Source organism: Carya illinoinensis, chromosome 10 (assembly GCF_018687715.1).
Source record: "Carya illinoinensis cultivar Pawnee chromosome 10, C.illinoinensisPawnee_v1, whole genome shotgun sequence".
NCBI lineage: Eukaryota > Viridiplantae > Streptophyta > Magnoliopsida > Fagales > Juglandaceae > Carya > Carya illinoinensis.
The window spans coordinates 912,768-1,050,412 of NC_056761.1; the positions used below are offsets into that span (position 1 = coordinate 912,768).

The 137,645-nt window shown below is 36.4% G+C and overlaps 18 protein-coding genes and 2 pseudogenes across 24 annotated transcripts; 10 read left to right on the top strand and 10 right to left on the bottom strand.

The window, feature by feature from the left end:
- Nucleotides 1-11,789: 11,789 nt before the first annotated feature.
- LOC122279716 (CEN-like protein 2) lies at nucleotides 11,790-13,437 on the bottom strand. The gene is made up of 4 exons (XM_043090501.1): nucleotides 13,015-13,437; nucleotides 12,823-12,884; nucleotides 12,252-12,292; nucleotides 11,790-12,144 (listed from the first exon to the last, which is right to left on the bottom strand). Exons 1-4 carry the CDS (start codon nucleotides 13,210-13,212, stop codon nucleotides 11,924-11,926), a joined length of 522 nt encoding a protein of 173 aa, XP_042946435.1. The 5' UTR covers nucleotides 13,213-13,437; the 3' UTR covers nucleotides 11,790-11,923.
- A 10,903-nt stretch (nucleotides 13,438-24,340) lies between these two features.
- Nucleotides 24,341-25,015, bottom strand: LOC122278810 (annotated as a pseudogene).
- An 18,998-nt stretch (nucleotides 25,016-44,013) lies between these two features.
- On the bottom strand, nucleotides 44,014-45,745 carry LOC122278917 (CEN-like protein 2). Its single transcript, XM_043089125.1, has 4 exons — nucleotides 45,317-45,745; nucleotides 45,127-45,188; nucleotides 44,551-44,591; nucleotides 44,014-44,443 (listed from the first exon to the last, which is right to left on the bottom strand). Exons 1-4 carry the CDS (start codon nucleotides 45,512-45,514, stop codon nucleotides 44,223-44,225), a joined length of 522 nt encoding a protein of 173 aa, XP_042945059.1. The 5' UTR covers nucleotides 45,515-45,745; the 3' UTR covers nucleotides 44,014-44,222.
- A 2,742-nt stretch (nucleotides 45,746-48,487) lies between these two features.
- LOC122278077 (germin-like protein subfamily 3 member 2) lies at nucleotides 48,488-49,552 on the bottom strand. Its single transcript, XM_043088161.1, has one exon. It carries the CDS (start codon nucleotides 49,425-49,427, stop codon nucleotides 48,753-48,755), a length of 675 nt encoding a protein of 224 aa, XP_042944095.1. The 5' UTR covers nucleotides 49,428-49,552; the 3' UTR covers nucleotides 48,488-48,752.
- A 4,958-nt stretch (nucleotides 49,553-54,510) lies between these two features.
- On the top strand, nucleotides 54,511-59,460 carry LOC122278075 (protein ABSCISIC ACID-INSENSITIVE 5-like). Of its 3 annotated transcripts, none has more exons than XM_043088158.1 (6): nucleotides 54,511-54,873; nucleotides 56,517-57,889; nucleotides 58,110-58,193; nucleotides 58,300-58,329; nucleotides 58,788-58,908; nucleotides 59,052-59,460. In XM_043088158.1, the coding sequence occupies exons 2-5, from the start codon at nucleotides 56,756-56,758 to the stop codon at nucleotides 58,881-58,883; spliced, it is 1,344 nt and encodes a 447-aa protein (XP_042944092.1). In that variant the 5' UTR covers nucleotides 54,511-54,873; nucleotides 56,517-56,755; the 3' UTR covers nucleotides 58,884-58,908; nucleotides 59,052-59,460. The 3 variants fall into 3 exon arrangements, with proteins under 3 accessions (XP_042944092.1, XP_042944093.1, XP_042944094.1); XM_043088159.1 differs by having other exon boundaries at nucleotides 56,647-57,889; XM_043088160.1 differs by having other exon boundaries at nucleotides 54,515-54,873; nucleotides 58,122-58,193.
- A 398-nt stretch (nucleotides 59,461-59,858) lies between these two features.
- LOC122279481 lies at nucleotides 59,859-62,103 on the bottom strand. Its single transcript, XM_043090161.1, has 5 exons — nucleotides 61,647-62,103; nucleotides 61,346-61,484; nucleotides 60,945-61,225; nucleotides 60,065-60,571; nucleotides 59,859-59,917 (listed from the first exon to the last, which is right to left on the bottom strand). Exons 1-5 carry the CDS (start codon nucleotides 62,101-62,103, stop codon nucleotides 59,859-59,861), a joined length of 1,443 nt encoding a protein of 480 aa, XP_042946095.1.
- A 2,934-nt stretch (nucleotides 62,104-65,037) lies between these two features.
- Nucleotides 65,038-65,733, top strand: LOC122279482. The gene has a single exon (XM_043090162.1). The coding sequence runs from the start codon at nucleotides 65,038-65,040 to the stop codon at nucleotides 65,731-65,733; it is 696 nt and encodes a 231-aa protein (XP_042946096.1).
- Nucleotides 65,734-66,457: 724 nt separating this feature from the next.
- Nucleotides 66,458-68,235, bottom strand: LOC122279483 (annotated as a pseudogene).
- Nucleotides 68,236-70,917: 2,682 nt separating this feature from the next.
- Nucleotides 70,918-74,724, top strand: LOC122278764 (protein BIC1-like). Of its 2 annotated transcripts, XR_006229339.1 has the most exons (3): nucleotides 70,918-71,565; nucleotides 73,739-73,887; nucleotides 73,990-74,723. XR_006229339.1 is itself a non-coding variant. In XM_043088958.1 (2 exons), the coding sequence occupies exons 1-2, from the start codon at nucleotides 71,051-71,053 to the stop codon at nucleotides 73,758-73,760; spliced, it is 537 nt and encodes a 178-aa protein (XP_042944892.1). In that variant the 5' UTR covers nucleotides 70,918-71,050; the 3' UTR covers nucleotides 73,761-74,724. The 2 variants fall into 2 exon arrangements, 1 of the variants encoding a protein (XP_042944892.1); XM_043088958.1 differs by having other exon boundaries at nucleotides 73,739-74,724.
- On the bottom strand, nucleotides 71,857-76,966 carry LOC122278762 (protein CIA1-like). Of its 2 annotated transcripts, none has more exons than XM_043088954.1 (11): nucleotides 76,638-76,966; nucleotides 76,406-76,552; nucleotides 75,891-76,109; nucleotides 75,650-75,708; nucleotides 75,438-75,503; nucleotides 75,273-75,344; nucleotides 74,746-74,808; nucleotides 73,426-73,495; nucleotides 72,650-72,733; nucleotides 72,318-72,384; nucleotides 71,857-72,197 (listed from the first exon to the last, which is right to left on the bottom strand). In XM_043088954.1, coding segments are annotated over exons 1-11 (1,047 nt in total). In that variant the 5' UTR covers nucleotides 76,836-76,966; the 3' UTR covers nucleotides 71,857-72,195. The 2 variants fall into 2 exon arrangements, with proteins under 2 accessions (XP_042944888.1, XP_042944887.1); XM_043088953.1 differs by having other exon boundaries at nucleotides 72,312-72,384.
- Nucleotides 76,967-77,339: 373 nt separating this feature from the next.
- LOC122278765 (cytochrome b-c1 complex subunit 9-like) lies at nucleotides 77,340-80,158 on the top strand. The gene is made up of 3 exons (XM_043088959.1): nucleotides 77,340-77,578; nucleotides 78,137-78,184; nucleotides 79,686-80,158. Exons 1-3 carry the CDS (start codon nucleotides 77,459-77,461, stop codon nucleotides 79,734-79,736), a joined length of 219 nt encoding a protein of 72 aa, XP_042944893.1. The 5' UTR covers nucleotides 77,340-77,458; the 3' UTR covers nucleotides 79,737-80,158.
- A 600-nt stretch (nucleotides 80,159-80,758) lies between these two features.
- On the top strand, nucleotides 80,759-82,980 carry LOC122278763 (60S ribosomal protein L10a). 2 transcript variants are annotated; one of them, XM_043088957.1, is made up of 6 exons: nucleotides 80,759-80,855; nucleotides 80,974-81,021; nucleotides 81,126-81,345; nucleotides 81,502-81,667; nucleotides 82,404-82,609; nucleotides 82,699-82,980. In XM_043088957.1, exons 2-6 carry the CDS (start codon nucleotides 81,017-81,019, stop codon nucleotides 82,750-82,752), a joined length of 651 nt encoding a protein of 216 aa, XP_042944891.1. In that variant the 5' UTR covers nucleotides 80,759-80,855; nucleotides 80,974-81,016; the 3' UTR covers nucleotides 82,753-82,980. The 2 variants fall into 2 exon arrangements, with proteins under 2 accessions (XP_042944891.1, XP_042944890.1); XM_043088956.1 differs by having other exon boundaries at nucleotides 80,764-80,855; nucleotides 80,961-81,021.
- Nucleotides 82,981-83,529: 549 nt separating this feature from the next.
- Nucleotides 83,530-85,870, bottom strand: LOC122278761 (probable glucan endo-1,3-beta-glucosidase BG4). The gene is made up of 2 exons (XM_043088952.1): nucleotides 85,704-85,870; nucleotides 83,530-84,716 (listed from the first exon to the last, which is right to left on the bottom strand). The coding sequence occupies exons 1-2, from the start codon at nucleotides 85,727-85,729 to the stop codon at nucleotides 83,651-83,653; spliced, it is 1,092 nt and encodes a 363-aa protein (XP_042944886.1). The 5' UTR covers nucleotides 85,730-85,870; the 3' UTR covers nucleotides 83,530-83,650.
- Nucleotides 85,871-89,341: 3,471 nt separating this feature from the next.
- LOC122278305 (glucosamine 6-phosphate N-acetyltransferase-like) lies at nucleotides 89,342-90,302 on the top strand. The gene is made up of 2 exons (XM_043088491.1): nucleotides 89,342-89,480; nucleotides 89,647-90,302. The coding sequence occupies exon 2, from the start codon at nucleotides 89,693-89,695 to the stop codon at nucleotides 90,164-90,166; it is 474 nt and encodes a 157-aa protein (XP_042944425.1). The 5' UTR covers nucleotides 89,342-89,480; nucleotides 89,647-89,692; the 3' UTR covers nucleotides 90,167-90,302.
- Nucleotides 90,273-92,220, bottom strand: LOC122278303 (putative glucan endo-1,3-beta-glucosidase GVI). Its single transcript, XM_043088490.1, has 2 exons — nucleotides 92,071-92,220; nucleotides 90,273-91,500 (listed from the first exon to the last, which is right to left on the bottom strand). Exon 2 carries the CDS (start codon nucleotides 91,479-91,481, stop codon nucleotides 90,417-90,419), a length of 1,065 nt encoding a protein of 354 aa, XP_042944424.1. The 5' UTR covers nucleotides 91,482-91,500; nucleotides 92,071-92,220; the 3' UTR covers nucleotides 90,273-90,416.
- A 3,627-nt stretch (nucleotides 92,221-95,847) lies between these two features.
- LOC122279059 (1-(5-phosphoribosyl)-5-[(5-phosphoribosylamino)methylideneamino] imidazole-4-carboxamide isomerase, chloroplastic-like) lies at nucleotides 95,848-100,151 on the top strand. Of its 2 annotated transcripts, none has more exons than XM_043089374.1 (8): nucleotides 95,848-96,171; nucleotides 96,261-96,322; nucleotides 96,737-96,973; nucleotides 97,647-97,775; nucleotides 98,662-98,763; nucleotides 99,115-99,248; nucleotides 99,512-99,560; nucleotides 99,796-100,151. In XM_043089374.1, the coding sequence occupies exons 1-8, from the start codon at nucleotides 96,051-96,053 to the stop codon at nucleotides 99,970-99,972; spliced, it is 1,011 nt and encodes a 336-aa protein (XP_042945308.1). In that variant the 5' UTR covers nucleotides 95,848-96,050; the 3' UTR covers nucleotides 99,973-100,151. The 2 variants fall into 2 exon arrangements, with proteins under 2 accessions (XP_042945308.1, XP_042945309.1); XM_043089375.1 differs by having other exon boundaries at nucleotides 95,857-96,171; nucleotides 96,737-96,944; nucleotides 97,690-97,775.
- Nucleotides 100,152-101,139: 988 nt separating this feature from the next.
- On the top strand, nucleotides 101,140-108,156 carry LOC122279058. The gene is made up of 12 exons (XM_043089373.1): nucleotides 101,140-101,738; nucleotides 102,425-102,489; nucleotides 104,591-104,663; nucleotides 104,844-104,862; nucleotides 105,419-105,538; nucleotides 106,054-106,123; nucleotides 106,541-106,584; nucleotides 106,680-106,721; nucleotides 106,910-106,969; nucleotides 107,119-107,186; nucleotides 107,713-107,770; nucleotides 107,891-108,156. Exons 1-12 carry the CDS (start codon nucleotides 101,428-101,430, stop codon nucleotides 107,981-107,983), a joined length of 1,023 nt encoding a protein of 340 aa, XP_042945307.1. The 5' UTR covers nucleotides 101,140-101,427; the 3' UTR covers nucleotides 107,984-108,156.
- LOC122279057 (alpha carbonic anhydrase 1, chloroplastic-like) lies at nucleotides 108,058-111,049 on the top strand. The gene is made up of 7 exons (XM_043089372.1): nucleotides 108,058-108,201; nucleotides 108,445-108,860; nucleotides 109,106-109,317; nucleotides 109,843-109,949; nucleotides 110,047-110,149; nucleotides 110,261-110,443; nucleotides 110,669-111,049. Exons 2-7 carry the CDS (start codon nucleotides 108,545-108,547, stop codon nucleotides 110,807-110,809), a joined length of 1,062 nt encoding a protein of 353 aa, XP_042945306.1. The 5' UTR covers nucleotides 108,058-108,201; nucleotides 108,445-108,544; the 3' UTR covers nucleotides 110,810-111,049.
- Nucleotides 111,050-112,427: 1,378 nt separating this feature from the next.
- Nucleotides 112,428-113,938, bottom strand: LOC122280143. The gene is made up of 2 exons (XM_043091141.1): nucleotides 113,792-113,938; nucleotides 112,428-113,631 (listed from the first exon to the last, which is right to left on the bottom strand). The coding sequence occupies exon 2, from the start codon at nucleotides 113,629-113,631 to the stop codon at nucleotides 112,789-112,791; it is 843 nt and encodes a 280-aa protein (XP_042947075.1). The 5' UTR covers nucleotides 113,792-113,938; the 3' UTR covers nucleotides 112,428-112,788.
- Nucleotides 113,939-119,318: 5,380 nt separating this feature from the next.
- Nucleotides 119,319-120,947, top strand: LOC122278190. Its single transcript, XM_043088310.1, has one exon. The coding sequence runs from the start codon at nucleotides 119,402-119,404 to the stop codon at nucleotides 120,605-120,607; it is 1,206 nt and encodes a 401-aa protein (XP_042944244.1). The 5' UTR covers nucleotides 119,319-119,401; the 3' UTR covers nucleotides 120,608-120,947.
- Nucleotides 120,948-137,645: the final 16,698 nt, after the last annotated feature.

Sequence of the window (137,645 nt, forward strand, 5' to 3'; positions counted from 1 at the left end):
AAGGTTAGGTTTGAGGAATGAGATAACACTTAATAAACAATTTTTCTAAATTTTCATATAAAATATAATAAATTAATTAATTTTTTTAAATATTAAAATAATAATATTATTAAAATATAATATTTTAAAATTTTATTTAAAATTAAAAATTCTGATCTCACTCTCCAAACCTAACCTAATTCTACAGAGCTACCTCCCCTTCTTCTACATGGACACTTGTGCTTACGTCTATTTTTTATTTTATTTTTTAACATTGCTACATATAAGTCACACAGCACATTTTTTTTTTTAATTTGTTTTAATTTTTTTTGAGTTTATTCTTTTCAAACTAATTGTATTCTTCTATTACTTATTCATATATCAAATATTTAATGAAAAAAGATGATGTGTAGAAATAATAAATATAATTTTTTTTAATTTATTTTTATCCTAAACTACTAATCGATCCCTCGTTTAGAAAAGACATTTCGAATTCCTCCCCAGTGTCCCCCACCCTTTTGCCCTCTGCCTTCTCCTCAATCATTACACATAGGATAATGATAGAGTTAGGCTTCATTTAGATTTAAGAATAAGATAAAATGAGTTAAAATATTTTATAAATTATAATGAAATTGTTAAGTTGAAATAGAAGAAACAGTTTTTGAAAATTTTATTTGTTTGGATTAGAAATTGAGATGAGATATATAATTTTAATTTTTTAAAAATTTTATAGACGTGAGTTCCACCATTTATTATATAATAATAAATAATTTTGTTTTATTTATAAATAATAATAGTAATTTATAAATCACCTATTCAAATATAATTTTTAAAATTTATTTACGTCGTATGTGCTTAAAATGTTTATTAAAATATATTAAAATATTTACGCCCGAAACTTGTTTATTAAAATATATTAATTTAATATATAACTTTGAAAAGTATACGGAAATGGCAGCCATTTTTGACTTTGATCTGTTTTGTTGTTAGTAAAATTATCGTGAAACATCGATTTCATTGATTTGAAAACAGCCATTTGAATTTAGAAGTGTTTTATCGTACAAGCAAAAATGAGATGAAACTATCTCACCTCCAAATTCAAATTACGCCGTAGATTTCATTTAGTTACACAATTAAAAAAAATAAAAATAAAAAGAATAGTAAATAGATGGTCAAAAGTAATAAACTATCATTATCCTACGCATATACCTCAATTCCTAATTGGTGAACATTGCTTTGCATCATGCATGCCACGATTATTAACATTTTAATTTCAATTTGGGAATATAACAATCACGTTTGATTTGCAAGAATCTGCATTGTAAAAAAAATGGAAATTTCACTACAAGAATCTGGGCTTTTCCCAGCGATTTTTTAAATGCTGCAAAAAATATCGCCGCATTATATGAGTTATAGCGGCGATTTCATAATCGTTGCCAAATTTAACTTAATTAGTGGCGAGGTGTGTCACTTAAGTTATCCCAACGACTTACTATGCATTTAGCGGCGAAATAATTCGCTGCCATATATTAATAAATATACGGGCGCCAAAATTGCCACTTTATTTCCCCTCCCGCCCGCGACTTAGTCAGTCTAGCTACCCCCTCTTCTCCGTTTGGTTTTCATCGAGCTTGAGAGAAACTGCAACCGAAATCCCTTCGTTCACTCCATACTAATTCGCTGCGATAATCCCCATTTTCGAATACCCACAAAGCTCCATCTCGATTCCTCCACTACGTTTTCTTGTGTGGTTGAAGCTTTGTCGTCGTTTCCTTCCAAAACCAACCTCTGTGCCTCCATCGAATGGCTTACCCATTAGCTTGCCCACACAGTACCCCCTTCAAATCTTCCACATTCTGAACCGAGTAGTACTTCGACTACCAAAAATATAATCCCCATTCAGTCAGAACCACGATGTACACACGCAGTACCCCTGCCAAACGAAGCCCTCTGTTGTGATTGGGAAGGGGCTAACCTCTTGTTGAAGTGTTAGTCCGAAACAAAGGGGTCAGAAGTCCCAAACAAAACAGCTAAAACGAGGCAAACTAGTTCGTGTTGGGCTCTGTTGGGCAAAATCCACTATTCGGTACCTCTACTCAGATTGTGCGAGGTATTTTTCTCAATCCACAGGTGGAAATCATTATTGATTAGTAACATGCATGAACATAGGGCCATTTCAGTGGTTATTTGGATTGTTGGATGACATGCACAAATCTCAGTTAGGGGTTTTTGTCCTTTTTTTGTTTTTTTATTTTATTTTTATCTTGTGATCTGCCGATGTTGTGCATATCATCGCTAAAATAGGTTGATTTTGAATCTTGGTAGATTCGTATTGTCAAATGTTGAACCTCAAAGTATATTTTTGTTTCAATCATTGATATATCATAGTGCTATCTTTGTCCCATTCATAGAATCTGTTCAATTGAGAGTTAGTCTTAGGGCTAGATTTAGGGAAAGAAATTGGGGAAAAAGCAACCTGTTGTTTCTTTACATTGTCCATACATGCTTTAAATAAAATCAAGAACAGCTAAGAATATTTTTTCATCTTTGCATAAAATGTTGATGCTTGTTAATATCAATTTTGAGCTGCTTGGTTGCTTGAAAGTAGTTGTTATATTTTTTGCAAATATGTCCATGCTAATGTTTGTAATGTCTTCAAAACATTTTCTTTAATAAGCTTACTTAATTATAAAAATTCGGGTTTGATTCATATGCTAATCTTTAATCTTTTTCAAAAACCACTATTAGTTGATTTTCATCTACAACTTGGTCATAGTAGAATACTTAATCTTTTGACAACCATAGCTATTAGTTAGTTAGCTGGAAAATGTTCAACAGAGTTTTTTCCAGAAAATTTTGCTATGCACTCTGTTTTGGGGCTTGAGAGATTTAAACCATGATTCTTTATAGCTAGCTAATAGTAATAAGAACATTTTGTTGGGAAATAAGCTAACTTTAATGGGGAATGCTTAGTTACTTCTAGAAAACAGGATAGGTGATCTATTCCATGCTAATATATTACATAAAACTTCTCTTTGTTTGAGGAAACATTATTTCCTTTTTACTTCTTTCACTAAATAATGGTATTTTTGTTCAATCTCTATTATTATCATGTTTTGTGAAAATAGAAGGATAACTCTAGTCTTAATAAACCAATTAAGCAACTCACCAATAGTACTTATCACTGAAATCTGCTGTAAGGTTTCAGGACTTAAGTGAGCTTTAGGAAGGGTTGTTAGAAAAGACTTAGACCCATCAATCTCTTTGTTGCTATTGCCTGTGTCAATCTTGTACACCCCTAACTCAAATGTGAATACAAGATATCAGAGGTTGAAGTACTAGTGCCACTATATGGTAGCTAGCTAGCTAGCTTGTGTCGTGCTATTTGACTCTTGATTAGCACTTGGTTTTAACTAGTGGAGATGACAGCCCGTTAGCTAGCTAGATATATAGGTTAATGTAGATAGCTATAATTAAAAAAGAAAAAGAAAAGAGATTATTAATTAAAAGGTGATTAGCATGGGTTTGATGCACATTAATTAGGTTAACAATAAGAGTATTAAAAAGTAGATTTTGTCAGGATTCTGATCATTTAAAGATAAGATTAAAAGGTTGTGATCTTGACTAATCAATTAATCTGTGGCCTTTATACAGGGAAAGAGTGCAAAAAAATAGCATGCAGTAACAAAAGAAGAACTATATATATATATATGGTCTTGAACCACCCCATGTGTGTGTATATATATATGTATGTATGTATATATGCTTATATGAATTAGGTAGGCACATGGTCGCACATAGGCCAGTTTAGCTAGCATTTGATCATTAGGATGTGATTTATTTTTTTTAATCTACTTCTTGACACTTTACCCTTTGACCATATCCACCAGTCTAGAAGCAACACCAACAACCAGGATTTCAGTGAATAAACCCAGAGATACAAGTAGTAATACTAATACAATCTCAATATGATGATTACATACCAACATTTACAAGTGATGTCTTTCCAGCATTCTGAAGTCCTATCAAAGATGGCTTCATTTCCTGCTTGAAAAAGAGGCTGCAATCACATACAATCGAGTAAGCCCACTCATTCTAAGCAAATGATCAATCAAGGTCACTCAGAAAAATTTAATAGCAGACTTTAAGATTCCAAATATTCTTGTCATAAGACATTACCAAATCCAAATGACAGCCAAATGCTCTAATAGAATCAGTTCCCATCTCATTTTGGGCACTTGTGGGGGCTTAGCTCTCCATTCTGGATTTTTGGAATGGTATGACAGAATTTGACACTTTTTTTGATATAACTAAAAAAAAGGATCAGTTTCCCTGGCCTTTATTATTGACCTGCAAGTGTATGCATTTATAGATAGATACTAAAAGCAAAACCAACTGCTAACTTGCCTATTTGTAGTCCACTTTAAAGCATAAAGACAATCAAAGAAAATGAATGGCTCTTTGATTGGGGAAAAAAAAAAAAACTTTCTGTGAGTGGGATGCTGTGCTGTTTGTTTAAAGGAAGGTTGTCTTTACCTGCAAATGGATTCTGATGTACACTGTCCTTTTGTTTGATTAGTGTTTTATGGGCACAAGCAGATTTCCAATAATTTAGGGATCATGTTTTCTGTTTCATCAATATTTCTGCTAATTTTTTGTAGAAATTTAGGAATGATGTTTACTTCCTTTGGCTATGGTGTTTTTGCATGGAAAATCTAACAAAGCTGCACGTACAAGTAATATTAGATGTATATGCTGTATAAATTAAAGATATAACAGTAGGTACAAATTTAGAAACCACATATTGGGTTTCAATATCTCATGATGATGCATATTCTTTCTCTACTAGATGTGACAGGCCTAAACATATCTTTCTAACAGATATATTTTTTTCCATACATTGTGAAAATACAATGTTGACTGAATTTAGTGTGAAATCCAGTAGATAAGAATGTGAGTTATTTCCATACTTAATTTCTTGTGGGTTTTCTAAATCCAGTAGCTCTATTCATGTATTGTTGGGAGGAAGGCAGATGGGAAGTATAGAGAAAGGGTTGTTTCTCATATTCTTCTCTTACCTATGTATTTGTTCAACTTCATCCCCTCTTCAGAATGGTCTTACTTTCTCCAGGTACTGTACTAACACATTAGAAATTGTTATCTGTTTCTCAAATTTTCTCATGCCTTTGTATTTTTGCACCTTCATCTTCTCTTCAGAAGGTAGTATACCCCTATAATTTTTTTTTGATAGGTTGGTTGAGAACCTACAAAGCCCAGCTGGCTAACCTCCTCTCAATCTTCTCATTCACTCTTTCCCAAATTGAAACAGATTTATGTGAGGCATTCCATGTCTTTTGACCCAATTTTTGTCTTAAAGGTTCAACAGTTGGACTTTTTTTAATCCTTGAAATGGTTGACCCCATTCTGTCTTTTTATTGGTTGTTTCCCTTACTGATTAATACATTTTGTCAGATATTATTACAACAAGAGAACAAAACAATCTGTTTGGGAGAAGCCGGCAGAATTGATGACTCCAGTTGAGGTGATTCTCATTACTGATTTGTTGCTATTGCTGTAGTCACTCTGTCTGCTCCTGTTACCTGTTATACATTTGATTGAAATGCTCAGGAATACTCATAAACGATGCTCTCTGTATAGATGTTGACAATTGTAGCCAGATTAATCATATTTGTTTATGGGAGTTATCCTTTTATTTGCATCTGCTTCCACTGGTTTGTAGATGTCATGGAAAATTTGGAGAAATTTAACGAATGCTCTATATGCTCACTATGAAGGCGGCGATTTACTTTCTCAAGGCAGGCAATGATTTTGTTATTTACATATTGTTTATCATGTAGGATGATTTTAATCCGTAGCGTTGTTTGATGTGTTTGACCAATGTCAAAAGAAATTGTTTCCTTCCTCTCATTTTTCCTTGATTCTCCTTACTTGTGTCGTAGGATTAGGGATGTACTTTATATCTATTATTTTCGATATTTACTTCATGTCTTCGCTATTATGGTAATAATTTTTAGCTATTTCTGCTCCCTAGCTAGGTGTTTTCTCTTGTATACATCCACTGTACTTGGCTATACCTATTGATGTTAATAAATTTTTACTTATATAAAAAAAATATGGCAATAGTTTTTAGAGTTATTTTCTTATATTTCTTAAATTGCTTTCTGAATTTCTTGTATCTATCTCTAGTTCCTAATTAGGTGCATTCTCTTGTATACTACCTGTATACTTGGGCTATGCCAATTTCTGTATTAATAAAATCTTCCTTACGTATAAAAAACTATTTGTTAAATTGCTTTTTTCTCCCTCATCACACAATTCTTTTTTAGATAACTCTGGTTTACATGTCTTTATGCCCCACAAATTGCGTTATGTTCCATCCATGATTATGTGATATTGAAACACTCATTTATCCACATTTTATGTTCAAATATCTGATTTATTTCGCTATATTGATCATTTCTAATTTTGTAACGTCATTTTTGCATATGTTCATTTGTTTTTGGCTTCTTTGGTGTCTAGTTAAGGTTGGTTGTACAAGTACAGTAGGTGATATTGATTTTGGAGGTATGTGATGTGGGGTCAATGGTACTTGCTGTAACAATGTTTTAATTGTCTGTGAGTTTATATGTGATCAAAACATTTATTGAAGAGCACATAGGCTTAGCTCAAGCACGTGTGATGTATACAAGAAAAAAAAATATTAAAAATAGAAAGAGATACAAGAAAATCATGAAAACTTAGCCATGAAATTATTGTCAGTGTTTTCCTTTTCTTTAGGATGGATATCATGTGAGGTTGTCTAGATCTAGGGGAATGAATATAGATTTTGATGAATTTATAAGATATAATAGGTTGATTTAATTGTATGATAAGGATGTTGTGTGTTTTAGGCTATGACAATCATATAGGTTCAACTGTATTATAATTTTTTTTTTAAAAAAAATACTATTTGCGGCGATTAAAAATCGCCGGAAAAGGCCATTTTTCTCGCGGGGAATAGGCTGATAAAACTGCAAACGGTATTTAATGGCGGCGCTCATTTAATCGCTGGGAAATCCTTTGGCAGCGATTTTTGAATCGCCGGAAAAGGAATTTAATAACCGAAAGGTCTTTGCCAGCGAATAAAAAATCGCTGGCAAAGGATTTTCCAGCGATTAGAAAATCGCTGGCAAAAGAATTTAATAACCGAAAAATATTTGCCAGCGATTCAAAAATCGCTGGCAAAGGATTTGGCAGCGATTTTGTAATCGCTGGCAAATGACTTTCTATTTTTAATTTCCTTTGCCAGCGATTTTCTAATCGCTGGCAAAGGAATTGGCAGCGATTTTGTAATCGCTGGAAAATGACTTTCTGTTTTTAAATTCCTTTGCCGGCGATTCAAAAATCGCTGAGAAATCCTTTAGTTTTAGCGGCGATTTTTTGTTTCCGCCGCAGTATATAGGAAATGGCTGAATAGTACCGGCGAATATGCAGCGATTTTGTAATCGCCGGTATATGTATTTGGCGGGGATTTTTCCACTTTTCCCGGCGATTATAAATCGTCGGGAAAAGTGCAATCTGTTGTAGTGTTTGACCGAAAATCTAGAACCATCAATTTTAATGATTTATTGGTTTAAGAAAAAAATGGAAACTTGAATGAAGACCTAACACATCTATTTAAATGATCTATTGGTTTCAGAAAACGAAATCCTCTTTTCTCCCCCTCAGGTTTCTGGCAATTGACTCGGTCTAATACATTAATTTAGAAAACATGACTCAAAATCGGGAATGTTCTTTTGCAAGTAAATTTGGAAAAAATCAAATCACTGACATCTGATTCTACATCCACATTCTTTCCCACTCGCTTTACAACGAAAATAGCTGTCGATGATTGAACGCGGGGGGAAAGAAGTGTGAGGTTTTGTGGGAGTGAGAGAGAGAAGAGAGAGGCGAATGAAGGGAAGTGGATCGGGAAATTTCGAAAAGAGGGGAACGTAGATCATGAGAAAAGGAGGGAGGTTTTTTTATCTGATGGACTGATCGTGATGCAACGTACATGCATGAGTGCTGTCACGTAATGTACATTTCTCCCAGATTCCAAGAGTACTTTAATTTTTTTTTATATATTCGCGGATCTCTTCCAGATTGATGATAAGCAGGAAATGGCTCTCTTGAGGATGGGAAGAAAATAATGGCCACGTCTCAGTACTTCATGATGAGAATTAAGAACAAGTACAAGAAAGCAGAAGAATGCAGAATACTCTAGGAAGAAAAGAAAAGAAACAATAAAAAAATAAGAGAGAAAGAAATGGTAGCCCTGTCTGAATTCTCAGCATTGGGACCACGTGTTGTAAACCGGGATGCTATAAAGACGGCCCCCCCCAACCGGGACCAAAAAAACAAAAAAACACTCAAGATGGGATAAACTCTCAGCGCCATGATCTTGTCAATGTTGTCAATGTCATGATCCGACTTGCCCTCTAAATCGAACCATGAAAATTGTAGGATGAAAAACACTATTTGCATGCCGGCAGCTTATTCGTATACTAATGATGAGCGAGCTTGACCCAAGTCCTACCTGTTCAGCAGTCGATAGCTCTAATACCACATGATGTACAGGTCCCATTGGACATGTTCCAAAACCTATTCACCATGCAAATTAACTCCGGCTCCCCACTCTCTCATATTGTTGTGGACTTGTTTCGTCGCCAGTCACGTATGATTACAAGCAATTAAAGAGTAGAGTAATTTGAGGGTTTATAGGAACACTTTTGATACTTAAGTCAAGAATTATAGTGAGAAAACCCTTTCCAATACGAATAAATGAGATGATTGTTATATATTCAAATTTTTCATTTATATAGTCTATGAAATGTTTGTTATTGTGTAATAGTACAGACTTATCCGTTATTTGAAATTCAAATTCTAAGACGAGGGATTGATCATCTGATATTCAAATGGTAGCCCCTCTCACCCAACAGACTCTCATATGGTTATCCTTTCGATTTCTTGGATGGATTGGCCCCTAGAGGTGGGCTAAGTTCTTATGGGACCGCAGCTAGAAGCCTGACTTGTGGCCTAGATCTATTGATTAAACTGTTATTAGCTTTATGAGGGTATTGAGCCCTCTCCACATATATAAATATAATGAATTAAATTTTTCATGAATGAAATGTTGCAGCTGATTTTTTAGCCAAGTGTGGTCCTGAGGGTTTGAATTCTGATTAGTCTAAAGATTATACGTTGCTTAGTTTTTTAAGAGGTCTCATTTATATAAACAAATTAGGTCTTTCTTATTTGAGGGTTTCGTAAAGTTTGTGCCTGGTAAGTTTTTCTTTTGGTTTGATTAAATTCCCCATCCTTGTTTGTTTATTTTTCTTGCATGTTATCTTGTATTCGGTTGGTTTTGTGTTAGGTTAATTATTCTCTCTTGGCATTGTATTTGAATGATATGGATATTAAGGTTTTTTTTTTTTTTTTTTTGGCCCGAGCTTGGTCTTTCTAGTCTATTTGTATCTTCCAGGTGTCGGGTTGTAATTATAATTTTCTTTTATTACAAGTGAGGATAATCAATAAAATTAAGGTACCGCCATATTTTAAAAAAATAAACATATATAAATGCTAGCTAGGTGTTATAATATTTGTACATATCAAGAATTATTTATCTTTAAAACAAATGTCGTGGGATATTCTTATTAATCAAATTCACATTTACCCCCCACAAACACATATTACATAGAGAGCCAACAAAAATAAAAAAAATAAAAAAAAAAAAAAAAGCTAGAACCAAAATTATCTGATTAGAAATTTTTTAATTTTTTTATTATTGTTTGTCCTTTACCTAACTGGCAAACAAAGATCACATAGAATATAGATGCAAAAGTTAAAACCATCTGCAACCCGTCTCTGCAAGGCCGGCGCCGGGGTCCTCGGTTTTTATCTCTCCATCTGTTGTACATGTTTCGAGAATTTTAGCTCATTTGTACCTATTTTCTCAGATCTTTTTTAATCTCTGATACAATCTCGCTATCATGCATGTATATGTTTAATATTGTAGATATACAATATATATACCGACCTTCCCTAATATTGTAAACTTATATGGCTCCACCACGTGCACTAGTAGTTAATTAACACCTTTATAATAGTCAAAGAAAAGTACTCATAACATATTTTCTGAGGAGGGAGAAATATTTTAGACATAAAAAATTATATAAAAATAAATTTATAAATTAATATAATATACTAAATTATAAAATTAAGTAAATTTATAAATTTATTTTTATTTAATATTTTTGTGTCTATATCAACTGTCTTCCGAATCTAGCATGTCGACATTGTTTATTCTCTCGCCCCATACACATTTTTATCTAATTAAATATTTATATATATATATATATATATAGGCCAGCAAAAATGCAAATATTCAGAGCAAAATATTAAGAAAAATTTTATACACTATATTATTATCATATTTATATCTTATTAAGTAAGATGTGATATATTTATCATCATTAAATAATCATTTATTACATATTTTTATATTATTAAATAGTGATAAATACGCTACATCATATCTGATAAGATACAAATAGAATAATTGTGTGGTGTATAGCATTACTTGAACACTAATAATAATTGAGTAATGTTATATATCATACTTTCATCTTACTTTTTTTTATATTACGTAAAATGTGACACATTTATCATTATTAGATAATAAAAAATTATGTAATAAAAAATTATTTAATAATGATAAATATGTCACATATAATAAATTAAAATAAAATAATAGTATAATGTATATAATTTTGCTTACTTTCGATGATGTGAATAAATATTTACTTATCCCAATTTAAAATCCCAATATATACATATGCATTTATTTATTTCTGCACAAATTTAATACATAGCATGAATACTAAATGTGCTGGTATTTGTCATTATTGCAGCATTGATGTCCTAGACATTATAATTACTCTGCGAATGGCTGATCAATCAAACCATTTCAGTTCGACTGGTGATGCATGGGGGCATCGATCCCATATTCCGAAAGAAACATTTCCAGCCAATGAGTATATACCATTAAAGTTTATATTTCGATTCATGGAAATTAATTTATATATTTCCATAAAAAAATTTTAAACATAAACTTATACACTACATAATATTTAATTAATTTTTTTTCTTTTACCAAATATTTGGTATAGGAATAATAAATAGAAAAATTGAATTAGTTTAAAAAAATAAATTTAAAAAAAAATTTTAAAAAATAAAAAAAATAAGATGTGTGTTGTATGAGTCGCAAAACTCTTTCCCATGTACGGTAAACTTTAATGGATGGCGCTGTCAAAGAACGTCCCCCGAGTGCCAAAACACAACTCTTTGCACGCATTATCCGACCTGTAAAATTCAGATAAAGAAGAAGAAAAGGAAGGTGGAAAATGAAAGCTAGCTTGATGTGATTCCGATGTCAACTTCAATTTTCTTCAGTCTTGAACTACTCGTGTTCATGTTCAACGAACCCAAAACCCTAAACTGGAACGAGTCAAAAGACAAAAGGTACTTGGATAGACTTGCACTCTGACGTTGGTAACCGCTGCCACGTAGACTGGCCTGTATGATTCTCCTATTGAAAATACGAGAGCCCTCTTTGGTTTTTCTGATCAAGGACATTATACGTATATATGAGACTAATTAAGTTGAGACGATTACATTTAGCTCTTAAATGTAATGCAAATGGCAGCGTCACTAAAAGAGAACGATTGATCTTTTTCGGCTAGTTCTTTCAATCACATATACCGAATGAGTTTAAAATGAAGATCTTATATATGGTACTTAAACAAAGCCTTGGTATAGAGAGAACTCCAGTACTTTATTCCTGACATGTACATTTTGGGCTTCACTAATTAATTAGCGGCAAGAAATGGGCTTCACTAATTAATTAGCGTCTTCTTGCCGCTGTTTCTCTCTGTGCATTGAAGTAAACAGCAGCAACTGGGAGGTCGAGATCATTTTCCGCTGCAAAATTTCGGGTGCTGAAGTGATCCCTTGAAGAAGGTGGGTTTAGTACTGACTGCCTGCGTTTCTGCTTGAACAGAACAAACACATACCTGTGGATCCCTATGTTAGGCTTTGGAATCTCATAGCTCACCACCTCCCTTCCTGTAATTAATATGTATTATACAAAATGGACAAAAAAGAGGAGCTATTATAGATCAGTAACTATCTCTTAAACTCTCTTTTCTTCATTTGGAAGAAAATGAACATACCAAATGTGGCATCTGTTGTGCCTGGAATGTCTGTGACAACCCTGCAGATCATGTTATTCAAACTGTTAGCTAGCTCTCCCAGACTCCCCCCCTCCTATTTTAGCAAATTGAGATTTGAATGCGTACGTGTGTATATTCCAAACGCTTTGATCTCTTTCCATGGGTATTAGTTTTCTTTCCAGATCGAATTCCGAATTTTCAAATTATTAATCTTAATTATTGAGCATATATCCTAGGTTACAACAGCAAACGCACGCTAACACACACACACAAGATGAACACAAAGATAATATATAAACAAATATGTGTGCTTGTGCGACAGAGTCAATCTGCAGTTTTCTGTATAAGATGTGCTTGTACTATAGTACAGCACCTGATAATTCTTGATTAGTAGAGCTAGTTACAAGCAGCTCCAGATTGCGTATTAGGGTATTAGAGATCCCGGACCTGATTCGCAAATATCACATAACAGAAAGAACATCTCTACTTCTTGAAACAACCATCCATGTGAAATATAATAATTTCTATTTGCAATCAATTTGTTTTTTGTTGGGCAAGGGTTATGGGTTACCAGTGCAGGTGCTCCCTTAAATAAGGATCACTAGGGCCGGGAACATCTGGGTCTGTCATTACCTGCAAAACAAAAGAACACACGCAAGGTGCAAATAAAATCTAGAGGATTTCGATCATGATAGATATATAAAGCAACAATAATAGAAGAGATCAAATGAAAAGGAAAGAGGGGATTCCAATATTAATATACCAGTGTGAAAAAAGATCTCATATCGCCTCCTTGAATCTCAACCCTAGGTTTGATGGTTACTGTTGAAGGATAGAGCTCATGCCCATTGCAGACTTGCTTGGTGTTGTAAGTGATAGTCATTTTTATGCTTGGCATGAAAGAATCAAGCACATCTCCTATGACTCTCCCAACAACGAGAGGTTCTGACATTCTTGCCATTGAAAGAGGGGAGAAAGGGATCGAAGAGTAGTGATCTAAGAGCTGATAGGATAAATAAGATAACTTAGAAACTTGTGATTGGGCATGGAAGAAGTAGCACAATATTTATAGTACTTTGAAGTATCCTGCAAATCACTTCAAATTTAATTAACTCCAATAAACACCAAAAGATATACGGACGCATATCTCTAAAAGAGATTGCTAGATACTCTCTCTCTCTGTCTCTCTCTCTCTCTGTGATCCCTCATGTGGCATATCGAGTGGTTAATTTAATTTGCTTTTTTCAATAAACTCTACTTGCATGCGAAACCCCGCGGCTCTCCTCCCTCTAAAAATGGGTCCCTAGGAATTGGTTCTTGATTGGCTATATTCCTAACCAATAAGTTTTCGTTCAATACGTGGGTGTTTTTTGGGTGAAGCCACAAGAACAATATATAAATAATTCGAAAAAATGTCAACATGACGTACTGTCATGTATCACCATTAATATTTGAACTTATAATATGTACGTAGTTATTCGATATAATTAGTTAATTAATGCGAAGTGTAACGACCAGCTAGCAGTGGATAGACAAGCTGCTAAGTGAGGCGTCATGATATATACGCAGTCATCGTAAGAATGATGGTCGATCTATGATAAATTTTCTGTGCATGCAAGGTGTTTGACATAAAGCAATAACGAAAACCTCTGTTTGTATTCATTGTATATCCTTGCATGAGTATTCTATCGAGACTTTACAAACTTATATAGAGAAAAAAACTTAACAAAATTTATTCTCAACATTCTGATCTTGTGTCATCTATCTACTAGATTGTGATATTTTGAACCAAAACCTTCCTTTTGATGCTGCTGTGCTTTACTGAAGTGTCATTCATATTGTTATATGTACTGCTGCCACTGCATTCCTAATTTTGTATTGCTGAATCATTTGTTCCTTTAACAATCCCCCGCAATGCAAGCGGTAGCTCACAAATCGTGAGGCTTGATCGTAAAAGCTCAAACCGAGTAGTTGAGAGTGGCTTTGTTAGAATATTAGCCAATTGATCTTTGTTTGATACAAATGAAACATTAAGTATTTTTGCTGTCACTCTCTCCCTAACAAAATGAAAATCCAATTCAAAATCTAATTCTACATGCTTAGTGCGAGAATGTAAAATTAGATTTACAGACAAATATGTTGCACCCAAATTATCACACCACAAGGTTGGTAGATTAACCAAATAAATACCCAATTCACCCAAAAGAGATTGTATCCCTAACACTTCACATGTGGTATTAGCAACGACCTTATATTCAGCTTGGGTTGATGAGCGAGCAATGGTTGGCTGCTTTTTGGAAACCCAAGATATCATATGCGAACCAAAAAAGATACAAAACCACCTGTTGATTTTCTATCATTTGGGCATCCTGCTTAGTCAGCATCGGAAAAGGCTGAGAGAGTTAATGTGGATGTTTTTGAAAAATAAACTCCAAAGTGAGAAGTGAGTTTTAAGTATCAAAGAATTCGTTTGATTGCCTGCTAGCGAATAATTTTGGGATTATGCACGTATTGGTAGACTTTATTGACAACGAACGAGATGTTTGGACGGGTAAAAGACAAGTATTGAAGACTACCAACAACACTACAATATAGGTGTGGGTCTTCAAAAGAGACCCATCAAAAGCAATGAGTGTAGTGGAAACTTACATGGGAGTAGAAACAGATTTTGCATTGTGCATGTTTGTTCTATGAAGCAAGTCTAAAACATATTTTGATTCATTTAAGAATAAGCCATCAGAATTTTGAAAAATCTCAATGCCTAAGAAATAATGTAATGGACCTAAATGTTTAACTAGCTAGAAATGAAGTACCAAGATTAGAAATAAAATCAGAAATGAACACATAATTTGATCAACCAGTAACAATTATATCATCCACATATATGAGGACAAAAAGCACATGAGAGGAATTACGACTAATGAACAAATAGGTATCTGACTTGGACTCTTGAAAACACATGGAAAGAAGTTTGGTACTGAGTTTAGAGAACCAGACTTCAAGAGCCTGTTTTAGACTGTAAATGGCATTTTTTAACTTATGCACATAGGATGGATATTCAGAATGCACAAAATTGAGAGGTTGTTGCATGTACACTACATCACTGAGATCATTATGTAGAAAAGTGTTTTGTATGTCTAGTTGTTGTAGCGACCAATTGAAATTAACAGCAAGAGAAAGAATTAAACGAATGGTCGTGGGTTTGACTACTGGGGAAAAGGTTTCAGTGTAATCTATCCCTGCCTATTGGTGAAACAAGGCGAGCCTTGTGCCTTTCCCGAGTACCATCAGCATTTCTTTTAGTTTTGAGAACCCAAAACATTGAAGGAAGCTGATGATGGTACCAGTTCCCAAGTGTGATTTTGCAAAACTTGAAACTCAGATTTCATGGCTTCACGCCATTCACGAAATTTACTAGCCTCTGTGTAACAAGTGGGTTCCTATGGGATATTTGTGTGTGTCGATTGAGTGAGGAACAATGAGGGTCTTGGTAATTTCCAAGGAATTGTGCCATCCATGTGATGAAGGGGTTTTTGAATATTTACCTTGGATCAAGTTACCATTGGATGAAATGATTGAGATGGAGCTGCCACTGGAAGATCAAGTGTAGAGCAAGATAAGGAAGATGAAGACTTAGAGGAGGACAACCTGAGATGTTGACTGGAGAGAGAGAGAGAGAGAGAGAGAGAGAGAGAGAGAGAGAGAGAGAGAGAGAGAGAGAGAGAGAGAGAGTTCTAAGAGCATTGATGGTGCTTGAGATAGTGGGTTAGAAATGTTTAGGCTAGAGCAGGGTTGGATCGACTGAATAGGATAATATGATGCGGAATTAGTTGGTTTCGAAATATGCTGCACAGGTTGCTGTATAAAGCCGTGTGTGTGAAGAGAAGAAAATGGCTCAGTGGAGAGTGGACCTAAGACATAAGGAGACTGAGATGAATTTGGTGCACATTGGGTGGATTGGGAGTGAAATGGGAATTGCGTTTCATTAAAAAGAACCTCTCTAGAGATATAAGTCTGGCCCGTTCGTATGTGAAAACAATAATAGCTCTTATGATTGGGACTATATCCTATGAAAACACAAAGTTTTGAATTGAATTCCATTTTATGCTTATTAAAAGGACGTAAGTTGGGCCAACAATTGGCCCAAAAACTCTAAGAAATTTGTAATCCCAAGAAAGTTTAAAAGGAACTTACAATGGTGATTGATTTTGCAAAACCGATGTGGGCATCCGATTAATCAAAAAACCACAATTTGGAATGCCTTAGACCAATATTTAAAGGGCATAGATGCGTAAGCCAATAGAGATAATCCAGTTTTGACGATATGTCAATGACGCCTCTTTATAGACCCATTTTGTGCATGTGAGTATGGGCATGTAATACGATGGATTATTCCATAGTTTTGAAGAATTTTTTGAAGGGGTCGGAATTCTCAACCCCCATCAGCTTGAACTGCCTTTACTTTGGTGGAAAAATAGTTATTCACATCTTAAAAAGGCAATAAAAAAAGGAGACATCAGATTTGGAATTAAGTAGAAAGAACCATATGAATTTAGTATGATCATCAACAATGGACAAGTAGTACTGACAATTAGTTGAAGATAATACCAGGACCGAACCCCAAATATCTAGAAATAGTAAATTAAAAGCATAAGCAGATCTAGAGGGGGAGGGGGAATGTGGGAGAGCATGTATTTTGGCTTTGAAGCAAGCTGTACATGGTTGAACCGAGGTGTTAGAGTGCAGAGGGAGATGAAAGTGCTGAATGATGAACTTTTTCATTCTAGGTGAAGGGTAACCAAGTCGTAGATGCCAGGAATCACATGATGTGCGAACACTAAGAAGTGCTTGAGGTGAAACCATAGTAAGAGAAGAGGTCGTGGTAGCTGCAGGTAAGACATACAATCCGTCTCTAACGATGCCCCAAAGTAGAATCTCGTGAGTGTGTGAATCCTTCACAAGAAAACAAGTAGAATAAAATTCAAAATACACAGAGTTGTCTTGACAAAACTGACCCACAAACAATAAGTTTTTAGTAATTGATGGAACATGAAGAAGTTGAGACAGAAGAGATTTGCAGGATGAAGTATGAAGCTGTGCAGAACCCCTGTGTTGAATGGGCATGGAAGAGCCATCTCCGATGCTTACTTGATCTGTGCCCTGATAAGATATAGAATCTAGATTAAGGTTGTTAATATCGGTAGTAAAATGCTTGGTTGCAGTCATATCAAAGAACCAAGAGTTGAGGTGAGGGGATGGTGGTGGGAGAGATGTGAGGTTAGCCTAAAAAGATGGACGGGGAGAGGCTTGATAACTTTGATTGAAACGATGATAACATACGAGAACCGTATGGCCTGGTTTCTGGCAAACCTGACAAGAGGGACGAGAATCTGGTTTATTGGAAAAGGAATTGAAGGAAGAAAAACCACCTCTACATTTGCCCCTAAAGTTTCGACCACCCTTGCCTCTATGAGAAGGTGAAAAACGGGTAGGTGGGCGTGTAGAGGTGAGATGCGTGCGCAACTAGAGGATTGCCACTAAGTAGTGTATGGGGGCTTGATGAGAGAGGCAAGACTCATGGTTGAGAAGATAACTATATACCTGATGTGGGGAGAGAGGGTTGGCATGGGTAGTGAGGGAGTCACCAAGGCGCCATATTCAGTGCCTAAACCAGCTAAAAGGTATACTGAAAATTCAGAATTGGACAAGGGTTACCCAGCAACACCCAAGGAAGCAACCAAGGTTTTGGCCTTGTGAAAATAATATGTGATAGATTCGGCTCCCTTTTTAAGAGTTGCTAATTGATGCTGTGTCTGCATAACATGAGTAGATGATTGTGCAGCAAACAAGTTTTGCAAAGATGTCCATACCTCAAGTGATGTAGAGCACTCAAGGACCAGGGCAAGCACTTGCTCAGACAAGGAGGAATTAATGGTAGATAAAATGCATTGATCAATTTAAAGCCACTAGGTATATTCTGGTTTAACAGAGCCATCGATCATGGGAGGAGGCATGGTAGATGAACCATCTATATGATGAAAAAGTTGATGTCCCTTTAAAAAGGGTACCATTTGAGCTTTCCATAGAAAATAATTTTCGAAGGTAAGCTTAATGGTGATAAAATGACTTCAACAATTGAGAATAAAGAATGGGGGGATGAGGTTGTGATTCTATGAAGAAGAGAGATTAAAGGAATCTAGAGACTCTCTGCGATTGTGTATGTAAAACAAAAGACGCGAGTCTAGTAAATGGCTTTGATACCATGATAAATTTGTTGTGCATGCAAGGTGTTTGATAGAAAGCAATAACGAAAACTTCTATTTGTATTCATTGTATTTCCTTGCATGAGTATTCTGTCGAGACTTTACAAACTTATATAGAGAAAAATCCTAACAAACTTTATTCTCAACGCTTTGATCTCGTGCCATCGTTCCTAATAGATTGTGATTCTTTGTACCAGAACCTTTCTTTCGATATTGTTGTGCTTTGCTATGTTTTATTGAAGTGTCATTTGTATTGCTACGTGTACTGCTGCCACTGCATTCCTCCTTCTGTATTGCTGAATAATTTGTTCCTTTAATAGTCTCGTCATGTTCCCTTAAGCACCATGCCAGCTTCCTAATCCACTAGCTACCTGCATGACTTAAAGTAACTAGTACATAGATGCTGGGTTATGCAGTGAACACTAAAACCAGTTAAAGATCCAGCACTAGCTAAATTAACACAAACCAGTTAAATTAGTAGTTGGCAAACCAAAGAAAGCAAGATTTAACATATGATCAAACATTCAAGAGATTACATTAGGGGTGCTAATATGCATATATAATTCCGATGATCCATATATGCCATAGAAGTCCATATCTGAAATGCCATTCATTTTAAAAAGGCTATGAGGTATGGTTTTGCAGTAACAATATACCCTGTCATCATAAGCAACCGTTAAGCATACACAAAATACACTAAGAATTGAGAAGGATAGAAAGGAAAAAGGTAAAAGGAAGGGGAAGAAGCAAATAACATGAAGAAAAATAAGAAAAATAGAAGAAGAATCATAAGAAAACTAGGAGGGGAGCTTAAGTTAATAATTATGATCAAATAGGGTTTGATGAGAATAAAAATATGTTTAAGGAGAATAAGAAAATAAAAAACTATAGTCAGTACTCACTTGTCCAACAACTCACAAAGGGAAATAACTTAAAGCCCAAAAATAACACAACCCATATAACACAAAATCGAGGTAGGCTACTAACTCTCATATTAGTAACTCTGATATTAATATTTAATTTAGCACCAAATTAGATGTGGAGTTAGAGCGTGTGGTGCAACAAGCTCTAGACGAGCTCTACACAGATAATAAAACAAAGATAAATGTTTTTATATGCATATTCTAAAAGAAGGCACAAGATAGTTTGCTCACAATGCTTAATTTGGAACCAAAAGCATCTAGACAGCAACAAAGGCAATGGACGTGTGCTAATAGATCAAACGCCATACACACCTAAACCCAAATTGGAAAAGTGCACTATGACTTTGATCATTCATCAAGAGATCCATGATTCTTTTTACTTAAAAATAAATAAATAAATAAATAAAGAGGACGTAATTCAATTTTATTGAATGACCTTACTTATGGCGGAAGAAAATCGTAGTTACAGCTAGATATTGAAGGTTACAAATAAGCCTAAAATCCCAAAACTAGGTATTAAAAAGAAATGTATTAAATGACACAAATAAAATCAAAACACTACCCATAATACACCGAATCCGCAACAAATAAAAACCAAAAAGTGCATGCTTAACAAATAAAACCTACAGTCAAATTTAGACAAATTAGTAACAAAACAGTTATTGATGTCATAAATCTTGTAATCCTGCTTGGTCCATAATTCTTTTTACAAAAGCTTGCAAAACATGTTAAACATGCATGCATGCGATTTCAACTATCAAGAATTCCTGGTCAAATTAATGGAACATATTTATAACATAAACCAAAAGGCATTTACAGAACAAAATTTCTTTTTGATAGTTAATATTAAAGGCATCCAACATAACAATCGAAATCCGACATATGGGGTTGAGCAACCCCATATTAACTAAAATTAGACAAAACCCTCATGAACTCTCGGATGTATATCACCCAAAACAATATTCACCAAACCTCCCAAAACCCAAAATCAATTCTAAATCAGCATCTAAAAATTGATAAAATTTCATCCCTCAGCATCAAGAAGTTCTTAATGTAGATAAAACATAGCAATTCGTAACAGATTCACAATCAATTTAAACTAGTATCAGAATGTCTGCCATTTACCTTTCACTTGTAAATGAATAAAAAAACCTAGCTAAGTATAGATAGCCAAAAACAGAGAGAGATAGAGACGGAATGAGGGAGAAAAGGGCGAAACCAATGGAGAAACAGACACAGGCACATGAGACACTGATAGAGAAGGGAGATCAGTAAGAGAAATGCCAAAGAGAGAGTGAAATGAGAGAAAGAGATAGCTTGCTGAAAAAGAGACGGAGTGGAGGAGGTCACGCGCGACGGTGGGGCAACCTAATCATGGAGAGAGAGAGAGAGAGAGAGAGAGAGAGAGAGAGAGAGAGAGAGAGAGAGAGGAAACTGTGAAAGATAAAGAGAGAGATGGAGGAGACTTACCAACTAGGTGAGGAGGCGAAGGCTCAGTAGCAGGCAACCTAATCATGGAGAGAGAGAGAGAGAGAGAGAGAGAGAGAGAGAGAGAGAGAGAGAGAGAGAGAGAACTGTGAAAGATAAAGAGAGAGATGGAGGAGACTTACCAACTAGGTGAGGAGGCGAAGGCTCAGTAGCAGGCGAATGCTGTTAAGAGGGAAAGTGGATCTGCAAAAGGGAGAGAGAGTTAATTTCATTTAAAAAAAAGGAAAGCAAAGAGAGAGAGTATGGAGTGTGTATAAAGCAATATTGCAGATAGAGGATTGGGTTTTCCCGTCAATTTGCAGGCTTCTAACCTAATGCGGCGATAAATATGTCGTCGCAAAGGAAATAACTTGCTGTTTCAGTCCCTTTCATAGCATTATTATTTGTGATGAGAAAAATTCGTCGCAAAAGATATGTTTAATGGCGACTTTTTCGATCACTATTACAAAAACACAACTACAGTAACTTATAGTCTGTTGCGTTCAGAAATTACTCCCCCCTTCCATATTTGACTGCAAAAACTGATTTTTCTTGTAGTGTATTAATGAACAGCAGTCATAGACACAGCCATTAAAGGAAAATCATCTTTTACATATAAGGTTATACAAAGGTTGAAATTGTTGAATGGAAGCAATAGAACTTTCCTAGATTACATGTACACAAAAGAAATTGACCATTTTGGAAGATTCTTTCAGGGGGTTCGGGCATAAAGGAACTCCACCAGATCAAATGCCCCGAAGACGATGAGTGCAAGTGCTCAGATGTCATTTCAGAGCAAAAGATCAGATTCATTTCCCACACTGTTTAGAGGGAAGAAGGTGGCCGGATTTGCTGTAAGTAGAAGCCCGAGTACTTTTTCTGTATATCCTACGCTGGACCTCATATGACATTTCTCACTGCACCACGCACCACGTTTCATTCCCTTTATTTCTTTAGTCTTTCCTTTTCCTTCTTCCTCCCTCACCACCGCTTGTCGAGTTTTTTTTTTTTTTCCCCTAATACTATTACAGTAAGTTTAGCATTGTTGAGCTTCCAATTAGAGTAAAAACTAAGAATCTTATATTCCAGGACAGCATAGTCAGAACTGAAGTAATTACGCTAGCAGTACTCCAAAACAATATTCTGGAAAGAGAAATACTTTTTGCAGTCGGGAAATGCAGTCGGTGTGCAGTCGTGGAGTAAAAAGTGAATTAATACGGGACCTACATGAAAAAAAAAATTATTTTTATAACTTTTTTTATTCATGTAGGTCCCCCTGAATATAAAATAATTTTTTTATAATTTTTTTTATTCATTCCGTACAGCCGACTGCACGCCGACTGCATTTCCCGACTGTATCTAGCAAAGCCCTTATGGAAAAGCAGATCATAATTAGATTACCCAAAGCAAAAGTACGAATTAATATCCGCACTGAAGAGCGCGCTGGTGGCATCTTAAATATTTTAGCATTGATTAATGCTAGATACAATTTTAAAGAATGCTAGTTTCATGCCCACTTATTTTAAAAAGATTGTGCAAACTTGCACATCTTAAAATTGTAAATATAATTTCTCTTTAGTAATTTTTTTTCCTTGTTCTTTTAGAGCTACGTAAATGCAATATTAAACTGGAATAAATGTGGAATAAATTGATTTATAAGTTTCGGATACTGTTCTTTATCTTAATCTTTTCTTTCCCTTATTGAACCATGAATAACGATAGTACTGATCAGATTCTAATATCACTTTTGGGCTTCCGGATAATTGCCCAACGAATAGGTTTCTCAGCCCAATTTGGACCTATGACTAATATCCAACACAGATGAATGGCCGGATGGGCTGGAATTCTGGAGGCCCAGGAAACATTACTTTTATTAGAAAAAGCTTTTGTTTTTCTTAAATACTAAATTATAGGGGACTCAAATGAAGAGTTATTTGACATTCTTAATGATTTCTAATTGGGGAAATTCGAGAATAATTAGGAAAATTGAGGAAGAAAGAAAAGAAAGGAAAATGCATGATTCACTTAGAATTACTTTTGATAACTTTAATACAACCATATTTTAAATGAGAGATATTTTTGTAAAATAATTTATAAAAGTAATATCATTTTAAATAAAGAGCAATGATTTGTACAAGCTCCAAATAGACAAGTCTCATACAAACTCTTGTAAAAAAGTAGACTCTATCTTACAAAAGTATTAGTGGGGCCTACTTTTTTACAAATAACTTATATGAGACTTGTCGATTTGAGGCATGTATTTAACACTACTCATTTAATTTAGTTTTGGGCCCTAATCATGTGTGTCTTATAATTTATTTGTTTTTAAAAGACAAGGTGGTGTAAAGCCAGCTTTTACATGACCAAATCCCATTTGAAGGTTCTCTCAATTGCAACAATCCTTCTGCCAATCTAATGAACAATTGATCATGGGGAGTGCAAAGTTGCTAATTACTAGCTTGCAACGATCCTTCTGTCAATCTAATGAACAATTGATCATGGGGAGTGCAAAGTTGCTAACGTGCTATTCACTAGCTTGCAGCCAGTCTAGTATTGGTTTAGTAATTAATTATTCTTATTAGTGATAAAGAAAAAAGCGTTCTTTTGAGGGTGTGTGGATGTATTTTGCTTTGCAGAAAATCTTCTCCATGTCACCGTTCTGGAGTAGTGACTTTGTTTTCGTAAAATAACATTAATGAGATAACCAAACGCTCCGTCCTCTTTAACTTTTTATTTTTTAATTATCTATGGAAAGCTTGGACACAAGATTATGTTTAGATGCTAAGAATATTTTAAATCATCTTTAAATAATAGTAAAAAACTAATACTGTTTATGAATAGTTATGATCCAAACGGATCCCACATTTTTAATCGTTTGACCAATCCAGGAAAGTGGTTCAACGTGCCATAGTCGCACACTTGCAGGGTATTGTAACAGAAGCCTTTGAAATGCCACAAATTTTTTAAAAAATAACTGAAATACGCCTAGTTTGTTTTCAGATATGAGATGAGATGAGATGAGTTGAGATAAGTTAAATAAAATATTATTAGAATAAATAAAATGTTATTAGAATATATTATTTTTGTATTGAAATTTGAAAAAATTGTATTGGGATTTGAAAAAGTTGTATTGAAATTTTATTTTGTATATGGATTTGAAAAAATTATAATGATTAAGATGAGATGAGATGAGATAAAATGAAAGTTTTCTGAAAACAAACTAGGTAAAAGGGAAAAAAGGAAAAAAAAAAAAAAAAAAAAAAAAAAACAAGCACATGAGAGTTGTGAAGTGACCAAACAGCATGCAGACACCAAATTACTTAAGAACAGCCAATCTATAATACTGAAACACACCTTATCGATCCAAATTAAATTCCCCACTAGAATTAATTCGGGAAATTACTTTGACCAGAATACCAGTCTTTTCACCATATATCTACTTCACTCGTGGATCAAACCTTCTCCTCATCATTCCAATTTGCTGAGGGCTCAATCCAAAAGCTTTCTCCAAGAGCTTCTCATCGATTCCAGATCCAAAAATGGCAGCTGAGATTTTTTGCTACCCGGGATTCTGGCTATTGATACCACCAAATATGGTTGCCGGCTTATCACCCACATTCATTTGGAAGTGCAACAGGCCTCTGGGGAAAACCATGACTTCCCCTTCCTATATTGTTTTGGCAAAAATCCTGTTACTGGAATCCACCAAGCCTGAATAAACGCTTCCTTGCACTACGTACGAAATCTCGGTGGCTTTGGGGTGGAAATGTGGTGGATTAATCCCACCCGCTTTAAGGTCAGCTCGTATAAATGACATGCCTAGAGTGTTGATGCCAGGAAAGATGGTTGGGTTTACAGGTATGGCCACGAGGCCTGTTTCTGAGAAGTTGCCGGCTCTCTTCATGCCTGAAAACACAAAATCATCGGGGGTGGCCTCGGATGAATTCTTGCATGGTAGAATAGTAAGGTGATCAGCGGCTCTAATGAAACCGTATTTTGGGTTTGGTATGCAAAAATCTTGAACTGGGTCGGGGTCTGAGGCAGAAGTTGTGAAGCAATGGAGGGAGATCAAGATTAATGTAAGAAGGAAAGTAGACAACGTGGGAGGCATTTTCTTATGCAACTTCTTTGATTGATCGATCAGATCATAAGTGTGGGTTTAAGGATCTAAGATGGGGTTTTATACAGGTATAAGATAACCTTGAATGCGCTTACAATAGTTCCGCCTAAGTAGCTAGGCTCCTCCATGGACTGCATGCATTGTAAGAGTATCGTTGGAAATTTCCTATAAATGGGTCTACATAGATCATGAGTTCACATTGTCTAATACCAAAATACAATTTGTCTATAAGGCTATTAATTAAGTACGATCAAGACAGTGGCATTGTCGCACTACAAGAGAAGCGGGCTTTTGTGACCAAAATGACTATTTCCTGTGATTTTTATAAGAAATAGTCTTTTTGGTCACTAAATTTTGGTCACAAAAGTCCGCTTATCTTGTAGTGTCGGATTATCGATATATATATAAATATGCGTCTGCAATTAATAGCATGTTTTTATCACGTATATCATCATGTGTACTAGAGTGTTGCCAGATTGATTATGGGCCATTATATACATGTGTTGCTAAAAGTCCTCAATCATGCATACTCATTCAAGATAGAATTTTGGAAGTAGTATACGAGAATACTGTGCTCTTAGTCTTCTCCTCTAATGATTGCAAGTATATTATATGTATCGTTCATATATAATTCCTTTCCAATTAATTGATGTTAAGTAACTAGTGGAGAATCCGTGAGTCTCCTCTCTATTTTCTCTCTTGCGAAAACTAAGGTGGTGAAAAAGTCAGTAACTATCTTGAGGGAATTGGGGGAGTGAGGCCTGGAAATGGTATAGTAGATATGAGTAGTGAAGGGATGGAGGAGCTTGAAAAGAAGTGTAGTAATCTTCGATTATCAGAGGAAGAAAAGACAGGGATCGATTTGGATTCAGTATCCATGGAAACAACACGGTAGAAGGGGGAGAGAAGTTTGATTAGGAAGGTATGTATGAAGAGGGTGATTGGCCTTGAAATGATTGCGGTGATAATGACGAAAATTTGGCGAGTGAGTGGGCCTGCACAATTTCAGGAAGTTGAAAAGAACTTGTTTGTGATCACATTCAGGACACGTGCAGATAAGATGAGGATTCTGGATGGACGGCCATGGCTATTTGATAGCCATCTTTTTGTCTTGAAAGTGTTCGATGGTTTCTCTCAACCAAATTAGTGGAGTTTTTCTACTAAATTGTTTTGGATATAGGTTCATGATCTTCCAATGTTTTGTATGACCAGGGAGGGAGGAGTCCATATAGGCAGCACACTAGGGGAGGTCATGGATGTGGAGGTTTCGGATGACGGAGTAGGATGGGGACAATTCTTATGAATTCGAGTGGAGATCCAACTACACAAAGCATTAGCTCGTGGAAAATTTGTTAAGGTTAATGGGAGGCAAGTGTGGACAAAATTGAGGTATGAAAAGTTGCCTGGTATTTGTTTTAATTGTGGTTCAATTTTACATGATGAGGGAGGATGCAAGAAGGAATCTGGAGCAGGAAGAGAGAGGGGGGAAGAGTCTGTACAATTTGGCTCGTGGTTGAGGGCAAATGTAGTGCAAAAGGGAAGACATAATGGCAATGCTGGTAAAGGAAAAACATGGTGGAAGGATGCTGAAAAGGAAATCGAAAAAGAGAAGGAGGGAGCTAGAAGTGAGGGAATGTCTGTTAATGAGGTTTGTTTAGTCATGGTAGTAGAGAAGGAAAACATATCTAAGGAGGGTGGAGGTGTGGATTTGGGGGAGGAGTTGTTAAACGCTAATAAGAAAGGGAGGGAGGAAAATGAAGGGGTGGTGGAATCAAGTGAGTGTTCTAGCCAGATGCTATTAACTGATAAACATGAGGAAGGAGGAGTGGTCAAGAAGGTTAGTGATGAAGAAAAGCAAGTAGAATTGGTTGTGAAGAAAAATAGTAATTGGAAGCGAAGGGCTAGAGACAAAGGTCAGCCTTGCAATCAAGTGAATCTGGTGAGTTTTAAGAAAATGTGAGGGAAGCAAGATCTGTCTGATGGGGTGATGAAGAAGTTGAAATTATGTGATGAGGAGTACATTGAGTGCAAATTGGTGAAAGCTGCTGAGCAGCCTTACTAAAAGTCATGAAAATCTTTAGTTAGAATTACCGGGGACTTGGGAACTCCCGGACAGTTTAGCTTCTTTGCTTAATGGCAAAGGAAAAGAGACCCGAGATTGTCTTCTTAATAGAGACAAGAAAATGTATTGAAAAGGCTACTAGAATCAAGAGGATATTGGGTATGAAAGGATGTGTGGTTGTTGAGCCTAGGGGTATGAGTGGTGGATTAATGGTCTTATGGAGATAGGAAGATCAAGTTGAGTTGCTGAATTATTCCCAATGGCATATCCACTTGTGGGTTAAGGGGAGCAAGGGGGAGGGTGATTGGTTGTTGACTGGTTTTATGGGAATTCTGTTGCTAATAAAAGGGGGAAATCTTGGGAATTTCTAAAAGAGCTAAAGTCTCAAGATGGGATTGCATGGTGTGTGGTGGGGGGTTTTAATGACATAACCTCTCAGAATGAAAAGGTGAGAGGAAGGGAAAGAGGTGAAGTGTAGATGACACACTTTAGAGAAGTTTTGGAGTGGTCTGGGTTATATGATATGGGTTGGACAGCAAACAAGTTCACATGATCAAATGGCCATAAGGACCACACTTTTATAAAAGAAAGACTTGATCGTGGGGTGGCAAATCAAAGGTGGATGAGTAGGTTTAGGGATAGTAGGATGGAGGTACTGGGAACACAGGTCTCTGACCATAAGGCTTTATGTATAAATGTAGGAGGGAAGGTTGGAGGGTTTCAACGGAGAAGAAATTTTAAATATGAAATGAGCTAGGGCACAAAGGAGAAGTGTGGAAGGATTGTAATGGAGGAATGAGGGAAAGGTAGGAATGAGAGGAGGCCTTTGATAAAGATTCAAAATCTGTTAGCAAGGTGTAGAAGGGCTTTAAGTAGATGTAGTAGAGGATCCATAAGGGCTAGAGAGAGGGCCATAAAAGAAAAGACTGAGATGTTTAATATTTTGGAAGCTGATGAGAAACCTGAGAGAATGGGGGAGATGAAAAGGCTGCAAGGTGAGCTAGGATTCTTATTGGAACAAGAGGACTTGAGATGGAAGCAGAGAACCAAAAAACAATGGCTAGCACAAGGTGATAAGAATACTCAATTCTTTCATGCTTGTTCAAGTCAAAGAAAAAAAAAACACTATCAAGTCCATCATGGATGAGGAAGGAAGGATGGTGGAATCTGAGGCTAAGTTAGAAGGTGCTTTCTGGAATTATTTTAGGAAGATTTACACAACTTTGAATTCGCCCAATGATGATATTGTGAACTATGTGCAGCATACTAGTCCCAAGTAGATGGCGGCATGAGAAGGGGTCTGGAGCGTGATTTTACTAGAACAGGCCTTAAGGCAGATGTCCCCAATGAAATCCCCTGGATCTGATGGTTTTGAGTCAGGTTTTTATCAAAATTACTGGGTAACAGTCAAAGAAGAGACTTGTAAAGCTGTTCTTAGGGTTGTAAATGAACCAGTTTATTCGATAGGCCGCTCAGTACTCGCTCGATTATACTTGAATCGAATTTGACTCGTGAAAAAAAAAAAAAAAAACTTGTTCGTAAAAGTAGATACCTGCTCGCTTTGTAAATGATACATACTCGACAAAACTCGATTCGACTCGGCTAAGACTCATTTTGGCTTGTTTGTTTATCCTCGAGTCAACTAATTAGCTCGACTCGATTAAAACTCAATCATATATTGATAAATATATACATACAACTATGCATGTATATATGTATTAGCTAATAATATAAGCATAACACTTTTATAATTAAATATATAATATGTATTCTAATTACTTATGTCTATATAATGAATATACTTCATAGGTATATTTTATAATTTGTATAATAATTAGTCGATAAAATTTAATAATTTCATATACTAGTATGTGAGAATCATATATAAAATAGATATATACTATCATATTAAATGTATGTATTAATAATATATCTAGGCATATAATATATTGTTATTTTGGATAAATATCAACTAGTTAGATATTAATTATTTATAAATTTTATAATTTAATAAAGGTTCTATTTGTTAGTTGTATAAATTCAATATTAGTTTTTTTATTCATTTAATTTATTAATTATTAAAGCTTATTCCAAAAAATAAAAAAAACAATTCAAGCTTGAACTCGAGCACGAGCTCAGCTCGACTCAAACTCGTTTGTGGGACGAACTCGAACTCGAGTTGAAAGTTTAACTTATCGAGTTGAGCTTGAATAAAGCATTAAAAAAAATCTCGAGCTCGTACTTGAGCTCGGCAAGCCAAAAATCGACTCGGCTCGCCAAAAATCGGCTCGGCTCGGCTTTGCTTTATTACAGTCCTAGTTGTGCTAAATGTGTTGAATGGGGGAGAGATATAGGCAAGGAGTTAAACCACACCCTGCTTACATTAATTTCCAAAGTTAAAAATCCTGCCTTAGTGAAGGAGTTTAGGCCAATTAGCCTTTGTAATGTACTATACAAGCACATTGCAAAGACTCTAGGTAATAGAATAAAGAAAGTCTTACTTGTTGTGATCTCCCAAAACTAAAGTACTTTTATTTCAGGGATGTTAATAACTAACAATATAATAGTGGCTTTTGAAATGCTACATTCAATGAATTTTAGGCAAAAGGGAAAAGAAGGGTGTATGGCAGTCAAATTGAACATGTCAAAGGCCTATAACAGAGTTGAATGGCCTTTCCTAAGGGCCATGCTATTAAAATTGAGGTTTGGGGGAAAAAAAAAACAGGCCTGCTTATGAATTGTGTGGAAACAGTCAACTTCTCAGTGCTTGTAAATGGAAAGGTTGGGAGAATTATAAGGCCAACTAGAGGAACAAGGCAAGGGGACCCTTGTCCCCTTACTTATTTATCATCTATGCAAAAGACCTCAATCAAATGCTTCACACAACTGAGAGACAAGGCGTATAAGGGGGAGTGATGTATGTAGAGGTGGTTTGAGGGTGAATCACCTACTTTTTGCTGACGATTGTGTGTTATTTTGCAGGTCAAAAGGGTCCATGAAATTTTACTACTCTATGAATATGCTTCTGGCCAAGCACTAAACAAGGAAAAAACTTCTATAATGTTTAGTAAAAATACAAGAAGTAATGTTCAAAGGAGAGTCATGAAAGAAGCTGGTGTAATGACATGTGACAGTTATGAAAAATATTTAGGCCTACCTGTTTTTGTGAGAAGGTCCAAATATAATGCTTTTCAAAGCATTAAAGAAAGAATATGGGGGAAGATCCAAAATTGGAAGACTAGTTTTCTGTCAAAAGCTGAGAAGGAGGTGATGATTAAAGCTGTATTGCAAGCTATACCAACATATACGATGGGTGTTTTCCTTTTGCCTAGAAGATTATGCATTGAGATTGAAGGTCTCTTCTCAAGGTTTTGGTGGAGCCAAGGTCAGAATGAGACAAGTATTCATTGGAGAAAATGGAGTGAAATGGGAATGCTAAAACTGAAGGGTGGATTGGGTTTCAGATCCTTGGCAAATTTTAATATGGCAATGCTTGCCAAATAGGGGTGGAGGTTATTAAAAGATCCCCAATCTTTAGTTGCAAAAATTTATAAGGAAAAATATTATAAGCACATGAAGGTCTTGGAGGCAAAACTGGGTAAATCCCCTTCTTTGATATGGAGAAGTGTTTGGACATCAATGGAGGTGCTAAGGGAATGAGCTATATGGATGGTGGGAAATGGTAAGGATATAAAGATTTGGGGCTAGAAGTGGCTTCCTACCAAGTCTATTCACTGTGTTTAGTCTCCAATATCGGTTTTGCAAGCTAAGGCAAAAGTATGTGAATTAATAGACAAGGTAAACAAATGTTGGAAGGAGGATCTAGTTGAAGCAGTACTATTAAAGGAGGAAGTTGAGATTGTAAGATCAATCCCTATCAATCAAGAGGGTAGAGCTGATAAACTTGTGTGGGGTCAAACTAAAAATGGGAAGTACTCAGTGAGAAGTTGTGACGCCCCCAAATTCCGTTTGGGATTGAATGGACATTTAAAGCGTCGAGACATGCAATATAAGGTTACCTACCCCCATTCATGACATATAAGATGTAATGTTCTTAACATGCATCTAACATTATGCAATATTCGCAGCGGATAAATTTTTTTCTTTCTCAATATTATGCACCAAATTGAAAATATCACAAATGCTTAAAACATACTTCATACATAAAGACTCATTGAACAATTAAGATCACAACACTAGTCCAAAATGGTTATGATTCAAAAAGTACTAGAGATGCAACTCCATCGTACAAGTAGTAATTTATGTTAACTACTATATTAACATTGACGTCGCACATTCGCTCAGTCAACTGTGTTTAGTTGGTTAGTTCTCGATTTTCCTTTAGGTCCTGTAACAAGATCTACCATTCGGGGGGAATAATAGTTGGGGCTACCAAAGTGAGATTTGATTACAAATCTCAGTAAGTTAACAAAAAACTTCCACACAGGCTAATGATGTATGGATGACAGTAAAAGCATGAATGCATAATCAAATTCATAAGTAATTAAAGCATAACTTGATGTACAACATAACATAACTGACATAACTTAAATTGAAACGTGAATTGAACTTGACTTGACATGAACTTGACTTAAGATGAACTTGCTCTGAAACTTGACTTAACATGAACGTGATCTGAAACTTATTCTTTAACTGCTTAAATACATAGTCCACAGTTATTGTGGCCCCATATATTCTACATGTCATAATTGTTGTGTCTCATATAGTATATGCGTCACAATTGCTGTGAGCCCATACATAAGTAATCAAAGCATAACTTGACGTATGACATAACTTAAATTGAAACGTGAACTGAATTTGACTTGACATGAACTTGAATATGAACATAATATGTACATAAACATAACATGACATAACATAAACTTGATCTGAAACTTATTTTTTAACTGCTTAAATACATACTCCACAATTGTTGTGGCTCCATATATTCTATGTGTTACAAGTTGTGTTTCACGTAGTGTATGCGTCACAATTGCCGTGACCCCATATTTCGTGTGTCTGAAACTTATTCTTTAACTGCTTAAATACATACTCCACAGTTGTTGTGGTCCCATATATTCTACGTGTCATAATTACTATGTCTCACGTAGTATATGCGTCACAATTGTTGTAACCCCATACATAAGTAATTAAAGCATAACTGACATAACTTAAATTGAAATGTGAAATGAACTTGACTTGACATGAACTTGAACATAAACATAATATGTATGTGAACATAACATGACATAACATAAAATTGATCTGAAACTTACTTTAATTGCTTAAATACATACTCTACAGTTGTTGTAGCCCCATGTATTCTACGTATCACAATTATTGTGTCTCACGTAGTGTATGCGTCACAATTGCTGTGACCCCATACTTCGTGTGTCTGAAACTTATTCTTTAACTGCTTAAATACATACTCCACAGTTGTTGTGGCCCCATGTATTCTACGTGTCACAATTGTTGTGTCTCACGTAGTGTATGCATTACAATTGTTGTGACCTTATACATGAGTAATTAAAGCATAACTGAATTATGACAATAAAAAATGATTTCGCCAAAAGTACCTCGCGTGAATGATAAAAGGAGATGCTCAGACAATCATAATGATTTCATCACGAGTATCCTAAACATAACAAACTTGAACGTAACTCGAAAGACATGACGTACTTGAGCTAGAAATATTTCGTAACATGACATAACATGTAATAGACAACATATTTAACATGACATACTTATAACAGTGAATATTACATGACTTGACATACATGTAATAGATAATATATTTAACATGATGTACTTGCAATGTATAGTAATAAGTGATAGAATATCTTGTGTAACAGATAAAAATTCATGATAGAATAAATTCTGTGTAACAGACAAATATGTGATAACTTGGCAGGACATGTCATATATGATAACACACATACATACACTGTAATTCCTTTACTTAGTACACATACACAGTAAACTGCTAGTAAGTTAAAATCTAACTTACATTGATCTTCGTATTTTTTTATGAAAGCTCAAGTACGATCACGATGAACTGTAATTAGTGATTCTAAAAGTTAGAACTAAATCACTAATAATTTAAAATATGGAAAAATACTAACTTAAGAGTAAAATTTCCATTTTACCTTCTACATGTGAGAAAATGACCATTTTACAAATAACTTAAGGGTTTTGCATGCTAATTCCAAAAGTCATCAAAATTTACATGCCCCATGTAAATTTTATCCTAAACTTAAATATCAATTTAGAAAAATTTAAAACTAATCATAACTATTAAAACTCTATAGGGTCGAAATTTCCATATGCTATTTCTATTGATTTTTATTTCTAACTTGTTTTGATCAACCTTTTGATCTATGACTTATAAAGATGTGATATTCAAACCAAACCATCACATGATTTAAAAAGATGTCCTAAAATATATATAAGCTTCTAATTTAAGATCACATGATTAAAAATTAACAAAAACATAAATTTAGCCAAGAACATCCACACTTTAGCCTATTCGATTATCTCTTTGCATAAAATTTTATATATTTGAAACTAATATAAAATATCTTCAAAATAATATTATAGTATGTATATAAGAGTTTTACGATCCTCCAATAAAATTATCAAAACCATTGGAATAGGTTTCAACCACTAAAAATTTAAACTTTTTCAAAACAGAAACTGTTTTCCTCTTTCAGTTTTCTAAGTTTCTAGATCTAAGAAAATATTTCATCAAAACCTTTAATCATGCAACAAATCCTCAACCAATAATCATATACACATATTAAAAATACTCCATAAAAATTTCGGATCAAGATCTATCTATTAGCTTGGTTAAAAACTCCAAAATATAACATAATCTCCAGTTTATCTTTCAGAATAATTTTTCTAGAGTTAGAATAATTTTTCTAGAGTTTAAATAATATTTGACTGATTAAATAATTTTCAAATGGAACAAATAAACTATCCATATAAACTAGACTAAAAAAGAAATAACTTATATGAATGAGACTTTGTGATAAAACACTCAAAAAAGCTTCAAAATGGGCATGCAAAAGAACACCTAAAAGCTGTCTAAGAGAATGTTTGGTATTCTTTCAATGAAAATTATAAAAGAAGATGATTTCGTGGGGAGTGGGTTAGAGATATTTATGCACAAGATATGGAAGATGATGAGGCTAAAGTGAGGGTTGAGTGTTGGTCTTTCTTACTCAATAATATCTATAAAAATCAATTCAAGATATTTTTACCCAATAATATCCACAAAAATCAGATCAAGATATTTTTATCCAATAATATTCACAAAAATCAGATCAAGATATTTTTACCCAATAATATCCATGAAAATCAGTTCAAGATATTTTTACACAAAAATATCCACAAATATCAGCTCAAGATATTTTTACCTAATAATATCCACAAAAATCAATTCAAGATATTTTTACCCAAAAATATTCATAAATAGCAGCCCAAGATATTTTCTAATGGTAGAGTATAGACTTGGAAGAGTGAGGTAGCTCTTTGATTTTTTTTTTTTCCTTCTAGAATCTTCTAGATTCTCTTGATGACATCTAATTAGCCATGTAGGAGGATGAAATTACTTGGCCAAAATCAATGCTAAAGTGTCCAATTAAAACTTTTCTAACTTAATTTGGACATTTCACACTTCTGATAACATAGTGAGTAATAACACTAACTATGTAGTTAGACTAAAACCTATACAATTAATGGATTCGTGAAAACTTATGGGGTCTTCACAAGGTTCCTAAAGCCAATAAATGGAGAGGCAACCAGGTGGTGAATTGTTTATTTTAGAGAATAAAGATGAGATGTGGGTAAGGATTTGGGGACTAAATGTACCAGTTGTTACAAAGCATTTTATGTGAAGAGCAGTTAATGACTTATTGCCTACACGGTAAAATCTATGGAGGAAAAAGATAGTAGAGGATCCAATATGTCCAATATGCAAAATGAGTGAGGAAACTGTATCTCATGTAGTGTGGTTGTGCCCTGCTCTTACTGATGTATGGGGGGATACACTGTGACGCCCCCAAATCCCCACGCAAGGACACGGAAAAATCGAGACGTCCGGATGATGATATCACGGGTTACCACCCTGTCGACGTGTGCCAAGTGTGTGTATAAGCAACGAATGTGCATGAGAAACACGCAACGAATAGCAAAGTCAATAACTAAGTACCATAATTTTTCTTAATTTAATACAAAACTGTTTAAAACATACATAATAAAATATTACATAACACAAATATTATTTCAAAGCTCAAAACAAAGCATAACCCACTCAGAACTCCAGCGGAGCCGCATCCTCGGGCTCAGCCTCCTCCTCCTCCTCGAACTCTGCATCAAAATTTACTGTACCAAAAATGGTGCCGCAAGTAAGTAAAAACCAAACACCACTAGATAAAACCATATAAAACTCAAACAATATGCATGAAAGAAAAACCAACGCACATGTCCCGTAAAACTATATTTTTTCCACGCACGCCAAAAACTCATTTAGCCCAAAAACATGTCGCCTAAAACCAAGCCTCGCCATTATCCCAGATAATGGCCCAAGCCACCATTTTTCCAGAAAATGGATCAAAAACCTCAAAACCAAGCCTCGCCATTTTCCCAGAAAATGGTCCGCATCGGAAAACCATAAAAACGATCCAATTATGCATGCACCATAATCTTCCCTAGGGATTATCTGCACACCCTGGCTCTGTGCCACACCGCAGGTAACGACTACGCATGTGACACCTAAACGAGCGATACCCAGACTCGCGTCCAGCGCGTACCTGGCCAGGCCATCCTCTAGTCCCCGCCACTCTAGGGACCACGGAGTCGACACGACAACGTTACCATATCGTGCGATCCGATCATCACCTTGCGACAACCCAGGGGACGTCACTCAATATTATTCACTCCTGAGTGACCAGAGGAGCTCCACCGAGATAATAACCCATCTCGGCTTGGGCTCGTGAGACACACGAACCCGAAAATCATTTACGCCAACAAAACACGATTTTCTCAATTAAAATAAAATGCACATGTATGCAATATGTAACGCACGCCTCATGGCACAAATAATCAAGCAATCACAAACAACCAAAACCAAGCACTCAGTCCTCAATCCATCCGACCCCCGAACTCTTCGGACTCAGTCTGGAATCAACCAACCAGCAAATAAATATTTATTGTAAAAGTAAAATACATTTAAATCTAAAAGTAGAGTTTGAAAAATACTTACAGCGCTATATATTAATTTTCAATGGATTGACGGGCAACAAACGGTGAAGGAAAAGCAACGTAACAGTGAAATTTCACTGTCGCCCTGGGTTGTAAAATATCCACTTTTGAACGGGGACAAACCAAAACTCGAGATTGATAGGGAATGGCCTAGGGATGTTTATGAATTTAAGGGAAGTGGCGTTTGGTTGTGGGTGGCTGCGAAAACGGCGAAGGAAGGCCAAAATACCCAAATCGAAAAGCTAGCTCGTGGGGACTGTTCCGGCGACGGATCGAGGCCGGAAATGGGGTGGGTTAGGACGGCAAGGAGTCGGTGATGAAGTGGTGAAGAGGTGGTGGCCGGAGGTGGAGCGACGGAGGCAAAACGGAGCAAAAGTCGTTCGGCTTGATGGTGATTTTTTGGCTAAACGGCAGCTCCGTTGGCGGTAGAAATTTGTGGGGTGGTTCACCGGAGGGAGGGGAAGAGATGGGTGGTGGTGGTGTGCTGCACGGTGGCCGGCGGCGGTGGGTTTGGGCGGTTGGACAGAACGGCGTGAGGGAGAAGAGAGAGAGAAAACGCACGGGAAGAAAAAAGGAGGGAAAAAGAAAGAAAAAGAAAAAGAAAGAAAAGAGAAAAAGAGAAAAGGGAAAAAAGAGAAAAGAAAAGATGGAGGAAAGAAATGAGGTCCAGTCCTCACTCCGGAAACCAAAACAGATCCACCGAAAACGATATTAAAAACCGTAAAACGACTAAATAAATGAAACACAATATTAAATAAATTAAAAACCAATTTAAAACGTAATAATTTAAAATAAATAAACCACTATATTAATTAAATTAAAAACAATCATTCAGTAAAAATACAAGTAAAAACAGGTCATCACATATACTGAGAGCCCTCTTAGTAAGTGGCCTACAGGTGAAAGAGATATGGTGAAGTTGTGGTGGGACTTGTGTAAAGGTTCAGATCAAAAACTTATAGAGATGGTGGCTGTAATAATGAGGAGAATATGGTATAGAAGAAATAAATATGTGTTTGAAGAGAAGTTTTGGGGGCCTAGTATAGTAGTATAGAAAGTAATCATGGGGCTTGAGAAGTTTCATTCTACTACTGCGAAGAAAATTGGTCTGAACAAGGGGGAGGGTGGGGGAAGAGAGAAATGCCACTGGAGGTGCCCTATTGAAGTAGCTTTCAAAGTTAATTTTGATGAGGCTTTTGATAAGGGACTTTCGATAATAAAAATGGGTGTGGTGATCAGAGATAATGAAGGGGATCAGGTGGTGGGTGCTTTGAATGCTTCAAGGAGGAATGTTCAGAACTACTTCTGGGCAAAGGGAATGGCTCTATGGAGAGAGCTATGGTCTTCTGTATGGAGATAGGCATTGGGGACATGATCTTTGAAGGGGATGCAAAGGAGTTGATTGAGGCTGTGATGTCACATGAAGAGGAGGACTCCGGGGGGGACAAATTGTGGAATATATTAAGTAATTGAGGTGTCAACATAGCAATTGGAAGGTGGTTTTTAGCTATCGGGAAAGCAATGAAGTGGCTTATAATTTGGCCAAAATGGCCTTATTGAATGTCGAGGAGCAGGTCTGGATAGAAGATGTACCAAATTCTATACGAACTTTATATTGTAAATGACAAACTTTGTAACAATTTACAATAAATGAAAATTGATGAATGATTCCAAAAATAAAAAATTAATTGATGTTGATTTTAAGGACTCTTTAAAATCCCACCATTAATCATGGCACAATATTATATAAGTGGTATGTGCATATAACACAATTATCTAATTTGGGTCCTACTAATTATATGATCACTATCTAAATTTGTTTTAGTCCCTTCAATACGACCATTTATATATTTTATTTTAAAAATAAATAAATTATTTAATAGTTAAATAAGTAACTGTTAATGTATTAATATTTAAAAAATGTTTAAGGATGTTTAAAAAATATTTAAAATAAAAAATTACAGTTTGCATTAAGGCACACCAAATTGACAAACTAGGATAACATTGTATCACCACCCCAAACAAAATATCACTGTTTTTTTTTGCCCTTTCTTTTAAAAAAAAAAAAAAAATTTAATGAAAGAAAAAGCATACAATATGTCGGCAACACGTTATAGATTTGTTGAAACAAAATTTTTAATGATGCCCCTTTGAAACCAACATCCAAAGCCTGTGGATTCTTATAGATTTGTTGAAACTTGAATGGCGTTTTACTTACCGCCCAACTACCGAAAAGAACATGGACATACATATCTGTATTTATATATATATTATATTTATATACATATATTACATATAATTAATTATATGTATTAAATATAATTATATATTAATATATACATTAATTTAATGTGATTGGTCAAAAAATAAATTTTATCAAAAATAATACTAAATTAAATTTTAAATATAAAAATCAGTTTTAATACATAATTTTATTTATACGTAACAAAACTCGTATACGGAGACTGCACACTTTCAGGAGTATAAACCCCACAAACGAAGTACCCATCATGGCTACCGTATCTGAAGACCCTGCAGAACATGATACCCGTACTAATGGTTTAGCAGACATGGAAGACCAAGATCTTTTCGAGATCAATCTCGAGGCCGTGGACAGCATCCCTCCACCGCATTAATGGGATAGCTATTTCACAGCCACCGGAAATGAACTACTTGCTAATTGCCTCCTGCCCATCTCCGATGTCTCCGGCGCTGTTCCCATCGTGTCCAAAGATGTTTCCGGCACTGTTCCGGGGGTATAAAAATTATGTAGCGCATTGTCGTTGGCAGGGACGGCTAACTTTGTCATGATCACGGAACCGATGCCGTTAGGTACCGAGCTTCTTAGGTTGCCTTTCATGGGGGTTTTTGGGGTACCCCGAAGGCAAATGAAAGCCTAACATGATAACCTTAGCTAATAGCCGTGTTGCCTTAGCGCTAATATTACTGTTGTCATTGTAAACGAAATTCATATATTCCACAAAACTCAAAAGGGAATGTTACCAGTTCTAATGCATTTCTTTGTTTTTTCTTTTTCTTTTTATTGAGTTATTTTCCTGGATAGTGGATATTGATCTATTAGAAAAATGGCCTAGTCAAATGTCAATGCAAGTCCAAACTTTAGCTAGATTTGAGAAAAAAACTTTCACATTAGACTAGCCAAAAGTCCAAAACTCAACACTTGAGTTATAGTAAATTAAATAGGCTCTCCATAGTTAGAGAGTTACTATTAAACTTCTATCTAATTATTTTATTCTTTCCATCAACCTCTCCCTCTCTCTTTATCACATTGAAATAAATTACCACATTGAAATAAATCATATAAGTACTACATTGAAATAAATTATCACATTTTATTTTTTAATAAAATTATTAATTAATATATGAAGTGTATTTGTAAAATATAAAAAACAATTAATCAAATTTTATTAAAATATATAATATTTTATTATTATTTTACATTTAAAATGACTAGTCCAACGTGGACTTATTTAACTAAAAATTAATATTATGACCAAAATGTGAGATTCTAGTTAAATTTTAGACTTAGAGCTTGTTTGAGATTGAGTTTGAAACTTAAAATGTGCTTTAACTGTTTGAAAACTTTTTTAAAGAAAAAATAATATGTTTGGTAAATTTATAAGAAGTACTTTAATCATTTAAAAAAGCTAAAAATTTACTTTTTAAAAAAGTACTAAATTGAGACTTTTATCGAAAAGTTCCTGCAAATAACTGTATATTTTAAAAAAATTAATATAATTAACTTTAAAAGTACTTTAAAGACATGGTTACTAAACAGTAAATGTCTTTTTAATAGTAAAGCTTGTTATTTAAGTTACAAGCTATAAGTCCTAAAGTTATAAACTATATTTTCCACTGCAATTCTAAATATATACTTAATAATAGTTAGGCCATTGCCAATACCCTTAGGAGCTTTGCTTTGAAACGGGCTTAATTACAACTTTTAATAATTTGGACTAGCACCTTGATTTTAAATGTTGGGCTGTCACTTGGTCTGCTAGGCCCAATTTATCTCACAAAATCTTTTGAACAATGGCATCAAGTGTTCTTAAATGAATAATTTTGCTTATTATTTTTATACATTATATTATTTTATTTTTTTTCATTTTTTCTATAATAAATAATTGATGTATAGATGATAAGTAGAGCAATTCAATTAATTTAATAAGAATAAAATAAAAATAAAATAATATTAAAATATATAAAGTGTGTAATGTGGAATGATGAGTAGCCTTCATCGTTCATAAATAGTCCATTAAGAAGTAATGCTATATATAATTTTAGAGTGCACAAGTTTTATATAGTCATTCTGAAAAATAGTGACATATATTATTAAAAGGAAGCCGCTAGAGATACAAGTAGATTCTCCAAAAGAATCCCACATACTGATATGGTACAATATCAATGTGTTACTTGTCCATTTTTTTTAGCCCCTCTTTTCCCCACTTTCCTTCTCTTCCCTCTTTCTCCTATGCACCCCCTCCCCTCAGCAGCGCCCAGCCCCTCTTCTCCGTGCGCCCCCGCCCCTCAGCAGCACCTAGCACTGCCACAGCTCATTGATGGCCACCACCAACGGCCATTCCCCTGACCAGACCCAGGCCCCCCCCCCATAGTGCAGCGCAACCCTTCTCCTCCTCCGAAATCTAGTTGCAAGTCCATTCACCCGAAATCTAGTCGCAACCTCCTTACTAATGATCCACACTGGTGGTGCCGCTTGAATTTTCAGCGTCTTCTGCCCATTGACCACCATGGCCGGCGCTAGGAGGGGACACAGGAGAGGGGAGGAAAAAAACGACATCAAGCTACAACATCCTTATCGGCGTTTCAAGCAGGTGGTGCCACTTAGACCGTCGTCATCTTCTACCCACCATGATGTGGTCTTCAACCACCATGGACAGCGTTGGAAGGGGGCACAGGAAAAGGGCAAGGGAGAGCAAAAGGGAGGGGAGGAAAAAAAAAAAAGCAAAAAAAATATACGAGACACATGGCTAATGTATCACATCATTACGCGGAATTCCTTGTATAGGATCTTTTAATGTCTAAAATTTTTTTCTTATTAAAAAATTAATTTACTCAATTTTCTTTTTAAAGTAATTGTAAGACATTTACATATCCCACTTCTCTATATATTAACGGAAGGACAAGGGCGCTTCTGATCCCCGCCGTGTAAAGCCACACGGTACGAGTGCTGTCATGTAATGTACATTTACTGTCTCCCAGATTCCATGAGTACTTTCATTCTTTTTTATATATTCGCGGATCTCTACCAGCTCTCTGGTAAGCAGGAAATGGATCTCTTCAGGATGCCCCTTGGAAGGAATGACTGGCCATGTCTCAGTTCTTCATGATGAGAATTAAGAACACGTACAAGAAAGCAAAAGAATGCAGGATAGTACTCGAGGAAGAAAAGAAAGAAAGAAAAAAAGTAACAGAGAGAGAAATGGTTGCCCTGTCTGAATTCTTAGCATTGGAACCACGTGTTGTAAACCGGGACGCTATAAAGAACCGCGCCGCCCCCCCCCCCCCCCCTCTTTTTCCAAAAAATAAAATAAAAACAACAAAGATGGGATCGATAAACTCTTAGCGCCATGATCTTGTCAATGTTGTCATTGTCATGATCCGACTTGCTCTCTAAACCAAACCATGAAAATTGTAGGATGAAACACACCATTTGCTGGAGCTCATTCGTATACTGATGAGCGAGCATGACTCAAGTCCTACATGTTTAGCAGTCGATAGTTCTAATACCACATGATGTACAAGCCCCATTTGGATATGTTTCAAAACCTAGTCACCATGCAAACTCCGGTTCGCCACTCTCTCATATATAAATACTAGCTGTTATATTAATATTTGTACATATCAAGAATTATTTGTCTCTCTAAAACAAACGTCGTGGGATATTCTTATTAATCAAATTCACATTTACCACACAAACACACATATATTACATACAGCGCGAGAAAAGAAGAAAAAAAACAAGAACCAAAAATATATGATTAGAAATTTTTTTTATTGTTTGTCCTGCTTTCTGTACCTGTCCTTTACCTTGCTAGCAAACAAAGAGCACATAGAATATAGATGCAAAACCATCTGCAGCTCGTCTCTGCAAGGAGGTTCGCTTGAATCTTAAGTTCCTTCATTTCATCATCGCCTACATGGGGTTCTCGGTTTCATAACAAGAAAAATGACGTACTATTTATGATAGATTATATGTAATGAGAATGATTATTTATAACGAAAACATATTGATTTTAGCAGAATTATTTTGACAGGAAATAATTGACTACAACTGAACAGTTTTTTTGTAGTGTTTTTATCTTTCAATTTGTTGTGTTTTGAGAATTTTAGCTCATTTGTACCTATTTTCTCAGACCTTTTTTAATCTCTGATACAATCTCGCTATCATGCATGTATGTGTTTAATATTGTAGATATACAATATATATAATACCGACCTTCCCTAATATTGTAAACTTATATGGTTCCATCACATGTACTAGTAGTTATAACATGTTTTTTTGTTCAACATGCATTTGGAAAAAGGAATCGGTACAAGATCAATTGACACCAAATTTACACATAGTCAAAGAAAATAGTACTCATGATAATATGTTAATTCATGATCTGGCCTGTCGACATTGCTTATTCCCTCGGGCCCCTACACATTTTTTACAGCCTATATATCTAATTAAATATAATATATAAATAGGACAGCAAAAATGCAAATATTCGGAGCAAATTAAGCACTAATAATAGTCTACGTATTCCAATCTAAAACTCATCTAATATAAAAATTATATTATAAGTGTAATTATGCATTAATATATACATCAATCTAACGTGATTTGTTAAAAAGTAATTTTTATTAAAAATATTACTAATTTAAATTTTGAATATGAAGAAACCAATATTAATAGACAGATTAATACGTAACTTTATTTATACGTAGTAAAACTGAATCCTAATATATATACATATGCATTTTATATTTATTTCTGCACAAATTTAATATATATATATATAAAGCATGAATAGTACTAAATGTGCTGGTATTTGACATTATTGCTGCAAAGATGTCCTATACATTATAATTACTCTGCGAATGGCTGATCAATCAAACCACTGCAGTTCGACTGGTGATGGGGCATCCATATTCCGAGAGAAACATTTCCAGCCAATTTGAGTATATATACCATTACAGAAAAGTTTATATTTCCTATGAATGGAAATTAACTATATTCCCATATATGGTAAACTTTAAAGGATGGCGCTGTCAAGAAACGTCCCCCAAACACAACTATTTGCGCGCAGCATCCGACCTGTAAAATTCAGGGAAAAAAAAAAAAACAGGAAGGTGGGAAATGAAAGCTTGATGTGATTCCGATGTCCACTTTAATTTTCCTCAGCCTCGAACTACTCGTGTTGTTCAATGGACCCAAAACCTGGCCTAAAACAGGAGCGAGTCAAAAGACAAAAGGTACTTGGACAGACTTGCACACTGTGACGTTGGTATAACCCGCTGCCACGTGCCTGAATGATTCTCCTATTGAAAATACGATAGCCCTAGGGGGCGCTAGTATTTGGTTTTTCTGATCAAGTACATACATATATACAAGACTAATTAAGTTGAGGCGATTACATTTAGTAGGTCACAAATTTTTAAGCTTTTAATTGTAAAGCAAATGAAGCGTCACGGACAGAGAGCGATCGATCTTTTTCTGCAAGTTCTTTCAATCATACCGAATGGGTTTTAAATGAAGATCTTATGGTACTTAAACAAAGCCTTGGTATAGAGAGAACTCCAGTACTTTATTCACTGACATGGAGTTTTTGGGCTTCACTTAATTAATTAACGTCTTCTTGCGGCTGTTTCTCTCTGTGCATTGAAGTAAACAGCAGCAACTGGGAGGTCGAGATCATTTTCCGCAGCGAAACTTCGGGTACTGAAGTGATCCCTTGAAGAAGGTGGGACATTTACTGATTGCCTGCGTTTCTGCTTGAACAGAACAAACACATACCTGTGGATCCCTATGTTGGGCCTTGGAATCTCATAGCTCACCACTTCCCTTCCTGTAATTAATATGTATTATACAAAACGGACAAAAAAGAGGAACTAGTATAGATCAGTAACTATCTATGAAACTCTCGTTTCTTCATTTGGAAGAAAATGAACATACCAAATGTGGCATCTGTTGTGCCTGGAATGTCTGTGACAACCCTGCAGATTATGTTATTCAAACTGTTAGCTAGCTCTCCCCCCCTCCTATTTTAGCATATTGAGATTTGTACGCGTGTGAGTGAATTCCAAACGCTTTGATCTCTTTCAATGCGTATTAGTTTTCTTTCCAGATCGAATTCCGAATTTTCAAATTATTAATCTTAATTATTGAGCATATATACTAGGTTACAACAGTTAACGCACGACGCTAATACACACACACACATACACACGATGAACACAAAGATAATACATAAACAAATATGTGTACTTGTGCCACAAAGTCAATCTGCAGTTTTCTGTATATTATGTTCTAATATGATAGTACAGCATCTGATAATTCTTGATTAGTACTAGAGCTAGTTACAAGCAGCTCCAAATTGCGTATTAAGGTAATTATATATCCCGGACCTGATTCGCAAATATCACATAACCGAAAGAACATCTCTACTTCTTGAAACAATCATCCATGTGAAATATAATCATTTCTATTTGCAATCAATTTGTTTTTGGTTGGGCAAGGGTTATGGGTTACCAGTGCAGGTGCTCCCTTAAATAAGGATCGCTAGGGCCGGGAACATCTGGGTCTGTCATTACCTGCAATAAAAGAGAACATATGCAAGGTGCAAATAAAATCTAGAGGATTTGGATCATGATAGATATATAAAGAAACAATAACAGAAGAGATCAAATGAAAAAGAGAGGGGATTCCAATATTAATATACCAGAGTGAAAAAAGATCTCATATCGCCTCCTTGAATCTCAACCCTAGGTTTGATGGTTACTGTTGAAGGATAGAGCTCATGCCCGTTGCAGACTTGCTTGGTGTTGTAAGTGATAGTCATTTTTATGCTTGGCATGAAAGCATCAAGCACATCTCCTATGACTCTCCCAACAACGAGAGGTTCTGACATTCTTGCCATTGAAAGTGGGAAGAAAGGGATCCAAGAGTAGTGATCTAAGAGCTGATAGGATAAGATACCTTAGGAACTTGTGATTGGGCATAGAAGAAGAAGCACCATATTTATAGTACTTCGAAGTATCCTGCAAATCACTTCAAATTTAACTCCAATAAACACCAAAAGATATACGGACGCATTTCTCTAAAAGAGATTGCTAGATACTCTCTCTCTCTCTCTCTCTCTCTCTCTCCCCCTCTTCCCCTCCCTCGTGGTATATCGAGTGGTTAATTTAATTTGCTTTTTTCTATAAACTCTACTGGCATGCGAAACCCGGCCCTCCTCTCTCTAAAAATGGGTCCCTTGGAATTGGTTCTTGATTGGCTATATTCCTAACCAATGAGTTTTCGTTCAATACGTGGATTTGTTTTTTGGGTGAAGCCACAAGAACAACATATAAATAATTCGAAAAATGTTAACATGACGTACTGTCATGTATCACCATTAATATTTCAACTTATAATATGCAGTTATTCGATATTAGTTAATACGAAGTGTAACGACTAGCTAGCAGTGGATAAACAAGCTAAGAAGTGAGGCTTCATGATATATATGCAGTCATCGTAAGAATGATAGTCTCGTGTTGCCTTAGCACCACCCAGCTGGCTTGGTGTTATTTTGCATGTGGGTCCTCGATCGATCGCTTTTCAAGTTGTCATGGATTCTACTCTTTAATTAATTTCAAAACATAAAGCAGGAATTATTAATGAACAGCATTCACAGACATAGCCATTAAAGGAAAACCATCTTTTACATTTGAGGTTATACAAAGGGAGAAATTGTTGAATGGAAGCAACAGAACTTTCCTAGATTACATGTATACACAAAAGAAATTGACCATTTTGGAAGATTCTTTCAGGGGGTTCGGGCATAAAGGAACTCCACCAGATCAAATGCCCCGAAGACGATAAGTGCTAGTGCTCGGATGTCATTTCAGAGCAGAAGATCAGATTCAGTTCCAACACTGTTTAGAGGGAAGAAGGTGGATTTGCTATAAGTAGCAGCCCGAGTGCTTTTTCTGTATATCCAAAGCTGGACCTCACGTGACATTTCTCACTGCACCACGCACCATGTTTCATTCCCCTTGCTTAGTTATTTCTTTAGTCTTTGCTTTTCCTTTTCTTTCTTCCTCCCTCACCACCGTTTGTCGGGTTTTTTTTTTTTTTCCCTAATACCATTACGGTAAGTTTAGCATTGTTGAGTTTCCAATTAGAGTAAAGACTAAGAATCTTAGATTCTAGGACAGTAGTCAGAACTGCAGTAATTAAGCTATTAGTACTCCAAAACAATATTCTGGAAGAGCAGATCATAATTAGATAACCCAAAGCAAAACGAATTAATATGCGCACTGAAGAGCTGGTGGCATCTTATTTTAGTATTGATTAATTTTATATACAGTTTTAAAATATGCAAATCCCGTGCTTGTTTTAAAGAGAGTCATGTGCAAACTTGCACATCTTAAAATTGCGCGCAAATATAATTTCTCTTTAGCAATTTTTTTTCTTGTTCTTTCATAGCTATGTAAATGCAATATTAAACTGAAATCAATGTGCAATAAATTGATTTATAAGTTTTGGATACTGTTCTGATCTTAGGGTAAAAGAGATGATCTTCTCGATTGATCATCCTCTTATCAGTGAAACTTCAAAAGCAAAGTATTGTTATTTTTATATTTTCAACTTCAAGTATATTAAAAATTATAATCTTTTTTTCCTACTATTGCCAGAAATTAATGAGTGTATGTGCTACATATATATTAATCTTTTCTTTCCATTGTTGAACCGTGAATAACGTGAGTACCACTCATGATTAGATGCTAGTATCACTTTTGGGCTTCCGGATAATTGCCCTACGAATAGGTTTTTCCTCCCAATTTGGGCTGATGACTAATATCTAACACAGATGAATGGCAGGATGGGCTGGAACTCGGGAGGCCCAGGAACCATCTCTTTTATTGAAAAAAAAAAAAAAACAAAAATAAAATACTTGGTACTTCCCTTTTTCTTGAATACTAAAAATGAAGAGTTATTTTATACTTTTAGGCTCGAGTTAAGTTGAACTGAATTATTTCTGAATGGTAGTGAGTTGAGTTAATGGTGGAGAGAGAGTTATGTGAGATCCATTTAAAATGAGTTTAAATATATTTGAATGTTAAAATGATTTTAGTACTATTTATAAAAATTTGAAAAAGGTTGTGGGTCTCACTTATAAAAATGTGTTGAGTTGAAAAAAGTTGTGAGTTCCATGTGTAAGGAAGTTTTGAATTGAGATGCATTTAATAATTTGAGATTTGGATGTTTAAATGTTAGACTCAACTTATAATTATTTTTTATAACTTTAATACAATTATGTTTTAAATGAGGGATATTTTTGTAAAATAATTTATAAAAGTAACATCACTTTAAATAAAGAGATTGAATTATTTGAGACTTGTATATGACATTACTCATTTAATTTAATTTTGGGCACTAATCAATGTCATGTGCGTCTTATTTGCTTTTAAAAAGAATATGGGGCTGATGCGTCTTATTTGTTTTTAAAAGACAAGGTGGTGTAAAGCCAGCTTTTACATGACCAAATCCCATTTGAAGGTTCTCTCTTGCAACAAATATCCTTCTGTCAATCGATCTAATGAACATGAATTGATCATGGGGAGTGCAAAGTTGCTAACTTGCTATTCACTACCTCGCAGCCTGTCAGTATTGGTTTAGTAATTAATTATTTTTATTAGCGATAAAGAAAAAAGTGTTCTCTTGAGGCCGGTGCGTGTATTTTGCTTTGCAGAAAATGATCTTCTCCATGCCACCTTTCTGGAGTAGTGAATTTGTTTTCGTAAATAACATTGATGAGATAACCAAAGGCTCGATCCGTCCTCCTACTTTTTGTCTTTTAATTATTTATGGAAAGCTTGGACACAAGATTCTGTTTGGATGGAAAGAATATTTCTGATATTTTTAAATAATAGAGAGATAGTATCAGAGCTTTTGACATGGTCGCAAATATTAAAAAATACTGAAATAATAAAAGGAAAAAAAGAAAAGAAACAAACACGTGAGATAATTTATGAAGTGACCAAACAGCAGACACCAAATTAATTAAGAACAGCCAATATATAATTCCGAAACACACCTTATGCAAATTCCCCTCCAGAATTAATTCTGAAAATTACTTTGACCAGAATACCATTCTTTTCACCATATATCTACTTCACTCTTGGACCAAACCTTCTCCTCATCATTCCAATTTGCTGAGGGTTCAATCCAAAAGCTTTCTCCAAGAGCATCTCATCGATCCCAGATCCAAAAATGGCAGCTGGAATTTTTTGCGACCCGGGATTCTGGCTATTGAAACAACCAAATATGGTTGCCGGCTTATCACCCACATTCATTTGGAAGTGCACCAGGCCTCTGGGGAAAACCATGACCTCCCCTTCCTCTATTGTTCTGGCAAAAATCCTGTTACTGGAATCCACAAAGCCTGAATAAACGCTTCCTTGCACCACGTACGAAATCTCGGTGGCTCTGGGGTGGAAATGTGGTGGATTGATCCCAGCCGCTTTAAGGTCAGCTCGTATAAATGACATGCCTAGAGTGTTGATGCCAGGAAAGATGATTGGGTTTACAGGTATGGCAGCGAGGCCTGTTTCTGAGAAGTTGCCGGCACTCTTCATGCCTGAAAACACAAAGTCATCGGGGGTGGCGTCGGATGAATTCTTGCATGGTAGAATAGTAAGGTGATCAGCGGCTCTAATGGAACCGTATTTTGGGTCTGGTATGCAAAAATCTTGAACCGGGTCGGGGTCTGAGGCAGAAGTTGTGAAGCAATGAAGGGAGATCAAGATTAATGGAGGAAAGAAAGTGGACATCATGGGAGGCATTTTCTTATGCAACTTCTTTGATTGATCGATCGGATTATAAGTGTGGGTTTAAGGATCTAAGATGGGGTTTTATAGAGGTATAAGATAACCTTGAATGCCCTTACAATAGTTCCACCTAAGTAGCTAGGCTCCTCCTTGGACTGCATGCGTTGTAAGAGTATTGTTGGAAATTTCCTATAAATGGGTCTACATGGATCATGAGTTCGCATTGTATAATACCAAAATACAATTTGTCTGTAAGGCTATTAATTAAGTACGATCAATACAGTGACATATATAGTCGGATTATCGATATATATATATATATACGTCTGCAACTAATAGCATGTTTTTATCATGTATATCATCATGTGTACTAAAGTGTTGCCAGATTGATTATGGGCCATTATATAAATGTGTTGCTAAAAGTCCTCACTCATGCATACGCATTCAAGATAGAATTTTGGAAGTAGTATACGAGAATACGATGCTCTTAGTCTTGATCTCCTCTAATGATTGCAAGTATATTATATATATGTATCTTTCATATATATAATTCCTTTCCAATTAATTGATGTTGATTTTAAGGATTCTTTAAAATCCCACCATTAATCATGGCACATTATATTAGTGGTACGTGCATACAACACAATTATGTAATTTGGGTCCTAGTAATTATATAATCGCCTCTGCCAATACGAATCCCTTATAACTTATTGATCATTATGGAAAACTGTAATTACTAAATTAGTGGGACATTCACGCCATGTTGGACCATGTTCCTAACAACCATATATAATTAGAAATATATATGATCATAGCTGGTTCTCGATCAATGTCAGCTTCCACGTCACCAAAGGTGATCAGTACTGCTGTTTAATTTACATCCGATCAAATATTAATTTCATGAAAAATCTTGCTAATATATATATGGACTTTGGGGCTACCGGCCTTTGCTTGGGAGTGAAGGAGATATGATTAATTCAACCTGGTTTTGGTGGTGCGTGTGATGATTTTTGGATATATATATACCGGATGCATGCATGGTCATGTCTGGGGTTTGTAAAACATGGGACAAACGTACAAAAAATAAAAGTGAAGTGTGCTCATGTTTTCGATCGGTCACATGTTTTGTATACTTTTTGCATGCTTAAATTTCAAGTAATAACATTAATCAAGCCTGGTCAGGAAGTTTTCTACACGTACGTACGTGAAGCAGCGTTGAGTCAAAATGCATGCCTAGGATGCCCAAGTGTGGGATCTGGCCATCCGGCTAGGAGTAAGCAACTCATGACAACCCATGATCATGTTGTGCCTCCGGCCTGTCTAAAAATCATACAAGATAATAAGGAGACAATATTTAAGTGGTTCGGCAATCTGCCTACGTCCACTGAAGCGGAAATTCAATATTTTCAATATGTTTGTACAAAATTACAAACACTTATGAACAATCTCTCTATCTCTCAAATGGCACTCCATTCTGGGTTTCCCCAAAACTCAAATTTCGCCCAGCCCTCTGCCTTGATCTCTCACCGCAGTGAGGATAATATTATCTTCACAACTCATCTCCTTTTATAGGAGAACCATGGGGGACAAAATACCCACATTTCTTGACCAAGAGGAAGCCTTCAATCGGTGCAGCAATTTCTGACTTGGGAGAGGGTGGGTGGCCTAACAAGTGGGTGGTGGTGGGTGAGCACACTTGGGTTGATTTCAACAATCACCCCCTCCACCCAAGTGTGCCATACGAGGCTGCTTGCAAACTGATTCATTGGAATGCTTGTTAGCCATGAGAGATTTCCGCTATCAAATGCATCTGCAGGTACGTTTTCAAATGGATATCCTGATGCTTCTCCAAATGCATCTTCAAATGCATTAGCATCATCTACATCCACGGAGCTTGCAAGGGATTTTCTTCAGAGGAGATTTACAAGTGTTTCACTGCACAATCTCAACTCTCTAGGATTCTTCTTTTGCTTGAGTCCATGAGTCCGCACTCATGTACACCTTAAGCAAACTGAGTTTCACTCGAGCCACAACCGAGTGAACAATCTACCTGGTGCCTTTACAGCTTTCAAACCAGGCTCCATAATCCTACGATCACACCAATCTCCAACTTGGAGACTGGTTCTCAACATGCCGAGCTCTATCTCCAACGTGATCCCTTATCATCTACACAAGTTTACAGCTCATGTCTTCAAGTTAGAAGACTAACTAAAGTGATGCATAACTTTAGTTCATCACGTACAGTGCCCTTAATCAACACATACATACAGGGCAACACATCTCCTACTGCACTAGGAATCAATGGTCTTGCACGGACCTTGACACATATCCGAGAACCTGTTGCTGAGGTCTCCATCTCTGACTTGACTGACTCATCATCCTGCTGCTGTCTTCAATCGCATGTGTCCATCTTGTGTGCAATCTCCGACTTGCATAATCTTCCTTCTTGCAAGATTTTTCTTCATACCGTAGTTCACTACCTTCATTCAGCAGGATATAGTTTAAGGTAGTAACCACCATGGAAGTCTGATTGTCTTGGCAGCCATGTGATCATCAACTTTAGGTGTAGATATCCATGGAACATCTGACGTTTTGTTCTCATCTCTCACACATTTGCTTCATGTTGTGGTCTAGGGAGATTTCTTCATGTCCTTATCTAATTCACACGACTATTACCACAAGCCAAGGCAAATGAATCATTCGTGACCTTCCATATCTTTCTGAGAAAATACTACTGAATGACTGTTGTCTTCAAGCTGTCTTTAACAGCATTGTGCACTGCAAGAAATGCAACGCCATGCATTTCTTCAGTCATCATATTCACAGCATCATTCATAATTTTCTCCTGATTTTAGCAGTCTCTTGTGGCCTGTCTTGCCACAATTTATAGCGAGTCATCTGTTGTCCAGATCTTGACTTGCCTCTGTCCTTACTATCAACATTCAGGACCAACAACTCGAGATCTTGCCAGAATCTCTTCTGCGCACCTCCTCATCTAGGATAAGATCTCTTACATTGAGAAACTTCAACTTCGACTTTTTTGCAGAATTACTCATAGTCATTCTCATGACCTCCCAACCTTTTGACCACAACGTCAAATGCTATTGGGCAACAATAGTACATTTTGCCTTTTCTAAAGTTGAACAATTTTTTCATCAGCATTTTGTTATTTCCAACAGGCTTTTCAAAGAAAGCCACAATGAGGTCCGATACGGTTCTCCTCTTAATAACATTATGCTCCATGAGTTGTCTTACTATCAAAATCTGCTGATATAACAAGTTAATCAGCATCGTCCAATGATCAGAAGTTTGCTCCTCAAACTTCATGATCCCAATTGGCTTAAATCAAGCCCCAAAACCAATGAGTCTAGCCCGACTCCAATTGGCTGCGATCAAGCCCAAAACAAATGAGTCCATCATGACTCCAACTGGCTGCAATCAAGCCCAAAACAATTGAGTCCATCATGACTCCGACTAGCTATGATCAAGCCCACAATTGATCTGCAACTATGAATGGTTCAGATCGAAAGTACCGATGGTGAATCTCAACATTTCTACCGTACCGATGAGTCCGGAATGATCCAAATAGTTTGACATCACCATTTGATCATCTCAATTAGACTCCAACTGGCGTAGATCTAGCCCACAATGATCTACAACACATCGACAATTCAGATCGACAGTACCGATGGTGAATCTCCACATTCCAACCGTACGGATGAGTCCGAAATGATCCAAATAGTTGAAAAGCACTAATTGATCGTTGAAATCGGACTCCGAATGACTTAGATCTAGCCCAAAAAAGATCTGAAAAAAGGACGGTTCAGATCTATCTGGCGCGTGGGATGCACGCGCCCGGGTAGGGCGTCTGGGGGCGCGTGGACGACACGCGCTACAGTAGCTGTGTGCGCGTGAGGCGCTTGTCCGTCACGCGTCTTCTTCCTCTGGAGCTCGTGTGGACCACTCGTCTTCAACCTCCGATGCGCATGGGGGCGCGTGGGTTACAGCAGAGACACGCGCCGACCTTCTAGTGGCGCGTGTGGGTTCGTCCGACCTCCGTTTTCGATTCCGTTTGCGGCAACGGATTCGCCTCGACGCAAGGAACACCCTGGAGTTGTCAAAAATTGATTTTGAACAACTTGAATTTTCGGACAGCTTAAACCAGTGCTCTGATATCATTTGTTGTGCCTCCGGCCTGTCCAAAAATCACACAAGATGATAGGGAGACAATATTTAAGTGATTCGGCAATCTGCCTACGTCTACTGAAGCGGAAATTTAATATTTTCAATATGTTTGTACAAAATTACAAATACTCATAAACAATCTCTCTATCTCTCAAATGGCACTTCATTCTGGGTTTCCCCAGAACTCAAATTTCGCCCAGCCCTCTGCCTTGATCTCTCACCGTAGTGAGGATAATATTATCTTCACAACTCATCTCTTTTTATAGGAGAAGCATGGGGGACAAAATACCCACATTTCTTGATCAAGAGGAAGCTTTCAATCGGTGTAACAATTTCTGGCTTGGGAGAGGGTGGGTGGCCTAACAAGTGGGTGATGGTGAGCACACTTGAGTTGATTTCAACATATCAGCACTGTTCGGATTTGGGTTTCGAGCACTTGGGCGTGTCAGTCATCTTTGTGTTATCCAATTAAGGATTTGATTGGGTTTTCCTACATTATTTTGAATCACAAAGCGTCGACCTGTCAAAGGATTTCTAAATATTATTATCGGATGACTACAATTAAAAATTAAATAACTATATTAAAACAGTTGATAAAAGTATATCATCCGTCGGTAGCGGTAAGAAGAGGACAAGAGAGATGGAGAGAGATCATCAAAATATCGATGAAGACTTGGAGTGGGTCCGGTGGAAAATGGAGTCACCAAAATGGGGTATGAGTGAAATACACTCGAGATTTACAAGGGAGGGTGGGAAATAGATAGGGCAGCATAAGACACCTGGCCAATACGTGGCGCGACTTCCGACTGCCACCCTTGGAATTCCTATTGAGCAGAGCTGGCTTAATATTGACTTTAAATAAGTTGTGGTGCCCCACACTATGCCGGGAACTTAAAGAGAGCTAATTCCTGATTCTGTCCGATCTGCACTGCGGCCACCTTATACAACTTACAACAAAACTATGTACTTGCTGCATTCATGACTAGCTAGCATGCACACCATTAATATTCAAACAAAACCCTAGCTAATACCCCTCTCTCTCGCTCTCTCTGATCTCTCTCTCCATATAATTGATCTTTAAACTTTAAGCCCTCTAATTGAGTTGCACTTTTTCTATATTACAAGCCAGAAGAGAACCAAAAAAAAAAAAAAAACATATATATGGCTAGCTCGCTCGCTAGATCGATCTTCTTAGCTCTGTCGGCCAACGTGCACCAATATTAAACCAGATCAGGAGCATATCTGATTTTGAAGTCAATCATCAGATATGTTTTTTGTATGTCTCTCTTTCTCGACTGTCATGAATTAGTAATACTATCATCGAGCAAATGATCTTTTTGTCATAATTTGTTTTTCCTGGATACTCTCTCTGTCATTTGTGTGTGTCTAAACACTAGTTTAATTCGAGTTTGTAGTTTATATATATGAATCTCTTTTTCTTTGATATATTGTTCTGGTTTTATTTGCTGGATATGAGATCTGGGTACTCAGAAGGCCTTTTTTCCCATTTTTATTTTATTTTAATGTCAGTGCATTCACGACCGATATATATATATATATAGATAATGTCTTAGTATTAATTTATTTCCTTTTTCTCAAAGAAGAAAGATTATTAATTTTCTTTTAATGCAACAGCTTTGAAGTACTGTTTGAACTTCTGATCAATGTTAGAAAAGAATTAGCTGGGATTTGGGAGTAGGTGGCTCAAGTGCTTTCGTTTCTTCTCAAGTCAATATCTTTATTAGTCTATCTTTCTCGATTCTTGTACATTATATATATAAAAGAGTTTTACTATATACAAGATTAGTCACGTACTAATCTGTATATTAATACTGATTTATTTATATTTAAAATTTAAATTAATATTATTTTTAATAAAATTTATTTTTTAATCAATCATATCATATTGGTACACAAATTAATACATAATTATATTTATAATTATATTTTTCTATATATAAAATGGGTTTGACACTAAATTAAGTGCCATAATTAAATTGGAAAGATTCTTTTTCCTTTCATCCAAGCAACTCTATATAGGAGTGTCGGCCAGTAGTTAGCTTACAGCTTGCGTGTTCATTTATCAGGACTTCTATGCAGCATCCAATTCATTCTCTTTATATATATATATATATATATATATATATATTCTTGATTATGTTATGTTGTATATATTAATGGCTTTATCACTAATTAAGTAAGTACTGCCATTACAAAAGAAGAAACATTCCTCTCTCTTTTTCTTTCCGACCCAGCTGACAATATTCCTATTTAGGAAATAGTTTAATTACAAATTAAGAGAGGATTTGTCGCAGTGTGTCCATGAAATATTGGACCTCTCTGATCAATGGGCACGTCAAATTCTCAGTAGTCTATTCCAATCTATCCTTTTCTCCTTAGAGTAAAGTTTCCGACGTCGTTTTTTCACCATGTGAATGTGGATATGGTGCTCCTTAAGTTGTGTCAGAATTCCCATGGGAAACGGCCCCTGGTTTTTATTGCTTTAATTACCATTCATGAAGGTCTCTTGTGCTCTAGCTAGCACCATAAAAAATAAAATAATTAAAAAGGAACTTCCTTTATTGTATCTGTTACTTGCAGGTTGAGTTGGATTTTGTCTATGTCCATTGCATGCACGAAACGTGTAGTTTAAGCTGTATGCTTTTATGTTCTATTTTTTTTTTTTAATCTGTGGCTGTCGTTTGGCTTCGTTAGATCATGTATTACTTTTTTCTTTTTCTTTTCTTTTTGTGAGTAGATCTTGTTAGTACTACTTAGTTACCTTCATATTCCTATGTGTTTTGAGGTTTTCTCTCTGGGATTGTTTTTATTTTATTTTATTGTATAAGATATGTCGTGATCAGTACATAGTTTGTTGTAAATTCTTTGTACTGAGTAGATATTTTGTACTAATTACAGTAAAATGGAGAGACGGGATCACCAGTACTTCTGTTGAATCAGCTTAGTTGATGTCATATCTTCTTGTCTATCCCGCAAAATACTGTCTCTTTCTACGTAACACTGACTAGAGCTCAAACTCCGAACGCAGACACCGACTTGGCTTCAGCTTTAAATCTTCTTTTGTACCTCCAAAGCGTAGGTGCATGTAGTTAATCGCCATCTTCAGCGGCAACATCTTTTCTGCGTGCGTGACAAAGATGGTGACCACGGAGTCCGAAATGATCTCCCAAGGCGACGTCGAGTCGTCGTTAACGGCCGATCAACAGCCCAAGAGCAACCCCTTCTCATCGCTCGGAAGACAATCCTCCATCTACTCTCTCACTCTCGACGAGTTCCAGCACACGCTCTGCGGGAGCGGCAAGAATTTTGGGTCTATGAACATGGACGAGTTCCTTGCCAGCATTTGGACCGCGGAAGAGAACCAAGCCGTCAACTCCACCGCCACAATTACCACTACCGCCACCAACAATGCCGTCAATAATATGAGCAGCCATGCCCAGTTGTCTCTGATCGATGCGCATACTGAGAAGGGAATATCAAAGCAGCCAAGCTTGCCACGGCAAGGTTCGCTCACCCTTCCCGCACCGCTTTGTAGGAAAACAGTGGAAGAAGTTTGGTCTGAAATCCACAAAGGGCAGCAAGGAACGCATCAGAATAATAACAGCAGCAACGATAATGGTGATAACGTTCATAATCCCGAGTCCGCCCCGCGCCGGCCCACTTTCGGAGAGATGACCTTGGAGGACTTTCTGGTGAAGGCAGGGGTAGTAAGGGAACCGTGTGCATTGCCTGTCTCTCAACCACAGCCCCTGCAGAAGTATGGGGTGTACCAAAATAACAATCCCACAGAGGGTCCGAGTTTTGTAAATAGGTCCATAGCTGGATTCGGCGGTGCTGCTGGTTGTGTTAGTGCCGGAGGTGGTGCTGGTGGTGTAAGTGCTGGTGCTAGTGTTCCTACTTACCAAACAATGCCAAAGGGCGGCGGGGCTATTGGAGAATCGTCAGGGTATGCTGGAAATGGCAAGAGGAGTGGTGGGTACCCGCAGCCTCCTCAGCCGCCACCGGTTTATTATGGTGGGAGAGTAGTGAATGGTGGAGGCGGATACGGTGCGCCGTCGGCTATGGTAGTGGCGCCGGTGAGTCCGGTTTCTTCTGATGGGTTGTGCACAGCTCCGGTCGATAACTCGGGGAATCAATTTGGATTGGACATGGGAGGGCTAAGGGGAAGGAAGAGGATTATAGATGGTCCGGTGGAAAAGGTGGTGGAGAGGAGACAGAGAAGGATGATCAAGAATAGGGAGTCGGCGGCGAGGTCGAGAGCTAGGAAACAGGTAATACATTTTCTCACAAGAAGTTAAAGTCTTGATTTGATCAGAACTAGCTATTGGCTTAGCCAGCTTGTTCTAGACAATTTCTCAGGCGCGCCTGCGATATTTTGGTTGCAGAATTGATCAACTTGGGTAATTCTCAACCAGGCCTGGTTGGTTACTAAGATTAAGATAAATCTCTCTTATATAATTATTATAATTCTATTGTCCAATCCAAATTTAGTTTACTTCACAGGCATACACAGTTGAGCTAGAAGCAGAATTGAACCAGTTAAGAGAAGAGAACGCCCACCTTAAACAGGCTCTGGTAATAACACGTTCCTGGAACGTTTGATCTTTTAAATAAGATGTTCTCATTCACAATGAAATTACTGATATTAGAAATCTTGCATTTATTTCTCTTCCCCAAACAGGCAGAGATTGACCGGAAAAGAAAGCAACAGGTAACTACAGTATAATAATTTCTTTTAGGAAAATTCTATGTGCAGTCATTTTTGCGGACTACTTTGTGCATTCCAGTGATATGATTGGTTGTGTATTAAAAAAAAATTAATCCAGTCAATCATATCAATGGAGTGTGCAAAAAATATGCAAAAATGAATGTATGTAGCATTACTCTTTCTTTTAATATCATTAATGTGTGTGCGGGTGTAAATCATTTTATGCTTTTCGATTAACCCATAGTCTGCATTTTGTGCTGAATCCAGCCCACCTGTTTTGCTTAATTAGCCGTCTAGTTTCTTTGCAAAAGAATTGTGTTTGGGTCCCTTTATATAATTAAACTGATGGCCATGTGCTTGAAGTATGCAATATTTTGCAGATGTGGATTTGTTCTGATCTACTACCTAACATGTGTAAATTATTTACATGTTCTGTTCTAAAATCCTTGTCTCGCTGTCAGTACTGTGAAGAAATGAAAACCAAAGTTCAAACCAAGGCTCAAAAAGATAAAGAGAGACTGAGGGTGTTGAGGAGGAACCTAAGTTGCCCATTGTGAAGTACTACAGATCGACTAATTAATGGTAACTACAATCCTATCTATGGTCATGTATGTGCTTTGAGTTGCAGCATTGTGCAATCTCTCTTCTTCTCGATCCAATATATAACAGTACATGCAATCATATATGCATATATATGATTAAAAGAATTACCTTTCTGCATGCAGTGTATGAGGAACGAAACCAGCAAAGGTCAGACCCAAAAAAGAGAAGCTAAACTGATGTATGAAGAAGTCGGTAATGAGAAGAAATTCGATTAATGTCCAATTGCGAAGAAACCGGATCGATCGTAACTGCATGAGAGTGAAGTGCATGACATAGGATTAGCTTATGATTGAGACTCTATATATGAATGATCGCTAGCTATATGTGTGTGTATCAAAAGCTAGATAGCTGCACGTACTTCGTCATGCTAATGCCCTAGCTTATAGCTAGCAGACAATGAGTGCCTGCATGCATGGCTTTTATAGCTAGCTCTTGCTACCTTAACTATACCGCTAGCTAGCTGCTCTTGTTTTTATGTCCAGGATCGATGGTAGAGATCTATAAATGTTGACCTGCTTGGGTATTTCTACATGTTCCATCCTTGAATCTATATTATTATAAGCAGGCTGGATAGTTGATGAATAACATTTGTGAACAAAAAAAAAATTATGTTAATTTTTAAAAACAATTAAAAATCTCGTAGAGAATCTCGTGTGTGTGTATATATATATATTTATTTATTTATTGTAGGTAGCAAGAAATCATATTGTGAAAGTTAACTCACGTTTAGATTGAGAAGTGATCTCATATTTTCTCATTTTTTTTTTATTGTTTAAAGAAAGAGTCGAGGTCACCTATCTAGGAGTGATCTATTCCCAATTTTATTAATAACCCTCACCTATGACGGAAGAAAACCGTGGTTGCAACTTGATATCTAGGGGTTACAAGTAAGTATAAAGACCAAAACCCAGGAATCAAAAAACCAAAACCTAACCAGAGAACCCAACAACAGACAAGACCAAAAGGAAAACAACCAAAAGAAGCCAACCTGCAAAACAGCTCACACATATCAAAAGGAAAAAGAAACATGTACAAGAACATACCAAAAGGAAAACCTTACGAGACCCTTAGATAAGGTATACCCAGTCTGTCCATGCGAAGGAGACCCCTCAATGGGCTAGGCAAAGTAGGAGACCCCTCAATGGGCTAGGCAAAGTATGGATATCAGACCAGTAGGAGTTCAAACCCTCAACCCCACACTTAGCTAGAAAATCAGCTACAACATTTCCTTCGCGATAAATATGATTCACAGTATACTCTAGGCTATTAAGGTAATCCTGTAATTCATCCCAGAAATCTTCTAGATACCAGATAGGACAACTGTCCTTAGTAATCCAATTAATCACCAATTGAGAATTAGTCTCTATTTGAACACGATAGAATCCAAGAGCGTGACACCTTCGAACGCCTTCCAATAAGCTACCAATTTCTGCAAAATTATTAGTACCCAGGCCCAGGGGAACAGAGTAAGCCAAGAGTAACTTGCCATTATCATCTCGAATAACACCCCCAACACCAAAAATGCCTAGATTCCTCGAAACTGCTACCATTAGTATTGAGTTTGACCCATCCCTGTTGAGGCCGATGCCATCTAACCACCCGAACCCTCTTAGGCTTAGGGGACAAGACTGGAATATCCAGTCTATTCAGAATATCAATATCCTGGGTGGAAATAGAAAGCACTTTCATTATCTGGTCCATGATGCGACAGAGCCATAATTTAATAGCTTGCTAGGCCAACTCTGCCGTATGGACCTTATCCTCATACTGGGCTTTACAGCGCCTCTCCCAAAGTTTCCAAGTGATAATAGACGAAAGAAGGCCAAAAATGATTCTAACCTGTAAAGACCTACCAGTACGGCGAAACCAAGAATTCGTTTATTCCTTCCAAGTATGGAAGGAGGCCATATGAACCCGTAAATGAATGGCCGCTAGGCGCCAAATGTGTCTAGCGAAATCTCCCGTTCAGAGCACATGATTCAGGTCCTCAATATGTCCATTTTGACAACAATTACACTTGGAACCCATAGGGACACCCACCATCTTAACATTTTCATCAACACTGAGGCAATTATTAACAGCCTTCCACATTATGAGAGAAATCTTTTTAGGTAGATTAGTATTCCATATCCACTGAGGCCTAGGTAAAGGAGGCGTTCTGACCCTGATACAATCCCAAGCGCTCTTAGTAGTAAAATTGTCTTCCTTGTCTTTCAGCCAGACGAGCACATCTTGACCCTCCTTCCGACTAGCCAAAAAGTCATACAGATCCTTGGCTTTCTGATGGCCCACTAAGCTGTTCAGGAGGGAGATATCTTACCAATTCTCAATGCGACACTCATTTATCTTAATCAAAGGGTGAGTAGACACAGGAAATTGACCATTAAGAGGACCTCCCTCATCCCAATTGTCATACCAGAAAAAAATATTGCCCTCTTTCACAATCCATTTGGAACTATTTATCACCTTCGAGATACTTCGAACAATTGATTTCCATAAGTGGGTCCCTTTTGTAGGCTCCAGGAGGGATAAACGATTTCCTTTAACATATTTACCTATGAAGAAGTTTGCCCAAAGTGAGTTACCCTTGATAAGATTCTAAGCAAGTTTCATGTGTAAAGCTTTCTGAACATCCCCAAAGTCCCTAATTCCCAATCCACCTTCATCTATGGGTGTACAGATATGCTTCCAGGAAGTCCATTTCCTACGCCTCTTACCTCTAGAGTCACCCCAAAAGAAGGAGCTTAGGAGCTTATTCAAGCTTAGAATCACTACTTTGGGTACATCTAAAACTACAAGAAGATGGGTGGCCATACTAGATAAGACATGGCGCAAAAGAATAGTTCTACTACTAACAGAGAGGATTTTCATTTTCCAGCCTGCAATCTTATTAGTCAGTTTTCCCAACAGTTCACCAAAATCACAAGCCTTTAGCCTACCGTCCACTATTGGCACCCCCAGGTACTTGAAAGGAAAAGAGCCATCAGTAAACCCAGTAAAGTAGAGGAGGGAGTGTTTCCTGGGGACCAAAATTCTCTTAGAGAAGAAGATAGGACTTTTCTCTTTATTAAGCACTTGACCAGTCCAGGCCTCATATTTGTACAAAGCCTCCATCAAACCTTTCATAGTTCTCTTCCCACCATTAGCAAAGATAAATATATCATCAGCATACATAAGGTGGGAGATAAGGGGGGTCCCTCTGGCTTGAGCAAATTGATCAATTTTACCTTCATCGAAGGATTTCTTGATGAGACGAGAGAGCACCTCTTACATTACAATGAATAGGTAAGGAGATAATGGGTCACCTTACCTTAGACCCCGCTCTCCTTTAAAGAATCTCATAGGAGTCCCATTTATCATGATCGAGTACCACGGTAAAGATATACAAGAACAGCAGGTCACAAACATCATATGAGAACCCAAATTTGGACAAAACATGTAGTAGGAAATTTCAATCCACTTGATCATAAGCCTTAGACATGTCAAGTTCAATGGACTTCCTATGGATAGAATGGACTATTTCCTGAGTTAAGCTAATATTCTCAAATATACTGCGGCCTGGGATAAAGGCCCATTGTTCCTGCGAGATCATTTTAGGAAGAAAACTAGTCATGCAAGCCATAATAATTTTAGAGTAGATCTTATAAACCATTAAGTAAAGGCTAATAGGCCGAAAGTTATCAAAGCCAGAAGGCTTGTCTACCTTAGGAATCAAAACAATGTAAGAAGCGGTGAAGTATTTAGGGAATATGTGGCTATGAAAAAAGCCAACAATGCCTGAAAGAAGGTCATCTTTAACCAAATCCCAACAAATTCTGAAAAAATTGGAAACAAAACCATCTGGCCTAGGACTACTATCAATGGGGATAGAGAAAAGAGCATCGTTTACTTCTTCTATGGAAGGAGCTCTACCAATAGCCAAGTTATCCTAGATAGAAATAACCGGGGAGACCAAGTCAGTCAAGTTCAGCAGACCACGAGAACTACTCTGGCCCAAGAACTTCTGAAAATAATCAACTGCTACTTTATGAATGTCAAAAGGGAATTGTAAGACAGTACCATCTGACAAACGCATCTTTTGAACTCTTTTATACTATTTGGCCTTCAAATAAGCATGAAAGAACTTAGAATTTTGGTCTCCATCTTTCAGCCATCTCTTCTTGGCCATATGAGCAAGCCTAGTATCCTCTCTATCCATCCAAGTTATAAGTTCCAACTTGGAGGCTGAGAGGTCATCATCATCCTTTGCATTAAAGGAGGCTTGAATATGGTTTTCCAAATTATCAATACGAGCCTCTAAGTCTTTGATTATGACGTTCGTCTTACCAAAGACACTTTTATTCCACTCTTTTAAAGCCACCTTGACCCTTTTTAATTTAGAGGACAAATTAATTAAACCATGGCCAAGGCCCTTACGCTTCCACATCCCCTCCACAAAACTATAGAATTCCTTATGATCAGTCCACATATACTGAAAACGAAAAGGACTAGGGCCATACTTGAAAGGGTCGTCTCCCATCTGGATAACCAATAGGGAATGATCCGACGTTGTGCGTGCCAGTACCTGGTAAGAAACATTAGGGAAAGAGTTAAGAAAATTAGTGTCAATAAAGCATCTGTCTAACCTGGCCCAGTTGTGAGCTAAACCGCCTTGACCATTACACCAGGTCATTTTCTAGCCTTTGGAGCACATGTCTATTAGGTCATAGGTATGAATACACTGGTTGAAAGCTTCCATGGTTACAAAAGGATGAGGATGACCACCTCTTCTTTCTAAGTCATCTTTAATGATGTTGAAATCCTCGCAAAGAACCCAAGGGGTACTAGTAGTCCTCGTTGTCTCTAATTCTGCCCAAAGCTCTCTTCTTTCAAGTCGGCTGCACTTCACATATATAATAGACAGAAGAAACACATGACCATTCTCCTCTACTTTCACTGTAATAACCTGGTTGGACCCCGCCACCCATTGTATCGAAACCGCCAAATTCCACAGCAACCAAATTTTACCTCTATTCACCTCATTAGTAACAAAGGACATACATTTGAATTTACCTAAGAAAGATGAGATTCTATCCTCCAACAAAAAAGGCTCAACCAAGGCTATGATATTAGGATTAAATTGCTTAATAATTTTCCTCAACCTCCTATAAAACGTTCCAACTCCCCTAATGTTCCAGAAAATAATAGGACTAATCATAAATTAAATTTAGAAGGGCGAATCACCGCTCTTGTAGAACTCCTTTTTTGAAGTGTATTCACTAGCTCACTGGGACCCTCAGAGTCTGTACAGTATTTCTTACACATAACATCCTTCAGTTTGTCTCTCTCACTTTCTTGATCAGAATGAGAATAGTATATCACATCCAGTTTTGACCCATTTGTCGAAACATCCTTACCATGTGGCATGTCATCTTGTTCTTTATTGGGAGCCTGAGTAGCCGACTCTCCTACTTCATATTCATCTTTCTTCTACTTTACACTAGTTGCCAGGGACCTTGATTTATTCTTCTTCGATTTCCTCTTTAGGCTTATTAGAGGATTCTCCCATTCTTCACTCAACACAGTTAGATTGTTTGCTATCATATTAATAACTTATGTGCTAACCTCTTGAGAATATGGCACAGGATACGTTGATTTTACGATTTATGGGCTCTCCTGCACATATAAAGCTTTCCCTGTGTCCTCAACAACCAAATCTTCTAGTGCTAGCATAAAGGGCGAAAAAGGCTTCTCTGATTGATTGTCGTTCAGCTAAGAGAAACAGAGTCTGTGGAGGAGGAGTGATCTACGCCACCTTAGTCCGGCGAGTGGCTGCTCACTGCTAGCACAGCCTTCTTCATAAGGCTCAGGTGTCTTCGTCGAGGGGTCTTTCTCTCCATGGTGACCCGTGCTCCTGGGCCCTGCTCCATCCCAGTGTGAAACGCGGATCTGGTTCGCGATCTTTGCTGGGTGAACAGATCCTCGCTTGAACGGCTGGATCCGTACGTGAGGTGCCACGATGGTGGCTGCCGAGGTCTCCTTGGAAGGAGGGAACCCCCTGCAGGCCATCGATCCTTTGTGTATCTACTCCAAACAGCTCCTCAATCCCTCCGAGAGGTTGAGATAGCGATGAGGCCTCCAAGAACTGTCGATGGAGAACTTTGTTTTCTCTTCTCCCAGGAAGAGATTGACAAAGCGGCTTCATCCTTTCGATTATCCATGGTCATCAAATTCCTCCGTAAGAGACCTTCTTTAGACAAGATAAGAGCTTTTATCTGGAAAAGATGGGGTCTTTCTGGTACATGCCTGGTTTCCTCTATGAGAAGATTTCGAAATGTCTTTGTGAGGATGACAACTGAAGAAGACTTTATCAAGGCCTTCTCAAGAGAGTCGTGCGAGATGGAGAGGGTTCCTTACCGTGCTTTCCAACGAACTCCAGATTTCAATGAGGACTCCGAACCCCCCTTGGTTCCAGTTTGGATTTTCTTACCAGACTTGTCGCCGCATTTTTATCACAATTTGATGCTCAAGATCCTCACAGCAAGTATTGGAACATTTATCAAACGGGATAATGTTGCAAAATGTGTCACACGCACTTATGGGGCAAGAGTCTGTGTGGAAACGGATGCTTCAAAGCCATCGCTTCATTCATTTTGGATTGGTCACCCAGGACGACCTTTGAGCCGGTTGCAAGAAGTGGTCTTCGAGACCTTGCCAGCCTATTGCACAAAATGCAACCAACAGGGTCATAATCAGTCCACTTGCAGGAAAAATGAAAAGATCCTGAACAAAAAAGAGGATGGGGAAGCCCAGAAAGGTATATGACAGGAATACCGTATCAAACACAATGACAGCGTTTTGCTTAACTTTTCTCATCATTATAAATTTTCTAAATTTTCACACAATATAATAAACAATTCAACATTTTTAAATCTCAATTCAATTTTTTCAAATTTTAAGATAATAATAATATTTTATTTAACTTTTATCTTTCATTTAAAACCATCTCATCTCTTCTTATCTCAGAATCCAAACGAGGTAAGAAATACCTCTATTGCCAACACGTATTTCTCTTGGGTTTGAAAATTAGAATCGGAGTTATGATGATTTATTTCCATTTTTCTCTAATTACTAATCGCAAATAGATTATGAATAGAATGATATAATCCAGATCAATATGGAACGAACTCAGCTTCCTCTTTTTACCGCACAGGGTACTCCACTTCTTGTCTTTAGACTCTGGTAAGAATTATATGCGATGGCTATGGTAGAAAGAACAATTTTATCAATCCTACACATCACATTTACTTTTATTTTTTTTTCTTATAAAAAATGTGGTATATGAATTATAAGTTAAAAGTTTTTAATTAATTAAAAATTACGCGACTTGGTCAAAGTATCGCCCAAAGTAAAATAAAATTAATGATAATAACTTAAATTCCATATTATTACCCTCAATCCAAAACAGAATCATAAGAAAAATTTGTGTACTCTATTTTTAAATTTTTTTAATCACTGGAGATGAACAATTGAAGTTAATTGGGTTGTCTCAATCGATGGCATCAGGATCTAGGAAGGAATGAACATTGCCACACTTGGTTGTCCTAAAACCTTCAGCAGTTGTTCCATTATAGGTGCTTAGATATACTTTCAAGGGACAATCAATCTTACGCGGCTTGAATTTGGCAGTTTTGATCTTCCCGTATTTGATCCTAATCTGAATGGAAAGCTTTACATCAATACTATAAGCCCCGACACTCTTTTCAAGTTCAAACTTGGAAAGGTCACGATCTGTAAGCGATAGTACTTGCTGCCCTTCAAAAATGGGACTCAAAATGCTCATGTTCTTGTGCCCCTGGTAAAATGGTGTCAATCTCACACTTGAGAACCACTTTTTTATGTAATAAGCAATGGCTTCAATCCCGTTGTAGTGTACACCCACCCTTTTGTTGGAGTTCCTGAGGGTTATGTTGAGCGCCAGCTTATAGTTGACCGTGTTGTTGGTAGTGGTGAAATTGAATTGTGTGAGCGATGCCTGTGTGACGCGAACTTCACCTCTCTTGGAAGGAAGATAAGCCAGAAGATGAAGAGTGAAATACTGAAGATAAAGGTGGCAATGTAGAGGAACCTGCAGAAGATGAAAACTAGATGGCACCCACAACCATACTGTTAAGGACCTCGGTCTAGTCTCTAAACACTATGGTTCTCTAGATCCGCTTCTTCCAACTATGACTGAAGAGCCTATCCTTCTTGCTTGCCCGTTACTTGAGTACTTGACTTGAGTGATGAGATTTTGTGAATATGGATGATTTGTGTTGTGGTTGTGAATTGGGATCTTGATAATGAATATGGTGTGTGGGATGATGATGGCCGAATGGTGGGATCTCACTATGGGATTGGTGCCACTTGATGATAATTAGATCTAGGGTTTATGCTAGGCGCCCCTTGGGTGGTATTTTGGTAAATATGGAAGTGAGGCTAGGGTTTAAAGTTTCCTAAAATATAGGAAATCCTTATGGAGGCTAGGGTTTTGTGTAGGAAATATGGAGGCACTAGATCTAGGTTAGATCTAGGGTTTTATGATGAAAGAAATTAGATCTAGGATAATGGAAGGTTGTATGGAGGCTAATATAGTGTTTGGATGGTATGAAAGTGAAGGAAAAGTGAAGGGAAAAGTCCAACGAAGCTAGATCTTCTTGGAAAAGTCAATCTAGTGTGTTGGAATGGAGAATCTATCAAGGGAATGGATGGGGCGTGTTGTATAATGGAAATTTCAATAAGAATAATGCAAACAACAAATAAATAACAAGAATACAACTCAATAATGGAAAAGAGAAACAAACTTACTCATAAGATTGATAATTGAAACAATACCCGTCCACAAACGTCAAGGTGTTGAATCTTTATTTGGGATTCACATAGGTTGCACCCAAATAGCTCAAGTGTGAAGCACTGAAGGAGATCTCAAGAATAAATAAACCGTCCTCAAAGGAATTTGTCAAAAGATGATAAAAATGGAGCTAGGGTGGCCTTTTTATAGGCTTACAATGTGGAGACTCCTAATGATACTAGAATAAGGAAATAATTCCTAGTGGTATTAGAATAAGGAAATAAGGAAATAACATAAAACAATTAAATAATAAAATAATTCTGGCCGTGAGGCCCATAGGGGCCCACGACTTACCTTGGTGCTGGCCCGTGCTGAAAATGGCCCATGACATGAGCCATGGGCCATGATTGGCTAGTCTTGGTCAGGCCGCATGGCTGGTGCCATGGGCACTGGCTAGCTGGGCTGGTCAGACTGCATAGCTGATGGGCAGCACGCATAGTCTAGCATGGCCTACGTGCTGGTCAAGCTACTAGGCATGCTGGTCGACCAAATGAGTTTGCCTGCTAGGCGTGCTAGCCAAGCAGGTGGCTTGCTGGCCTGCCTAATGGGCGTGCTGGCCAGGCAGGTGGCCTGCTCATGCGCCAGGCCTGGCATGGCCTGCGCGCTGTGCATGCTGGCTTGCTCTTGCGTGCATGCTGGGCAAGCTTGATTAGCCTGCGCATGTTGTGCAGCGTGCTGTGCTGCACGCTGATTGGGCTGGGCTGGGCTGGCAAACCAGCCCACTAACCTCACTAGCGTACAGTTGCATGTTGTGTGGCATGCAGGGTAGGCCAATAGTCTCATTGGCATGCTGAGGCATGCTGGCCGTGCTGCTGGCTGGCTGTTGCATGTTGGCTGGATGCGGCATGAGCATGCCATGGCATGCTGATGGCTTATCAATGGTGCCGACTAGGCATGTCAGTGAGCGTGTTGAGGCTTGGACCGGGGCCACTTTCCTGAAGGATCTGACACATACCTTACACACATGACTGGAAACTTTAGATCCAAGATTTCTCTCATGATCTATAGCAAAGATTGAAGCTTAATTTAAAGCCTTAGAATCGAGACAAAAGTCAAGATCTTGCATGTATCTTCTCCGTGTGCTGCTAGTGTGTGAAATGAATCAATGTTGCTACCTTGAACTTGTAGGATTAATGTTTGGCAAGAAGCGAAGTCTGACTACTACAGCCTTGCTGGAAGAGGGTTCCTTGTACCTTCTAGGTGGTTCCTTGAAGACCTGAAATGTTTGTTTCTATATATAGTGTGCAATATAGGCAATACCTGCATTTCTATGTATATTTCAAGTTGACTTCTGCAAGGTTTCTTGCTAGCTATTATCATGTAGAGATATATAGGAATAAAAGGAAAAAAAATATCTAAATATAACTATATAAGTTTGCATAAACAGCCGGTATTTGAAAACTATGTGTAGACTACAATAACAGAACCCATGACTAACTTATGTGCTAAGGGCCAGCACCTAAAACAAAAGACGTAAGCCTAACATATCCATCATAATAGGAAGTGGGCTATAGCCCAATCAACAATAACATGCAGATGAAAGAGATGGTCACATGCCAACACTTAACTCATGGGTTGAGTCCAACTAGTAAACTCATAATACCCAACCCTAGCCCACTATGGCCCCTACTATCAGTATTATAGATGTGTGACACAGTAAATTGACTTCTAAAACTGATAATCGACTCAGACAGACCTCATTAACTAGTTGATAATCGATGATTGACCCCGTAACCATTGGTAATTAGCATCGCCGATTAATCATGATTAATCTGTCGATAATTTTTTAATTAGCCTTAGCTTTGATGATAAAGGATCACACAATTAAAATCGAGTGTATTTGTTTTTACATATAATCTCAGTCTTTTAATTATGAAATTTTTCTCTCTCAAATTTGAAATGCATGTATGTGTATATATATATTAAATAATTTTATTTAAATAAAAAATTATATATGATGTGAGTCATATGACACGTTAACTTGAGAAATTTAGCAATATGAGAATGAGACACTCGGAGCCATAGAGAAAGAGAGAGAGAAAACAAAAAGAAAAAGAAAGAGTTTTATACAAGTTAACGTCGCCACAATAACGGCTGGTAGTTGAGGTGTAAATCAAACAAAAATATCTTCTTTCAACCTCCCACACAAGTCTCCATCTCGTTAAATAAATAAATAAATAAATAATCAGTTCCATTATTCTCTTTATTTTTGTTTAAATATTAATAGCCGCCTCCTCCAAATCGAACCCTGCAAACTCATTGGCCAAGATTAAAAAATCCCTATATATATAGTCTCTGTCCAAAAAAACATCAACCTCACGATTCACCAAAAATCCGTCCAAGCATTAATTATAGGGAAAAGCTCCTTGCCGCCGCCTGAGCGGTACCGACAAGTATACCTACGTAAATATATATATATATATATTTAATAATTAAGAAAGTAATTTTAAATATATTAATATATTTTTTTATTTAATAATTAAAAAAATTACACTAAACGGTCACGCCAACATTTCAGTATAGGGCGGTGTGTAGAGCTCCCGCTGGGCTACTGATGGTTTAAGATTTTATTTTTTTATATTTATTTACATGTATTTTTTTAATACATTTAAATATTTAAAAAGAAAAATACAATATTATTAAAAAATTCTTACTTAATCATTAAGTTAAAAAATATAATAAAAAAGATAAAAAAACATAGCGGTAGAATCCATTGGTTGAAACTAACGGTAAGACTAATACTTTCCTTCAGTATATCGACTCTTCTTCAGTATATATAAAAGTTGCATCTGATAAATTTTTTTATGAAAATAAATAATAAACGAGAGGATTTTATATGATATATTAAACTTATTTTATAATTAAAATAGATTTACATTTAATATATTATATCAAATTATATTATTTTATAAATTTATTTTTTCGATATCTTTTTATCATTAAAACATTTCTATTATAAGTATATATGTATATAATAAATATATATATATATTTGCGAGGGTTTTGAACTTTTGTGCGAAGAAAGTCGAACTAAGCCACACAAACTGCAATCCATTCTCTAACAAGACACGTACTCTTGTCACTTACCATACAAAAAGAAGCCACTTGCGAATGACGTGTAAACTAACTCCCCACCCATTCTCTTTGCTTTGTTCCCACACATAAATCCCCATCATGTAATCTTCTCTCTCGACCAAAAAGAGTAAGCAACAGAGAAAGGAGAAAGGAGAAGAATTATCATTGTTCATCTGCATGAAAGAAACACCCACCAAAATGGATCGCCAACACTCAGCTGTTTTCGGTCTCCATACTCCTTCAAAGCCATTAGAGTCCAATATGAAGAAAAGCCAGCGCTCCGATGAGTTACATGACACTGATCAAGAACAACAAAGCCGCCCCCCAACTGACAAAAAGAATAATACGCCAAGCTCATCTTCAAGAACCCGTCGGTGTGAGGGAGACGGAAAAGCATTATTATTGGTAGGCCTGCCGTCACGTAGTGCAGAAGATGTTGGAAAAGAACCAGCTGTGGCCTCTGACGTTATGCCGGAGGACACTGGACGTGAGAGGCTGAAGAGACATAGGGTCGAGGTGGCTGGTCGGGTTTGGATTCCGGATTTATGGGGACAGGAAGAGCTGTTGAAGGACTGGATAGATTGTTCTGCATTCGATACTTCGCTAGTCCCCGCTGGAATCATGTCGGCTCGTGCGGCTTTGGTTGACGAGGGAAGGAGAACAAATTCTAGTGGATTGAGAGTAGAAAACAGGTGTTGAATCTTATTTTATTTATTTTTCTATGATATATTTCTATTGTTTTAATCACGATAATGCACTTATTTGATCTAAACCTAGTAGATATTTTGAAGAGAATATATGTGATTGATTTCTTTCTTGACTAGCACTTCTAATTTTAGAACTATGATTGTGATATGACCTCACATATATCAACAAATTTTTGCTCAGAGATTGAATAGAAACAGAATAATCTAAGTCAATTATTCTATTTTGTCATAACATGAGAGAGAGAGAGAGAGAGAGAGAGAGAGAGAGAGAGAGAGTTCAACCAAATTATCGTTCAAACGGTTGACAATTAAGCTCGAGAGTAAATATAGCTACATCCATTAAGCATAATTTTCTTGTTTCACACTATCATCTCAATTCCTGAAGGATAAACTCCCTTCGTACCCAAATGACAAAGTTCGAAATCTGGCCTCTCCCTTATATTGAGGGGGCTAAGGCTAACACCACTTGGGCCAGAGGCCATCAGCAACATAAAATATCTTGATTTTCCACAAAACTGTTATTAGAAGTTGTAAGTAAATATTTATACACAGTGCAGCTAGATAGCTCCATATCTTTGATGTTTCATCATCACGCTGCTGAACCTAGTGCCCGTTTTCTGATATATTTGGAACAAGAAAAGAAATTAGTACCACAGGTGAATTAGGCTTGAAACATTTCCAAGGTAAATCGACGAATGGAACAGTTTTAAAGCACAACAGGACTTGTTTACCCATACATAATGACGCCAGCTCCCATATCTTTATGGTACCATCATCGCTTGCAGAAGCTAATAGCCGTTTTTCCTGACAATGAGCAATCATAAACAGAAAAATGCTATCACAGGTAAATGAGACTACAAAACATGACCGCAGTAAATAGACAAATAGAATGACATGATTTAAGCTCTACAAGAAAGGGTGACCTGTTAATGCTAGATACGATGTAAGCATTCCAGTTTGGAAAATTTTTATTATATATCCACACATTGATGAAGTTCGAAGAAGTTAAACATCATTTTGATGGGATTACGCTCGAGATTTTTATCAGTCTAGAGGAAAAAAATCTTACCCCAGGGCTCCATTGTATCGAATTAATATCCATGTCATGGGCCTTCTCCTTTTTCAGCAGCAATTTATAGGTAGGTCCATCAACCTATCATCAACTTAATTTATAAGCCTAAAAGTATACAATGGAATTGATAACTTGATGGGTAAGTTCTGAAATGCATAAAAAGAGAATCTAGAATTTTAAAAGATTTTAAGGAAAGTTCACATCCATGATATACGACCTGCCGAATTTTAAGATCCCTTATCAACTTAACCAACGTCAAAGACTAATTCAATCCTCTTAAAAATATGTACGAGGACAAGAATGTGAAATTAAACTGTTATTTCAAGAAATTAACTAAAATCTAGTTTCTCAAACCGACAACATGACTTCAACAAGATATATGGACCAAGCAAGAACCCCTTTGCCCATCTCTGTTTTTGATCGGTTCCATTGCCCATCTCTGTAAAGGACTTCTGATTTCATTCTAGGAGATTAATTGAACTAAGCTTTTTTTATTTATTTTATTTTTTTATAGGTAAACAAAATTTTATTGAGCATTGAACTAAGCTTATTATATCATGTTCTAATTATAATTTTCATTATTAATCTAGAGATTTATCCCTCTTTACCATACATGGAGGCCAAGATGTGTATCTACACAATGGAGAACAATGTCCATTTACCATATCCCTTTCAGAAAAAATTGATGATAAATAGGACATGATCTCAGCATCACCGGTGATGTCAATAAATAATAGCAATGAATGAAAAGCTGAAGGAATATTATTGAATACCAAACCATCTCTGTTCTCCACAAAAAACCGTATGGCATCATCAGCTGCTCCACTGGCAATAATATCCTCGCTGTCATTTTCACGCATATAGTATAATTAATTCATAACAGGACAATTTATTTTTCTAGAGGATTAAAGAAAAGGATGAAAGAAACTTATATGCCTATATATACATATTTTGATTGAATGAGTAATCAAACCACACTGAGAGCTATTCTCCAATGTAGATTCAGTATGAGTACGAAAACAGTTAGCTAAAATTAGCTAGAGTTTTACTTAGTATCTAATCTGATATCTACTATTTGATCCATAGATGGCAAACAATTGTAGCGTGATGTACATGAAGATGACGATAAGTCCATGATATTCTCCCTCTCCTAGATACCCATCTGTACAAGAGAGAGTTTTTCGGACCAAGCACGAGTAACACTATGTGACTAACATTTGAGCTTAACAATAAAGGTATAACCACTATTCAATGCTATTAAAGATGCAAGTGAATCAGTTGATCATCTGAGGAAACGACGGGTAATTGTGTTAGATTGGTGTTGTGTGTGTAAGCAGCATGGGGAATCAGTTGATCATCTGCTTTTACACTGTGAGGTGGCCAGGATCACGTGGGAGGAATTTTTCTTAAGAGTCGGATTGTCTTGGGTCATGCCTTGTAGACTGGTGGATTTCCTCGCAAGCTGGAGAGGACTACATGGTGATTCACAGGTAGCGACAATTTAGAGAATAGTCCCAATATGTATGTGTTAGTGTATTTGGAGGGAGAGAAATGCTAGAGCTTTGAAGATTAAGAGAGAACAATAGATGAGCTAAAAGTTTTCTTTCTTAAGCCATTGTTCTTATGGGCGGGGGCCATAGTTTGTAACGGACTAAGTGTCCATGACCTTCTTCTTTCTATTGTAACCTCTAGTTAGGTGTTCCTCATGTATACTTGGGCTTTGCCTATTTCTATGAATATAATATCTTGATTACCTATCAAAAAAAAAAAAAGATGCAAGTGAAAAGACAAAACCTAGCCTATCCTTCTATTTTTATTTTATTCTTTATTTTGGGGGGAGGGGAGCAAGTCCAAGCCATCTGCAGTCATGGCTACACCATCATGCATATAGACAAGTTTTTTTTTTTTTTTTTGGATTGGTGAGCATATAGATGATTTGCCATACACTATTTCTCTTAAATTGCAGTAATTCTACCTCAATGTTTAAAAGGGTGGGCAGATGGGGTTAAATCTGAGAAAAATAACAGAAATATAAATCCACGGAGACAAGCAGATAAAACTAATATTATTTTTATTAATCTGATGGTCACTACCTCGACCAATGAACTGAGAAAATTGATCGATCATGATATCCTGTGAGAGTGCACAGATGTCTCCTGAAAATACAAATTAAAGATTGAACCACGTTAAATTTCAAAATATGAGAAATCAGAAGTTGAGGATTTGGCCAATAATATTTTATAAGTAATATTAATTACCAATCTATCAAATAATTCCATAATAACAGATTAACTTCAATTTCTTTGGAATTCATGCTATAGTTAATGAAGTACGTGTTAAAAACACAACATTGCCTAATTTTTGTTCAGTTCCTTTAGGATTGATCTTCTCACTCTTGAAATACATTAATTTTTTTTTATCGGTAAAAAAGATTTTATTGATCAAAAGAATAGGCAAGAGCCCAAGTATAGGGACAAATACAAGAGCAACGCCTATGCGTGTTTTATTTAGAGATACATGGAATTCATGAAATGACAAGCCTTGAAATACATTATTGAAAGTGGAATGCAAACAATACTTCACTAAAATTGGAAAAGAGAGATGTTAAAATATTCCTCACCAAGGAGCATAGCCATCACCAGAGTGCATCTGTATGTTGTCTGTTTCCCATATCTTTAGGGTAAGATCATCACTGCAAAATCAGTCAAGCATCAATGTTGTTTAGGAACAGGAAAAGGAGCATCCCAATCTGCGAGCATGATACTGAGCAAACACTTTTACCTACCTGCATGTGACCATTTTGTCTCCACCGGCATTGAAAGAGAGGGCCCAAACGGTAGAAGAGTGGCCACTGACAAAAAACCAACCTAGATGAATTAGACTAAATCAATGTATTGTTAACAAAATTGTCAGTAGCTCCATATAAATTGGCGTGCAAAACATGATCAAAACCAAATACATATTCAAGAAAGAGATCAAGAATTTGAGTTCGAGTGCCTGTTAGGTTCGCCCAAAGTCTGAACACACTGCCAGTCGTCATCATCACCAGCCCAAACCTGCGAGTAACATTGCATTGCATCACAACTCCTATGCAATCTCGTTTGACTTCAAAACAAAGCAGCAAGAAACAGCTTAATCAAACATTTTCTCAGGCTGTTCATAGATGAAAAAGAAAATCACAAAACCCGCTTCATCAAAATGCGGTACCTTTATTTATCAAAAAAAAAAAATGCGATACCTTAATAGTGTTATCGTAGCTACAAGAAAACAAAACATCCGTACTCGGATGCCACTGAACCATCTTAACATCTTGAGTATGTCCCTGCAGCACTGAGACACACTCGAACTCGTTCCCCGGCTGCACTTCCCAAATCCAAACCGATTTATCTCGGCCACACGTCGCAAGTAGAGTCCCCGACGCGTTCCAAGACACGCTTTTCACTTCATTTTCATGACCCTACGTAGAAATTAAACGCCAAAAATTATTTATTTATTCATTTGATTTTGTTTCTTAACGAAAGATGATTAGGAAGATTAGTAATAATAATAATGGAATTGCAGCCGAAGGGCGGGCTTGGGATGAGTTATGGCCCTAGAAATCTTAGCTTCGATTTCGTAATAGGAGTTCCCAGTATTACCTGAGACGGTATTCTTGCCGACTGTATATCTACTATCCGAGATCTCCGGCTAATGGCCTTTCGAAAATATAGAATAACAATAGATAATAGAATATGTAGAAATAGAGGTGGATACCTCTAAAGTGGAAACACATTCGTAGTCACCACCAACGTTTTCCCAAATGGCAGTGGTGGCATCGAAGCTCGCGGTTGCCAATAACTTCCCCGACGGCGACCAAGCGCAAGATCGGACGGTCCTGGTGTGCGTGTCTTCCAGAACTGCCTGAATATATAAGATCAAAATTAAATTCCGATACCTCTCAAAGTTCAAAAAGAAAAAAAAAAAATACAAAGCAAATAGAGGTAACCTTGCAGGTCCAAGAAGCCGAGTGGGAGGGAGTGTTCTCCCAGATTCGGACGGTCTTGTCGCCGCTACAGGAGGCAAAGACGAGAGGGGTCCCTGCAGCGACGGTGGCTGGGTTCCAGGCTAGGCTCCATACCCTGTCGCTGTGGCCTGCCAGCGTTTCGAGCAGCTTCAGCTCGCACCCTCCTTCGTACAACTCCATGGCACGAACCACGAACGATTATCGGACTAGGCGATCGAACCCCTTCGTTGGTGACACCAGCCACCGTCGCTGACTAATCGATGACTAGGTGTATTGGTCTCGCACGTGCCAAAAGTGTGAATTTCACCACCGGTAGGTCAGCTGCAATCGCTTTTAAAGCCCTTAATTTTTATATTTAAATTTTGGATATTAAAAATAAATCAAAATATTATTTATCAATAATTAGAATATAAGTAAATAATAAGTAATTTTTAATCATTTCATTATTTCATCATATCATATTAAATAATAAATTTATAAATAAAATATAATAAATAATTTTTAATATTAATAGACAAAAATCTTATTATAAGGAAGAAAGAAAAAAAAAAAAATTGCCACCCATAGTGGTGGATCGGTCGATTGAAGCCCACATTGAGTATTGACCAATCAGTAAGCCTAGTTCGCACGGCCCATATGATCTGTACCTTAACCGGCCCGCCTCATCCGGTCTGCTCGAGACCAGACCTTTTCAAGAAGCATCCACGATTACAAATGGAAGAATCAAGGCCGAGAACGCCCGGTAAAGACTAGCGCAAGCACAAGATCGGGAGCGGGGAAGAGACAAAGCAATTGAGGTCACCATGGATTCAAAGGCTCTAAGAAGCGGCGGAGGCCTTCTCGAAGGGATTTACAGGGTGATCATGCGCCGCACCTCCGTCTACGCCACATTCGTCATCGCCGGCGCTTTCGTCGGAGAACGGGTGAGGCTTTAAAACTTAATTGCCCTCAATTCTCATTGAGTCCCTGTATGTGTTTTTTGCTGAAAAAGGGAGGAAAAAGCCTAGGAAATGATAGCTTTTGAAGTCGTCAACACGACTTCAAGTCTAGCTGTGAGCTCAGATCCACTATTTAGTTGTATTATTTCTGATTGCTGTAAGAACCGCGTGCTAGAGATGAACACAAAAAAGGCGGTGTTTTTGTATCGTATTTATTCAATTTCTTTGCCGAAGCGTAATGTAATCTTCGAATAGACTCAGATAAATTGAGACTCTTGGTCCCTATGGTCACATACAGTGGTGTTCTCCAGGTTCGAATTCTCAATATTTTATACCGTACAATTTTTAGCAACCAAATAGAAAGCATGGAATTCTTAAACGGGCTTTCATCGTTTATGGTGATTGAGATAGCAGCATTAAGGGATTTGGATTATAGTTATTTGCATACGTTATTTTTGTGGGTAACTAGATGCTTTATATATATATATATATGTTACTGTTAAGTTGTGATGGTTCTTATAATGTTGGTTCAAATGGGTGCAGGTTGTGGACTATGGTGTTCATAAACTCTGGGAATACAACAATATTGGGGTATGCCATCCATCCAGTATTATGATGATCTGAATTTAACTTCTCTGTTTTCATTTTCTTACACACTTAATGAATCTTTCTGTGCATTTGATGCATTATACTGGAGATTATATTAATATTATACTTGGGTGCCATATAATGATATTTGGGCTTCAGAAATTAAGCTGTTCTGAACCTGCTATGGTTGCGCTCTACAATAAGGGTTGAGTTATGTACCAATGTTGCCCATCAGCGAACCGGTTTTAATTTAGTTTATGTTAAATATAAAAAATTGTGCAAAATTAATAAATCTGTGCACCATTTATGCATTGATTGCTTTGGTTGATTGCATTGGTATTACTCGTGTATTTTCCATTCCTCCAGATTCTTGCCATATGGCCAGAGATTACTTGATGTCTTTACCAAATTTTGTGTTTTTGTGCATATCTGGATGCTCATGCCCTTTCTGTGCGTTGGGCTGGTTAGAGTAAGATTGCTAACAAGGCAATCTGAATTTAAATTCTAATAGAATTCTAGTTGAGATTGTATTTTTTGAAATTTACACGATAGTATGATCAGATGCTGATGTTTTTGTAACATTTCATCGTGATATACCTCAATCTGTCATAATTGATTCGGCATTATCATTTCTTATTCCTTTCTTCCCTTATTCTTTTGGTGGTCGATTGAAATTATTTAAGCTTTGGAATCATTACTTTCGGATGCAATTGAAGTTGAGAAAAGGAAGACAAGAAGTTTTTCCTTTTATGTGAATTTGATGCAATTTATATATAGGATCAGTCATTTTCATTTTCCATGCATATAAGATCAGTCAGTTGCAAGAGCTGTTCTGTATACTGTGCATTTGAATGGAGTTGCAGATTTGGGTAAAGATGTCAACTTTCCAAGCATGGAAAGTGACGATGAAGCCTTGAATTTCTTTTTTTATTGCATCCTCTTGTTTGGGAGTATTAAATGTATCCACTTAGATTAAATATATCTCCTGATTTGGATCACCTATGTGGTAATTACAAGTTCTTCTCTACAGAATCTGGTGATACCCAATTCACTCACTAGTCTCACTTATAACAATGCCGGTTTTCAGTTATCCAAGGGGTTGAATCCCTTGTGCATCAATGTCCAAGAATTGAAACTTATACAATATACTCAACTGAATACACCTGGCAATATAAATGCTTCTTGTAATGGATGATGTTAACCTTCAGAATTTGTTTTAGATTTTCTTTTGTTTTTAGAGAGATGTTTGTATTTCCCTTGTATCCGTCCCCTGTACTTGGGCTTTGCCTATTCTTGGGAATAAAGTTTCTTTTTACTTGTAAAAAGAAAAAAAAAAAAAAAAATGCTTCATGTAGTCTATTCAAGAGCGTTTCTCCTGGTAGAGGAACAAACTGGTTGAGGACCATAGACAACTTCTTGGCAGCTTTAACGGCAATACATAACTTTTGCTTGCTGAAGCTATTTACTACTGGAATTGAAATTTAATTTTGTTGTTATGCTGCAGAAACGTTATGAAGACATTCCAGTCTTGGGGCAAAGGCAATCAGAAGAATGACTTGTTGAATTCCTTCCCTTGGCGATTTTTAAGTCCATTCTTGTTTGGGAGGCATCTTCTTATTTGAAAGCTTTGTGCATGTTTGTAAAAAATATTATATTCTTGGGTGCATCAGACATTTTCAAGCACGGTTCCGTTCATCCTGGCTGTTTGGGAGTCATAGAAATTTGTCTGGGAACATTTATCTCCAGGTTCACTTTCTGAGACTCTGATCAGATTCTCTCATTTCCGCATTCTGGTGGTTGGTTTTAACCACGAGTAATGATCGTGATTTTTCTGTGGGAAACTATGGAAGTATGTGTTGATCCCTATCTTTGGGACGAATATTTGGGCATAGGTGGATGTTCAACCGGGTGTTAAGTAGCAAGGGATATTGTATGAATTGAATTTAATCCTTTAAATAATTTTCGTTTGACTACTTACTCAAAAGCCTTTAATTTTTTTATTATCTATGAGATTTTAGGTTCAATCGAAAAAAAAAATGTAACAATTCAAGAAAAAAATGTGTTTATAGGAGAAGGGAAACTTAACAGACAAAATAAATTATAGAAGAACAAGAAATATAAGCAAACAAATGGAAATTAGAATACTTCAGGGCCTCTTGGGATTAGTCGAGGTGCGCGTAAGCTGGCCCGGACACCCAAGGATATCAAAAAAAAATACTTGCTGCCTAACGGTAACAGGGAACTGTAAAGCACCGGCTAGCATGTGGCTTCATTTTGTTGAAATGTATAAATATTATATATTCACTTTAAAAATAGTGGGATTTATTATTAAAATTTTATTTTTATATAAATCTCATTTTTTATTCAATTTTTTAAAGTGATTATGTAATAATTGTATAATTTACAGTTACAAATATTTTTTATCTATTCATTTTAATCGTTCATCTATTTAATTTATTTTTAAATTCTATTTATTACTTAAGAAAATCATTATTAACGTATTGATATTTTTTATTTTTTAAAAATATTAAAAATATATATGAAAAAAATTAATTAAAAAAAAATTAATTTTACTAGGGCAGCACCCTATCAGCGTTGTTCTTTTAATTCATTTTCATGTTCAGAGGCTCCCAAATTTGGGCTCTGTTTCGCTCTTGTGCCGTCGCTCGCTTAGGTTCGCTCTCTCACCCACTTAACATTCTAGGGTTTCGGACTTATCCCCAACTCCCAGATTCCTATTATATATCTCAGATCCACAATATTGATTTTGTTCGTTTAGTTCTGTATTGCAGGGTTAGCTATTGGAGAAGCAGCTAAAAAGAGAGAGCTCCACCCATGAGGTAATCTCTCTTCTTTCTTGCGTTCACCCTCCCCCTTTTGTGTATTACGGTGTGTTTTATTCTTATCTAAATATATCTTTATGTATTTGGCGTTATTATGACAGTAAGCTTCAGAGCGATACACTTAGGGAGGTAATTTCCCAAGTCGTAAACAACGCGAAGGAGAAGAAGCGTAACTTTACGGAAACCGTGGAGCTTCAAATCGGATTGAAGAACTATGATCCCCAGAAAGACAAGCGCTTCAGCGGTTCCGTGAAGCTTCCTCACATCCCTCGCCCTAAGATGAAGGTTTGCATGCTCGGTGACGCCCAGCACATTGAACAGGTATCCCTACCCAACTGACGTCAGTCCCAATTTTATCCCTCGTGTGTGGTTGTGCAGTGCAAAATTACACTTCGAGGACATATATATTCTGACGGGAGTTGCTTGTACAGCAAATTTTAATACTTTGTGTACTGTTTCTGTTCTTAACCACCGCAGGCTGAGAAGATAGGATTGGAGTATATGGATGTTGAAGGGTTGAAGAAGCTCAACAAGAACAAGAAACTGGTCAAGAAGCTCGCCAAGAAGTACCACGCCTTTTTAGCATCTGAGTCCGTCATTAAGCAAATTCCTCGTCTTTTGGGCCCTGGTCTTAACAAGGCAGGCAAGTAGCTGTTTTGTTTTAACATTTTTTTTGTCCGTCTCTCTCTTCATGCTATTAAGCATTGGGTTAAGTTTCGCTTTTTGGTTTTAGCGTAAGCTCTTTAGGATTTAGAATTCTGGATATGTTGCTTTGTAATGCATATAAATTTAGGATAATATAAGCTTACTATCCTCTTACCACTCATTTACTACTCCATGTGTATTTGAAATTTTTTTTTATTATTTTCTTTTAAGTATACAACTTCACTATTACTTTCTTAACCATTAAGTAACAAAATAATAAAATAATAAAAGTAGTAAAAGAATGATAGGAGGATAGTAAACCGTCATTATTCATAAATTTATACTCCTGACAAAGAAGCTTGGTGGCTTGTTATGTCCTTAAATTAATTTATTGCACAAATCATGGCACTCGTTTCGTTATTTGCAAACATATAGGAATGAGGCTGCACCTGAAAAAGGGCAAGAAGCTGTAAAGTTGTGTGTTTAGTTTGAATTTTTTAGGTATTCGTTCCTAAAATCTTTTCAATATTCTCATTTGTAGCTCTAATGGAGTTCTGATTTTCGGAAAATATGAAGTACTCAGGGATATTTTAGAAAATGTTAATTTACTGATTGACGGGCTTTTCTTTATGGCCCTTAACTTAGAGGCTTTCTTGTTGTAATTGCCATCATAACAATATAATTGCTACTTACCACCGGCTAGATTATAGTTTATAACGTCAATGTGAATGCAGGTAAGTTTCCAACGCTGGTGAGTCATCAAGAAACCCTGGAGTCAAAGGTTAATGAAACAAAAGCCACTGTGAAGTTTCAACTCAAGAAGGTTCTCTGTATGGGTGTTGCTGTGGGGAATTGTAGCATGGAGGAAAAGCAGATTTTCCAGAATGTGCAAATGAGTGTCAACTTTCTTGTCTCATTGTTGAAGAAAAATTGGCAGAATGTGAGGTTCATTCTTACATTATTTGTGCTTGATATTCTTGCTGTCCAGTGGTAATGAATTTTGTGCATTTGCTCTTGTGCTTAAAATAGGTGAGGTGCTTGAATCTGAAGAGTACCATGGGACCTGCAATCCGCCTTTATTAAGTTCATTTTGCCGTTTGCTAGAGTTATTTCATGAGCGAGAGAACCTACGTACAAAAAAATCACATGAGAGAGCATCATTTTTTGAGCATTGCGGCAGAGGGCCTTTTTTGTTTTCTTTGTTTGGACTCTTAAGCTTCAAAGTTTAGTTATTAACTTATTGGTGTTAATTTTGTTTCAGTTTGATGGTTGTACTTGGGGTATTGGTATTAAATAAATTCTATTTTAATACATTAAGATCTTAATCTATTTCTTAATGTTTAAGAAAAATAGATTTTATACCTTCGGTCAAGCACAATACGTCTTTTTATGTTTGTATTATATCCTTAAGGCATGAATTGACTTGGATGATGCTAGCGGGAGGGGTGCTGTTTGTGTTTCATAAAGTCGTTATAGCCTCCCATACGCATGGCTGGCTGTATTATGCACTCTTTTCTTTTTGGTCCCACTCCCCTCACTGAAGTGAGGAGCAGCTACCTTTGTTTGCTTTTGAAATTGTCCCATCCTCTGAAAAAGCCATGCGAGCCATTACCTCGCGGACGATTCATGAGGACTGTGTCAACACGTTTCTTTCCTGGTAACTTTCCTTTTTCCTTGTTAGTCGTGAACGAATGCGCACGCACAAAAAGAGAGGAAATATATTATTAAATGGAAGCCCGATGAACAATTTACAAAGCATATGAAAGCAAATAAAAAGTGGCCGTCTCGTGTAGAGGCGTTGTGAACTGTTTTCGTAGGATCAAAATCATTCAGAACTCTTTTAAATCGTAGAATATTCTATAGATCAAGATCTTGTAGAATTTACATTTATTAGTATATTGGTGGAGTTCCATGTGTGAATACATTCATTAAAGCCACTGTCCCTCCTTGCACCCGAGGTTTAGGAAGGAGAAATCCCAGGCTAGTTAGTAGGAACCAAAAAACTATAAGCAGGTGTTTTGTCGGTTTTGAGAAGCCCAAAATGTTGGTCAGGACCCCCTGGTTTTTTGTTTTCATTGAACAATGCATAAACAAAACCATCGATGGGTTTTGTTGGTTGAGCCGGAGTCCCCTGTCGCCTAACTATTCGTCTCATAAAATTCTGATTGTAAGTGGCTGCAAGTGCGGGAGTCGTGAATCTACCATTCCCAGCAGAAGGCCAGCCACTAGCACCCACCACCAAATGAATTCCCGTCAGATTTTCTCTCCTCAATGCACTAAAAAATGCATCTAACAGCGCATCAAGCATGTTCCAATAATCATTATTGTCATCATGAATAACAGCTTTGTGTGCAGAGAATGTCGCGAAGTCTTGTCGAATGAGACCTGCTGCATGGTAACGATATGGATAGACGTTCACCATAAGTACCGGTGAAAACTTATAGCCAGCTATAGCTTGGAGGACTTCTACCATAATTCTTCTCGTCCCAGCCTTAAAGATACCCTGTGAAGGTGGGAAAGTTTTTCCCAAAACGGATGTGGAAACTGCAACGGTGACCTTTATGCTACCTTGGTCAAAACGCCGGAGTACTTGCATGATGTTTCTCATTGCAGGAATGAGGAACTCGCTGTAGGGACCGAGAATCGCATCGTCTCCAATGACAATATATTCGATTGGCATTTTAGAAATGTAGGGCCTCACATACGTGTTATACCACGTTCCTGCATTCTCATACGGGTTATACCACGATCCTAAATCGTTTCTAGGAGTATCTGCAAGCATAGGTAATTCTTCATTCGCAATGCCAATACTTACGGCAATGTTCTGGTTGATTAGAGCGTCCATCATCCAATTATTGGAACTCAGAAGCCTTACTTTCTTGAAACCATACTTGTGCAAGAGTTGAACTGTAGTTTTCGGGTCAGGGATGTCGCTTCCTGACGTTCCAAGGCAAACACCTAAACCATCAAAGTCTGCTACTGCGGTTGCCAAGCCAGACAGAATAAGCGCAACCCAAATACTTGAAATCAAATTCGTTGGTGAACACCTGTTTTATGGAAACATGCATTACTAATTAGAATCCATCACCAAATTTAAATGTTCTCGGTCATAAAATTTCTATATCATAATGCACATCAATTGCAATGATATGGTTAAAGAGATTTTACACATTAATAGGAGATTCTACACATCGATCAATGGCTAAGATCATACTAACTAAATTACAAGTTTGAGTTTAAATTTCTTTTGAAATGTCATAACATAAAGTGTTGTTTTAACAGTTTTCTTCACCTTAGTTACGTAATTTATGCATTGAAGGTACTGTTAAGATCATATATAGAGTCCTCATCTATTTAATTACTTAATTACAAGAGCTCTCAAGTATCAAGAATTTGGATACTAGTCTTGTCATAAAAGAAATCCAATGATTAATATGAATGTCAAGAGATTTGCTATTCATTATTCCCACACATCATACTTATTTTTATTTTTATTTTTTATTTTTAGTTTTATTCTTATTAAACTAATTGAATTATTCTACTGATCATCCATACACCACACATTTGATAAGAGAAAAAAATAAAATAAAAATAAGTGTGATGTGTAGGAATAATTAATAGAATTTCTAGAATGTCAAATATCAGCCCATTGCTTTATCTCTGCATTTGTCTTGCCATCATCAATCCAAATTCCTCCTCCTCTTCTTCCTTCCTTACCATGATACTCATCATCCTGATTAAGGCCATTTTGAGATCCTTCTTCCTTCTATTGATGAACACACCAAGGTCTAGGAATCCATCGAATGGGAGGGGATTGGCTTCCTAGAAAATAATATAAGAATCTGAATGCATTAAAAATACCAAGTACGACCCAATTAATTAGTGTAATTAATGGTGTGCCGAAGCTGATTGTTTTTGTGCTTGTGAGACTTCAATTATTCAATGACATAAATGAATAAATCGACTTTCATAAAATAATAATACGTGATTAATGGAATTGAAAGAGAGCATCTAACATATTTCCTGATGATCACCTCATGAATTTTGTGATCAATGCCATCGTTTTGATGGAAAAAGGGACCTCCAAAGGAACTGTCGGGTCCTTCTACTCCAAAGCATATGTCTTTGGAGTTTTCTGGTTAAAGCTTTTTCCAGAAAAAAGGAGTTGGATTAAAGAACGAGTACTTGATAAACACGTTAAAATATCGTTCAGATTGTGTGCCTATTTTAAACCCTTTTTACAGGGAACATTGTTAACTGCAATTTACTATCTATATATATATATATATATATATGATCGAACTAAGTTTGAAGTCCAGATTATTCGTCGATTTTGATTAACAGCCATCCATATAAAACCGGTGGGTAGTGTCTTTGAATTAGACCGTTCGTTCAGTGTTGTTCTTAAGAGATAAATACTAGCTTTCATCTTTTTAATATTTTATTTTCATTATCTCTTGACTTGACATTAAATATTTAAAAAAATATTTATCAGTTTTTGTCATTTTGGAAGGGTATATATGTTGCTTGAGTTATTCCATCGCTATGATGTATAGAGCACATCATTTAGAGCATTATTATCAGAATAGCCATATCTAAAAATAAAATAACTTTTTAACTGTTCGAGAAAGTAGTTTACATTGGATTAATCAATTCCAAATTCTTTAGCTTTTAGTTATAATAAATGTAAAGTTATAATCAAATTTGATAGTTATTATACAATGAGCAAATCATTATTTTATTATTTTTTTTTGTAACTCTCTCTCTTTCTTCTAAATATTTTCAGAACGTTTGATAAGATAAAATATAGTTGGATTGAAAAATAGAGTACATATAATTTAAAAATATAATTTTTAACCCATAATTTAATTAAAATATGATTACTAATTAATATATAATAGACAGAATAGTAAAATATGATAAAATAAAATAAATTAACAATTCAAAAAATTAAATATTTTTATAATTATTAATTATTTATTACTATATAATGAATAAATAAATAATTCAATGTGAAAATTTAATATGAATAGTTAAAGTCAAATTCATCTCATAATATTTTATTGTTATAAAAAATAGCTATTCCAATGTAAAGGAATAGAATAGCCAAAATCTAAATTTATCTTAAAAATATCATTTATACATGAATAATCCAATAACAATACTCTTAATTACATCACTTAAACAATAAAATTTAATTTATAAAATTTAAATTTAAAAATTTATCTTTTAAATTAAATTATATCGTATAAACATTTTAATAACTGTGACACACCTATTTGAGAATAAAATTTTCCTTATTGCTTAGGAAAGCAGTAGGTTTTCTTTCTAAATTAAAATGGTATCTTTATTGACAACCGATTTGTCTTTTCTGGATTTATACCGCGTACACCAAGAGATTAAAAAAATAAATAAATAATTTTTCTATAATTGTTTTATAACTCCATATGAAATGGAAGATATATTTATAAAATTAAATTTTAATTTTAATGAAGTGATATAATTAAATTAATTAATTATAAAATAATTATAAATAAATTAAACCATTATTATAATTATTAAAGGATAGCATAACGATTGGGCCAACAAACACTCCAAACCAATCATTTTTTTAAAATGAATATATAACTAGTTATTGCCAAGCTGGAAATATGGAATAGACAAACGGCCATAAAGGTTGCGGTTTTACTTAGATATTCAAGGTGCTTTGGACGATCAATTTTAACGTCTCAACAATGAATTCTGTCACAATCTTCGAGTATATTTGACTCGATCACCTGGATCCCTCGAATCTTTTTTAAAATCCTTCCAAACAAACACAAGTTATCTGATTTGTAACGAGGAAACATGAGATGCCATCCAAAAAATTTTATATTTTCATCTCCAGCAACACATATTACGATTGCTTGCGAGACTTCGACATGATTAAGAGGCGTGACCGTACCTAACAAATCCCATGTCCCAAATGCGAACTCGAAGCATGGTTAATGAATGACTTGTCTACCATTAAGATGCTAACGAAGATGAAAATACAAGAGCTGACCTATAAAGATCATAAAAGTAGATCTGCACCAGCATGATCACCCATGTTTCATGATGAAGTATGCATGGCACAATTAGGACAGAACTTCAGGAGTACCTGACCAGCTTAAAAACAAAAAATGGCCATAATATGAAGTCTTGTCCAACCCAAACAACCATCATCACCAACCTGCAGACATCTATGAGGACATCGAGATTTGTATGAGTCTCCACCATGTGGATTTTGTAGCTTTGTTTTGGCTGACACTGGCCATCGATCTAGGCCTTATAACACAGGCAGTAGATTGTCAAATTAGACAGGCACCCATAGAACTCAACATTTTTTCAGGATTAAGCTCGTTTGAGACATCAATACAATAGTTTAGGTTATTACGAGTGTTGTTATGTATTTGTGCATTAACATATCGAGTTTATCTCATGTAAGGTCCGGAAGCAGGCCAGGCACCAAAGATCAAGGTGGTCACTGGTATTAAGGATTTACATTAATATAGAACAGGAATCACTGAAAAAGGATATCAACTTCGGACAAAGGGTACTTCACACTTCTCTCCAAAGAAAGGAGTTGCCATGTCGGGATGACAAGTTACATGCAACGTGTACGTCCAAATCGACTTACCACAAAAGCTGAACAGATCAGCTCCCCAACATTTTAATATTATCGACCACCAACTTAATTCCTTCCCTCTCAAAAACCTACAAACTCGAGGACATTTTTAATGCTCAACATTCAATTAGAATATAAACAGGTAAGCAAACGCGGATGCATACGCGCATGCCGGTCATCTGAGCTGCTTTTGTCATCCACATCAAACACATATTGGAACCCAAACATCCCCCAGTCTCCACACTCAATTTAAGCATCTTGTCATTAGTCGACCCTTCAGCAGCTTGCAGCTCTTTCATTCTCCGCAACAGTGACCCACAACTTGAGAAGGCATAAACGTTGGCTCATTAAGAATGAAGTTCTCTCCCCCGCCCCCCAGGTCAAAAATAAATAAAATAAAATAAAAAAGAGCATCTTTATCAACCTCCATCAAAATCAAATCTTCTTCGTTCCATTAATCACACGACAAAGCATAAAAATCCATATCCTATTCTTCTCGAAAAACTGAAAATTGTCAGTACTTCATTCCTTTTTCCTCTATTGATATCGACGAACTACGCAATATCCATTAAACAAAGAAGTCCCATAACGATCCCAAGGTGGAAGACCCACCGTAAAAATGAAGAAAACGTGGGGAAAGATCAAATATGAAAAAAGAACCAAATTGCCTTTTCCTGAAATGGCAAAAAGGGGAGGGAACTTTGTGAGTACTTGGACGCAATTTTCGGTCAGGTGGATGGCCTCGGGGGAAGGAGATGGGGATGGAGAAGGCGAAGGAGAAGATGTAGAGGCTTCGTAGAAAGCAGAAGACAGAGAAGCAGAAGTTAGAAGCGTCTGGTTCTGTTGGATTCGACAAGCCAATTATGGCGCCAGGCGCTAAATCAGCGATCTCGCCATCTCTCTCTTTGTCCGACTTTCCTTTTTCTCAGGGCGCCATGCACCATAATGTTTAGCAATGATTATCTGGGCCTGTGAAAATAGCCCAAGCCCACTTGGCCCATGGTCACAATGTCGACTAAACTGCTTGTCGTTCTCACCAGTCAGGACTCGGGCCAGGGGCTGTCTTGGTTAGTCTCCCAGGAGTCAGGACCTCTCGGCATTCTATCGAGCGCTTGGCCTTCCTTAACGTATAAGCCCCTATTCCGTCCGGCAACTGAGACAAAAGGTAAACTCCCGAATCTTACCTTCTCTCTTTTTGGGTCCACCGTTCAATCAAAAAGTTCTCAACGAAGTCTTTGTTTTTTGATTAAAATTGTCAGCATAGAGAACTCATTACCGATTCAATACCGATCTAATGCTTTCTTCTTGTTGTCTCGAATGAATCTTTCCAGACTGTAACAAAACAGAATCGAAAGCGAATAAAGGAAAAGAAAAAAGATGCAGGGCAGTCACTCTTCCAGCGGAGAGCAGAAGTTTGAAGTACGAAGACTAGAGATCTCAGACAAAAGCAAGGGTTTCGTAGAGCTACTGCGGCAGCTAACCGTTTGTGACTCCATATCTGACAAGGATTTCGAGAATCGATTTCGTGAGATCAGCTCCCTTGGAGATGACCACGTTATTTGTGTCGTAGAAGATGAATCTTCTGGCAAGATCATTGCAACTGGGAGCGTGTTCATCGAAAAAAAGTTTCTGAGAAATTGTGGGAAAGTTGGGCACATCGAAGATGTTGTGGTTGACTCCAATGCTCGGGGGATGCAATTAGGCAAGAAAGTAATTGGGTTCCTCGCGGATCATGCTCGCTCGATGGGATGCTATAAGGTGATTCTCGACTGCAGTTTGGAGAACAGGGCATTTTACGAGAAATGTGGTTTCAAGCAGAAAGAAATCCAGATGGTCAAGTATTTTGTGTGATCACCGATTTCTCCATATTACTTGCACTGCAATTTTTCTTTTTCTTACAATTTATTAGATGGAAGCTTGATTACAATTTACAAAGCATATGAAAACAAGCAAAAGGTAGCACTCTGAATGCGTTATTAGCTGCTTTCATGAATAGCATCAAAATCCTCCAGAATTCTATAGGATCTTCCTAGAGTTCGCATTTGAATACATATTTCAAGTTGTTATATCCATCTTTGCATCAGTCCTAAGATTCAGGATATCATTTAATAGTGGGAGGATGCATTGGGGATTGAGGAACTACAAAATGATAAACAGGTGTTTTGTCGGTATTGAGAAGCCCATAATGTTGGTCAGGACCTGCGTTTTTTTTATTTTCATTGAACAATGCATATATAAAACCATCAACGAAATTTTCTGGTTGAGCCGGAGTTCCCTGTCGCCTGACTACTCGTCTCATAAAATTCTGATTGTAAGTGGCTGCAACTGCGGGAGTCGTGAATCTTCCGTTCCCAGCAGAAGGCCAACCACTCGCACCCACAACTAAACGCAATTTAATTCTACCCCCGGTCTCTTTCGCCAATGCAGAATAAAAAGCATCCACCAACACGTCCAGCATGTTCCAATAATTTGTGCCATTGTCGTGATAAAGAGGTTTGTGTCCGGAGAATGTCGCGAAATCTTGTCGAATGAGACCTGCTGCATGGTAACGATATGGATAGGCATGCACCATAAGTACTGGTGCAGACCTACCCTCGGATATGCTTTGGATCACGTCTCCCATCATCTGTCTCGTCTCAGCCTTAAATATACCCCTTGAAGGTGGAATTGTTGCTCCCAAAACCGACGTCGACACCGCCGTAGTCACCTTTATACTATCTTGGTCTGACTGCAAGAGCACTTGCTTTAAGTTTCTCACTGCATATGCAACCCACTTGGCGTAGGGACCTGGAATGGCCTCGTTTCCGACGACGATATATTCAATGGCGATTTTAGAAATGTAGGGCTTCACATTCGTGGAATACCATTCTTCCGCACTGCTCAGAGCAGTTCCAATTTTAGGTAATTCATCATTTCCAATGCCAATACTCACCGCAATATTTTGGTTGATTAGAGCATCCATCATCTGAAGATCAGGCTTGAAAAGTCTGATTTTCTTGAAACCATAGCTATGGCAGACTTGAACTGTAGTTCTTGGGTCGGGGATGTCGGTTCCTGACGTTCCATAGCAAACACCTAAACCATCAAAGTCTGCTACTGCTGTGCCAATATGGTTGTGAACGGCTGCCAAGCCATATAGAATAAGGGCAATCCAAAAACGTGACATCACTTTTGTTGGTGAACACCTGTTTTATGTAAACATGAATTATTTCTAGTTAGAATTCATCAACAAAACAAGGGACAACATTTTTATTTGGATGCTAGATCTGTTAGAACAATATTGTCAATCAGCACTTTGTTATACCAATGCAATGCAACTACTTTTGATCCTAATTGTTCCTCCTCTCGCTAAACATTCCAAGGTCTATGAAGTCATCATAATAGGTCTGCAGAACACTGATTAGGAAGAGATGAATAAAAATAAAAGGCTGAGTGAAGGTCTTCACAATGATCTCCTGAGGATTCTCTTCCAGCCATTGAAACTGTAGCATACTTTTCTGGGTTCGCTAGCTCATTAATTACTATATATTTGTTTGTTCCTTCTCAAATCTAAACCCATTCTTTCTCTTCTTTTTTTTTTTTTTTTTTGTTAAATTAACCAAAAAACCCATTTGGATTGTTGACACAATCCAAATAAAAAATAATGATTAAATTGATTGCCATATCTTATTTGTTTCCCAGAAAATAATGTTAGGATCTGAATGCATTAAGTTTCATAAAATGATCTTACATGAAAGGATTGAAAGAGAGATCACCTAAACTTTGTGATAACTGTCGATTTTCGAAGGAAGGAAAGGAGAAAGGAGAGCTCCAAATCCAATGAGCTGTTGAGTGCTTCTCTTTTAAGACACGGGTAGGGGGGATTTTGATAAACATATGTTAAAAGGAGGATGTTTCAGACCGTATGTGCAGAAATAGGCTGATTTGATTATATAGGGAACATTGTTAACCGCAATTTACTAAGTATTGAAGTAGGAAACTCTATGTTTATCTTTTACTAACAGCCACCCGTCTCAGTCCATTGCCAAGTGTCCACGAACGCCGTCCATAGACGTTTTCGGCAACTGCAGACCCTTTTTTAGGACAACCTGGATCGGACACTCTTGGTCAATGGCCGCCATTCGTTTCCTTAATGTGTTGCATTTGCTTAATTTGCATCCATCATATTGCCAAAGTTGCTATAATTTCTGATTGCAAGTCGATCCTGAGGTTGAACATTGAAGATACATATCCTTTTGCTTCTCTTCTTTTGTTTTATGTACAGCACTTGCACGTTAACGACTGTAGCTATCATTTCGAGTAGTAAGTCATGAGCCATTTGATTAGTAAGCCTTTTTGACCAAGTTTGAAAAGAGAACAATAACAACTTAATATATGAAATGATATGATCACAACCACTAATATCCTCATATGCACTATTAATAGCATCGACAATTTGTTTTGTATCTTCTTCAAACATCACCTGTGTAAATCCCAATCCCAGCACCGACCTTTCCATTTTCCTTTGCTACAACTATATCCCAATTGGCTTCAACATAACTCCTTTGTGGCACTTGCCATCCAGGAGGTGTTTTTTGTTGATGCAGAGTAGAAAGAAAATGGTGTTGCAAATGTTGAAATTCTGCTAGATATCTCTTTGCTTGATCAATTAAATGCAGAGGGTGATCAAAAGAATGTCTAAATACCAGAGAATTTCTTTATCTTCAGTAGAGAGTCTTTGTTGGAAATGCATAGAAAGTCAAATTTTTCAAACAATTACCCCCACACCAGAAGGGCACTCCTACAGTATGTGTTCTGTGGTTTCAACTTTCAGCCTCCAAAGCACGAAACTTCTATTCCTATAAGACCATATCTATCTATTATAATAAGTGTCTATTCTACATGAATAGCATTAAATATTAATTTTTTTGTTTTTGTTAAGTAGTTACATTTTTACCTTTAAATTGCTTTTACTTTTAAACTAATAAAAAATTTTACTTTTACTTTTACATTTTTGCCCCTTGATCTTCTAATACATATAATTCTTTTTTTTTTTGTGTTTAATCTTAATTAAATAATTATTTTAATAATTTTTAATATTTCTAAGCTTGAGATCAATTGAACAGTGTCTCAAAATGTAAAAATGAGAAATATCTCATAGTAGTTAGGTGAGGGTCTAAGCAACACTGATTCCATTCGACCCCATTGTTTTGAAATTTGATAGTTGCATTACTCATTCAACTCCCAATATTAAAACAACCCCACCCCCCTCCCCCCCCCCCAAAAAAGTACAAAAGTAGGCAGGTTGAGTATCAAAATTCCTACCATTTTTTTTAACTTTTAAAAATATTTTTCAAAACTTGATTATTTCTTTCACAATAATATTTTTCTACCCAGGTTCTAAATATTTTTTTTAAAAAATGCAAAATTTACACACTTCAATACTGCAAATATCATTTCTATTTTTTTTTATTGCACGACAATGGTTAAATCATATTTAATGTGTTCGACTAGAAAGGAAAAAGAAAATTAATAATACATACACAATATTTTCTACAACTATTTTACAATTTAGTGTATGTTAAAAGGTACAGTAAATTTCAAAATTTTAACTAAATAAAAAAATAAAAATTAAATTAAAAAAAAAACTTAATAACTTTTTATGAAATAAAACTATCATGCATATTGATGGATTGTGCAATGGATTGTTGAATAATAGTATATTTTTATGTAGATCTTTTCTTATAAGTTTGATGTTATGATTAATTGATTAAGCATACATATAAATATATATATATATAAATATATCTATTATATTATAATAAGTGTATATATTTTATATGAATAGTAATGAATAGTAATTTTCTTTTTTTGTTGTGTAGTTACGTTTTTGCTTCTAAGTTGTTTTTACTTTTAAACTAATAAAAAACTCTGCTTTTACTTCTACGTTTTTACCCCTTGATCTTCTAATACCATAAGTATTAATTGTTAATTAAAAGACATGCATGCAAAGCATATGAATTAATTTATAAGCACAAAGATTATATGATCAAGATGTGCTAGCTGATATTTTTATTTTTCTATATATGTGGGTTGATCGGAACATATTTATATATATTGCAATCACATTAATTACTAATTACTTTGTGATATAAAACATGCAGTATCAAATGCAGTTTCAAAATACTTACTAAAATAGTTCCCATATCCCAAAAGAAAATTAAAAAAAGAAAAGATGGAAAAAAAGTGCTACTTATACAATAGTAAACAACTTTTATGCTTTGTAACATTTCATCTCTATATTGTATTTATTTACATTTATAAAAAGAGAAAAAAAAACAAACGAACAGGCTAGAGAAAAAAGACGAGAGGAAAAAAAAAATCCGAACGTACGTAATATCTACAAGTATACATATAATGTTGTATATTTGATTTTAAACTAAAATATAATTTAACTACAAGCGTAGATTAACCATTATAATATCCGGTCAGAATATACCTATTGAAAAATATTATACATCATTAACTCATCATTATCTAAAAATATTTTCTAAAATTTACATTTTTATGCATTAAATTATGCATTAGTTAATTTTATTTTATTTTGTAAAAATTCATATTCTTTTTATTAAAAATCTTATCTCACTCAATTAAACAAACATTGTTCCCACCTAGTCATTAACTACCATGCTATGTTTTTAGTAAATAAAAATTAAAACAATAAATATCATTAAGCTTATGAAATCAACAATTATATTTTTTTTTATCTTATTTAAAATTAAAACATAAAGATAAAACGTTTAATTAAATTGCTAATTTTATTTATACTTGGTAGTTTTTTGGTTTTCTTTTCCTAAAGAATGCCTTTTTGCTTTTTTCAACTTAAGCCCTTATTTTTTATACACCATGTAAATGGACCTCGATAAGTCCTCAATACCCCGGTCCCAGAAGGGTAGAAGAGTTACTTTCTATCACTTAAAATTATATTCAAACAATATATTTATAGACTTCAAATTCTTAATGCCATACAAAAATTATTGTTTCAAACCAACTACATTCATATAATCAATCTCTCAAAATACCAAATTATCATAACACGACAAAATTTCGTAATAAAATTCGCAATACTCATAAAAAACCTTCTATGCTTAAATCATTTCACTCATGTTTCATAATCTTGATTCTCAACTGAAATATTTAAATTATTTAAAAAATATTATAGAAATAAAGTGTGAATTGTTAACAATTTAATAAGCAGAGAACATATACAAATATATAAATATAAGCATTTACATAATTCAAAATACAGAACAAAATATTTACTTTCAAAATCCTAAATCAAAATATTTGCTTTCAAAATACAGAATCAAAACATGTCATCAAAACACAGAGCGAAATTTTCATAAACATTCTTATTTAAAAATTCTTTATCATATTATAATTTAAGACATCATCTTCATATTATGTCATACTATCTATAACCCCCTTGATTGGATTATAAACCAATATTATACCGTGGGTCTCGTGGGAGGGCGTATACCACTATTATATAATTTTGTGAGTTTCTTATGTAATTGACAAATTATACCACTATTAGTTGCCTTTGTGAGCAAAACGGTGCCCACTAGTTGTCAATTCGTCGGAGCGGAGCCCTCTATTGGGAAAGAAGTTGTCGGAAGTGCATTCGCGAGCCTTCAGTCTCAACTTCTGAAGAAGTAAGCCTTTCTTCTTGATACCTGTAACAATTGGGCACATCATGATGGCACTAAACTTCCGTACAACCTCAACCTCCGACTTGAGTTCGCTCCATCCTTTCGGCTCTTTCTATTGCCGAAGCACACAAAGAATCATCACTACGATTCATTCTCCAGTTTCCAGTAAGTAACTTAGGTTTGACTATTTTTCTTTTAAGTCTTTCTGAGTTGTCAATTTATTGCTTCTCGTTATTATTATTAATTTGATGTAGGTTTTTCAAGGTTTTCCGTCAGGTGTGCGGTTCGTTTCCGGCCTTGCATTGATATACACAAGGTACCCAAAACTATAAAAATGAAAAATGCTCTTTCTGTCAATTTGCTTGCTGAACTTGAGGTGTTGGCAAAATTTTAAGGGGACACGTTTTAGCGACACTTCGGTTTTAATATATCGGCTTTTATTATTTATGACCAAGGATTAGGTTGTCTATTACAAATCGTTTGTCTAAAAAAAATGCTTTTTTTTTTTTTTTTTTTTTTTTTTTTTTTTTTTTCTGTTTACGATACTATTGGGGATTTAGGCTGACTGTAAATGGTATCATTATATGTGGTTGTCAAGGTCAGCTAGAATAAATATATACTGTACGAGTGCTGCATTTTGCTACTTTCACGCAGGGGTGCAGTACTTCTTTTAAGATCGGACCTTTGGAGTGCTTTCTCACTCATTCTCGGGTTCAAATATGGTTTCCAGGGAAAAGTGAAACAAATTGTTGGGTCAACCCTTCGGGATTTGAAGGAGGATGGGTCAACTCTTGTGACCAATTTTGAATCGGACAAGTCGGCGGCCGAGTATGCCAATTTATACAAAGAAGATGGACTTACTGGAGGTCATGTAATCATGCTTGGAGCAGATCCTTTGAGTAGAAGTGCAGCCATTGAAGCATTGCACACTTATCCTGGTGAATTTGTCTGCTCTCTTCTGATATATGTTCGTGGTTGCTTTCTTTGACTGGTTCTATTGGGTGCTATTTTGTTTATTTTCAATTGAATTGATGTAAATTATAGTTATTGATGATAAGTCTTCAAAACAGAGGCTAAACCTCTTTGGGTTTTTCTCTTGGTTTAACTAGAATGCATCTGGATCTTGTATATTTAATGAGCTGTACATCAGGCTGGAGATGGGGATGGATTTTAGAAAACAATTATTTTTTCAGCTCCTCATTCTTTGTTTTAGTTTATTTAGGATTCTAGATTTTTTTAAGCAACAATACTATATTCATTGTTCTTAGATTTGGCAATCTTGGTTTCACAATTTAGATATGTCATCACGAGGGTTTGGCGATCTCGTCGAGGAATGTATTGCGGCTTTCTGAAATTGCCTTTGTTTAGTTTAGAGCTACTGTATTTCACCTACATGTATGTCTAGTATCTTCACTAATTAGTGGAAACATTTTCTTTGCTTATCATTTTTGTTCTCAGGACTTCCATACATGTTTGGAATGTGGTTTTGCATTTACACCACTTTAAGTTCCTCATGTAAAGATACCGATTAAAAAAAAATTTCCTCATGTAAAGACATTGAACCAATGGAACTTGAGCACCTGAGATCAGGTTGCGGTTCCTTTAAGCTCTAGAATTGATTATAAGTTTAAAACTTACAGACTTTTCCTCTGCTGAACTTACTGCGAGGACGTGTAAAAGTAGGCGGCTTGCAAGTTGGGGGTGGAATCAATTCTGACAATTCTCTGAGTTACATAGAGGAAGGAGCTAGTCATGTCATTGTCACATCAGTATGTTATAACTTTTTCTCTATACTTCTTCTGACCTCTATACAGAAACACAAATATAATAGTTGGATGACTTAATATAATTTCTAATCTCTCTCTTACTGAATTTTGCATGTATTATAATTTTCTTCTTCTTCTGCATAGATTTGGATGTGAGATTTTTTAAATGTTAGGGTGGCCTATTGGAGCCTTAGATATGGCAAGTTAACTACAATGGTGAAACACTGTATATCCCCCCCCCCCCCCCCCCCCCCCCAAAAAAAAAAAAGAGCAAAAAATAATGATACTCTTGAAATGAAAGTTGCTGATCAGAAACCCAATTATTGTCATGGTAGGAACTATATCTTCATGTCTTCTATAAGTTATGAGTTCCCTGTGAATTATGTAAAAGCTACCAAAACGATATGGTTCTCTTTTTGCATGCAATTCTAGAAGATAATACATAAATTCCCTGTGAATTACCTAAAACCTTCCAAGTGTCAGATGTATTGGGTTATTGGTGCTGAGCGGGATGGAATGAATATCTATAAATGACTACTGAAGGGGTGGGAGGATAGAATATAAGTTTTATATCCTTAACCGTTTTGTTTGAGGTTTTACGTAATCTATATCTGGAAATTGCACAAATGATGAAACTGGACATCGAGTAATCATGATGCTCATGAACAGAGTCATATACTTTGACAGTGCTTGTTAAAGAAAGTATCTGGAAAGGAATTCACATATAGTTTTGTATAACTCCTCACTAAGATCGTTTTTCATGGAACTTAATGCCAAGGTTAATCTACACAAAAAATTTCATGTATAAATTGATCCCTTTTACTTACATCTTGGTTTTACCTATCAAAAGAAAGAAAGAAAGAAAACTTACATCTTGGTTTCATCACAGTATGTATTCAACGATGGACAAATGGATCTTGAAAGGCTTAAAGATCTTGTTCATGTTGTTGGAAAGCAGAGGCTTGTCTTGGACCTTAGCTGCAGAATGAAGGTATTAAAGCAATTTTACAATGTGTTACATTTATGCATTGGGTAATTGGGTTCCAGCTTGAGGTTTCAATGGAAAATATCCTCAGGCAGGAATTTGTGACATGTTACAAACTTGAGTTTGAACAAGGTTTTGTGCCATATTTTTTTTTAATTATTTACAGTTGCTCAAGGGTCAGATGGTCTAGTGTAAGTAAGGATAAGAAAAGATAACAATTTACACAATAAGGGTTGTGCATTAGGAATCAGAATCAAAATAATAAATTTGATTTTCTTTTATGAGTGTCCACCTCCCCATTCGTCTTTGTTTTTGAGTTCCAATTATCATCTTTTATATGCTGTGTTTGATTTGCAGGAAGGTAAATATGCAATTGTTACTGATAGATGGCAGAAGTTCACTGATGTATATCTTGATGAGAAAATATTGGAGTTTCTAGCCTGCTATGCAGATGAGTTTCTGGTCCATGGCGTTGATGTTGAAGGGAAAAGGTACGTCTTACATGCTGCTATCTCTGATTTAATCGCAGTGTTTTTCCTATACGTTAAACTTTCTAACTCCCATACTTGGTTTTGAGAAGTGTCTAGTCATCTTCAGATATTATGACATTTATAAGAGAATGTGACGGTAGGGTACCAGATGGTTAGTCAGAGAAAGAAGAAAAAGATTAATTGACAATAGAGATCGCATATGTCCATTCTTTCAAGAAAACTTATTCAAGATAATTTGATTCCTATTGTTTTTGTTGTTACAGGCTTGGAATCGATGAAAAACTCGTGACATTGCTTGGGAAGTATTCACCGGTGTGTAGCTGAAGTTTGTGATTATTTTTTTGTCATTTAATTTTCAGATTATCTTGCTACCTTCTCATTTCTTTGTTGCTAATTCGGAAATTGAATTTGCCTGGAGCATTGGATTTTCCAAAATCACTTCCATCTAGTAATTGACTCAAATAAATTCATGGGCATTACCTAAATGGACAAAGAAAACTTGAACTCATGCCTGAATTTTACCTATATATCATTGGTTTGGTGCCAGATTCCCGTGACTTATGCTGGTGGTGTGAGGGTGATGGCTGATTTAGAAACGATTAAAGTAGCCGGTGTGGGACGCGTGGATGTTACCGTGGGCAGTGCTCTGGATATATTTGGTGGCACCCTGGCATACAAAGACGTCGTTGCATGGCATTTCCAGGAGGAGCCTTTGACAGTTTAGTGTTTTTTTTCCTGGGCGTCTTCTATTGTTTTGTTTGTCTATTTTTCACTTCCATGTTCATTTTTCACATCTTCAAAAGCAATGTATTCCAAAAGAGAATTCAGCTTTTAACTTCTTTTTTGGATAGGTAAAATTCAGCTGTACTCGTGAAAGAAAAAAGTCTATGTTCTACCCGACAATACTCCCCCTCCCTCTCTCTCTCTCTCTCTCTCTCTAGTCAATCAAGAATTTGTGAAGCTTAAAGAGATTGACGGCTTGAAGAAATTAGTGGGGCAAAAGAATTAAAATAAAAAAACCCGTCTTTTTCTCTGATGATGTGACTGCACTAGATACAGTTATGGAAGTTTGGAACAGGCAGTTTTGTTTATTTCGTTTAAAAAAATAAAAAATTATAATATCTATATAAAAATGTTTTTCTTAATCACTAAAAAAAAAAAAAAAGAGCATTCTGGACACAAATTGTGGATCTAAATTCGGGTCTCAAAGCATTTCTGCATCTAATAAGCCTCCCAATTTCATTTTCTCTGCATAACTGCAGAACATCAGGCTCTGCAGCATAACCTCCAAGAATCAGCAGAAGGCAACTTGTCTTCCTGCTTCAATCTTCGTGAATGATAAGATGTATCAACGCATTAATGGTTGAGTTTTACTACATATAAGTACAGTCACAGTGTACTAATTTGTGTACTAATACTGATTTATTCATACTTAAAATTTAAATCAACACTGTTTTCAATAAAATCTATTTTTTGATTAATCACATCATATTGATGCATAGATTAGTACATAATTATATTTGTAACTATATTTTTCCTTAATGGTTTCCTCGTTACGATCTAGACAGAACAATCGTAAATAAAGCTTGATGTTTCTTCCTATTAGTGCATGTTTAAAACGTCAGTAGGATAGGATGACGACCTATGACAGTTAAGGTCCACAGCTTCGAGGACCAGCTATTCATTAGACAAAACCGTCCAAGGGCTTCGATCAGGACTTGTCAGTGGGGATTCTCGTGGATATGGAAATTGATTGGGGCAAACACGAAGACAGAATAGGCCAACTTTAGCACCACTTTATGTTTGTCTACTCGCAGAGTCGAAGTTCTTTTCGTTTGTGTTGCCTGTCTTCTTGTTTTGTCTGTGTCTTTCTTTTTTAATTTCTTGTATTATTACTCTCGCTGAACTGATAAATAATGCTGTTTAACCAGATTTAAATGGCTCTGGCACTCCGCGCAAACATTTAAATCTGGAAGGTAACTTTTTAACTGTATTAGCAGTCGCATTCTTCATTCTCGTCCACCTATAAGCCAAGCCTACCAAGTCCCATAAAAATCCACGATCTTGAACAAAGAAACCACCAAAAAACCTCTTGCTCTCCCACCACTCAGTCCTCGCCAAACACCACCACAACAACCCACACACCCCCCCCCCCCCCCCCCCAGCGGCTCAGAAAACCATGGCGACAGCTCTCAACCTCCCACAAAGCCCACTTCTCAGGACGCTTCCGTTCCTCAGAGCACCCAAGAGCACAGTCTCCATTAGAGCAACATCAAGCTCATCTGAAACCCCGCTCACTTCCACTTCTGTGACCACCGAACAGGAACAAAAACAAGGCCTTTCGTCATCGTCTGTAACATTTGTTCCTCCACCTGATTTCAAGCCGCCAGAGCCGAAGCGGTTCGGCGTGAGACCCGATAAGACATGGGACATACTCGGGGCTTCTCTTGCCTTGCCGTTCCGGCTCGGGACAGGTGTTTTTGTTTCCGGGTATGCAGTCTTCTTTCTGCTCTTTATTTTATTTTATTAGCCTTTTTTTTTTTTTCGTTTTGGATGTCTTGGTATTAATTGCTTGCTGAGAAAAATAAAATAAAATGAAAGAAAATCAAAACTAATTGCTAGTCTTTTTGCGTTAATTTTTGTTTTCCAGCTTTTGACATTTTGAGTTGAATGGGCGTAAATAATTTCTAGAGCCTGGACTAAAATGCAAAATCTTTGTTTTTGTCCATTGAATTGTGGAGGAACCTTAACTGAAAATGTGAAGTCAATTTGTTTCCTTGCTAACGGTGTGAGTTATCTACCTTAAAAAATGAATGTATGAAAGATTTATTAAGTAGAGATCACGAAGGGGTTTCAAGCGACTAGCTGTTAAGCACTAAGCAGAATTCATCCGAATTTGAAGGGATTGAGAGTTGGATTATTAAAATATTCGAAGGAAACACGCAAGGGGTTATTCAGATCCCTTTATTATTATACAGACTAAATTAAAAAGACCATCTGGCGCCATTATTTAGCAAACCCTAGAAATCTAGCCTCAAAATCAAGTCATGTTAGCATTTGAAAAAACGTGTAACACTCTGCACTGACGAAAGTGTTTTATCATGCATATCATATCTTTTAAAATGGAGTTGTGGACACTTGACGGGGTTTTCCTAATTTTGTTCCTTTTGTGGCAGGTATTCTGTTTCCTTAGTTTCCAAGAATGAGTTTCCGTCTGGCCAGTATGCTCTTGATTTTGCCGGTAGCTTGACTTTTATTATGGTTACTGCTTTGATATCTATAAAGTTGCATTGGTGTACTTGTAATTAAATTGCTTGTAGTAGCAAAGGTTCACATGACAAGTAGAAAATGGATATTTTGAATTTCGAGCTATTATATGACGTCATAAGTTTATATGCATGTAAATGGGGCCCTATTCAGAACTATAATATGTTTAAACGAATATTATTTAACGGCAACCTTTTCCTAGGCTCCACTTAGGAATTTTTTGGCATGCTTATGCTATATGTGCTACCAACAGTCTTGATTAGGTAGTGTTAGTGGTTTACAAAAGAAGAGGAATTTTTCTATTTTCTTTCAAGATACTTTTATCTCCCTAAAGTTTAATTTTATATACATACATATATATGTGTGTGTGTATTACATTTTAGACATTTTAGAATGATGCAACTTCTGGCTTGCTCGGTATGACCAAACTTCAGTTCACAGGCTTTTACTCTGGAAACTCTCATATATTGATTCTACTTTTAAATGCCAATACTTGTTGGCTATGTCTTTTCTGGTTGTTGATATCAAAGCTAAGTCCATTTGGGAGGGGGTCTTGGAAAAAATTGAGTGTAGGTTGGCCGGGTGGAAAAGGTTGTATTTATCAAAAGGGGGGCGGATCTCTCTTATTAAGAATACCTTATCCAATCTCCCCACATATTACTTATCCTTATTTCCCCTTCCTGCTAGCATTGCAAATAGAATAGAGAAACTCCAATGTGATTTTTTATGGGGTGGAATAGGAGATGAGTATAAGTTTCATTTAGTGGGATGGGACAAGGTTTGCACCCCTTTGAGAGATGGTGGATTGGGGGTTTAGAATGTGAGGGCTTTCAATAAGGCATTACTAGGTAAATGGTTGTGGCGTTATAACTATGAGAGGGGAGCCTTATGGAAAGGGGAGATCGACTCGAAGTATTGTAGTGAACCGAAGAAGAGAAGAGAGAAGGGGGGGGGGGGGGGGGGGGGGGGCTTCAAAGGAGGGAAGGGGGTCCTATGGAGTGGGGTTGTGGAAGTTCATACGGAAAGGTTGGACTCTTTTGTTATTAATACACGGTTGTGCATGGGGGATGGAGGTAGGGTCAGTTTTTGGAAGGATACATGGGTGGGAGACACGGCTTTGAAGGATGCTTATACCATAATTTTCAGTATTGCAAGGGAAAAAGAAGCCATTGTGGCTGATCTGCAGGTAATCCATCAAGGTTCACAAGAGTGGAACATTAGTCTTACCCGGGATGCACATGATTGGGAAGTGAATATTCTGGTGGATTTTCTTAATTTGATATATAACACTTCTATTGCTGCCATAACTGAAGATGTGATAATGTGGAAACCCTCTAGGACAGGGAAATTCTCGATTAGCTCTTTTTATGATTCTATTACCAGGCTACACAGGCATAATTTCCCTTGGAAGAACATTTGGAGGAGTAAAGCACCCACCAAAGCCGCTTTCTTTGTCTCGACAGCTGCTTTAGGGAAGATATTGACTATTGATAATCTTAGAAAACGGGGCCTTATAATCACGGATTGGTGCTGTTTGTGCAAAAATAGTGGTGAAACAGCGGATCATCTACTTCTTTATTGCGAGTTTGCTAGAGATATCTGGAACTATTTTTACAGTCAGCTGGGAATAGTATGGGTAATGCCAGGCAGGGTGGTAGAACTTTTAGCTTGTTGGAGAGGTCTTACTAGGACACCACAAATCGCGGTTATTTGGAAGATGGTCCCTATAAGTATTTTTTGGTGTATTTGGAGACAACGAAACGAGAGACATTTTGAGGATCATGAACGTTCCTTGGAAGAGTTTCGGAGTTCTTTCTGGAAGACTTTGTTTTTGTGGACCATTGCTTTAGATTTGAATGGTCTCAACTTACATGATTTCCTTGTATTTGTTTCTAGTTCTTAAATGGTGTATGCCTTTGTATACCTCTAGTGTACTTGGGCTATGCCTATCTTTATATCAATGAAAGATCTTATTACTTACCAAAAAAAAAAAATCTGAAATGAGATCCTAAAACTCTGTATGATATATGTCTTTTCTCTCTTCCTGATTTTTTCCTTCTTGGGTCAAATAACAGATTTCAAGGTAAAAGAGACTTCAAAATTGGGTCCTCGACCAGAGAAGCCTATTGAGATATATGAATTTGAAAGGTATCATTTTCTTGTCTTCTGGATTTAGTAGGCAGTGAACTACCTTGAAGCTGACTTTCCTTTATAGGCCTTTTATCTTCTTTCATTTCATTCACCAACGATGACTTTCTATTGCCTTTGTGATGGATAAAGACTAACGGCATATTTCTTTCCACTTTCTATATATTGGATCACCTAAAGCTGTCCATTTTGTCGGAAGGTAACATCAATCCCCTTGGATTTCCATTTGATTCTAAGCGATATTTTAATTTCTGTATAAATTATTTCACCTTTCTACTGCATAATTTTGTTAAACACTTAAACATATATGATGGAAATAATAACCCAACTGAAACTACCTCACACTTCATGCACATGACTACACTATCACATAGCTTTGGACAGTTTCAACTGCCACATAAATCTTTGATGGTGTGTCACATATCAAATCTGAATGATTTGAGCCAATTAAGTTGAGCTCTTAAAGTTGTATCTTGTGATTTTAGGATCAGACCGTAATAGCAAATTTAATCTTAAAGACACAAGACTTTTGAGGTTGCTGGGCACGAATAAAACAAATGCTCAGCTTCTTGAGAATGTGGTTGGACATGACCCTAGTCTGTTGTTTAACATCCCTATAAACATTGGGCCTTAGGAGCATCATATATGTGTTTTTTCACGTGATCCAATAGAAATATCTCGATTGGTTTATTTTATCTGAAATTACTTCGCTGTGACTCCTTTATGCTTTGGACTTACAATTCAGTTTTGTACAGGTTAGGGAAATCATTGCAGTGTTGGATCTCGATGTCCTATTTTATCCTTGCCCAAAAAATGGTCCAAACTTTCGCCCCAAAGTTTCTCAGATGGGTGGAAAACAACAGTTCCCTTACATGGTTAGAATTATTTTTATTGTTATTATTATTATTTGGTATTGGGTTCTTATTTTATTGCTCTCATCCTCCCTTCCAAGAAGGAAAAGAGTACCCACATGTTACTTATCAAAAAGCAAAAAAGGAAAAAGAGTACACAAGTTAAATCAGAAGCAAGAGAAATCCTAAGTTGTTGATGTCTTGAGAAAGTCCATTGGAACATGATTGAGAAATGAGAACCACAAAATAAGTTAAAACTAACTTTTCATTTCCACATAATCAGTCTCTGGTTTTCCATAGCTTCTTTTTGACATGCTTAGTCATCAGATCTTGAGACTATGATTTCTGAAGGCTGATGCAGTCACAAGTGAGATTGGAAACTGGTTTGAGAATTTCTGGTGCCAGGAGCTCATGCCAATGTTTTTAACAAGGAAAAATTAAGGAATACAAAGTGGACTGATTAGAGATTTGTATGATTAATAAAGAAAACCAAGGTGACTAAAGTGGAAGCTAAGCTGCAAATATCTCTCTTGTTGCAGGTGGATCCAAACACAGGTGTTGCGATGTATGAATCAGATGATATAATCAAGTATCTGGTTGGAAAATATGGTATTTACGGTCATATTTATTTGCTCCCAAATGGTGTATTTCAATTTTGGTTGTTTTCCATTGATAATCAGTATGTTGCACATTAACAAGAGGGGTATATATTACTCGTGTACAACACCATATTTGGAAATCTGAATTTTATCTTCATTTGCATAAAAGAATACTTGAAAGTAGAAAAGATCCTCAAGAAGTTCTAAATTGTTTTCATTTGACACATTGTCCTGGTCTAGACGAGGTTTTTCCTTCCATACCTTGTTAGGTACCACCTCAACTGTTTTTTCGCATAATGTGAAACTCTTGAATGAGGGATAAAGTACAACTACTATTTACTATTTGCTTTCTTATGCATTGAGCGTTATAACTGTATACCACACCACTGGCAGTTTATAATTAGATCTGTTGGTCTCTTTTGCGTAGGTGATGGAAGTGTTCCTTTCATGTTGTCACTTGGTCTACTAACGGTTAGTGTTTGTTGCTTCTGCTAATGATTCTTCTCATCTTTATGAAGTGATTTTGGAAGTATAATGTTGATTACTTTCTGCATTTTCTGCTGCAGACTTTGACTGCTGGCTTTGCTATGATTGGTCGCATGGGGAAGGTAAAATAAATTCAAACTCATTGCTAGTGTTTCTAGGAGAATCTCTTTTCACATGTATGTTCCATGTAATGTAGTTCAATTATTTCTAATGTAATTATGTAAATGTTAGATCATCATTATTTTGATTTTGTTATTTACAATGTAATTTATATCTAGTATAATCTGATCATCTCTCATATTTCGCTCAGGGGTCTTCTCATGCTCCATCAAAACTGCCGCCTAAACCACTTGAAATATGGGCATATGAGGTTTATAAACTATAAAGCTATGTTTATGTTTGGATTTGAATTCATAAGCAATCTCTTTGTTGCCTAGTTAGAATACTATGACTTGATAATAGTGTAGGCAATATACCTACTGTGTGTACTTATTTGAAATATTTATTCTTTCATTCCAGGGGTCCCCCTTCTGCAAACTTGTGCGTGAAGTACTTGTAGAGTTAGAGCTGCCACATTTACTTCGCAAGTAAAGTCCATTTACAGTGATCTGTAGGGTTCGCATAAATGTATTTTTGTATTGGTTTTGTTTAACATATTCACGTGCCTATTTTCTTTAACCATGCATATTGGCACCAGATAACTAGCTATGATTTATACTTGTATTGATTATGAAATTATGATACCAACTATACATGTGAAGTTGATTTGATGAAAACAAGAAAAAAGAAAATCTTAGTACTCACTCGAAATATTGGATTACAAGTCTCTAATCATTTGTAGTTGTCAATCATCTGTATTCCGTTTAAGTATTCCATGTTTTACTAGTAATATCCGAACTCTCTCTCTCTCTCTCTCTCTCTCTAAACATTGACCATATATGTCTCTTAACAATATGTCTGCACATTTGAACCTCAATACATTGAGTATATTTTGCTCTCATCTAAACTGGATTTGGCAAGCCTTGTGCTTAATTACTTTCTGTGATGGAAAGTGAGTTTGATCACTTTAAAGGGAGTTGTATCAGATGTGACTAATACTATTTCTCTGTTTAGTTGTGCCCGTGGCAGCCCAAAACGACAGATGCTGTATGAGAAAGCCGGACATTTTCAGGTATTTTTAATTCTTTCAGACAAAAGAGTCTTAATTTATGTCGTCTCTGAGAAGTATTTATTTTATTGATGCATGACATGGCATCGTATACAAGACAAATTCTAATACAGTTGTTAACAGGTACCTTATCTAGAAGATCCTAATACTGGGGTGCAAATGTTTGAAAGTGCAGAAATTGTGGAGTATATAAGAGCAACTTATGCTCTTCAATAAGCAGAGAATTCCATAGGATTTTTAAGTTTTTGTTCTTTTTTCTCATTTGCATCAGTATATTTCTTCGTTTTTCTTGTGACGGCATGGACGGGTACCTTGATCAACCGATAAGATGATGTAATTGAATATGATAATCGTCTTTCTAGTGAAATGAAGTACCTCTATTTGGTGCAGCCTGTGTACTATACATGTGGTTGATGACATTATGTCATTATCCGGTAATTTTCCATTATTTTTATTAATGTATTTTATATGGACCAAGTTTTGCCTTAGTTATAACCTTTCGATATCTTCTTCTTCTTCTTCTTCTTCTTTGAAAAAAAAAAAATGAAAGAAAGAAAGAAAGGAAAAAAAAAAAAAAAGATTACCTATCTATAGCGATCTGTCGTATATTGGAGGACGTAAAGGTAGAAGAATGGAGGTCTCATGGTTTTTTTTTTTTTTTTTTCTTCCCTGAACAGAACTAAACTTACGGAGACAACATGAATCAACACAAGATAACACGGATAGCGCTAAGGTGCTCCTCGAGTTTCGAGGAAAGACGGCCAAATTTAGCAGAGAATGTGGCTAAATAAAGCACAACGAGTACTGGTGATTGGGGTGGGGAAGAATCATAGCCAGAGGTTTGAGGAAACACATCCAAATTTAGCTGAAAAATTCTCTCTAATTCTAAATGTAGCCATTTTACTATGGTGGGTAAGGAAGAAGCATGTCCATGGAATTAATTATATTAATCACCCCAGTCGTTTCTCTTTTGTAAAGGAGGAACGGGGCATTTGTTACCCAGATAATTCAGCAGTAACAATGACCCCTACAGTTTCCTTCTCGGTTTTCGCGATCGCATTGCTGATCGTAGGCACTTCGGCTAATGAGGAGCGTATGATCTCTGACTCTCTTTTTCTCCCCCAACATGCTTATCTACAAATCTTTGAATCGTTGTCATTCATTCTTCTATTGTGGAAAAAGTTTTATGTTTCTGAGAAGAAATGATTTTTTTTTTTTTTTATTGCTCTGATGGGTTTTGGTTCCTCGACGTTTTCATTTCCAATGATTCTCTTTGATGTTTTTGGAAGTTTGTTCAGAGGTTACTAATGTATTCCACGTTTGAAAATTTCCCACCAGAGGTACTTGGGATATTTGGTTATGGAGGCAAGAATGGCCCTGACCATTGGGGAGAATTGAGCTCAAAATACTCTTCATGCTCAAACGGGAAATGGCAATCTCCTGTGGACATTGTGAAGGACAAAGTTGTGCGTAACAAGAACATGAAACCCTTGATCAGAGACTATGGTCCCGCAAATGCCACTCTGGTCAACAACGGGTTTAACATTGCGGTTTGGTCTCAAACTTCCAAATCTATGATCTTCTCTGCATCTTCTTTAATTCGTTTGATATTGATTATAGTAGCCTAGAATGTCGCAAGCAACTATATATAGGGATGCATGAGTACCAATAAGCCCTAAATGTAAAACTTGATGCCAGAATATCAAAGAAGCGTTCGTCGATCAGAGCATTTAACCCAAAAAGATTAAACTATTTTCAAGTGCAGAGATAATTATTCATCCAAATATGCAAGCAAACTTGGCATCGGCTACTTGGGACAAAAACGAATGAGCCTGACACATGGAGTCTTGTATCAAAGGAATCGGATATTTCCATCTTGTATTGTTGAAGCTGCTTGCCAAGAATTGAAAGACACAGAGCAAGTAGCTCTTTTAATATCTGCAATTGGTTGGATGGATTAATTAAGTAAAACCAATTAGTTAAGAGCTGAAGAGTTAAATAATATAATCAATTTGAGGTATGAAATTTTCTCAAATTCTTTTGTTGCATAATTGATGCCCTAATTGCCTCTGCAGATCAATTTTGGGGGACATTTGGGAGTGTTGGTTGCAGATGGGAAGAACTTCACCTTCAAGCATATGCACTGGCATTCTCCTTCCGAGCACCAGATTGATGGACATAGGTATGATCTCTCTCTCTTTCTCGCTAGAACTTTCTGTTTTTCTGTCATTTACTACGGTAAGTGCCTGCAAAAATTAAGAGACATTTGATAACCACAGATTTCCTGTGGAGATGCATATGGTCCACGAGGCAGATGACGGCAGCTTCGCAGTTGTGTCAACCCTCTACAGATATGGTGATCCCGATCCTCTTCTTTCTAAGGTACATTTCATTTCATAGCTCAGATGAAAGAAAACTCAAGCAAATTATTCCAAACCTAAACGATGAATGAATTCGAATGGTGAAGTTTATTACGGTACGTTCACGTTGCAGATAAAGGGAAATTTGGATGAACTGGCCAAGGAAAAGTGTGCAGAGCACGAAGAAGCTCATATCCCTCTTGGATACTTCAACACCAGGTGGCTGATGCGGAAGACCCGCAAATATTACAGATACTACGGTTCTCTCACCACTCCCCCATGCACCGAGAAGATCATGTGGAATATTCTCGGCAAGGTATAAATTATTTTCTTCATGTCGATGATCCCAGTATTCATTTCATTCCTAATCATTTCTCTTAATCACGTTGATGAAATATATTTTAAATGTTCTTTCATCTAAGTGATTAAGATTTAAAAAAAAAAAAAACTTGATTTGTAAGATGATTGCACGAAGGACTCTGTTCTTCAATGTCAGCTCTTAAACTCACCCAAACACCGACGGTTTTGGACAAATGTGCAGGTGAGATCAATCTCCAAGGATCAAATAGAGGCACTGAAGAAGCCATTGGTGTCTAATTGCAAGGAGAACTCGAGGCCAGTACGGCCATTGAATGGGCGCCTGATTGAGCTATACGATGAGCTTGGCGGCAAACAAGTTTAATTACACCATGCATCCATCTTCACCACTCATCGAAAGAGCTGCTGCATTTATGTTTTCTACTTCATGCATCATGTATATTATGAACTAATCTTATAATCAAGTACAACATATATATTATTTATATCGTGTATATGTTCCTATGTAGTTCATGCAGTGCCTAGAAAAATGAATTCTCTTCGGCACGCATGGTAGCTTCAGTCTTGCATACAGGAATGATTATGTCAATTCCATTTTCTTCAATTCTCTTAACTTTTTCTTTCTAAAGAAATTCTAAAATATAGGTGAGGAAACGATTTTTATATAATAATGTTAGATACAGTATTAACTACGGTATTTCATTTGAAAAGAAATGGATTCTACCGACCACGATTCAAAAATATATTATTTTTATACTTATCTTAAATTTATCTAATTTTTTATTTTCCTTTTCTATAATATATGTAGAAAAATATTTAACCACGTGATGGCAGCTAAAGTAGCCACTTTCGTAAGGAACGAGAGAGAGGGAAGATGCCAAGTCTAGTCAACATTCTAGGCAATTCACACGGTAGCATCCACGTTAGCAGTCCAATGGAGCCGGTGGCGGAGCCACATGGTCTACCAAAATCGCGTTTACAATATTAGTTTGCTATATTCGCATAAATAATAATAATAATAATAAAAGAGTCATATAAAAAGCGATAGATCAATATGTATTTGCATGTTATGATATTATCAGTCAATTGTTTAAAAAGATATTCTTGACTCCGCTAACGCCATGCCCCCTCTCACCCATGACTCAACAGTGAAGGCCAGCACCATCAAGAAAGGTCACGAGGCGTGAGCGACGACTAAAATGTACCCTTGAAAATGAAACATTAATGGAGTACAAAACTGCGTGACAGTAACCCCATATGCTAACACAGATTGGTCACATAAATTATTTCATTCTCACGCTAGTGTATAGACTATAAAGTATACATTTTATATTATTTAAATGATAAATTTTAATTTATAAAATTTTAATTTTAAAATTTATTTTTTAAATCAAATTACATCATATAAAGTACGTACTTTACTAGGAACCTATTTGAGATTGTGGTTAGAGTCGTAAAAAGTACTTAAATAGATATAAAAGTTCTTTAATAGAAAAATTAGGTTGTTTAAGTGTTATATATTAAAACATTTTTAATCTCAAATAAACTAAAAAATATATTTGATGATGCTTTTCCTTAAAAGTACTTTTTTAAATAATTTAGAATGTATTTTAAATTTTTAGAAAATTTTTTAATAAACTAAAATACTTATACGATTTTTAAATAATTATACCTTTTAAATTTTTAAAGATATAATCATAAATTAAAAATCAGTCAATATTCGATATATTAATAGTAGGAATAATAAATTTACAAATTTGAAGATAAAGAACATAATTATTTAGAAAAATCTAGTTACAAACACAATTATACATTAATCTGTGCAACAATTTAATATGATTGGTCAAAAAATAAATTTTATTAAAAATAATATTAATTTAAATTTTAAGTATGAATGAATTAATATTAATATGCAGATTAGTGTGTGACTTTACTTGTACGTAATAAAATTTTAATTATTTTAATCCAAAAAACACAACTCGTTTGAACAATTCCCACCAAAATCGAATTTCATTAGTGAGACAATGACAACGAAGAATTTACATCTGCTCATCCCTGAACACCCATACATATTTACATCACATTATGCTGAAGAAAAAAAAAAAAACAGAGAGAGAGAGAGGAAACAAAACGTGTAAAAAAAACTCAATTAACTATTACCTGTCACCCACAGAGGAGGGGGAAACCGTTATTCAAAGTGCCACATCATTTTAACGACCGATTAGTACACATGAAAGGGCCCACCTGAGACTCCCAGTCGCGACCGCTACGCCTACGCCAACTTGCATAGTTGGGCCCACAAAACTAGCCGTCGCCCCACCGGTGAGATTCAAAAGAATCAGATCAAGCCAGCTCTCCAGCCCACGCGTCGGACTTCCTACCGGACTTGAACCGCTTCATGCCACCCAAACCGAACGGTTCAATCTCAGAGACGCTCGTTCTCGGTAGCGACTCTGCATATGACAAGTCGATATCGGACGCCGTACTGTGTCGCGCTCCAACCGTCGCGCTCTTTCTCGGAGGCGATTCGGCCTGTGGCTCGTCGATTTTACGCTCCGTCTTTTCTCTGGAACCGGACCGGAAAATAGCCCGAAAACTGGCGAAGAACCCGGTTTTCCGTTTCACAAAGGGCTGTTCTTTTTTCGTCGCCGGCTCAGAGGATCGCTGCCGATTTCTCAATCTGCGACTACGGTCTCTCTTCGATCTAACCCTTCCCATACATGAAACCTTTGGCGACGACGGCTCGACCAGTTGAGCCTCCGATTTTACAACCGAGCCGGACCTCTTCGGAAACAAGCGAGTGTTTCCCGGTTTGCAACACCGACGGTTTTTAGCGTCGACGTAACAAGACTTCTGAGGCTTTGGTAAACCGATAATGGAAGCTTTGGACTTCAAGTTCTTAGAGAACCGCTGAGAACTGGAGTTGGAACCCGGGTTCAAACTGGGATTCAAGTTCGTCGAATTGGAGTTTCCTCTGGCAGAATCTTTCCTTTCGTAAAAGGCGTGCTGGTCGAACCAGTCGAACTCTGCGTCTTTGGATAACCAGAAGGAGTCGGGAGGCAAATCCGGAGTGACCTCGGGTTGATCTGGGTGGTGATCTCCGTCAGCGAGAGTTTCACAGGCTATTTTCCGATCAGAGCCTCCGGCGCGGGCTGAAACTAGGGTGTCCAGGTCAACTTGTGGCATCTTACAGAAAACAAAGTGAGAGAGAATTTAGAAAGAGAAGGAGAGAATGTTGAAGACAAAGTAGTCGAAACAAGAGGTTTTATAAGGGAAGCTCTTAACAAAATTAGATATTTTTTAGAGTGGAAAATTCTGGAGAGATCAGAGGGAGAGGAGTTTCAACCTGTTGACTGGCGCTGGGTGGTTTCACTGGTTTCGCTTGGTTTGGTGGACTTTGGACACTCCGCTTTTTGGAGAGAAGATACAGGCATATAGCAATTTTATTTTTTTTATGGTTTGAAAGAAGACAGATAGCCAAAAACAAAAAATCTATACGACCTTCTGCTTCCACACAATCTTGCTATACCAGTATACCACATTTTTTTTTCTTTTATTATTTTTAAAAAAAATATTAAAAAATTTAAAGAATATGATGTATAGAGTTTGAAAATATTGACTAACAAAAAATAAAGAGGTTTTGAGTGCACAAAAAAATAAATCTTCTTTTCTTTCTTTTGGTCAAAAGAATACGAAAGCAAAACGCAAACAAATTTCGTTTGGTTTTGCTTTAGGATTTGGAATTTCGGATGGGGGGTAACGATAGATATGGACGTAGAGTGAGAAACTGTGTGTAATTCCTTTAGAAAATGACGAGATTTATTATTAAAAAATTAATTTTTTTATAAAAACTTCTTATTTACTTTTATAAAAGAGATTTTATAATAAAATAATGTTATATATAATTTTTATTTAAAAATTACAATGCAGATATATAATTTTATTTTTTAAATTATTAAAATATTTCTTTTAAATAAAATTTTTTTCTTTTAATAAAAGGTATGCACATATAATTTTTAAATAGGAACTATAAATAAAATTTTTCTTTATAATATTTACATATTTTATGATTGTAAATATTTTTTCTTCCACCGACTAAATGCTAAAATGAAAAAAAAAAAAGAGCGGCTTCCGAGTTTCAACCTCTTCTTTGACTCTGAACCTTTAAGCAATGGCTGGCGGCTCACTCGACTTTTCCTACTCGACATGCATTTAATTCATTTATTAAAAAAAAAAAAAATTCTAGATCTCTCTCCTTAATTAAATTATGAAATAGTTATTTTATTCCATTTCAGAGGTTAATTTCTTAAATCAAATACATTCTTAATCTCAAATAATACTGTAGTTATTTTCTTAATCAAATAATGCTCTCTTTGTATTTAATATTTTTTCGTCATAAATAAAAATTATCAATAAAATTAAAATATTATCATTTTTTATAAAAAATATATATATTTTTTATAAATAGTTTAAATTACGATTTTTGCATATATGTTAGTATAATGTAAATCTACCCCTATAATATCATATCAAGATACATGCAAGATGGTTTATCACAAAATGGTACGATTGTTTCAACATGGATTGGAAGGTACGACATTAGTAAAAATATGTCTATTTGATCATTTTTGAATTTCTAATGCAAAAATATAAAATTTTGGCTGATTATTACTTAAAAAGAACAGTATTATTTGCCTTAAGCCACTCTGTTAAAGTTGCACCAATTCCAAAGTACTTGCCGATCAATGATTCAATACTAAACTATAACATAAAATTACGGGATCGATGGCTCAGCCACTGAATCTCACATGATTCATATACAAATTAATTATAAAAAAAAAAAAAGAAAAAAAGATGGGTCGACTGTCCCCATGGGAATACGAGGAACAGTTTTGTTCTAGTAATTAATTAATATATTATCAATAAATTAATTCTGATACATTAGCAGCTTAATTATTCTAAATTTGATTGAGCATCTATAACATGCATTAATAATAATCAATTAGTCCTGATCGATCATTTTATCGTATGGTTTACGAAATATATATATATATATATATAGCTAACCAAACTGAGGTTTCGTAGGTGAAATTATTACCCCTAAACCTAGCTATATATGGCGGAAACTATAAGCTTCCCGAAATATTAAAAAGGAATTTTAACTTAAAAATAAAAAATAAAATTTTATTTACAGTCATTTTTATATAATTTTTATACATTTTATTAATATAATTGATTACATCACTCTTTTTTAATATAAAATAAATAAGTTAACCAATCGCATTAATAAAATATACGAAAAATAATTATACATGACAAAACTTGAATTTAAAGTTAATTAAGTATCGGTTTTCATGCCACCTAGAGATCAGATCAGAGTACCTAAAGTACTATGCTATTTATCAGTATACATATGACATAAAGATAATAACCTAAAATCATGAACTGATCATGATATCCTTAAAAAAAATAAAAAAAACCCTGAAACTAGGGATCGATATATAGAAAGTTGTAAATTGCAAAAGCTAGGTGATGATGATCATGTATTGCCACCATTGAAATTCCATTTTATTTTATATTTTGAATCGTTGGGAAAAAGTCTTATGTATAGAGCTGTAATATTTATGATGATCAAGTAGAAAGTTAACTTTAAGGTCTTCGGCAAAGTCAAGAATAATTGCGTGTGATTGCAGAATTAAGATCTAACATATATTATGATACATACGAAAAATTAACCCTTCATGTCGCTTAATTCATTAAGTACTTTCCCCTTAATTTCCACGATAAAGTAACAAAAAACAAGTATTTTTCTTAAATTTCACCCCGTTGGAAACACTATATATCATTGACGTTAATTGGTGCATTTAACACATATTCATGCTTTCCGATTTCTGGCTGGCTGGCTGCCTAACAACAACGGATTTCTTTATGGATAAGGATTCTTAATCAATGACAAGGATTAGATGGATTAAGATCATGTAAAATACCAAACATCTCCTGGCCAATTGCGTAAAGAAATATTATGATCTATTGGTGATAAGAATCATAATCCTAGCTATATTTACATGTTGTCCTGCATGCTGCATGGCCACCTAAAGAGATATTGAATTCAAGATAAGATGATGGATATTAGTGCGTTTCAAAGAAAATAGAAAATAGAAAAGAAAGATGAAAAATAGTCCTCAGCACATCATATACATACATATATATATATATATATATATATATATATATATATATATGTATATCATCAATGACAAGTTCCCGATTGATAGTCTAGTACTGTTGATCTCATGAGGTACATCTTTTAATTAAGTTCAAATACTTCAAATTAATAAGTTTAATTAGGTGTTGAAAATTCCAAACTTTTTAAATGATAACGTTACATATATCTTAAGTCTAGCCAAGCCAAACTAAGCCAAGTCGAGCTAATTAAATGCAATTAAACAATAAGGAAGAAAAGGGTGGGGGCTACTGTTGGACCACGAAGTAAACAATAGATCATTATATATAGAGAAGAGTAAGACAAACATGTTTTCTGTGTATTCCACTCCAATCAAAGACGCCACCATAAAGCTGCTACTTACATTACGTGAGCCATGATGAAGCTTCTCCGGCCTCCCTCCTCGGCTTCTAGAAGATCATTAGAAAGCTTTGACAAAAGATACACGTGTGTCATGTCGTGTGTGCATACATACAAATATATATCGTGTGTGCATATATATGCAAGAGGTAAGGTTAAAATAGTTTAGTAAAAAATATTTTGTTATAATTATAAAAAGTTTTTTAAAATTAAATTTAAAACTTGATATAATTTGATATGATATGTTAGATTTATTTTATAATTTAATATTTTACATAAATTTATTTTTATATTTTTTTATAATTAAAATATTTTTCTAATAAAATATATATTAAGCGTCCACATCAATTTGGTTGCTCTGATTGCTTAGGATTGCACATTAATGGAGGCCTTTACAGCTTGGGACTTGAGCAGTTAGGAGAGACATATATATATATATATATATATATATATTACACGGTCGAGGCCATTTATAATCTCTTTCGGTGGCACTTGGCAGCAACATCTAATCTATTTTTATTACTGACCTAGCTAGCTATATAGCTAGATTGCCTATGTTTCCAACAACTTGAGTTTGCATGAAATATCTCATGACCCAACCCAAAATCACCAACAACCAAATGCAAGGTGGTCAATTTATTTGTACTAATTATTATACAACTTTCTTATTATTTGTATTATTTGTACGGTAAGGTAAACGTTCCCACCTTGATCAGCAAGCACATGAACCCACGTACGATCGATCCCTTCAAAAGCGATGGATGCATTATTGTGCGTAGCTAGCTCCTTAACTTGAGGTAGGTAGCCATTCACATGTTGTACAAGCACTGCAAATTATGCAATAATGCCAACGTATTTGTCCAATTTGACCTAATCCTTTGTAATTCGGCTAGGCTGTCGTCCCAGGCAGGTACCAAATTGTTGTTGGCTAGATCCTAGCTACTACGCTTTTCCAGTTTCCTTGTTCTGCTTTTTGTGTTTTTCTTCTGTTCTGTGCGCTGTTGTTTCGCTTTCTTGATCTCTTTAATTTCTTTGTTAATTGGCTTAAGCTTCATGTGTACATAAATGCAGCATGCACCACATGATCGATCCTAACCATCAAACAATATTGTACTACAACGTTAACGTGTTGCCTCTCGAGCTTGAAGTATATAGCTATGCATACACATCTTGGGTTTTCAATGTTTCATTGGGATGTGCCATTTGCACGGTGGAAGCGGTCCATTTTAGAGAGATTGTACGTTTTAAATCAGATTAAATTGAATTACTTCAAATAATAGAATTTTTGCAAGGTCGGATCTTTGCTCGTTTTACGACCTACGTCACTGTGTCGTTTATACTTCTACGTCACTTAAGAGGCTACTAGAGTCTCCTAAATAATTTTAAAGATCAAAAAATTTAAATAGTTTTTCTAAGAAAATGTATAGAGAGAGGAGAATTTTTCTTAAACTTTTTCTACACTAATAAAATGTACGTATTCTCTATTTAAAAGAATTTTCACAACTGAAAGTTAATTAACTTCCCTAAAAATGAGGAAGTTAAATAACTTCCTTTAAAGTTATGATAGTGGTAGAGAGTTAACAAATAACTTCTCCACCTATGTGGAGTAGTGGACACAACTTGATCATGAGTTTTACCTATTACCAACAGTACGCAATATGAATTACTTTGCACCGGTTATAAAGTGGAGTATGCTAGACCTCAAGTTTTGTATCACCTTTCAAGTGGAAATTATATCTATAAAAAAAATATTATACTCATCATTCCTATACTATATATAATTTTTTATTTTTTTCTTTACCAAACGTGGTGCATGAATTATGAGTAAAAAAACTCAATTAGTTTAAAAGTAATAAAACTAAAAAACAAATGTGATACGTGATATATATGTAAAATAATGAGTAGCAAAACTTATTTATAAATTACAAGACATATCCAGATGTCCAAATGGACAACAACAATCGCTACTTTAGTATTAACAAGTAGTTGATTATGTGAGTAAAACGAATGATGAGTAGGATTACTCTTTTCGGATATAAAAGATTGTTAGATAGGGTGTAAACAACAGTGAGAGAGTAAAGTAAAAATGTTTGATCAAACGAGGACCCTAATAAACATGGAATAAGCAGGGGAACGGGTCAATTACATAATTACGAGATACTAGCGGGACAGATTGTATAATAATAAGTGCAACCGTAAGGGCTTCCTATAAAAATTCCCCTGCCATGTCCATTCGAATTTTTCGACCGTTGGGGCCCGACAGAGACAAGTTAACGGTTAAAAAAACTTCCATGCCGTTGCCCACACTTTTCTTTTCTTTCTTCATATCCCAACCCCAAAACAAACACACTGAAAAAGCCACCCCACTGATCAATGGGCTGCGTTTCGTCAAAACAGTTCACAAAAGATCTCAAGCGAGAGTTCCCTTTCAATAATGGCGGCGACTGCGTGAACCACGTGGTCTCTCTCACTTCAAGCACCTACGGGGTTCTCAACTTGGACAATGAGCAAGCCGTCGAAGAGTGTGTCGCGGAGAGTAGGAAATTACAAAGATCTCCTATTCGCGAAGAGCCAGAGGTCATCAATACTTGGGAACTCATGGAGGATCTTGAAGAAGGAATGCCCATTTCTAAGCAAGCCAAGGTAAGCCCGAAACCGAGGGCTTTTCTCCGTGGTTTTTCCGGTTTTGATTCTAGGAGTCCGGCGAAGTTCTCGAATCAGTTCTCGAATCAGAATTGTTCTCCGAAGAAGACGAAGAGATTTTCTGGGAAAGAGAATAAGGGGCGGGTTAATTTGTTCGGACGTCCTGATTATAGCCCAAAAGGAATACCGAAAGCTAAGAATCATACCGAGAACTCGTGTAAGGCGGCGCTGAGTTTAAGTAATCCCGTGAAAGGGTCTCCAATTGGGGCAAAAAGAGAGAGTCATGGGAGCGATTCGGGGCTTTCTCCGCGACGGAAGAGCTTTAGCCCCCTATTTGATCCAGAGCTTCTTGCATCTTATGAGAAAGAATTGTCTGAAGAGGAAGTTCAGATCAAGAGGATGGTCTCGCCTACAGCGAAATTCCGTAAAACGAGAAAGTCTAGAGATTTGGAGTCTATTCTTCATTCGTTTGAGAGAAAGTGCCCCCCAGGTGGGGAAAATGCGATTGTTGTATACACTACGACTTTACGAGGAATCAGGAAGACTTTTGAGGACTGCAACAGTGTCCGGTCGATCATCGAATCCCATTGCATCCAAGTGGTCGAGCGCGATATATCCATGGATTCGGGGTTCAAGGAGGAACTGAGGGGTCTAATGGGGTCAAAGGAGGTGAAAGTTCCCCTTGTGTTCTTAAAAGGGAGGTTGATTGGGGGAGTTGATGAGGTGGTGAAGTTGGAAGAAGAGGGGAAACTGAGCATTCTGTTTGAAGGGATTCCGAGGGCTGTAGGCGGATGCGAAGGATGCGGTGGTGTGAGGTTTGTGATGTGCATGGCGTGCAGTGGAAGTTGTAGGGTTTTGGATGGGGAGCAAAAGAAGATGGTGAGGTGCGGTGAGTGCAACGAGAATGGGTTGATTCACTGCCCCTTTTGCTGTTAATTGAATATAATCATACCCTTCTTCCCCCTCGCATTACTTTGGATTGGCTGCTACTAGCCTTTGGTATGTCCGTTCCATTTTGTTATGTGGGAAAATGAGGTTCTTAAAGTGGGTTTTAGGTCCTCTTGAGTGATGTATGTTCTAAATTTGCTTGCTTTTCTTTATTGGGTATTTGTTTTTCCAATTTACTGACCTGGTTCAATATATTCTTCCAAGCATGATGAAATTTATGGAGGAGTTCTGTTTCCATTCCTCATATATGTTGCTTCCCAAATGTCCTGTAGGGTTAACTGATATCTGTATGGATTTGGGCATCTAAATACTGAACTTATTGTCTGCATCTGATGCATCAATATGCTGATGCGGCAACCTACCTTATTTCTTTACTGCAATAGTGTGCTCCTTTCTGATACTTTGATAGTGTCTTGATCAATGCGACTATAACCATCACTCCAAGTGATGCTTCCATAGGTATATCCATTGAAGCCATAAGGCTCAAAGTCAAGACTCTAAATTTTAGCCTCTCTGAAAAATGAAGAGTATCAGGTATCACTGTGAGATTGTGGCTAGAAACTGGAGGATATTTGTGTGCCTCATTATGTTGCTGAAGCTCGTTAATAAAAGCTCAGGAGCGCCAAGATATGTGTCAAATGCATTCAGATTCCTGCTTGGAAATATATCGATAAAGCACAAAAAAATAAGGCAAAAAAAAAAAAAAAAAAAAGAGAGGGAGAGAGAGAGAGAGAGAGAGAGAGAGAGAGAGAGAGAGAGAGAGAGAGAGGTTATTTTGAGTAAATGATGAGAATGGAAGAAAATGATATATTTTATTGGAATGCATATAATGTAGCGGTAAAGCCACTTTTATGAACTTTTATGGGTCAAAAATGGTGGCTAGTTGAGATTGCATTCACACTTGCTTCCGCCATCTTCCAGTTGCTTCCGCCATCTTCCACCTCCTTTAACTCCTATAAATACATGTTTTTGCTTTTAGAAACCTATCCCATTTTGAAAGAAAAATTTAGAGAAAGAGAGAGAGTTTTAGAGAGAAAAATAGTGAGGTTTCTCCTATATATTGTCTCTCCTTTTATAAGAAAGAGTGAATTTTCTCCTTTTATAAGAGAGGGTATTGTCAATTGTGCTCTCCTTATTCAAGAAAGAAATTCTTGTAATCCTTTTGCTATAAGTGAAATTCTTCTACAATTGGAGTTCCTTATTATTTCTTTTATTCTTTTTCATTTCTACTTCAGTTGTAATTGTATGCCCTGTACCACAACCTCCTAACAGTGGTATCAAAGCATCAGGTTTATAGCCGGTTTTCGTGCTACAGTTAGATCCAGTTAGTGGAAATGAGGCATCTTCAATAATGGCGACGAAGTACGAAATAGAGAAGTTCAATAGGAGTAATTTCTCATTGTGGAAAATGAGAATAAAAGCAATTTTGAGGAAAGATAATTGCTTGACGGCAATTGGAGATAGGCCCGATGAGATCACTGACGACGGCAAGTGGAACGAGATGGATGGCAATGCTATTGCTAATCTGCACCTAGCACTAGCTGATGGAGTATTGTCAAGTATGGCGGAGAAAAAGACAGCAAAAGAGATATGGGATACTCTGACAAAATTGTACGAGGCCAAATCACTACACAACAAAATTTTCTTGAGAAGAAAACTCTACACCCTTCGGATGATGGAGTCAACTATGGTGACAGACCACATCAACCCCCTCAACACTTTATTTTCACAGCTCACAGCAATGGGGCATAACATAGAGACGGGTGAACGTGCTGAAATTTTACTTCAAAGTCTACCTGATTCGTATGATCAACTCATCATCAACTTAACCAACAACATTGAAGTTCTAGTCTTCGATGATATTGCAGCTACGGTTCTTGAAGAAGAAAGTCGACGCAAAAGCAAAGAAGATAGACCAGGAGGTTCACAACAAGCCGAAGCTTTGGTAATGACGAAAGGGAGATCAACGGAACGTGGCCCCAGTGGGAGTCAAAATCAGAGTAGATCAAAATCCAGAAGTAAGAAGAATGTCAAGTGTCATCACTATGGCAAGAAAGGGCACTACAAAAGGGAGTGTTGGCATCTCAAGAAGAACGAAGAAGCCAAAGGAAAAGGCCCTGAGTTGTCAAAAGCTCAGGGTTGTGTAGCAAGCACCTTAGATGATGGTGAAATTTTATACAGTGAGGCAACAACAGTTACTCAAGGTAGCAGAAGATTCGCTGATGTCTGGCTTATTGACTCAGGAGCAACATGGCATATGACTCCCCAGAGAGAATGGTTCCATCAATATGAATCTATCTCAGGAGGATCTGTGTTCATGGGAGACGATCATGCCTTAGAGATTGCCGGTATTGGTACCATCAAATTGAAGATGTGTGACGGTACAGTTCGCACCATTCAGGAGGTACGACATGTGAAAGGCCTGAAGAAAAATCTATTGTCTTTAGGACAATTAGATAATAGTGGGTGTAAAACCCATATTCAAGATGGGATCATGAAAATAGTTAAAGGCGCGCTTGTAATGATGAAAGCGGAAAAGATAGCTGCAAATTTGTATATGCTTAAAGGAGAAACACAACAAGAAGGAGAAGCATCCACTGCGCTGGCAAGTTCGGCAGAAGAATTAACAATGATGTGGCACTGTAAGCTTGGCCACATGTCGGAACGAGGTTTGAAGATTCTTGCTGAACAAAAGCTTCTTCCAGGGCTCAAAAAGGTTTCATTACCCTTTTGTGAGCATTGTGTTACTAGTAAGCAGCACAGATAGAAATTCAGTAGTTCCTCTGCTAGAAGTAAAGCTATCTTAGAACTAATCCATTCTGATGTTTGGCAAGCACCAGTTTTGTCCCTAGGAGGAGCAAAATACTTTGTGTCATTTATTGACGATTACTCCAGGAGATGTTGGGTGTATCCAATAAAAACTAAAGCAGATGTATTTCCAGTTTTCAAAATATTCAAAGCGCGGGTTGAGCTTGAATCTGAAAAGAAGATCAAGTGTTTAAGGACAGACAATGGAGGAGAATATACTGGTAGTGAATTTGATAGCTTCTGTCAACAAGAAGGTATCAAAAGGCAGCTCACGGTGGCATACACTCCACAACAAAATGGAATAGCAGAGCGGATGAACAGAACCTTGTTAGAACGAACAAGAGCGATGTTGAGAACTGCGGGAATGGCCAAGTCATTTTGGGCAGAAGCAGTCAAGACTGCCTGTTATGTGATCAATCGGTCACCATCAACCGCAATTGATCTGAAAATGCCGATGGAGATGTGGACTGATAAGCCAGCTGATTATTCTCACTTACATACATTTGAAAGTCCTGTTTATGTTATGTACAACGCCCAAGAAACATCAAAGCTAGATCCAAAATCTAGAAAATGTATTTTCTTAGGGTATGCTGATGGAGTCAAGGGGTATCGCCTGTGGGATCCCACTGCCCACAAGGTGTTAATCAGCAGGGATGTTGTATTTGTAGAAGATAAGGTACAAGAAAAAGAAAATGATAGCGCTTCAAAAGAGAAACCAGAGACTACTACAGTTCAAGTTGAAGAAAGACAAGAATTAGAAGTTCCAGATTCTTCTGAAGCAATATCAGAGCACGAAGAACAAGAACAAGCTGAGTGTGCAATTCCACAAGTTCGACAGTCAACTAGGGAGAGAAGAAAACCAGCTTGGCACTCAGAGTACATCATGGAGGGAAATGTCGCATACTGTCTACTAACAGAAGATGGAGAACCGTCAAATTTCCATGAGGCTACAAATAGTCAAGAAGCTTCTCTGTGGATGGTTGCAATGCAAGAAGAAATTGAAGCTCTCCATAAAAACAAAACATGGGATCTTGTACCACTACTACAAGGAAGGAAGGCCATCGGAAACAAATGGGTTTACAAGATCAAACGAAATGGCAATGATCAAGTGGAGCGGTATCGTGCTAGATTGGTGGTGAAAGGATTCGCTCAGAAAGAAGGCATAGACTTCAACAAAATATTCTCTCCTGTTGTTCGACTCTCAACGGTTCGAGCAGTCCTTGCGATGTGTGCTACATTTGACTTGTACTTAGAACAACTGGACGTGAAAACTGCATTTCTTCATGGAGAAATTGAAGAAGAAATTTACATGCTCCAACCAGAAGGTTTTGAAGAAAAAGAAAAAGAGAACTTGGTTTGCAGGTTGAACAAATCTCTATACGGTCTCAAACAGGAGCCGAGATGTTGGTATAAGAGATTTGATTCCTTTATCATGAGCCTTGGATACAACAGACATAGTTCAAATCCTTGTGTTTACTACAAGAGATTTGGTGATGGTAATTTCATTATTCTGTTGTTGTATGTTGACGACATGTTGGTAGCAGGCCCCAACAAAGATCGTATTACAGACTTAAAGGCACAGTTGGCTAGGGAGTTTGAAATGAAGGACTTGGGACCAGCAAACAAGATTCTAGGGATGCAAATTTACCGAGATAGAAATAATAGGAAGATATGGCTTTCTCAGAAAAATTATTTGAAGAAAATCTTGCGACGCTTCAACATGCAAAATTGTAAGCCAATTTCTACCCCTCTTCTTATTAATTTCAAGTTATCCTCAAGTATGAGTCCTAGCAATGAAGCAGAGAGGATGGAAATGTCTCGAGTACCGTATGCATCAGCAGTGGGTAGCTTAATGTTCGCTATGGTTTGTACAAGACCAGACATTACACAATCAGTGGGAGTGGTTAGTCGATACATGGCGAATCCTGGTAAAGAGCATTGGAGTGCTGTAAAGAGGATCCTAAGATATGTCAAGGGTACCTCAAATGTCGCATTATGTTATGAAGGATCAGACTTTACTGTCAGAGGCTATGTTGATTCAGATTATGCAGGTGATCTTGACAAGAGCAAGTCCACCTCAGGTTATGTGTTTACTCTTGCTGGAGGAGCTGTAAGCTGGGTTTCAAAATTGCAGTCTATCGTGGCTACTTCTACAACGGAGGCAAAATATGTCGCAGCTACACAAGCTAGCAAAGAGGCAATATGGTTGCAAATGCTACTGGAAGAGCTCGGACACGTACAAGAGAAGGTTGATTTATTTTGTGATAGTCAGAGCGCTTTGCATTTGGCAAAGAATCCAGCATTTCATTCAAGGACAAAGCACATACGAGTTCAGTATCACTTCGTTCGTGAGAAGGTGGAAGAAGGAAGTGTGGATATACAAAAAATCCATACAAAAGACAACCTAGCAGATATATTAACAAAGCCAATTAATAATGACAAGTTTATCTGGTGTCGATCCTCCTTAGGCCTAGCAGATATGTAAGCGGCATAGAGATGGAAAGTATAGAAAAGATAGAAGGATTACAAAAGTGACTTTAAGTGGGAGATATGTAGCGGTAAAGCCACTTTTATGGACTTTTATGGGTCAAAAATGGTGGCTAGTTGAGCTTGCATTCACACTTGCTTCCGCCATCTTCCAGTTGCTTCCGCTATCTTCCACCTCCTTTAACTCCTATAAATACATGTTTTTGCTTTTAGAAACCTATCCCATTTTGAAAGAAAAATTTAGAGAAAGAGAGAGAGTTTTAGAGAGAAAAATAGTGAGGTTTCTCCTATATATTGTCTCTCCTTTTATAATAAAGAGTGAGTTTTCTCCTTTTATAAGAGAGGGTATTGTCAATTGTGCTCTCCTTATTCAAGAGAGAAATTCTTGTAATCCTTTTGCTATAAGTGAAATTCTTCTACAATTGGAGTTCCTTATTATTTCTTTTATTCTTTTTCATTTCTACTTCAGTTGTAATTGTATGCCCTGTACCACAACCTCTTAACATATAATGAAAAAGGTTATTATGCAAAGTAGAATTTAATGATTAAAACAAAATTATTGAACATCCTATCCTCTCAAGTTTTGCATTCTTTCTCATTCTTAACCCAGGTGATCAATCCATAGCCCCCAAAAACTGACTCATCCTGTTTGCCACAAATGCTATAAATTTAGTGGGGATGATGATACCAATTAAAAACAACTTAGGACTCGCTACAAATTGGTTCTGTCTATTCAGGCAAAGCAAATTAACATGGTATATAACAATGACCCAATATGAAAATCGGTCTTCTTATGCCTCTAACATGTTTGATTGAAAGAGAGAGTTTTGAACCCAATGATATTACTCGTAAGAGATAGTCAACCAGAGAATAAAAATGCGACGGACTGGCTGAGCGAATAAGTCAACTTCAAAATGGATTTATTGTGCAAAGAGTCTGTAATGATCCGTGGCCGCCTACCTTGTGGGGGCGGCTCCTCCGTTGTGGGTAAATGGGAAACCCAACTCTACAAACCCGAGGAAAGACTGTATAGCAATAGTAGAGGCGTTAAGATTGGAATTTTGTGGAGTGGTAGCAGGAATGCAAGTTGGACAAATGTTCTATAGAAGCTGTTTTTGAATCAAAATAGCACAACCAAATGATTGTTTAGACAATGAAAAGTTAGGGACTAAAGTGGATAATCTGAATCAGGCTATTTTTCCCATATCAGCGGTGAGGAAATATATCTACCGTACCAATTTTGTATTAGAATGAATTGTCTATTAATGATGCAATATGTCCCTGATCTCCACATTCCTTAGTTGATCTCACACGTGGCCATCTGAAAGATGTTTGTAATGTTTAGCAACAGGCCAACCGTCTTAGATTTACCAAGAAAAATGCATAGATTGCTCCAATCGATCTAATCGTTTGTGAAGCCAAAACTGATGTAGTTATGGTTACAATCTAAACAAAAAACGTATCATCTCGTTTCATTTTATTTAATTATTATAATTTTTTCAAATTCTCATACATGATACAATAAACAATTCAACTTTTTCAAATATCAAAACAATAATATTATTAAAAAATAATATTCTAATAATATTTTATTCAATTTTCAATTTTCATCTCAATTTACTTTCCAAACCTCACCTTAAGATTGTGTTTGATTGTTGAACCAAACTCAATTCATCTCAAAGCAATTATTGATGGGACCCACTACTTTTTCAACTTTCTATTAAAATACTAAACTCATCTCAACTTATTTTATACATTTTAATCTAAAAAGTTAAACTCATCTCAAAGTAAAAAATAAATAAAAAAAATAAAAATAAAAATTAACAGGCCTACCTTTCCCTTTCATCCCTCCTCATCTCTCCACCTTCCAATCCCTAGGCCCCCCATTATCACAAAACAGCAATCAACCCCCACCACCTACTTTTCTTAAAGTATATCTGGTCAATGGACCCTTCCCTCGAACTCGAAAATCCCATCTCACTCACCAAAACTCTCCCACGGGAAGAACTAAACTTGAATCCAGCCATAGAAGCAGTCATTCATTCCTCAAAACACACTCTGGTGGGTCGTTTGGTCTCATCTCGCATGCTCAACAGGTACACTTTCCATTCCACCATTAAAGCCGTTTGGAACTTTGTGGAATGTTTAATCATTGAGGATCTTTAAAACAATACATTTCTATTCACATTCCCTAAGCCCTCTAATAAAGATCGTGTTTTCTCTCAATGTCCTTGGAATTTTCGAGGATTCCACATGGTTCTGCAACAATGGAACCCCGACCTTAGCCTCTTAGAAATCGATTTAGATTATACAGCTTTCTGGATTCAAGTCCATGGCCTATCCCTAAAGCTTATGCCGTCGTGGCATGCTACTAAAATAGGAGAAAACCTAGGTTCCCTTCTTGGGATTGATTATGCTTCATGTATAGACTTCTCCTCTCACTTAGGTTCCACCCTAAAAAATTTTCTCCGACTAAAAATTAAAATCAACACATCGGCCCCATTGCAGGAAGGATTTTTCCCCCCTCGACAAAATCAATCCCATGCAAAAATCTCGTTCAAATATGAATGTCTCTCAGACTTCTACTACTCTTGTGGCAGATTAGGCTATACACACCATCATTGTCCCTTACCCAACAAGACTGAGCCTCAAGCTTTTGAATCTTGGATGAAAGAGGAATCTCTTTCCCAAACAAAAAAAGAAGACTAAAAAAAAGCCCTCATTCAATCAGAGGCCAACCCCCCAATCCATAGCTCTTCAAATTTTGTCATACCCCATCAAGTCATAGAATTAGATGACTCTCCTCACACCTACCTCACTCTTGATCACATATCCAAAAAAGGAAAAGGAAAATTGGAATTGTCCCCAACAAACCACCCTTCACGGTGTCAGCCACCATCAAATTACCGTTGATACCACCCTCAACCTCCCATGCATAAAAGATAAAATCTCTGGTCATTCAACTAGTTCTCTAGATCTTATGACGTCACAACCCCCAAAGGAAACATCCACATTAATCACAAACTGGTCTGTCCCCCCATCCCCCATCTCCACCTCAATCTGGCCCACTCACAAGTCTACGTTATCACTATCCAATACAAGGAAACAACAAAGCTTCCCCCTCCTAACAGACCACCAAATCAGTCCATGTCCCAATATCTTGAGCCTGACCCAACCCATTGGCCAGAATCTACCTTCTGACCCAACCTTCTGTCTAGAAAACCCCCCCTCAGTTATCTCAACCCAACACACCATAGGGCCCTCCATTTTCAAGACCATCATCTCCCACTTCGACCATCTCTTAAACCCAACAGACTTACTCCACCAAAACCATAAAGTGTCCCTCCTTGTAAACCCATCAGGAAAAGTCATTCTCTCTCTCAGCCCAATGGACCCAACTACTACATCCCCACCAAACTCTCATGCGACCTAAAACCTATCTCTGCAGCACCTATCCTCCTTACCAAACCAGAATTTAACTCTAAACATCTCATTCCAACCCTCAACCCCCACACCTATAACACCAGAATCGTATCCCTCAGCAACCCAGCCATCAATCTTGAAGAAAAGAGCCCCTCTCATTCATAGAGATGAACCAATTCAATGTTCTACTTTATCTGAGCTCATGAACACAGAAGCCCCAAGGGAAGGGTCTTTACATTCCCTCCCCCCCTTCAATCCAGGACTAGAAACTCCATCAGAAGATAACATCACCTTAGTTGCCTACATTTCTTCTCAAAAGGGTAAGTCTAGTAACAAGATCCGTACTGATCCAAAAAAGTCCAGGCATCATCCTTACTCCAAGCCAGAGGTGTTCTTTTCAGAAAGTAGCTCCCCAAACCAAACAATCCAATTCTTCCCAATCAATCCATAGGTCACAGTGGCAGGCTATAGGCTGCCACCCCCATTGAAATGAAACTCATACCTGGAACTGCAGGGGTTTTGCCCGACCCCCTGCCATGAGAAGTCTTAAGGCAACCATCAGGACCCACCAACCTGATGGAGTCTTTCTTGCATAAACACTTTTGAACTATGTAAAGACTGTTACAGTTGTAAATAGACTATGATTCCCTTTCCATGTACATATTCCCCCACTAGGTAGAAGGGGAGGTCTTTTGTTTGTATGGAAGGATGGTCTTGATGTAGAAGTTGTTCACTTATCTAGTAATATTATTGCTCTTTTGGTTTACTCTAATCCTGTTCACAATCCATGGCTACCTACTTTGGTCTATTCTTGTGACGCCCCCAAATTCCGTTTGGGATCGGACGGACATTTGAAGTGTCGAGACATGCAACACAAGGTTACCTGCCCCCGTTCATGACATATAAGATGCAATAATCCTAACATGCATCTAACATTATGCAATATTCGCAGCGGATAATTTTTTTCTTTAGCAATACTATGCACCAAACTGAAAAAAATCTCAATACTTAAAACATACTTCATACATAAAGATCCATTGAATAACTAAGATCACAGCACTATTCCAAAATAGTTATGATCCAAAAGTACTGGAGATGCAACTCCATCATACAAGTAGTAATTTAACTACTATATTAACATTAACGACGCACCGTCGTTCAGTCGACTATGTCTAGTTGGTCAGCTGCTGATCCTCCTTCAGGTCCTGTAACAAGATCTACCATTCGGGGGGAATGGTAGTTGGGACTACCACAGTGAGATTTGATTACAAATCTCAGCAAGTTAACAAAAAACTTCCATACAGACTAATGATGCATGTATGACAGTAAAAGCATAAATGCATAATCAAATTCATAAGTAATTAAAGCATAACTTAGCGTACAACATAGCATAATTGACATAGCTTAAATTGAATCATGAACTGAACTTGACTTAGCATGAACTTGCTCTGAAACTTGAATTAACATGAAAAATACATACTCCACAGTTGTTGTGGCCCCATATATTCTACGTGTAAATACATACTCCACAGTTGTTGTGGCCCCATGTATTCTACACAAACTTGACTTAACATGAAAAATACATACTCCACAGTTGTTGTGGCCCCATGTATTTTACGCATCACAATTGTAGTTAAATACATACTCCACAGTTGTTGTGGCCCCATGTATTCTACACAAACTTGACTTAACATTAAAAATACATACTCCACAGTTGTTGTGGCCCCATGTATTCTACACAAACTTGACTTAACATGAAAAATACATACTCCACAGTTGTTGTGGCCCCATGTATTTTACGCATCACAATTGTAGTTAAATACATACTCCACAGTTGTTGTGGCCCCATATATTCTACACATCATAATGTACTCAAGATGAAATGTGACTAGAATACGAAAGGACTGAAGTCCTGACGTAACATAACGTGACTTGAATATAACTTAGAATACATGACCAACTTGAGATATAAACATTTCGTAACATGGCATAACATATAATAGACAACATATTTAACATGACATACTTGCAACAGTGAATATTACATGACTTGACTTACATGTAATAGATGACATACTTAGCATGACGTACTTGTAATGTACAGTAATACATAACAGAATATATTATGTAACAGATAAAAATTGATGACAGAATAAATTCTGTATAATAGACAATTACATGATAACTTGACATGGCCTGACACATATGATAACATACATACATACAATGTAGTTCTTTTACTTAGCACACATACACAGTAGACTGCTAGTAAGTTAAAAGCTAACTTACCTCGATCTCCGCGTTTCTTATAAAACTTCAAGTGCGATCACGAGGAACTGTAATTAGTAATTCTAAAAGTTAGAACTAAATCACTAATAATTTGAAATATGGAAAATACTAACTTAAAGAGTAAAATTTTTATTTTACTCTCTACATGTGGAAAAATGACCGTTTTACCCATAACTTAAGGATTTTGCATACTAACTCCAAAAGTTTCCAAAATTTACATTTCTCATGTAAATTTTGTCCTAAATTTAAATATCAACTCAGAAAAATTTAAAACTAATCACAACTATTAAAACTCCATAGGGCCGAAATTCTCATATGCTATTTCTATTGATTTTTGTTTCCAAATTGTTTTGATCAACCTTTTGATCTATGACTTATAAATATGTGATCTTCAAACCAAACCATCACATGGTTTAAAAAGATGTCTTAAAACATATATAAGCTTCTAATTCAAGATCACATGGTTAAAAATTAACCAAAACATAAATTTAGCCAATAACATTCACACTTTGACTTATCTGAATATCTCTTTACATAAAATTTCATATCTTTGAAACTAACATCAAATATCTTCAAAATAATAATATAACATGTATATAATATGCTTAGGATCCTCCAATAAAATTATCATAGTCATTAGAATAGGTTTAGACCACTAAAGAGTTAAACTTTCTCAAAACAGAAACTGTTTTTCCTCTTCCAGTTTCTAAGTTTCTAAATCTAAGAAAATCTTTCATCAAAACCTTTAATCATGCAAAAATCCTCAACCAATAGTCATATATACATGTTAACAATACTCCATAAAAATTTCGGACCAATATCTATCCATTAGCTTGGTCAAAAACTCCAAACTATAACATACTCTCCAGATTCACGCCCAGAATGACCTTTCCATGGTTAAAAATACTTTTGACTGACCAAATGACCATGTAATGATACGAAAAATATATCTACGGAAACTAGACTCAAAGAGGAACAACTTATATGAAGGAGACTTTATGATAAAACACTTACAAAAGCTTTGAAATGGGTGTGCAAAAGAACTCCTAAAAGTTGTCCGAGAGAAAGTGTTTGATATTCTTTTAAAGAAACGTGTAAATGAAGATAATTTTGTAGTGAGGGGTGGCTGGAGAGATACTTATGGATGAGATATGGAAGAGATGAGGCTGGAGTGAGAGTTAAGTGTAGGACTCTCTTACCCGAAGTGAGAGTTAAGTGTAGGACTCTCTTACCTAATAATATCTACAAAAATCAACTCAAGATATTTTTACCCAATAATATCCACGAAATTAGCTTAAAATATTTTCTAAATGTGGAGTAGACTTGGAAGAGTAAGGTGGTTAAAATCTTTTCATGTGTATTTTAAATCTATGTTCTTAAGATATTTTCCAAATGTGTATTTTGCTTAGGTGTCATGATCTCACACCTTGATTTCCTTCACAATTCCATCTAATGGTTTCTCTTTGTGCTAAGTATCTAATACTATTTATTATGTGTGGTTAAGATCTTGCCAAGTATCCAAATAAAATTTCGCTAACCTAATTTGGACATTTCACACTGTGATCTTGAAAACACAGCGTTTAGTACGTTTACCGAGATTACTATTCACTCCAAAAATAAACGTAATAAACTTAGTACTGAAAAATCCTAAATATTCAATTAAGCCTAGTGGTGTAGACTATAATGTATTCTGACACTTCTAACTATCTCAAATAATTAAAATCGCATTTCTGGCACCATAGTGAGTGATAACACTAACTATGTTGACAGGCTAAAACCTATGCGATTAGTCGATTCGTGTAAACTTACGGAATTTTCACGAGGTTCTTAAGGTCAAAAGAAATTCCACAATTGAATTTCTAGCGGGCTGTTACAATTCTCCTGCTCAGTACAAAGAAAAACAGTTATTTTGCAGGTCCATGGGTAGGTATAGGAGATTTCAACTCTATCACTAACCAATCTGAAAAAAGTGGTGGTTTGCCCTTTATTTGCCCCTCCCAACCCTCTGATTAATCTCCTTCATCAATAATAATGGTTTTATTGACCTTGGAGCCTCAGGCTCACCCTTTACATGATCCCATAGAAGACATGGTCTTGCAAATATTAGAGAGAAACTCGATAGAGGCATTGGTCTTGCAAATATTAGAGAGAAACTCGATAGAGGCATTGCAAACATCCAATGGAGAACCATGTTCCCAGATACTCATCTCCCAAACCTCACTATGGACTCCTCGGATCATGCCCTCATTGTTCTTTCTACCAAAGTGAGCAACAACTAGAAAAAACCATTCAAATTTGAGGAGTTTTGGACTAGAGACCCTTCTAGTATTAATGTGGTTAGCAGTGCTTGGCACCAACCCTTCTCTGGCAATCCAGCCTATAAATTGTGCAGAAAATTGAAAGCCACAAAAAATGCACTTAAAATCTGGAACAAACTCACTTTTGGCAATATCTAAAATGGAATTTTTTTCTCTAAAGGAGGCCCTCTGCAAAATCCAATCTTCCACCACCGATCTGCTTGATAGAAACCTTGAAGAAACACTTCAAGACAATCGAAATGAACTTTTGAAAAGAGAGGAACAACTCTAGAAACAGAAATCTAGGTTGACCTGGCTAACCACCAATAATCTCAATACTAGATATTTCCACCTCTCCACAATCATCAAAAGAATGAGCAATTCTATTGATAGCATTAAAACAGGTCCAAGAACTTGGACAACTGACCATAATCTCATTCAGGAATCCTTTATTGACCATCTCAAGACCATTTACAATACTTCCATCCCAAATCTCCCTGAAGATTTTGATATGCTCTTTCTTGAAAAAATCACAAATGGTCAAAATGCTATCCTCAACTCTATTCTTGATGATCTTGAGATTCAAAAGGCCATAAAAGAGACCCCCTCCTCAAAAGCCTCAGGACTTGATGGCTTCACAGGCCTGTTTTATAAACACTATTGGAATGTGGTCAAATTTGACATGCTGAGAGCTATCAAGAATTTTTTCCAGAATGGTCATCTCCTTAAGAAAATGAATCACACTCACATTACCCTTATTCCAAAATTCAAATCACCAAATCCTGTCCACCATTATAGACCCATCAACCTAACGAATGTCTGTTATAAAATCATTTCCAAAATCTTGGCAAACAGGCTAAAGACTTTCCTCCCTTCTAATATTTTCCATCTTCAGACTACTTTCGTTCTTGTGCGCATTATTCAAGAAAACACAATAATAGCTCAGGAAATATTCTTTATAATGAAGGAAAAAAAAGGGAGAAAGCTGAGATAATGGCTATCAAAATTGATATTGAAAAAACTTTTGACTCAATGGAATGACCATTCATTATTTTGGTTCTAAAAAGTCTAGGCTTTGGCCAAACCTGGATCAATTGGATTTCTAAGTGCCTCTCCATTGTTTCCTATTCAATCCTTATTAATGGCTCCCCCCAAGGTTTCATCAAGCCATCAAGGGGTCTAAGGTAAGGAGATCCCCTCTCACATTTTCTCTTAATCCTTGGCAGTAAAGTTTTCTCTAGGCTTCTCACCAAAGACCTCAACTCTAATCTCCTTGAGGGTATTAAAGTCAGCAATCAAGAACCAATTATCTCTCATCTACTCTTTGCAGGTGACCTCATCATTTTCAGCAAAGCCTCAACAAATTCTACTCAAGCCATTGCTCAAAGCCTAGCCACTTACTCAAACTGGTCTGGACAAAAAATTCACACCCAAAAGTCAATTATTCAATTCAGTCCTAAAACCTCTCATAGGCAAATTGCTTCAATAGGCTTTCTGCTCCGCTTCAAAATCTCCTCTGAACCAATCAAACATTTAGGTTTACCCTTTATCTTGAGCAGATCAAATGTCTCTTTGTGTATAGACTTACTTGAAAAAATCCAAGCCAGATTAAACAGTTGGAATTCTAAACTTCTTTCCCAAGCTGAGCGCACTACTCTCATCAAATATGTCATGAGCTCCATTCCATCTTACTTCATATCCAACTACTCCATCCCCAAAACTGTCTGCAAAAAGTTTGATTTTCAAGTAAAAAATTTCTGGTGGGGTTTTAACCCAAACAAAAAATCTAATTACACCCCAAAGGCCTGGAAAGGTATATGTCTCCCAAAACATAGAGGGGGTCTGGGTATCATAAGCAGTAATGACTATAATTCTGCCTTAATAGTTAAGATTGGTTGGAACTTAACAAGCAAAAAAGAAAGCATTTGCAGCTATTTTCTTTCTTCAAGATATCTAAAAAACTCTTCCTTTTTAGAAGTTACTCCAAAGGCTACTGATTCTTGGTTCTGGAAATCTGTTCTAAAAAAAAACCCTCATAACAGCAAACTTTTGTTACCAGATTGTGAATGGGATAAACACAAAAGCCTGGTCTGATCCTTGGATCCCCTCCTTAAGTTCTTTTAAGCCTTTCCAAAGGATCATTCCATCCCAATAGATCTAGATCTAACAGTTGCAGAATTGATGTTGGAACAACATAGAAGATGGAATGACATTCTTCTCTACACTCTTTCAGCTTGGAATCAATACAAGAAATTCAAAAAATCTATCTTTTCCCAGATAGAAAACCCTCAAGCTTTAGACAAACCAATCTATCTTAATCACCAATCTGGGTCATTTTCTGTAAAATCTGCCTATAACTTCATCATTGACCAGCAAAGCCCTCAATCTCCTTGTCCTCTTTCAAAAGCTGATTGGAAAAAAATGTGAAGAATCAAGATCCAATATAGGCTAAAGCTCTTCCTCTGGAAGGTTTTCCACAATATCCTTCCTATCAAGGCCAAACTGCAGTCTCCTTTATCTCTCTCTAATTCTGAAACAATGTGTCCAATTTGTCAATCAGAACCAAAAACATTAGACCACTTATTTCTAATATGCCCTTACTCCCAAATCCTTTGGAGAAACTCCCCATGGCCTCTCAATATCTCCCATTTTGCAACTCAACGTCTTCTGGATTGAATTAAAATCATTTTAGATCCCTCAAAGATTCTGATTTCTAACCCAGAAAAATCCCACAACTTTCAACTCTTTGCTATCATTGCAATGGATTCTATTTGGTTCCAAAGAAATCAGATCATTCACAACCAGCAGTGCCAATCTCCTCTTATCTTCTCCAGATTAGTGACCAAACTCTTTAATGAACACCTCCATGTGTGGAAAGGAAAACTACAAGAAAAAACTCCCAACACCATAATGGTCCGCTCCCCCAGAAGGTTACCACTCCCTTACATATGATGTAGCAGTCATAAATGAAGATTCTACGGCTGCTCCAATATGTCGATCTCATGAGAGAGATATCATCTTTGCAGTTACTAAACATATTGCCTCAACAAATCCAACGCTTGGAAAAGCTATGGCAGCAAAACTTACAATTGAAAAAGGCTGCCCTCAGGAAGATTCCCAACATTACCATTGAAGGCGACAGTCAAATAATCACAAATGCCCTCCTGACTCTATCCTCCTTACCGGGCTGGTCCATCTTTAATGTGCTTAACGACATAAGCCACTTGTTGCAATCCTTCCAAAACTGGTCTCCTATCAAAATTCATTGTCACCAAAATCGATAGGCACATAATATGACGCAATGGGCCGCTACAAACAAGTTATTTGGTAGCATACCCCTTATAAAACTATTCCAATGTCTTATAGACTTCCATAGTGAAAAAGACCCACCTATTTTGTAATGTTCTGTAATTAATTTGTATCTATGCTTTCATGTTTAAAGTCTCTAGTTTGTTTAAAACTCTTATTCAATTCTCTATATATGATCAAGTTTGATTAGAAGAAAAAAAAAATAACTCATCTCAATAAAATCCACAAAATTATTATTCATAACTCAAGTCAACTCTTTTTAAAATCCAAACGTATAAACAAATCATTACAAACATCCTATACCCTGTTATTTTTAGAAAGTCCAAAATAACTAACATAGCAACACATTAACTTTCCCATAACTAATATGCTCTTAAAAAAAAAGGAAAAAGAAAAAAAAATAGAGCTTTTCA

Coding starts and splice junctions, on each gene's coding strand:
- LOC122279481 (XM_043090161.1), bottom strand. CDS start 62,103: ATGTATGCTGATGATATATTTATCTTTGCTAATGGTGGGAAGAGAACT. Junction 60,572..60,944: donor TGTCCCTATGGGTTCCAAGT/GTAATTGTTGTC, acceptor TATTCTGAATAG/ACTGGATATTCCAGTCTTGT. Junction 59,918..60,064: donor TTTGCCTAGCCCATTGAGGG/GTCTCCTACTTT, acceptor GCTGTTTTGCAG/GTTGGCTTCTTTTGGTTGTT.
- LOC122279058 (XM_043089373.1), top strand. CDS start 101,428: ATGGCGACAGCTCTCAACCTCCCACAAAGCCCACTTCTCAGGACGCTT. Junction 101,739..102,424: donor ACAGGTGTTTTTGTTTCCGG/GTATGCAGTCTT, acceptor CTTTTGTGGCAG/GTATTCTGTTTCCTTAGTTT. Junction 107,771..107,890: donor AGAAAGCCGGACATTTTCAG/GTATTTTTAATT, acceptor AGTTGTTAACAG/GTACCTTATCTAGAAGATCC.
- LOC122278763 (XM_043088957.1), top strand. Junction 81,346..81,501: donor ACGCCCAGCACATTGAACAG/GTATCCCTACCC, acceptor TAACCACCGCAG/GCTGAGAAGATAGGATTGGA. Junction 81,668..82,403: donor CCCTGGTCTTAACAAGGCAG/GCAAGTAGCTGT, acceptor ATGTGAATGCAG/GTAAGTTTCCAACGCTGGTG.
- LOC122278762 (XM_043088953.1), bottom strand. CDS start 76,835: ATGGAGTTGTACGAAGGAGGGTGCGAGCTGAAGCTGCTCGAAACGCTG. Junction 73,496..74,745: donor TTCTCAGTTCATTGGTCGAG/GTAGTGACCATC, acceptor TGAAAATGACAG/CGAGGATATTATTGCCAGTG. Junction 72,734..73,425: donor TGGAGAACAGAGATGGTTTG/GTATTCAATAAT, acceptor AGTTGATGATAG/GTTGATGGACCTACCTATAA.
- LOC122278764 (XM_043088958.1), top strand. CDS start 71,051: ATGAAAGAAACACCCACCAAAATGGATCGCCAACACTCAGCTGTTTTC. Junction 71,566..73,738: donor GGATTGAGAGTAGAAAACAG/GTGTTGAATCTT, acceptor TTTGATCCATAG/ATGGCAAACAATTGTAGCGT.
- LOC122278190 (XM_043088310.1), top strand. CDS start 119,402: ATGGGCTGCGTTTCGTCAAAACAGTTCACAAAAGATCTCAAGCGAGAG.
- LOC122279716 (XM_043090501.1), bottom strand. CDS start 13,212: ATGGCAAGAATGTCAGAACCTCTCGTTGTTGGGAGAGTCATAGGAGAT. Junction 12,293..12,822: donor TTAAGGGAGCACCTGCACTG/GTAACCCATAAC, acceptor CATGATCTGCAG/GGTTGTCACAGACATTCCAG. Junction 12,145..12,251: donor CACAACAGATGCCACATTTG/GTATGTTCATTT, acceptor TATTAATTACAG/GAAGGGAGGTGGTGAGCTAT.
- LOC122278765 (XM_043088959.1), top strand. CDS start 77,459: ATGGATTCAAAGGCTCTAAGAAGCGGCGGAGGCCTTCTCGAAGGGATT. Junction 77,579..78,136: donor GCGCTTTCGTCGGAGAACGG/GTGAGGCTTTAA, acceptor AAATGGGTGCAG/GTTGTGGACTATGGTGTTCA. Junction 78,185..79,685: donor GGGAATACAACAATATTGGG/GTATGCCATCCA, acceptor GTTATGCTGCAG/AAACGTTATGAAGACATTCC.
- LOC122278761 (XM_043088952.1), bottom strand. CDS start 85,729: ATGGCATTGATCACAAAATTCATGAG. Junction 84,717..85,703: donor TTGATCACAAAATTCATGAG/GTGATCATCAGG, acceptor TCCATAAAACAG/GTGTTCACCAACGAATTTGA.
- LOC122279057 (XM_043089372.1), top strand. CDS start 108,545: ATGTGGCTAAATAAAGCACAACGAGTACTGGTGATTGGGGTGGGGAAG. Junction 109,950..110,046: donor CACCAGATTGATGGACATAG/GTATGATCTCTC, acceptor TGATAACCACAG/ATTTCCTGTGGAGATGCATA. Junction 110,150..110,260: donor CCGATCCTCTTCTTTCTAAG/GTACATTTCATT, acceptor TTCACGTTGCAG/ATAAAGGGAAATTTGGATGA.
- LOC122278305 (XM_043088491.1), top strand. CDS start 89,693: ATGCAGGGCAGTCACTCTTCCAGCGGAGAGCAGAAGTTTGAAGTACGA.
- LOC122278077 (XM_043088161.1), bottom strand. CDS start 49,427: ATGCCTCCCATGATGTCCACTTTCTTTCCTCCATTAATCTTGATCTCC.
- LOC122279482 (XM_043090162.1), top strand. CDS start 65,038: ATGAGGCCTCCAAGAACTGTCGATGGAGAACTTTGTTTTCTCTTCTCC.
- LOC122278303 (XM_043088490.1), bottom strand. CDS start 91,481: ATGTCACGTTTTTGGATTGCCCTTATTCTATATGGCTTGGCAGCCGTT.
- LOC122278075 (XM_043088158.1), top strand. CDS start 56,756: ATGGTGACCACGGAGTCCGAAATGATCTCCCAAGGCGACGTCGAGTCG. Junction 57,890..58,109: donor GGTCGAGAGCTAGGAAACAG/GTAATACATTTT, acceptor ATCCAAATTTAG/TTTACTTCACAGGCATACAC. Junction 58,330..58,787: donor ACCGGAAAAGAAAGCAACAG/GTAACTACAGTA, acceptor TCTCGCTGTCAG/TACTGTGAAGAAATGAAAAC.
- LOC122279059 (XM_043089374.1), top strand. CDS start 96,051: ATGATGGCACTAAACTTCCGTACAACCTCAACCTCCGACTTGAGTTCG. Junction 96,323..96,736: donor CTTGCATTGATATACACAAG/GTACCCAAAACT, acceptor TATGGTTTCCAG/GGAAAAGTGAAACAAATTGT. Junction 96,974..97,646: donor TCTGCTCTCTTCTGATATAT/GTTCGTGGTTGC, acceptor TAAAACTTACAG/ACTTTTCCTCTGCTGAACTT.
- LOC122280143 (XM_043091141.1), bottom strand. CDS start 113,631: ATGCCACAAGTTGACCTGGACACCCTAGTTTCAGCCCGCGCCGGAGGC.
- LOC122278917 (XM_043089125.1), bottom strand. CDS start 45,514: ATGGCAAGAATGTCAGAACCTCTCGTTGTTGGGAGAGTCATAGGAGAT. Junction 45,189..45,316: donor TGAGATCTTTTTTCACTCTG/GTATATTAATAT, acceptor CTTTTATTGCAG/GTAATGACAGACCCAGATGT. Junction 44,592..45,126: donor TTAAGGGAGCACCTGCACTG/GTAACCCATAAC, acceptor CATAATCTGCAG/GGTTGTCACAGACATTCCAG.